The 130303-nt window shown below is 42.1% G+C and overlaps 4 protein-coding genes and 2 long non-coding RNA genes across 22 annotated transcripts; 3 read left to right on the top strand and 3 right to left on the bottom strand.

Annotated features, from left to right (window-relative positions):
* The first annotated feature begins 19758 nt into the window (after positions 1-19758).
* LOC118719306 (protein FRA10AC1) lies at positions 19759-48747 on the top strand. Of its 8 annotated transcripts, none has more exons than XM_036438589.2 (16): positions 19759-19952; positions 20063-20132; positions 21075-21218; positions 22226-22302; positions 23835-23930; positions 24063-24108; positions 26613-26689; positions 27740-27823; positions 28589-28673; positions 32306-32351; positions 35370-35483; positions 36546-36588; positions 38135-38253; positions 43357-43395; positions 45736-45814; positions 48574-48747. In XM_036438589.2, the coding sequence occupies exons 4-16, from the start codon at positions 22226-22228 to the stop codon at positions 48614-48616; spliced, it is 948 nt and encodes a 315-aa protein (XP_036294482.1). In that variant the 5' UTR covers positions 19759-19952; positions 20063-20132; positions 21075-21218; the 3' UTR covers positions 48617-48747. The 8 variants fall into 8 exon arrangements, 7 of the variants coding, with proteins under 7 accessions (XP_036294482.1, XP_036294479.1, XP_036294480.1 ...); XM_036438586.2 differs by having other exon boundaries at positions 19759-19956; XM_036438587.2 differs by having other exon boundaries at positions 19759-19968.
* On the bottom strand, positions 21000-42760 carry LOC118719308. The gene is made up of 4 exons (XR_004988092.1): positions 42750-42760; positions 36811-36814; positions 27164-27166; positions 21000-21103 (listed from the first exon to the last, which is right to left on the bottom strand). It is a non-coding gene; the product is annotated as an uncharacterized LOC118719308 (long non-coding RNA).
* Positions 48748-52046: 3299 nt separating the features above from the next.
* PDE6C (phosphodiesterase 6C) lies at positions 52047-89474 on the bottom strand. Of its 4 annotated transcripts, none has more exons than XM_036438575.2 (22): positions 88798-89474; positions 82850-83002; positions 82661-82750; positions 81916-82056; positions 80541-80615; positions 79507-79571; positions 79337-79403; positions 78240-78287; positions 76754-76903; positions 75864-76007; positions 74184-74252; positions 68857-69003; positions 68520-68627; positions 67575-67684; positions 64698-64785; positions 58078-58178; positions 56293-56400; positions 56140-56203; positions 54827-54901; positions 54628-54711; positions 54129-54285; positions 52047-52162 (listed from the first exon to the last, which is right to left on the bottom strand). In XM_036438575.2, exons 1-22 carry the CDS (start codon positions 89275-89277, stop codon positions 52101-52103), a joined length of 2586 nt encoding a protein of 861 aa, XP_036294468.1. In that variant the 5' UTR covers positions 89278-89474; the 3' UTR covers positions 52047-52100. The 4 variants fall into 4 exon arrangements, with proteins under 4 accessions (XP_036294468.1, XP_045437869.1, XP_036294469.1 ...); XM_045581913.1 differs by having other exon boundaries at positions 52047-52156; positions 88798-89312; XM_036438576.2 differs by lacking the exon at positions 54827-54901 and having other exon boundaries at positions 88798-89312.
* Positions 89475-95413: 5939 nt separating this feature from the next.
* Positions 95414-103889, top strand: RBP4 (retinol binding protein 4). 7 transcript variants are annotated; one of them, XM_036438594.2, is made up of 6 exons: positions 95414-95432; positions 95751-95877; positions 95972-96108; positions 96313-96419; positions 100897-101109; positions 103579-103889. In XM_036438594.2, exons 2-6 carry the CDS (start codon positions 95767-95769, stop codon positions 103614-103616), a joined length of 606 nt encoding a protein of 201 aa, XP_036294487.1. In that variant the 5' UTR covers positions 95414-95432; positions 95751-95766; the 3' UTR covers positions 103617-103889. The 7 variants fall into 7 exon arrangements, with proteins under 7 accessions (XP_036294487.1, XP_036294486.1, XP_045437866.1 ...); XM_036438593.2 differs by lacking the exon at positions 95414-95432 and adding an exon at positions 95582-95600; XM_045581910.1 differs by lacking the exon at positions 95414-95432 and adding an exon at positions 95600-95618.
* A 2319-nt stretch (positions 103890-106208) lies between these two features.
* On the bottom strand, positions 106209-121266 carry FFAR4 (free fatty acid receptor 4). Its single transcript, XM_036438581.2, has 3 exons — positions 120641-121266; positions 113391-113519; positions 106209-106876 (listed from the first exon to the last, which is right to left on the bottom strand). The coding sequence occupies exons 1-3, from the start codon at positions 121211-121213 to the stop codon at positions 106487-106489; spliced, it is 1092 nt and encodes a 363-aa protein (XP_036294474.1). The 5' UTR covers positions 121214-121266; the 3' UTR covers positions 106209-106486.
* Positions 121267-124438: 3172 nt separating this feature from the next.
* LOC118719309 lies at positions 124439-128414 on the top strand. The gene is made up of 2 exons (XR_004988094.1): positions 124439-124937; positions 127144-128414. It is a non-coding gene; the product is annotated as an uncharacterized LOC118719309 (long non-coding RNA).
* Positions 128415-130303: the final 1889 nt, after the last annotated feature.

The following is a 130303-nucleotide window of genomic DNA, read 5'->3' as shown; positions in this document are numbered from 1 at the left end:
TTCTCATTATTTTGGTCTTAGAATTCCCATCAGGTGCTATGGGCATCATCTTATAATAGAACACTACTGCCCTCCTAGGAGGTGTTTGCCTGAGGGCATGGCTGCTGTTACCCTGGCTGCAATGATTGGACTGAAGATGCTGACATCCTGAAACTCTTAGGACCTCTACACATAACAAAAAATTGTCCTGTCCCAAATGCTCTTAGCATTCCTACCGAGAGGGGAAAAAAGAAGTTCCCATAGTGAGGAACATAAAAATCTCCTTTGTGCATTTTTCTGAACAGTAATCAATAATCCATTAACTCAGGAAAGCTGAATGATCTTCATACAGAATCCAAAACAAATGGACAACTATCCTCTGGCAAGAACTATGGAGAGGTTGTGTGGCCATGGACAAGGCATTTTATTTCCTTAGGCCTCAGTTTCTCCACCTTTATAGCACTAACATTATATAACTTTTGAATTTCTCTTCTCAGAAAGGAGAAATATCTTGTAAAAATCAAAGCTTAGAGAAACTTTGTATTTCCCCTTCTGTGTATGGTAGACACATATACTGCAGTTAAGCAAAATGGATATGATAAAGTACAAATCAAAATATCCAGAAGCAAATGATCCCAAAATATTTTTAAAAGTATGATTTTAGTTATTTAGCATTTTCTCTGGAAATGTGTTTGAATTTTTCAGAACCAAACACTAAAAATGCAGGCAAGACCATGGTAGGCCATTCTTCCTTCTGGCTAAACTGGAATAGCAAAATAAATAAATAAATAAATAAATAAATAAATAAATAAATCTGCTAGGGAATAAAACAAACATAATTCTAAGTCATGGGAAAGGTGAACATAATTGAGCCAGTAGTATAATTTGGAGTGATTTTGTTGCCCTAGCGTGGGATTTGTTTATTGGACTATAAAGTTGAAAAATGATTATTCTCCTTTCTTCTTCTTCTACTTCATGCCTGAACACTCCCAAGATAGTTATTAGCAGTCATTTTTTCTTAAAACAGACACTCCTTCATCCTTTCAAGGAGACCATTAACTGCTTTTTGTTTGTTTTGGTTTAAGATTCTGAAATTAAAAGGAGAAACATACTTTGGAAAATTGAACTTCAAGATGTTGGATTTCAGGCTTTTGCTCTGGTCTTACCCTTCAGAAAGGCTCTGTTTTGTTTTGTCTGGCTTTATACTGTCATTCTGGTGGAACTCAGAGCTTTCCATTGTTGCCTATGACTTGTAGCCTATATTACACCCATTAGTTTCGGTTGGAATGATGACCCAAGAAGGTTGGAATTTGACCCAAGAAAATGGCAAGAGGATGACAGAACTGGTGATGACCATAGGATTAGTGACCACAAAATGGGTATCAACAACAGAGAAGCATCAAGCTTCTGTACCAGCCCCCTCCCAGGCCCCACATTTGGCACTGCTCCTACTGCCCCCAGCAGTGGAGGGAGGAAGTGACTGTAGGATGAACATCAACAGGAGGAAACAATACTTTTTGGATTTCCAGCAGGACAGATACTCAATTGATCATCTTACCTGCCTTCCAAGTGAGGCAATATCATAACAGAAGCTCATAGAGATTAAATGACTTCCCCAAGACTATTTAGTTTCAAACTAACTTCTGTCTGTTTCCAAAATGTTTATCATGTGAGTCCTTACTCTTGATATATATGAAATTATGGGCGGTTTTTGAGGCCTTGTTCATGTGAAGCAAGTATTGTGTAAAATGTCTGCACAGTGTCGCTTGTTAATATGAGGCATGGAAACCCCTGAGGCTGGCCTAGTCCTAGCTCCGGAGGCTCTCTGGGGATACCTGGGAGATAGCTTGGGCAATCCCAACCCAGTGGAATGCAACCTAGTGAGGAGGTTACAGTTTATTATCTGACAGCCATTTACCAATTCAGTGATCTTGGGCAAGATTTTACGCTCTCATCCTCAGTTTCCTCATCTGTAGAATGGAGATATTTATTAGTACTCACCTCACAGATGGCTATAAAAAAGAAATGAGGTAATGAAAGAAAATGCTTATCACATAGTAAGCTAGATATTATTTTGCTATATCTCCCACTATTCAAAGTACCCTTATTAGAGTTCCCCTTCTGTGGTTGTCAGAGTGACTGAGGAAGGTGGCATGAGAGGAGAAACCAGGCCAAAAGAGGGAGAGGAGAACAGACTAGCATGACCGCGTGCATGGCATAGGCTATACCCTTCAACCGCAGGTGGGTAAGTTATGGGAAGGTGGTTAGAAAATTTTATGTTATAAAGATTTGTAAGTTACTAAGGTTTGTTATGCAGATAAGGGTCCACTCAGGTGATAAAAGTTATATTGGAGAGAGACACATGTTTACAAATGGAGCTTACGTTACCTTTACAAAGGGAAACATATCCTGCTTCTGGACAGGAAGGGTGAGGGCAGAGAGCTCATTGCTTTCAGCTCAAAGCAATCCTAAAAATAGTGGCATCCTTTGGGGTGACATACTCTGATCCCCTTCACCGGGCCTTGCTTTGGTATTAAAACATTGTGCTAAGAACCTTAATATGTCTATTATGTTATATCATTCGTTTCTCTTAATTCATTGAGGTATGTATTAGTCCATTTTTTTTTTCAGGTAAGGAAACTGAGGCTACAGAGGTAAAATAGGTAATAAACCTAACCAATGGCAAAGGTAGGATTTGAACCCAGGAAAATGAAAAATTAGTTGATCGTTTCTGAGTAAGGGCATTTTTTTTTTCCCCTCCCGCAGGAGTGGAGGTGGGAGACACTATTGTTCCTAAAAAGAGACCTTTAGGGAGAGTCAAGAAAGCGACCCTTAATAGTTGTAAATCCTCCAGCACCTCGTGGTGCTGGCCACAGGAGAAGCTCAATAAATATGAATTGAGTAAGCAGTAAGAGAGGGCATGAAGAAAGGAGTGAGGAAATGCATGAAGCCCCTCAGATGCTCTCTCCCAATTCATCAGAACCCTTCCAATCCCAGGCACAGGTCAGCTGACTGTTCTCTCTTGCATCTTGCAGCTCTCAGGAATTTGGGGGGTTTGGTGATCGGTTTCCCCCACTTTCTCTGGTCTTTGAAATCCTAGATCTCAGCCCTGGCTGCTCCTGTGATTCAGTCTTCTTGGCTTCTTTAGATGCTGCTGCCAAGAAGACACACCCATAGCACCTTTCATCTCAAGGGACAGAAGATTGCAATAAATAGCAAATATAAGGACATTCCAGAGGTGACAGAAACTTCCCAAGTTCCACAAGTGGAGGAGCTTGGGAAATTTCCACAACCTGACTCCCTATATCATGGTCTTCCCAGAGTCAGATGACAGCCTTGCCACTTGGTACATAGGTGATCTTGGGTAGTTATTTAACTTCCTGGACCACATCTGCAAAATGCACCTATCTCTTCAGTGTGGAGAGAGCATTCAAGAAGGTTGTGTATTTGAAAGTCTTAGCAAAGAATAAATGCTAAATATGTTGAAGTCCTGCTCTCCAATATAACTATTATTGGAGATTGGGCCTTTGAGGAGATAATTAAGGTAATTAAGGAAGTCATAAGGGTGGGGCCTTAATCCAATAGAACTAGTGTCCACATAAAAAAGGGAAGAGACATTAGGGGTACACCCACATGGAAAAGGCAATGTGAGGACACAGTGAGCAGGCAGCCATCTACAAGTTAAGGAGAGAAGCCTCAGCAGAAACTAAACCTGCTGACACTTTGATTTCAGACTTCCAGCTTCCAGAATTTTAAGAGAGTAAATTTCTGTTGTTTAAGCCACCCCAGTCTGGGGTATTTTTTTATGGTAGTCGTAGCAGACTAATATAAATGTAATTCCACTTCTTTTCTTATTGTTTGAACAAACTTACACATTCAAAGACAACTCAGAATTTGAACTACAAAACTTTTGACTTGCCTGAACCCAACTGGAGTCACTGGGACTCAAAACTTGGAAAGAAGACAAAGGGAGTTTAACATGTCTTCTCAGTGTCATAGTGGAACACTGTTTACAGGCATGCCCAAGGATTAACAATGAGCTGGGCTGAGGAGTAAACCTTTGTTTGAATTTCTGCTTACTGCTGATCAAAGGCCAATTTTAAAGTTACTTCTGCACTAGTAGACTTGTGCTTAGTAGAGAAGTATATGAATTATGAAAGGTAAAATATGTAATTCTCAAGTTATGGTTCTATTGCCTGCAGGGCATTAGCCAATTTTATATCTAATCCAACTGTCTTCTAAGATTCTTTCTCCAATGCCTATATGATTCCAGTTCTAATTATCTTTAGAACCAGCTTTCCCTTTCGTCAATAATGAGTTGAATAAATCTGTGACATGTGTTCATACAAATATAGAATGAAAACATGTCAGATATTTATGTTGTTGACTTTTGAAAACTATACTTAGCAAGTATGAGGAATTCTAATATTTCTAGAATATAAAGATCACACTTTAAGGTGATATAAGGCCTTTTGGATTGAGGTATTTTTTTGTTTTTTGTTTTTTTAATTTCTAGATCTCTGTATTAGTAACTTTAAAGTGCCAGTGTTCAGAAACCAGAATATTTATTATCTACAAAAGGATTTGATTCCTTCCAGAGACAGAGCAAACCTAAAGTAGATTGTAAAGTAGTTTCCTTTATCCTTTATTCTACTCTTTCTTTCCTTCCCAGCTTGCCATATACTGACAGGATCCTTTAGCCTGGCTCTATTATTCTATCTCCTTGTCTCAGGTGGTAAGAAATGATCTGGTAGGACATAGGGTATGGATGACAGCAAGAGGTTCCTCCAAGGCTATTTGCATTGAAATAATGGGCAGATGCTTTAACCTAGTGTTTTTAACCTAGATTGCATTTCTAAGGCTTTATATCTACTTCCCCTAACTTTCCTTCTCCTTACCTCTCTTCCTATAAGTACAGTTTAGCCAGAAGGACTCCTCATTTACACTAAGATTCAGAAAAGATTTAATGTGAATGATCAATTAATTAGAGGTTCATTTAACCCAAAGAAATAAAGCCTTAATAATGGCAGAAGCGGTTGTGGTGTAGAGGGAAAAACCTTTAAGCCAGACACAAGAAAAGTCCTTGCTCTGCCACTTATCAGCTGTGTGATCTTGTGCAAATCACTTGATTTTGTGGAGCCTTGAGGTCCATACTTTACAACCCTATCTTGCAGGTGAATTGGGAACATTAAGAGAAGTTATGTAAAGTGGCGTGTAATTGTGGAAGGGTTGCTATGAACAACCTACCAGGCATTGCCAACATGCAATGAAGGAAATTATGGGGACCTAGTACTCCTAAATTATGCTTATGAAGTAGCCAGCTAGTCACATGGCTCTTGATTTTAACCTTATTGTATGAGGACTTGCTCCATCATTACCTTAAATTCCTTTTGCCACCCATCTGCTTCTCATTAAAATTTGGAAGTTTCATGAAAATTCTGCAGTAACAGTTTTTACAAAAATGTCTACAGTGGAACAGATTGTGCTGCTCATCCAAGTCAGTTCTCAAACTAATTTAACTCTCAGCCCTATAACCTTTGGAGGGAAAAGCAGGGAAAGCAGAAATGGAGCTGTGACAAGCAGAGCTAACTGGACTGCCTCATGCTTGTGACTCATTTCAGAACCATTATCATGTCAATAGAATCATCTCCCCTGTCCCCATATTTGTTGTAAGGAAATGCTATTAGGAAAGCAAGGTCCAGAGGAACATCATATTAAACTGTGATCAGGTTTAAAGACAAAGCAGGGTTAGACACCCAGAGACGCCATGGTCACTGGAAAAAGGGGAAGACATAGCATTGGGGAAAAGGGAAGGGAAAAGTCTACGTATCTAAAACAGGGTAGATATCACATGATAATAAATAGCTATTACTTACTAAACATTTACTAGGTTCCTGACACTGTGCTTATAAATCAGTTATCTTGTTTGATCCTCACCATTGCTGTATTAGTCAGGGTAAGCTAACTGCCATAACAAACAATCCCCAAATACCCAGTGACTTGATATGGGAAAGGCTGATTGCTTGCTTGTGCCTTCCCAGGACATTGGAGTCCTCCATTGACTCTGCATCCTTCCAATGGATGAGGGGAGAGTGAGAGAGCACTTAGGTAGGATCCCATGGGAGGTTTCTTAAGGTCTAAGCCAGGATGTGGAATGCACCACTTCTGCTAATATTCCACTGGCCAGAACTCAGTCACATGGCCCTACCTAACTGCAAGGGAGTCTGGGAAATGTCTAGGAGATATATGACCAAGTGGAAAAGAAAACAGAGTTTAGTGAACACATTGTTCCTGCCATAACAGCTCATCATCATCTTTATTTTACAGAGGAAACAGAGTTTTGGAAAGGGGGAGTAACTTGCCAAGTAGCACGTAGCAAGTAAATGGTAGAAGGTGGGGTATGTTCTCGGGAACAAGAGAGAGGGGTCACTGCCTTCAAGAACTTCTTCTCTGTACCCGAATGTTCTTGCTCCATGATCCCTCTTTTGCTGGTGTCATCTGCCTATGTGAGAGGGAATTCAAAAGCAGCTTTAATGTTGCCCCAGAAAAGAATGGTAGTCATCAGTATGAGAAGAGAGCAATTGCTTCTCAGACATCAGCAGATTGAAGGATGGACGTCTTCATTTCACATCTGTTTTCTCCCCATGAGAAGCAGTTGGCTTCACTGATTATGTCCTATTGAGCATGACCTTTCTGTTTTTCTCTCTTGGAAATGTGTAATTTAATGTGAAGCATCTATTGATGGGCTGCAAGCAGGAAGAATTCTCAAAATAATGTGTGTGATTTCCCCCTTGAAATAAATTCATATTTATTAAGTGTCTTTTATGTACAAGGCATGGAGCAAGGTGCTTCACATACATTATCTCATTTAGTCTCATTTAAGCCACCCAGTTTCCTCTAATGTAAGAGGCATCATTAGCCAGCTTTTATAGATAAGACAAAAGGGGGAAAAGGAAATGATAGCTCAGGGCGCAGAAAAATGCTAATTCATTTCCGAGGGACAAATATGCTTACTCTCTGGTTTCTAGTGGGTTGATTTCATTGAACAGTTTTAACACTCATACCTGCTTCACATTTGCATAACCCTTTCAACTTCTCAACTCTTTCATATCTCATCGGATGCTCAGGCTAGTCCTATGCTGATAACAGTCTCTATCTGATGACATCTTTTTTTCAATTCTAAACTCTGCAGAGAAACTTGCTTTTGTTACTTAGCTAAGGTCCAGGATGAAGCCAACAGAAATCTTGCCTCCAGAAAATCTAATCCACCTCTTCACCTGCAGGGTTCCTTGCGGTGGTGTAATCTGTTGCTGTTGCTTAGTACAAGCAGCACATACTTCAGTACTCTCATACCAGAGCTGATTGCTAGGACTGCATTTGCCCCAAACGTTCTCTAAAACTCTAGATTCTAGACATGCCTTTACTACCCTGTCCTTGCCAGGATCCTCATGCCACTCAGTTTGCCCCAGTTAAGGATAGCCAAAGAAAAAAGGAAGAAAAGAGCAGGTTTGTGTGTTTGTGCAATTAGATGCATTTATTCTAAACAAACAAACAAACAAACAACCAGCATAAATAAAGCAGGGTGAGGGTGGGTGATGGCAGATGAAGCATGAAGCAGGTGCTTACTTAATTGCTGCAGCTGGTGCTAAGGATTTGGCATAATTTTTCTCCCCACTAGTAATTATTGGCACCGGTGCTCATTTCACTTTTTAGTTGAAGCCTCTGAGAAAAGTCCAGGAAGCTGCTCTGTCCCTCTCACTTTTCCAGAAAAGCATGTCGGCATATTCTTACAAATATTGTCAGTAAATTCCAGTCTCTCTGTGTGTGTGTGCCCTTGCACTACTTAAAACAACTCATTGATTATAGAAAGGGAAATTGACTTACATGAAATTTGATCTTTTGTTTGATTATGCCAAAATTGCCGTGGGTTGGATTTTTAACTTCTTTCAAAAGACTGGATTCAACTGTTCAGACTCATCTGAGTGACTTGGATTTCAGTTGGATGTCTGACCCCACCACTTTAAAATGCAGGGTGTTACCGTCTCTGGTTGCTGTGGCACACTCATTTTGCTATTTGACTTTTCTCCTTTAAGTGGTGAAGGGAAAAGTTGAGGAAATGTAGGATGCAATTTATTTTATGCACTGTCATTCCAAAAATGTTTATGAAGAGCACACACCGTGCCAAAACCTTATGAAGAACAAAACAATGTGCCAAGAACAACACAAAGAGCCAGCAGGCATGCAATGATAAGCAAGATAAGGCCCTTTCCTTCCAGCTGGTTGGGTCTTGAAAGGGAAGTGCAAGGAATAGCATAAACCGTTTTGAGAGAAGGAACAGTAATACACAGAAGTAACGCATGTGTGAACTGATCCCTTCTGATGGCAGGTCTCACGTAAAGGAAAAAGGGCCTCACTTCCCCCCCTTCTTAAAATAATGGGACTTAGGGGATGCTATTCAGTTACTGTATTTAAGGTGAAATTTAAATTTCTATGCATTTACCATACTCTATCTCCTTCTTCTAACTCTAATCTCTCTCTGTGTGTATTTAATACAGTTTTAAAATGAAATTTTAAAAAAATTCAGAACTTTATTTCAGGCTGCATTTAAGGAAGGGGGAAGGAGAGAAAGGTTGTAGTTCAGAGAGGGCATGAGGACCCCTGGGTTCTGATCTTGTTTTCACCTTCATGGGTCCCTGGTCCCAGAGGGCTTAGCTTGGGTGACTCCCAAGATTTCTTTCAGTGCTAATGGTCTGAATGGAATGTCTCCCATCTTGTGCTGAACAAATCTGGGGCTGTCCCCTAGGAGCAAAGGGAACAGGAAGCTTGAGGGAGTGTCAGAGGTGCCAGAAATGGGAAAGAAAGAGTGGTATTGGGATGACATATTCTTGGGCTCCTCTATTCTCCAGCTTCCTAGTTAAAGACCACCTCATTTGTAGGAAAAGCATTAAGTTCAGAGCCACTCCAGTTTATAGTGGGTCAGATTCCCTTTATCTCCCTTTAGCACTGGCTCTGAAAAATATAAACCATGGCATGGACTAGCAAAGACAACATCTAAAAGAACTGCATTATTTTGAACCGAGCTGCATCCACAAATAAGCCTGAAGGTAAATGAATTGAATTCTGAGGAACAGACTGAAGGAAATTGGAGAAAGTGTGTAGTGAGAATGGGGAATGCCATGTCTCTCCATGGTTCTTTCCTGTCTAATTTCACAGCCAGCAATCTGGTCCAGGTCCTAATTAACCACATGGCCATTGGTTGCTGCTGGTCCCCAAAAGTCCCCTCCCTTCAGACTCTGCCTTTCCGGTTCATACATCATTGTCCTCCACTCACCATACTGCTCCCCTAGGCAGTGACTTATCATAAGTTCCTATTACCTGTCACATCTCATCTGAACTCTTTAGTCCAGGGCTTGGGATCTTTTATCCAGAAAGAATAGTATTAAAACAAGAGATCTAGCCCTGGCCAAGTAGCTCAGATGGTTAGAGTGTTGTTACTATATGCCAAGGTTGTGGGTTCGATCTCCAGTCAAAACATATACAAGAAGCAACCAATGAATTCATAAATAAGTGGAACAACAAATAAATGCATTTCAATTTAGTTTTTAAATATGGAAACTATCATTATGTACAGAAGACTAGACAGTGTACTGAAAATCCACAGATAGAATACAAATATATCAAGTTTACAATAAATAAAAATAACATATAATTTTTTAAAAACCCACACAAAACAGACCAGGAGATCTAGCTTTAACCTTGATCTTTGCAGCTGTGTGGCATTGGGCCAGCTGTTAAACTTCCCTTGCCTTCATATTCCTTGTCTAAATGACTGGGGGCTGAGGTCTCAATGTAAATGATCTCCTAGAACTGCTGATCCAGTGTGACCGCCCTGGTCTCACATTTCTCGGGACTGCCCAGATTTAAATATGCTGGCCCACACTTTCTCAGTAGCATCTAGAAACTTGGCAGACCTTGAGTCCCACGTTTTAGTTTTTAAATGTCATCCCCTAGCTTCCCAAGGCCATCTCTTGTTATTCTCTATAGCATTCCTTTGCTCCGGACAGATCAGTGGCCTCGGGCTGTGAACAAACCTAACTGCTTCCGTCTTATCTGCTCTGGCTCGGAGCCAGTGCCCCTGACGGAAAGCAGCTCCCGGTCCCCTATACCACCCCACTGCTGTTAACTCCCCAATGAAAGCCCTTTTTATCCAGAAGTCCTCACTGACTAACTATACCTAACAAAAAGGCTTTCCTTCCATGGTGACAAGTTCAGTAGCCATGTCCTTGGCCCCAGTGGCCTTTGACAATCTATTGAGAAATTCCAATCTTTCCTCCAAGAGAACTTTTTTGGGTAAACATAATTTACATATGTACACTACCTAGGCAACCCCCTACTCCCCCATTCAGCATTGTATAACAGATAGTTTCTTTCATTGTCTCATAGTCTTCACAAGCTACACTGCATGCCTTGGGACTTCTCTCCTTTAAGTAGTGACCCTTCCCCTAATGTTGGGCAATTTAAGTGTTTAGTCTTCCAACATTATAAATCTCAGTACGTGTAGCTTTTGGAATATTTTGCATCCAAAAATACAGTTATTCAGATGTGTTGTTACTGTAAGACAAACTTTCTTACAGCATCTTGTGGGTTGGCAAGCCTTGCATGTACCTATCTCGAGCTAACTTTCTGGCACACCCCTCCCACTGTTGCCCCAGACCTCCTCTGCTGCTTTGGCCTCCATTTAACTCTCTCTGTCTTCTGGGAGATAACCTTCCCCAGGACATTTGTCTCAAAGACCCTTACTTCTTCAACTCTTCCCTAACTCAGTGGTTTTCAGTCTGCAGGTGCATTGGAATCCCCTGGAGGGCTTGTTAAAACACACACTTCGGGGCTCATTCCATGATTCTCAACATTGCCCTTTTTTTATTATCTAATAATAACAGTCAATAGTCATTGACTTTTAACTGTCTTCCAAGTATTGTGCTAAGCATGGTATATATGTCATGTAAAGATTATCCTTATGTTGGTGGCAGCAACAATAGCACTAGGTTTCAATACAGTGGAGTTGGATCGGACCTTGGTTCAGCAATCATGGTACTTGAGTTCTGGCTATGAAAGAATTCATAGTCAAGACTCAAAACTATCGATATAAGAGAAAGTTCATTTAGACAGACTAGAGTAGAAGAAGTGAGTAGTAGAGGAAATGGGCTCAGAAAACAAGCTACAGAGGCAAAAGAAGGGGCCCTTGGAACTTAGGAGAGAGAAGGCTAAAAGTAATGCACCTGAGGAGAAAAGGAGGATGAAGATGAGGAAGAGGGCACAGGGTCCACCGTCCTAAGGGCTTTTAAGGGCAGGGAATTTTAAGGGAGGTCCTAGGAAAGAATTAATAGAATATTCATCAGCTTCCCAGGTGTGTCTGGTCAGGGTCATGGTCTCCACTGATTGGTCAACTTCAGGGCAGGGGTCATTCGTCAGTGTAGCTGGAGCTTGTATGGTTTTGCTGCTTTTCCAGTCCTGGAGCTGAAACACAACTGAGATCTAGATATATTTGATGTGAGTCAGAACTTCCTTGTCCTGAGGACATAATGCTTAAGGGCCATGCTCCTGATCCCTTGTTTGCCCCCCCTCTACAGGGGTCTGACCCACAAGACCAGCAATAATGCAATATGCCAGGGGAGAAAGGTCAGGAGAGGATTCAAACTGCATGATCAGTGAGATGCTAGGGAAGGAAAAGTCACCCTGGGGGCGAGGTATTTGTTTTCCAGTGTTGGCTGGACCCTTGAGGCTTTCCACCCTGGCGACCTTCTGTACCTGGCCCCTCATCCTTGCTCTGCTCATGTCTGTCTAACTGCCTGCCACATTTATATCTACTGTACGTAGTGGGCATTATTTTACAGATTTAAAAAACTAGGCTCAGAGAAGTTAAATAATTTGCCTAACAGCTCAAATGAAGGAACCAACATTGAACATGGCTCAAATTCCTCATCTCACAGATTTAAACAATAATTCCAGAACACACATCAAAATCCCTGGACACCTATTACCATACCAACTCCTGGTTCAAGTGCCAGACATTACAAATCATGTGTGGCTAAGGCCTAGAAATCTAAATTCTTAACATCCCCCTGAGTGATTCTGATGTTGTTGCTCCAGCTTTTTGAGAAACAGTCCCTCTGTATTGACATAATTGGCCACTTCCTTTCTTTAAACACTTCCCTCGGTTGCTATGATACAACATTTTTGGTTTCCGGTTCGGTGGGTTCTCTAAGTCTGTTGCTCTCCCTCTCCTTATTCCTCTCCTGCCCATATCAATGCCCCCCAGACTCTGCCCTTCACCTTCTCCTGCTGCTGCCTGTCCCCATGAGCCCATCCACTTCCAGTACTCCAATTCCGGCAGATGGTTCTCAACCTTGCCCTTCTGGTGCCAGCTTCCTGGGGAGAGTCACAGAGCAGCATGAAATGATTTTGGAACAGTGATGAGCTGCAGGCTAGGCCTTGGACAAAGCCCTGAGGCAAGTGACATTGATCCTGGAGTTCCATCGCCCCACACCACCATCTAGCCCAGTGGTCGGCAAACTGCGGCTCGTGAGCCACATGTGACTCTTAGGCCCCTTGTGATTTTAGGAAAGGCCAGCTTAGGAGTACTCTAATTAAGTTAATAATTATGTACCTACCTATGTAGTTTAAGTTTAAAAAATTTGGCTCTCAAAAGAGAAATTTCAATCGTTGACTGTTGATATTTAGCTCTGTTGACTAATGAGTTTGCAGATCACTGGTCTAGCCCACCAGACCGCTTTGCTTTGCAGCTTTCTAATCAAACCAGTTCAGGAAAAGAGTTGGTCATTTTGCACAGTCACACTATGTTAATTCTCCCACTCAGTTGCATTTTTAAGCCTTTTATCTCTTTTTGTGGGTTCAACTGATGCTCCTGTGTTGGAGATATTTCAGGCTTCACTTAACAGATGGGGGAACTTAGAGGGACACTGGGACCAAAGAGGAAGGAAGGAGGGTGAGTTGGTTTTGGGAGGCCCTTGTCTTCCCCTGGAAATTTTTTGAAGCGTAGACTCAAAAGCAGCCGCAACACCAATGGGTGGGCAGAACTGAGCCTATCCCCAGAAGCTAAAGGTGAGGACAGACTGGAGTTGGCTGCTCCCTGGCTTCCTGCCACCCCCCACACTCAGAATGGCTGGCTCCTCTTCATCTTTCAAGTCTCAACTTAAATGTTCTCTTGGAGCAGACCATCTTGACAGCCCTACTTAGCGAGGTTCCTCTTAGTGATGCTCTGTGTTGGCAGCTGTTTTCCTTCATTGCATTTTCCAAAGTTTGTGATTATTTTATTTGTTTATTTACGTATCCTTCTTGTCCCCACTTGGACCAATAAGGTTTAAGAGGACAAAAACCAGTCTGCATTAATTCCCACTCTGCTCATAGCATAATGTCTGAACCTAGTAGATATTAAGTATTTGTAGCAGGAATAACTAAATAACTATCTCTTCTCCACTGGGCACTTAATGAATAGGCCTTGAGCTGAACTCACTGTCCCCAGTAGCTATCCCAGTGCTGAAAGACTTGAGAGCAGCTGGTTCACCTCACTGCTGCGGTAAGGGTGGGGTGGGGAATTAGAAAAAAAAAAAAAAAAAAGATGACTTTGAAATAGGCACAAATCACTAGGAGTCCTTTTTAGCACCCTGTTGAATAATAAAAAATTTCATTGTCTTTGAGCTATTTTACAACTTTTTAAGTTATATAAAATTGAGAATAATACAAATGATTCTTGTCAATGGAGATGAAAATGAACGTTGTCTGGTGGAGGAGCAATTGATTATTGCCCTGAGACTATTGACCAATTTTGAATCTATTTGTACATTGATTTTAGCATTTCTGATCACCTGTATAGGTGTATTCTTTGAGTTCTCCTTTGAATGGTGGTAACATCTTGCTGGTTCCCTTATGAATTAGTTAAATAAAATCTCATATGTGTTAATTTTATATTTGTACAAGAGTCACAATTTTAGCCTTTAAAATTTATCTTTTTCAATTGGAATTTTAATCAAATCAAGGACTTTTGTACATCAAAGGATACAATCAAGAAAGTGAAAAGACAGCCTAGGGAATGGGAGAAAATATTTGCAAATCATATATCTAGAGATTACAAAGAACAAAATTCAACAACAAAAAATAAAGAACCCAATTAAAAAATAGGCAAAGGACTTGAGTAAACAATTCTCCAAAGAAGATATAAAAATGGTCAATAAGCACATGACAAGACGCTCAGTACATTAGTCATTAGGGAAATCCAATCGAAACTACATTGAGCCTTGTTTTGGCTCAGTGAATAGAGCGTTGACCTGCAGACTGAAGGGTCCCAGGTTTGATTCCTATCAAGGGCACATGCCCTGGTTGCAGGCTTGATCCCCAGTAGGGAGAGTGCAGAAGACAGCTAATCAATGATTCTCATTATTGATGTTCCTATCTCTCTGTCCCTCCCCTTCCTCTCTGAAATTCAATAAAAATATATTTAAAAAAAACAACAACAAACCAAAACCGGTTTGGCTCTGGATATTGCATCGGCCTGCGGACTGAAAGATCCAGGGTTCGATTCCGGTTAAGGGCACGTACCCCGGTTGCGGGCATATCCCCAGTAGGGGGTGTGCAAGAGGCGGCTGATCAATGACTCTCTCTCGTCGATGTTTCTAACTCTCTATCTCTCTCCCTTCCTCTCTGTACAAAATTCAATAAAATATATTTTAAAAAAACACAAAAAAAAACCCCACAAAGAACAGAAAATAACAAGTATTGATGAAAAGGTGGAGAAGGTAGGAACGTAAAATGGTAGCTATTGTGGAAAACATTTAGTAGTTTGTCAAAAGATTAAACATAATGTTCTCATATAACCCATCAATTTTACTCCTATGTACGTATCAAAAGAATTGAAAGAAGGGATGCCAACAGATATTTGTACACCAGTGTTCATAGCATTATTCACAATAGCCAAAAGGTAAAAACAACCCAAGTGTCTATCCACATATGAAAGGATAAACAAAATGTGGTCTTATATGCAGTGAATATTATTCAGCCATTAAAAGGGTATAGGCAGGGACACATCAGCATGTAGATGGGCCTCTGAGCCCTGGGGATGACTGGGAGTGTAGGTGGAGAACACTCAGCCCCAGCCTTACTGAGTGTTTCCAACAGGAGCCTGGGTGGAAAGCTTCTGTGGAAGAGAGAAAACTGAGTGTGGTGTCGTAGAAGCCAAGACAGACCTTATTCTTGACATCTGGCAACTCATTGTCCAGTGACTTAGAGTCACTTTGGCTGCTGCTTGCCCTGGGAGATGGCATTGTCCAATAGTGTAATACTTCATAAACAGAACATATTATTGTCAGAAATTGTGCTAACTAGTATGGTATACAGAAGGACAATGTCAAAAACAAATCCAGATTTAGTTAGGAGCAACGTTTATTCAAAAAGGTTATTGCAAAGGGGAAAGGAACTATTGCAGTAGGGGAAGAGCACTATTGCAACAGGGAGAACTTGCAAGTAACTCAAGCAAATAAAGGTCTTCTTTTATAGAGAGGTGTGAACAAGGCTTGAGAGAATGGGAATGTGAGGAAATGGAATGAAAGGGTGGTGTGATCAGATGGTAGATCAGAGAATAGTTTATGCTGAGACCAGTCTGTTCTCAGGAGGGACTGTATGCTGGCTCAGGCTGAGGGTGGGCCAAAGTTCAGGGGCTTGGAGGAGGAAAGAAGCGTAGCCAAAGGTTGGTTAACAAGCATCTTGTTCCAGTTGACCAGTGGGGATGAATGATGCAGTTCATCATTTATGAGGCAAAGAATGGGAATTTAGAGGTCTAACTTTCTCCCAGGTTAAACAGTCTTATCTAAATCATGTGGCAAAGAGTGGTGGTTTGCAGTAAGGTGTTTTCCAGAATATAAAAAGGGGGTGGGGGGTAGCAATAAAGTGTGTCACTGAGAAAGTTCTGCTTATGAATCCAAGTATTACGTTGGGTGCTGTTGCTTTTACATAGCCAAAGTAAGGCAAGACATGAACTCTCCATCTCCTGCTACCACTGTTCCTTTAAACCTATCTGGTCATTTATGTTATCTGTGTGTGTTTACGTATGTCCATTTCCTACCAACAATTATCACCTTTAGTTACCGGGACATCTAATCAAAGAGGTTTTACTTTCAGAGAATATGTTAACTAAGGCATCATTTAGGCACACATAATGATTTACTATTTAGACCTAACTGCCTGACCACATATAATGATGACATGCATCCTTAGACATGTGGCAGACCCACTGCACAGGACATTGCACTTCATTATACCAGCACACTCTCTACTTGGTCAACCTGTGTTCATAAATTTTAAAATCATGTGATACAGTCAACTCTTACATGATGCTTGCTTACATCTTATAAGAGAAGCTCTTGGTGCTATTGGTGAATATGGCAGGTCTGGGCTGGGAGGATATAACTCCCTTTCCTTTGGATGCCAAGTCAGTGCAGTTTGTGGTGGAGGATTAAACCTGTGGTTGAAGCATGTGAACATGAACATGAAGTCCTCTGTTTCTGAAGCACTTCCTGTCTTCCTTCTCTCATGGCCAGGGGCCCCACCCTGGTGTTCCCATAGGCTTCTGGGACTATTCCAATTGCCCTGAACTATAGCCCTGAACTAACTATAAAGACCTATTTCCGTGCCTGTGTCCCACCTAGAATTTGAACTTGATGAGGGGAATTACATCTTTTCTATGATTACAGGCTCAGGTCTAGCCAATCCTTGAGGAAGGGTAATACCTATAACCTTCATTAATATAATGCGTCTCTCCACTGGCACATTACTAAGTGAGGTGGGAAATCTTTACACCCAAGGATATTATATGACAAAAAAACAGTGCATCTGTTTTCCGGTTATGTTTAGTATTCCCAGTCTCTGTTTCTCATCTCATTTGACCTGCTAAGTATCTCCCTATCTCTGAATCACAAGGTTCTTTATCCATGATGGCCTCAGAGAGGGGTTCTATAGACATCCTGTCTCTGCTTTTCCTCCTGGGAACAAGCCTAATAATGACAATTAATTCATTTGGCTAATAGATATATTGCTGTCTTTCCACTTTGCTTCACAGTGTTCATTCACGCTCCGGCAGTCTCCTCCTGGCATGTACACAAGCAAGGGTCTGACCTTTGACCAGCTTGCAAAAGATAGCTATTAGACGTCGTCTCTATTCATGGGCTGAGCTTTACTACAGAGGCCGTGGAGCTGCCTTCTGCCAGATTCTGGCTTATAAATGTACAGGAAGTGCAGGCTGACCTTGCCAAGTGTTCAAGGCCTGGGCACTTGCAGTCCTTTGGGTGCTGACGAGCATCTTTTTAAACACTTTCAGAGCCCCCTGTCTGCTTCCATCTCAGTGCCTACCGGAAATTTATCTTTGACTGTGCAAGCATTTAAATGGCATCATTTCTGAAGCCTCAGGAAATCCCACCTATGCACTCTCCAGTCTATTCTGTCACTTCCATTTGCCAATTGGACTCAAAGTTTAAAAAACCGAAAGGAACAGTTACATTTTAAAATAAACACTTTTTGTTGAAATGTTACATACATATATAACATTGCACAAATCATAGGTGTAAATGGACCACTCATTTAATGAATAGAACTAGGTTGCTAGAAGCACCCTCCCCCCCATGCCACCACTGCCTATGCCCACTTCCAGTCTCTCCCCTACACACACCAGGAAAACGCTATGCTGGCTGATAATATAACTTCTGCTTTTGTCCTTTATATAAATGGGGTCATGTTATATGTGTTATTTTGCATATCCAAATGCTTCTTTGGCTCAGCATTATATTGATGAGATCTATCCAGGTTCTTCTGTATATAGCTGTACTTTGTTCATTTTTATTGATGTATAGCATTCTATTGTGTGAATAAACTGCTATTTGTTTAATGATTCTAATGCTGATGGACATTTGGATTGCTTCAGATCTGAGTTATAAACATTGCTGTCATTATCACTAGTGCATTTTAATATAGGTCTTTTGATGAACATGGGTACACTTTTCTGTTGAAAATACACTGGGGAATGGAATATATGAGATATAGGATATATACATTTGGCATTAGTAGATACTATCGAACACTTTTTTTGAGGTGGCTACCCATTTATACTCCCACCAGCAGCATATAAGAGTTAGAGTCCTGGCACATCTTCATCAGCACTAGATCTGTCTTGTCCATTTAGGTATTCTGGTGGGTGTGTAATAATGTGCATTGTGTTCCTAAGTTTCATTTCTCTGATAACTAGTAATGATGAGCACTTCACTTTATGTGCATTGGCCACTTGAATATCTTTTTTAAAAATATATATTTCTTTATTGATAACACAACAGCACAAGCTTGTTGTAAGATAAAAGGAAGCAACAGACAAAAATATACTAAGAATTGGAGGAAAATACTATTTAATGTGAAATACTGGTAGAAAGTAAATTGAATACAAGGTACAGATATGTTTGATTTTATTGATAGTAAGTAAAAGAAATATATATATATATATATATATATATATATATATATATATTAGATATTTCTAAAAGTGGAACTGCTTGACAAAATAATTGAATATATCTAGTATAATGGTAAATTGTGAAGCTTTCTATTGCTTTTGAACAAACATTTTAATTGATATATAATCAGATTACATTTTAAAGTAACTGAATTTACAGTAATTTAACTTACATATTTTTTAAGATCTTAGTCAATGTGTCGGCAAGGCAGGATATTTCTTAATTTGCTGATAAAAGGGGGCTTTGAACCAATAAGCATATTGTTACCTATTGTGTCGTGTAAAAGATATGAAATAATGAGTGTGTATTTAGTGCCAAGATTTTCTCTACACTCAGTGGTATGCCAGTTCAATTCAACAAATATTTAATTATTGCTTGTGTTTTCCAGAGACCAGTGTTGGGTACTGAGGAGGAAGCAAAGATGAATAGCACCAGCCAGAGGGAGACAAGACATTAATCCAGTGACTAGGCTACAAAGCAGAACGAAGAATCATAAAGTAGAAAAGGTAAAACGCAGTGAGGACCTGGTGGAGCCTAAAAGAATTTATTTTCCTTTCTCCCTCCCTCCTTTCACTTGTGCCAGGTCGCTTATCTGACAGAGAATCTGCAATCCTGTAAAATCTCCCTCGTTCATCCTTTCCTCACATTTTTATGAGCTCGCCTGCCACCAGCACTGCATTTGGAATGGAATCTATTGTGTGGGTGGTAAAACGATGGACAGCTATTTTTGTTCTAATTATGAGAACGGGTTTTATTGGGCGCAGGTTGGAGGGGGCGGTAGGGGAGAATGAAGGAAGCAGATCCGAGACTGAGCTGCTCAGCAAGGATGCTCCGAGGAGGAGGCGTTACTAAGGTTACTAGAAAGCGGACAGGAGGTGATATTTAGGCAGGATTTTTTCTAAAACAAAACGTATTGTATTTTCAAATGAGGCGTATGGACTTAGAGCAGTGCCACTCAGTATTAGATGTGGCCCTAGTGAGAGCAGTGCCACACAGTATTCTCGAGAAAGAGGCAAAAACACACACACAAAAAAAACACAACCCTGCGGGCTGCGACTTCTAAACCGCAGGGAACCTCTGCCTCTCCTTCCTTCCGGCCATGTTCTTCCGCCGCCTTTGTTTCCCGGGAATCTTTTGGCTGTTGCACAAGGCCTGCTAACTCCCGGGGACGGTCCCATTTAGGTGTGACACGCGTCCGAGCCAGGACGGAAGCGCCGCCCAGTGGGGACCCGTAGGGAGAGGCGGGGAGGGGGCGGGTGGCGGAGGTGGCGGGGCTGCGGGGCCGATCGGGACGGGGGTGGCCCTGCAGCAGCTCGTTCAGGCCGTGGGTCGTCGCTGCAGCCGTCTAGAAAGCGGAAAACGACGACTCTGCGGGCGAACTCGGCAGAGCTGGGAGGCGGGGAAGGAGTGTGTGAGAAGTGCCGTGAGTGCATTTGGGGGTTGGGGAGAAGGACCTCGAATTTGCACCTGCCATGCAGAAGTTGATTATCTTTTTTTCTTTTCTTTTCTTTTGATAGATTCTGAAGATACCCGGCGTCTCCTTTCTCGAATTTCTCTCGGCCCTTGTCAGTTTATTCGTTGCCTGAAGTGAGTGAGGAGAGCATTTTAGTGGAACCGCTGAGTTGAGATGGGTTGTGATGGCTGAAGCGGCCAGAGAAACAAAAGAAATGGGAGAGGGGACCGGATAGGAGGTGGTGTCCTGGGATGTGGGAACTAGATGATGATGGTACTAATAGTTACATGTACCGGGTTTTACTGTACCAGACACTGTTCTAAAACCCTTTGAATGTGGTCATTCAGATTCCAGTCCAGTGAAGTCGGTCCTCTTCACTGACCTCCCTGAGAGATGGGGACCCTGAGGCTCACAGGGTGTAGAGCCTGCTCAAAAAAAGACCAGTGAGACGTGCAGAGCCAGGGTTTGAATGCTGATCCAGAACATACCTCTAAGCGGCACCCAGTGGTTGTTCCCCATAAAGATGTGAAGAAAGTGAGGACTTAAGGAGTGAGGGGCTGGGATGGCTTGAACAGATGTGACAGGTGGAGCAAGGAACTGACATAGAGTGTGATCCAGGTGAAGACAGATGTGAGGGTAGAGCTGGAAATGAAGCCTTATAACCTCGAGTCCTGGCTTGGGCCTTCCTCTCTAGGATTGTGTGGGACAGAAGAGAGGTATTCAGCCACACACCTACACTTGAAAGTGGAAATATAGAAGATAGTCAGACCTCGGTTCTGAAACATCTTCCATCTCGAATGGTTAGGTTCTCAACCAGGTTGTTCATGAAGAATTCTCTGTTGTCAAACAAAACGTTGGTTCTCAGTTATGCTGATACCTGTATCACTGTCTCAGGCAGCAAAGGAGAGAATGTGCCAGTGGAGTCAGTTTAGTGCTAAACCTCACGTTAACATCTCAGGAAATTGTGCTTAAATATTTTTGTTTTTTGGGGGGAGGGGAAGCTTTTGGGAGTCTGGAATGGATTAATTCAATTTACATTACTTCTAATGGGAAAAAATGATCCGGTTTTCGAACAGCCTTCTGGAACAATGTTCCAGAACCAAGGCTCTACTGTACTAGATCATAGGATTTAAGGATTATGTGATACAGCCACCTTATTAGATAAGGTGGCTGTATCACATAATCCTTAAAGCCCAAAGAGATGAAGTAATTTATTCAAGGTACCCAGGACTAGAAACATTTATCTTATCTTAGGTCCAGTGCAATGAAATTTAGAGTTTTTCCCCTCTTTCTTTTCTTTAATCATCACCTGAGGATATGTGTTTTTGTTGTTCTTTTTAGAGAGAAAGGAAGGGAGAAAGAGAGAAACATTGATTGGTTGCCTCTCCTATGCACACTGACTAGGAATTGAACCCCCAACCTGGGTATGTGCATGCAGGAATTGAACCTGCAACCCTTCAGTGCACAGGATGATTCCCTAACCAACTGAGCCATATATAAGGCAAACTGGTTGATGTTTCTCTCTCACATAACATTTCTCTCAAATTAATAAACATGTCCTCAAGTGAGGATTAAGGAAAGGAAGGAAAAAAATAATGTACTGTTCACAAATGCAGTAATCTAATGGAATATAATAAAACAGCATATTCCAGAGATGCAATTTGGAGTAGTGGAAATCATGGGCTTAAGAGTCTAGTAGGTCAGCTTAGCCACCTATTTGCTCTGTATAATTGATACAACTTTACGTCTCTTGTCCTTGATTTCTTTATCTCTAAAATGGAGATATTAGTTCCTCACTTGCAATTAGAAGCAGTGTTTTTAAGTACCTAGCATAATGTTTGGAGCAAAGTTGATGATAAATACACAGCAACTGTTACTACTCCCAAGTTAAATGAAAGTGAAGCATTGCTGAATCATGTATGCAGTCACATGGCAGCTTCTAGACCTGATATTTAATAAGTGGGTCAAGGACTAGCCTCTCGTTGGCCTAATGGTGAAAAATGTTTACTCGTTTTTCTGAAGGGTAAGTCTGTCATTTCAGAGTGAATGAAACTTTTAGATGTGTGGATAGCCAAGGGACATTGATATATACACCATATTCCTTTAAACTATTTTGGCGTTCAAAGATAACATGTTTTTTTTTTTTTTTTAAGATTATTTTTTAACTATTCTGTTTCGTGAACAGTGAGCAACTTAGGTTCTAAGTAACTGACTTTATACTTTACAGATGCATGGTCATGGAGGCTATGACTCTGATTTTAGTGATGATGAACACTGTGGAGAATCTAGCAAAAGGAAAAAAAGGTAATTTTTTATTGAGCTGTGCTTTGGATCCTTTCTAGATTGAGATGAAATATAAAGAAATAATATTGAAGGTTTTGGGATTGTGTTTATATGTGAAGACAATGATGTTCTACTGAGTTAATTTTTGATTAAAGATTTGAGAACAGTTATGTGAAAAATAAGAATATTTTATGCTATCAAGAGATTTATAGAAGTGGAAGGGGAAGAAGGACTTTATTTGCAGATGTCATAGCTAAGACGGGGTGTGGATGGTGATCCCTTTGCTAGTGCTTTACTTCAGAATAAGATTAGTGTAGGGGAGTTTATGGGAGTTTTTATGACTTGGAAGAAACAAAATCCGTCAGCCAATAAAGCTGGGGCTTTATAAGGAAGCTACTACATCTTGGTGGGATTGCTATTAGGTGTATGGTTTAAGCTTCTAGTGCTTAGAAACTTGATTTTATCTAGTAATTTAGGAGTAGTTGACTGATTAATCAAACTTACAAAAATTGGTTTATTATTTTACACTGAGAGCAATATATTAGAGATACTAATTGAGACTGAATATTTTTGTTGGGTAATCAAGTCTATGTGGATAACCAAAAGGACAGAAAGAATTACAGCAAACTAGAGGCCCAGTGCACAAAATTCATGCATAAGGGATGGTGTCCCTCAGCCTGGCCTGCACCCTCTCCAATCTGGGACCCCTCGGACATCCCTCTCACAGTCCAGGACTGCTGGTTCCTAACTGCTCACCTGCCTGCCTGCCAGATTGCCCCTAACTGCTTCTGCCTGGCAGCCTGATTGCCCCCTAACTGCTCCCCTGCTGGTCTGATCACCCCCAACTGCCCTCCCCTGCTAATCGCCCCACATAGCCACTGTTCAGTCATTCAGTTGTCCTTCACTAACCCTCCTGCCACCCTGGTTGCCCCATGCAGCCTGCTGTTTGGTCATTTTTACAGTTGTTTTGGTCATGACGGCCCCTGACTTTTTATATATTGGGATTACATTTCATGGATTTCCATTTTTAAGATTTTTCATTAAAAAATAATACTTTGTAAGAATAGAATTTGAGCAAATCTAGTTAGACAGCCTCCTCTGCTCTAGGGTTACATATATCTATCTAACTAACGCTAACAAATATAGTCTATATTATCTATAGCCAGTCCTTCTTTTCATATTATCAGTTCCCCAAAACTTTGATATCTCTACTTCACAAACAGGGAAATTGTGGCACAAAAAACGTGAGTAACTTAATTTTATTTAAGATTAAGATAGTGAATGCCAGAGCCAGAATTTGAACCCAGGAACCTTGGCGGTCAGACACCGGGACTCATACATTTTTGGTTTCATCTCCATTTTATAGGTATAAAAGTAAGTTAAGATATTAAGATATGTAAGGAAACATAAAATGTATCATTAAAGATTAGTGAGTCTTTTTTTAAATTAAGGCTTTAATTCTTTAAAACATGTTCCAATTGTGAAAATAAAAAGAAATAAGAAACCCTTTGAGAAAAACAAACTCTTAATAATTTTTCTTCTCAATAAACCAGGACCACAGAAGATGATTTACTGCTCCAAAAGCCATTTCAGAAAGAAAAACATGGAAAGGTGGTCCATAAACAGGTTGCAGAAGAATTGCTGGATAGGTACAGTATTTCAACATAAATCACTTTTTTAAAATTTAAGATGTTTTTGTAAGCTCGGGGACTTGAAGATTTGAATATATTAATTAGAATATAGACATTGGACTTTGCTTAAAATAAAATTTTTCTTAACAGGGAAGAAGCAAGAAATAGAAGGTTTCATCTCATAGCTATGGATGCTGTATCCTTTTTATATCTAGGTTTTTAGAACAAGTAGTATATTTTAAAATCTTTTTATTTTATAAAAATCTTATTAAGCCAAATTAATTCTTTACTTTTAAAGTGTTTATTGAATTTTTTCATTTCTACTTTTGAGTACCGTTTTTTTTGTTGTTGTTTTTTTACTAATACTGTATATAAAAAAGATTGAGGGGCAAAAATAATAAAAAACATATTCCCAATGTTCCAAAAACAGGTTTACAAAGTTAATGAACTTGCAAATATTTTTTCTAACTTGTTTTGCCAGGCTCTCAACATTTCTCATTTTAATACTATGCTTGCCCTCTGTCTCATTTTAACTCATTCTCTTCCTACCCGCTTCGTGGGTAGTTAGGGTCTTCGTAAAATAGTTTTGAAAAGTAAATCTGTCTGTAGACTGTTCTCAGGTCTGCTGTGGCTTCAACTCTCAGGTGTGAGTTGGGCCTCTCTTTAAATTATACCTTGCTTCCCTGTTTTGCCATGTCTCAGCTAAACTTTTTGGTAAAACTGTGGCTGATTACTACAGTAACTACTGCCACTGGACTTCCATATTACCGAATATTGGAAAGTGAAAGAGAAGCCAAGCAAGATCTGAAGTATTTCTAGGTGTGTTACTATGTTCACAATTGGGAGAAGGAGATAGTGTCAATTAGATGCATTCCCTCCCATCTGTAGTAATCTGTTTCACTTTGTTATCATTTCTGATACTTTAAGTCATAGAAGTTTTCTTTTCAACGATTTATTTCTCTTATCTCCTAACCCAGTTGCCAATTGCTTATATTTGCATTTCAACTTTTACTCCGCTTCTTTATTCATTTAGGGGTGTTGGGCATCTATGTAAAGCCTTGTGAGGGTGAAAGGTCCCCTTTTCTGGCATGGGTAGAGGTGGAACACATTTTTTTTTCTGGAGTGTTTGGCTGGATTTGAGTAGTTATTGTCTAAAAGTTACCTAGTTTGTTAGACTGCCACTCTCGGTTATTCAATTAGAGAAGGTTCTGGGGCTTTTTAAAAAAAAATTGTGCTAGTTGGTATTTCCATCTTTCTTCACTTCCAAATCTAGGATTTAAAATGCAAAAAAGTTAATTCACTACCATATTATATCATGGGTCCTGGGGTCTCTAGCTTCTTTCCATCTTTTAGAACCTTCCTGTTTTGTTTTTAAAGAAATTTTTACTGATCTTTAGAGAGAGAAGAGGGGAGAGAAAAAAAACATCTACAAGAGAGTGAAACATTGCATACCCACTTATGGGGGATTGAGCCTGCAACCCAGGCATGTGGCTAACCAGGAACTGAACCAGCAACCTGTCAGTGCATGGAATGATACCCAATCAACTGAGCGACACTGGCCAGGGCCATGTGTGTGTGTCTTTTAAGTATATAATATCCAAGGGATTTAGCTGTTCTTGGTGGAAGAAATAGGGAGAAGTATATCTTTGTCTACTCCATCTTTCTGGAAGAAAAGCTCCACCTACCACCTGCTTTGGAAATAGATTTTTAGAACCACAGCTGTGCTCATTCATTTAGATGTTTTCTGTGCCTGCTTTCATACTAAAATGGCAGAACTGTGCAGTTGCAACAGAGACCATATGGCCCACATATTTACAAAAAACATTTGCTAATCCTAGCTCTAAAAGATTTAAGTGACTTCCTAAGGTCACATGATTCATGAGTGATAGACCAAGAGCTAGAACCCATATCTCCAGATATTTGGCTGTTCTCTTTTTTCTCTTATGACATGTTAACTGTTTTGATCCCCGTTTTGGAAGAATATTTTGATTTGATACTCTATTAGAACACATTTTGATCAACTAAGTCACTATTCTGTATAATAAAAGACTAATATGCAAATCAACCAAATGGCGAAATGACTAGTTGCTGTGATGTGCACTGACCACCAGGAGGCAGATGCTCAAGGCAGATGTTCAAGACAGTGCTTCTATGTTGTCTTCAGTCTTTGCTCTGTGCCTGGATGTGCAAATTAACCACCATCTTGGTTAATTTGCATACTTGATCCTGATTGGTTGGTGGCTGTAGCAGAGCAATGGTTAATTTACATATTACTCTTTTATTAGATAGGATAATAGTGAAAGAAATTCTACTCCTTACCTTTAATTTTTGTACTCCTTAAATACAATTTTTTCATATTGTGATGAGTAAAATGAGTGATGGTGTGAGGCTATATGTAGTTTAGCAATAGAAGAGGAAACTTTCCTTCTCGCTGGTAGAGAGATGTTTTATCAAGAGTAGTATTTTCTTGAAAAATGTTTAAAACAATATAAACAGTATTCAGTAGAAAGTGAAAGTCCCTGTTCTCTATAATGTTCATATGTAATAGTCTAATATTTACCTTTTCTTATCTCTGAATTTATAAGCATTGTATGGTATATATTTTCATATTAACAAAGCATACTATGATTTTTATTTCTACTCACTAATATGTCATGGACATAGAACAACTCTTAAAATCCTTAATTTTTTGCATTTCAGTACCAAAGGCATGCAAAGTTTGTAAATGACTATATTTTATATTATGGTGGCAAAAAAGAAGATTTCAGGCGATTGGGGTAAGTGTCATGAAGTTTAATTGGAGGGGAGAGTGGAGATCTTTTAAAGACCCATTGCTCCTGTGTCTTCTGGTTCTGTAATTTTCCTCTACTTTCCTCTGTTGTATCATAAAGTGGAGAGACCATCCATAGCTTCTAGCTAAGTATTGTAGCTTCTCACGAAACCAATTTCTCTGGCAACAGGTAGCCTGCAGAGCTACGGCTGTCCCTGGAATAACAGATGTGAGGAATACACATATACCTGATTATGCAGGGTGTTTTGTTGTTGTTGTTTAATGCTCTTTGAACTTTTAAACCTCAGTGTTTGGGATTGCTTTTTTAAAGGTAGGGAAAACAAAAAAACCTCACTCTAATATTTCCCACATGTGAAATTGCTTTCTATATTTGAGGCTCTTCTCTTGAGAGCCTCTTGGTTTTGTTTGGGTTTTTCCCTCTGACTTAACAATTTTCTGAATTGGGAGACCCCTAAAACACTTCCTACCATATTAATCTATCTCAAACTTACCTCCCTTTCAATTCAGCCTGTATTCCCCTACAATCCCTTGTTTTACCCCTAAACTGTTAGCATCCAGAAAAATTATACCCTTCAACTCTCTTCCTTACTGTCTTCTTAGGAAGCTATAGTGAAATGAGGAATGGTAAGCTCTTCATATAATTTTAAAACTAGATCTCAATAGGGTAGTGTTATTGACATTTCTGTATTTTCTGAAAGGTATTTTTCATACATTTTCCCTTGTCCATTTAATGTTTACTCAGATTTCTCATTTTATCTTTGGTTATTTAGCACCATGTGTATAATTGAAATCAGTTCCAGAGATGGATGGTTTCTTATCCATTTAAATTGCTTCTGTAGTAGCATTCTTTATAGTGCCTTTGAAAAGTACTGAAATAATTTACAAATATATGAACATATATGCATACACATAAAACTGTCTTTATCTTTGTGTATTTCATTTTCACTTAGGTCTTCAAAAGCCTCACAAACTGTTTAACTTTCTAAATTTGACTAATTCAGTGTTTATATTAGATTGAAATAGTTTTATTTTCCAGGGAAAATGACAAGACAGACATGGATGTTATACGAGAAAATCATAGATTCCTATGGAATGAGGAGGACGAAGTGGACATGAATTGGTAATTTTAGTCATCTGACACATAATGCATCAAATGCTTTTGTTCTACCTCTCTTACCCTGCATAGAACAAATCTGAATTGAGGACATAAAAACACGCTTCAGATTACTGAACCTAGTTTGGTTCTTTTGGTAACTTTTAACAGTTTTAACTGACTTCTCATTGCTTGAGTTTGTCTTTAAAAAAAGAAAAACATTTAAAAAAATATATTTTATTATTGATTTTTCACAGAGAGGAAGGGAGAGAGAGAGAGAGCTAGAAACATCGATGAGAGAGAAACATCGACGAGCTGCCTCTTGCACACCCCCTACCGGGGATGTGCCCGCAACCAGTGTACATGCCCCTGACCAGAATCAAACCTGGGACCTTTCAGTCCGCAGACCGACGCTCTACCACTGAGCCAAACCGGCATCAGCAAGAAAAACATTTTTAAAATGATATTGTTGCCCTGTAAAATGCTTCTTTTCAAATTTTTAAAATATTTTGGGAAAAAAAGTAATACCTGAAAATGGTCCTAAAAATCTAAACATTACAAAGGCTAAAAAGTGAAGAGTAAGGCCCTTTCTCATGTCTGACTGTCAGTCTTCTAGATTCCCTCCCCGAGAGAGCAACTATAATAGTTCATATTCAGAATTCTATGCATGTATAAGTAAAAGACATCTTTTAAAACATTTACATTGTATGCATTATTTATTTGACATTGCTTCCAAGTAGCAAACTATAGTTAAATTTCTAAAGGAAGATTTATATTTTTTTGTGAATCTAGGGAGAAAAAACTTGCAAAGAAATACTATGATAAATTATTCAAGGAATACTGCATAGCAGATCTCAGTAGATACAAAGAAAATAAGGTATGCCTTCCAATATTTCTATAAGAAGGTTTTTATAAAAGTAAAGTGTTACTTATATTACACTATCTTACCCCTCACTATTCTTTTAAAGATGAGATTCTAGTCTAAAGTGCCCTGTATCTATAAGGTATCATGTGGACCATTTAACTCTGCAGCTGTGGAACTTACAAAGGGCCCCTTAGTCAAGGGTGCTTCTTTGTGAGCTGAGGCAAACAAGTCTAAAATTAAACACAAGTGGCTACTGGATCCTGTTTTCATCTTGACTCTAGTCTAGAGCCTCATGATTATAATGAATGATTTGACACTGCAGAATGACGTTTTGTTTCACAGATGAAATTGACTATTTTTTCCAAATTGTTTATCATTTGTAAAGAGGCAGATGCACATCTTTTATTACAGAAATGTCTATTTCTGTAAAATGAACTTATCCGCTAATTAGTAATGGCAGATTTTCATTCCCACTTTACATCTTATTTTAGTTAACATTAAAGGGATTTTTATTCCTATCCCATATTTCACATTTGTAGCTAGAGAAGGTGACCCAAGAACATATGATCTCAGTTTGAAGTGGCAGGGGAGGTAATGTTGCATAAATCTATATGTTTGGATTATGTACATTTATATTAAGTAATACTGTTTAAAAAAGCTGTCTTAAATTTATTTATTATAAGGAGTTTGTTTTCATTTAAATAGTTAAAACTCAGAAGCATAGTTGGTTTAATTTTCAGTAGTGCCTTTAATATGTGGGTTGCTTCACAATATTCTCATAGATAATATTAGTGTCCATTTTTATAACATATGCACTTGGTATATCCCAAAGACTTTCTCAATTTCACGTGAATTAGTTCTCATCTCTATGCTAGTTATTGCCATATTGAATTCAAAAAGCACCAAAGCAGTTGGAGTTATTGATACTTGAAAGTCTCTACATTTCAAGTTGAATGTGAAACATAGGTCTTTCTAAGAGCACATAATGAAGCAGCTTTTTCAACTGTGACTAATTTGTTGGTTGTTTTTCAGTATTTATTGAGGACTAGGCTAGGTATTGTGGATAACACCTGGTGTCCGCCCTTCAAAAAAACAACACACCAAACCTATAGTCCAGTTAAGGGAAGAATGTGTACTTAGTGAATAATTATTGTAGTCTCCACAGTATATTACTGGAAATCATACTTTAGAGAGGATAATCTTAAAACAAATTATTTTTTTCCTATTAGAACATGATGAATAGTAAGAACAAGGGTTAGTGCAAAAAGAAATCAGATAGGACTCACATGTTTTGAGTGTGAATACTAGAGAAATAGGAAATATGGAGGGAATGGGATCTTTTTTAAAAAATAAGACTTTAATCTTTTTTATAGCAGTTTTAAGTTAGCCAAATTGAGGGGAAGATACAGAGATTTCCCATCTACTCTTTGCCTCACACAGGAGGGTATCTTTTTTTTGGGAGAAGATAATGACTGTGTTTTAGCATACCATGTTTGAGGTGTTGGAGACAGAATAGTACTTTTGATTTCCTTGGTAGAATGCATTTTCTCATATTTTATTTATCCAAAGACAGTGTTTTATTCGTTTTTTAATTAACCAGCTCCTAGTTCAGTGCCTACCATATATAATAGTTAGATAGGGTATTTTTAGTGAATTCCAACCTTTGTTCCACACCTCCATTTTCTTCTTTGTTGCTTTTTTTCCTTTCATCGTTGAGAATTTGGTTAGATCATTACATCAGTTAGGATTAGATTCAGCTGAGGAGAACAGCAAGCACTCCCAAAGAACATGGCATAAATGAACTGTAAGTTCAGTCCAAGTAGATGGCATCGAACCTTGTGTCATCAGGAAGTTAAGATCCTTTTCTCTTATTGCTTGCATGTGTGAACTCTTTGTTCTAATAGAAGGTAGAGTGAGAAGAAGAGGCTCAGTACCAAGCCTTGAGTAACTCCAGAGTTTAATCCAATGTATCAGCAGAAAAATTCCTATATTCAGGAAAGAATGTAAAAACATCGAGACAAAACCTCTAAATCTTTCATATGAGGAAATTTGTCGCAGTTGTCGCTTTTAATAACCACTTTTTATCCTCAGAATGCTAAGCCCAATAAGTAGTTGTTAATTTTTTTGTTGAATAGATTAATGAATGAAAGATAAACTTTGAAAACTATTACATTACACATTTTACTGTGCTTCAGTAGGCATCTCTATGTTGGATGGAAAGCAATCCTCACCTGTATGGGTTTAAAATAAAGCTATTTTGAATTTTTTATTTCTCCTTTCTTAGACTGGGAAGATTTTCTTTGGGTTTTAATCAGAATATTTTGAAATATTGTGCGCCCTTATTTTTACTTGAAATACAAAATTGCCTGCCTTAGCCTGTTTGGCTCAGTAGTTGGAGCATTGGCCAACTGACTGAAGGGTCTCAGATTCAATTCTGGTCAAGGGGTATGTACCTGGGTTGCAGGCTCCTTCTTCGGGTCAGGGCAGGTAATCAATTGATGTGTCTCTCTTACATCCATGTTGCTCTGACTCTCCCCCTTCCTTCCATTTGCTCTGAAAATCAGTGAAGAAAATATCCTCAGATGAGGATTAACAAACAACAACAAAATTGCCTAATTCAAATAATAGTTGGTTTAAAAAAATAATACAACAACCTATGAGATTAGGATTTTTATAACAAGGAAATAGACTAGATTGAGACTTTTAACTATTACAAAAGTACACCATTACTAGAATTATGGTAAATTAGTTTATGAATGTGAAAGATATTAAAAAGCAATGGAGAAAAACCATTTTTAATAAAAAAACAAAGTTGTGTTTAGGAATCTGGAGGGCAGTTTAACATATTTCTGCTTTAGGATTCCAAACTGGTACCATTACTCTTTCCTGTTTATGACTATACTGCTGTAGTGGGAAGAGAGCCACATGAATGAATGATGTGGCTGTGTTTATAAAACTTTATAAAAATAGGCAGCAGGCCTATTAGCCATAATGTGCTAACCAGTGGTATAATATATACCAGGTACAATTCTAAATACTTTATATGTATTATTTAAACCTCTTAACCCAAAGAGGTAGACGTTGTATTACTTCTACTTTACAAATGAGGAAACAGGAACAAGTAGATTAAATAGCTGTTTAGTGGTAGAACTAAGAAGTAAATCTAAACAGTGTGACTCCAAAGGCTGAATACTTGTGCTGTGGTATACTGCTTCTTACTGTACTATAACCTCGTTTTCTGTTTTCTGTCAGTCATAGGAGATACCGATCTATCTATACACACACACACACACACATAATTAATTTAGATGTCTTTTGGCCTGGCATCTATAGTTTTTTAAAGTAAAGAAGATTGTTCCTTAACAGATAAATTGGTAATTGTTCAAGTGTATTTTTAAGTACCTGGAATCCTATAAGGAGAGAAAAAGCTATGATAATGGGAATTAGTTTTATTTTTAGGTTAATAAATGTCATTATGTCAGTTGTTGTCTCCAGGTTTAGATTTATTATATACAATTTAAATAACGTTTAAATTTAGATTTATTATATACAATTTAAAATTATATTAAATTAGATTTATTATATACAATTTAAATAACATTTAAATTTACTCTGGTATAAATGTCATGTTTTTTTCTTGTCAGTTTGGATTTAGGTGGAGAGTAGAAAAAGAAGTAATTTCAGGAAAAGGTAATTTTTTTCTTTAAAATTTTATATTTTAATAGGATAAGGTTATTTTGTTATATTATTGAGATTAAGTCATTGGGTAAGATTATTCCTAATGTATCAGTGAATAATTACCCACAAAAGTAAAATTAAAGAAGGTATACTCATGATGTATTACTAGCAGAGGTCAATATAATTAATGCTTTAGATTTTTACCTTTAGAATTTTTGCTTTTAGAATATTCAATTGAGGATAAGTAGGAAGTGTTTAGAATTAAAAATTTAACTCTAAAGTTAAATATCAACTGGTGAATACTTGACTTTTTCTCTTTATTTTTGGAATAATGAGTTGGTATTGCTATATTACAATCAAATCACCATTTTGAAAGTAGAAATTAAATATCACTTTGAACCTAATAAAATTTTTGGACAAGCTAGTTTTTTCGGGGAGTCACTGAGATTGAGTCCAAATATTTACTTTTACAACAAAATAACAGACATTTGGTAGGCAATCAGCAAATGCTTTTCCCGTGTATTATTATAATCTATTCACAAAATTTTTCTGAATACTTAATATCTCTACACTGTCATGCTATAAAATTCTCTCTTTATCTATAATTGCATTTTTAATTGCAACAAAAATTAATGTCCTCTGAAAACTACAGAGGAGCATTTAGGAAATAATTTTAAATTAATAACTTAAATTTCTTAAAATAAAGCTTGTATTTTAAATGAGTAAACATTTATGCCATCAAAGTGGTTTATATACATCTGCTATAAATTTGAACGTCTATGACAGGTGTAAAATTGGACATGCAATTAAGCAGTAGGAATTTTTTTTCTTTAGGTAATAAATATTAGCCTTGAAGCTACTTTAGAGGACAAGGAAAAATAATAAGTTTAAAACTTTTTAAGCTTTTCTTGATATCACATTTTAGTTTGTTTTTACCTAAAACAATGATATATATTCAGATGTCTATCACTATTTAAAATTTTTGTACTTTCATTGAATGGAATTTTCAGATGATGGTAGATAATGCTGCTTTTTAAAACCTGGTGGACATTCTCGGAATTAAATTAACTAAAGAAAAGATTAGTTGGGAAGGGGAGAGAATGCTTTTGCTATCCTATATAATAAAGATGTAATATGCAAATTGACCATCAAGTCATCACAAGATGGCTGCCTGTGACCAGTCCAGTAGGGGGATTAGTGAAGGACAACCAAATGACTGAACAAGCAGGCTGTGTGGGCCACTAGGCTGGCGGGGCGGCAGTTAGGAGCGATCAGGTCAGCATGCAGAGGCAGTGAGTAGTGATCAGGCCAGAGGCATTGGGGGGGGGGGGCAGTTAGAGACAATCAGGCTGGCTTGCATCGGGCCTAAACTGGTAGTCAGTCCCCCAAGGGGTCCCAGATTTTAGAGGATACCAGCTGGGCAGAGGGGACTCCCCTCCTCCCCCCCTGCACGAATTTTGTAAACCATGCCTCTAGTGATTTATAAAGGTACAATTTTTGTTGCTGTTTTAACAATAGAACTATTACTGAATATGTACAGACTTAATAAAGTACTCTTCTGAAATAAGTAAAAATGCCAATTTAGAAAAGTTGTAGGACTGATAATTTTCAAAATTCATTTTGATAATTTAATTTTTATGAAAAGTTCAGATTCCTGCTGGTACAAATTATTAAGATACAAGTTTTATTTATACAAATAAAAGTTTGATTTTTTTTTCTGTCAAAGTTAATAATCTTTGAATTTCTTTCTCCGCCCCCTCACCCCCTTCTTGGCTCATCAGTATTAGTCCTTTATTACAGAAGGTTTTAATGTACAATGGATATGATAATGTGGTATTGATTTTAGTGTCAAGTGATTCTAAAATTTAGAGCATTGGATTTGGTTACTTTATCTACTTCATCTCAAAGTGCTAGCACTTTTAAATGTGCTTTTAATGCCATTTTATGTTGATATCTAAAATGCCATTATATTAATACTTAAAAATATCAATTGTAATAATATTATTAAATATTGAAAAGGATTCACCCAGATTAGGGGTGTCGAACTCAATCAGAGAAGGGGCCAAAATCTAAAATCCAGCCTAAATCGCGGGCCGAATGGTTTACTGAACAGTCATAAACTGTCATTGTGATGGAAATGCAGTGGAGTGCAGTGATGACAGCGCGGTGCGGGCCACATTGCAAGGCCTGGAGGGACGGATTTGGCCCGCGGGCCTTGTGTTTGACACATGTGACCCAGATGTATGTGTACTTTGGAAAATATATTTATCCTTTTAGGGTATTAGTGAGTATATATACTCTTTCAGTATTATCATTTTCCAAAGTATACAGTTCCCTAACAGGGACACTAAAATTTTGTCTGTAAATATAAACAGTCTATTAAGCAAAAATTCTGTGACTTGTTTTTTTAATTAATTTAAAAAAATTGATTTTGAAGAAAAAAATATTGATCTGTTGCCTGCCACATGTGCCCCAACTGGGAATTTGAACCTACAACCTCAATATGTGCCCTGACTGGGAATCCAACCCACAACCTTTTGGTGCATGAGAAAACACTCCAACCAATGAGTCACACTGGCCATGTGACTGATTTTTTAAAAATATATATATTTTATTGATTTCAGAGAGGAAGGGAGAGGGAGAGAGAGTTAGAAACATCAATTGTGAGAGAGAATCTTTGATCGGCTGTCTGCCTTCTGCACTCCCCCCCACTGGGGATCGACCCCATAACCCGGGCATGTGCCCTTGACTGGAATTGAACCCGAGACCCTTCAGTCCCCAAGCCAATGCTCTATCCACTGAGTCAAACCAGCTAGGACTGATTTTTTTTTAAAACCAGTTCTCTCATCCTTTTAAATTGTTACTTGTATATACATTTGTTGAATGTGTTATAATTATTGTGGTCAGTTTATTAATGCTGCTTTGTAGAACTAGGAATTTATGTAAAGAGTAAATTTCAGCCATAATACAAGGTTAGATAGAATCTTGTCACACCTTTCATAGCTAATAATTCCTTTTTTTTCTTTGCAGGCCAGTTTTTCTGTGGAAATAAACATTGTGATAAAAAAGACAACTTAAAGAGTTGGGAAGTTAATTTTGGTTATATTGAGCATGGTGAAAAGAGAAATGCACTTGTTAAATTAAGTAAGTTGACTAGATGATTCATTTCTTCAAAGTTTAATAATTTAGATTTTAAAATATATGGACTAATTTAAGACTCAATTCAAAATTTTAATGTTTCTTCCTGTAAGTGCCCTTTTTCTCAGAGCTTCCCAAAGTCACAAACAGTGTTTGAGCCAAACATGTTAGTATCCTCAGCAATCTGGTGACATTTGGGAAAAACAGTTCTAATGTTAATGTAATGCCATTGGTAAAGTGAAGACCTCTTTTCATTAACTTGAGAACGTCACCAATGTAGAGTGAAATGTATAGTATCAGAAAAGGCTCTGTACAATCTCATATTAGCTGGTAGCTATTGTTGTGGTGGAGATAATAATAAATATATTCTTTGTGTCAATAAAGAAAAAGTTTTAGGAAGGCATAATTGTTCTTGATATCAGTCTTCAAAGCTTAGGGTTGCACCCGAGAATATAGTAGTTTCTCTTAATATGCATGTTTTAGAATCTGTTATTCATTCTTTTTCCCCCCTAAGCTGGTATTATGTCATCTTCTCTTCACCATATTAATAGCCTTCTCTAATACCTAAATAAATGTACCGTCAGAGTGTTCTCCAGAAAGAAGTCATAAATTTCCCCGTATGCTACTTAACACGCAGTACAGACTGGTTTCTGAGTTCCTCCAAGAAGTGCTTGCTCATGAGGAAACATCTACTAGTGTGACTGAGAGTAAGACAAAACAAGAGGCCACAGTTGAAGAACTTTTTAAACAGCCCTCTTCCTTTTGAAAACTCCTAGAGCACTTTACTATTGTTACCAGATATCTTTGATGTAAGATACACATTAATGCTGCCTATTGCTTTTAGAATAAATTAAAGACGCATTTTTCTAAAGTAATGTTAGAATTTCAGTTCCTCAAGCATTCGAATATTATTTTAATATTAGAATTGTATTGCTTTCTCAGCTTATTTGTTTCCTCTCATCGTAAAAGAATATAAGGGAAAATGAGAATTTATGATACTAACGGTAGAGGAGCAGTGCAGTTATTCACATTCAGCAGTGTGACTTTTTTCCTTTTTTTTTTTTTTAGGATTATGCCAAGAATGTTCCCTTAAATTAAATTTTCATCACAGGTAACTTATCTTTTAAAATGCTATTTTTAAGTGTTAGTAGTCTTGGACATAGTCCCTTATCTGCATTGAATGTTTAAATGTAGATTTGAAGGGTTGATAGTTTGATTGGTTGATTATATAGAACAGTGTTTTCCAAAGTGTGGTATGCATACCCCCAGAGGTACGGAAGAGTTTGGTGGGGGTACGCATTGTACCGGAGTTTGGTGGGAATATGCACTGCACCGTGCTTAGCTGGGCCTAATTCTACATTCTCATGAGTATGAGGGGTACTCAGCATTACGAAAATTATAGAAGGGGGTACACATACCTATGTCAAAAGTTTGAGAAACACTGCATAGAATATTGACATCACTTTATGGCCACATACACGAGAGAACTGGAATGGAAATTCATGGTGCCTTAATCTAGCCATCCAGTTTTAAATGTGAAGGCTTGTGCAGGATGGTAGATAGATCCTAGAATTTTTAGTTTGGAGTCTATGTTCAGATACCATGATGTTCTTAGAAACTGTATTATAAAGCAGATCTTCATAATGTGATTCTTATGTCTCATTTAAACAATGTTTTAATTGGAGTTTGTCATTCATAGCAAAGGATTATAAACCTCTGTGTTAAAATCACGTTTCTACCAAATGAACTAGAATGTGTCTGCATACTGAGTAGATGAGGGTTATCAGTATTCGGCAAAGTGCAGTACATGTAAGATTATGGGCTTTGAAATCAGACCCCTGTGTATTACTAGTATCTTCACGATGACTAGTAAGTGGAGTAGCTGAGTTAGAGCATTCTCACCTTTCTCTGAGTTATAGCATTCTCACCTTTTCCTATTAAATATTTCCTTTTATCACCAATTAAAATCAATTGCTTGACAACCATGGTACCAATAACCTTGTAAACCTGGCCTAGAAGAAATAAAGTTACAGCAATAAAAGGATAAATGGTCTAATGTAGACATATGAGTTAACAATACATCCTTCCACCCTCATTCTATAATAGTTTCACTAAAGGGTGCAGCAAAAGTAGTTTTACAGTTGTGAGTATATGAAACAGAGTTTATTCTTGTATATTTATTGTTGCATTGTTTTCCATAAGAAACAATTGTAAACCTATTTTGCTCTACTCTGCATATTTATTAATTCTTAAGAGAATTTTCTGTTTATTGATGGTGTAGAACTGTGGATTCTTTTTGTTGTATTTGTTTTTCAAAGAATAAGTAGATAATGAATTATTTGAAGGGAAATGAGATTTGTTTTGTAATTTTCTTTTAAATAGCTAAATAGAATATAAAAAGAAGGAAATCAGTAAAAGTATGATTTATATTTACTAGGTTTGTATATAGAACTTATAAATAATAATTTTTTGTCTCAGAATTTTCAGGCATTATTATCTTACAGAATTGTCCAAAATGAATACTAACCTAAAATACTTACAGTCTCATTTAAGGAAGTACTTTACTGATTTTTTTTTCTCATTGGTTTTAATTTTTATAAAGGTCAATTGAAAAAGTTGAAAAAATTAACTTTAATTTTATATTGTTCAACATAAAGGAGAAAAGAAGTTAAGTCCAAAAAAAGGAAGGACAGAATCAAAAAAGATTCTGAAGAGTCACCACATAAAAAATCCAGGTTATCTCCTGCAGAAGGGACCTCTAAGAAAAAGAACAAAGGTAAAGGGGAATTAGGATACTATATCTACTCATATTTCTGAAAATGAAGTGTGATCTTTCATATGTTTCAAATGTAGAATGTAATTGGTGAATATGTTTAGAATTCTGTTTTATAGTTGTTGACAGGAATCTGATTGGAGAATCTAGATATGAATTTATAATAATAGGAGTTTCACGAACAAGATTGGTTTTGATTAATTTTTGGCAGATGGTATAATATTTTCCAAAAAGCCTTCTAATTTCTGGATTTGTCACTTAAAGGCTTGTTACCTTGAGCAAGTTACTGAAATCTTGAGTTTTACTTTCCTTATGTAAGTAGGAGTAAATAATACTATCTAGCCTCTGTAGAACGTGAGCTTATCGTGGAGAATCAAATAATGTGAAAGGCACTTTTAACACTTTAAAACAGCTGTTGCCAACCTTTTGGGTCCGCAGACCACCGACTGGCGACTGCTGCTCCAAAGGTTTCCTCAAACCAGCGGTCGCCAACCTTTCGGACCTCACGGACCAGCAGTGGTCCGCGGACCAACGGTTGGCGACCGCTGCTTAAAATAATACATAATCTATAAGTCAGTATAAAATTATAACACTATGATTTCAATTATGGTCTGATTTTCTCATTAGCGTATGACCTTCTTGAAATGATAGAGATTGATATAATGTGTCATCAGAATCTAGCATGGTGCTGTGCACATATACTGAGTAAATAATTATTAAATTCAAATTCATCAATTTTCCTCTGCAATCTTTAGGCTTTCTAAGCCTTCATTTCTTCATGTCTAAAATGGTCATGATAATAGTACCTAGCTCATAGAATTGTTCAGAAGTTGAAATGAGATAATACATGTAAGCAATTTACTTGGTACTTGCCACATAATTAGCTATTATGAAGGTTACTGCTAATTGTTTTTTCAGTCCCTAATAGAATCAGATTGGCTATAACTTAGAGTGATTTAGACTTAAATTAGGTAGATAATGGTAGATTGAATTAAATTCAGTCCAATGCTAATAAATACTTGAACAGGAGAGGGCTCCCTTGCTTCAGCTGTGAAGATCTTTAGCTAGGTTACATTCTTACATGCATTTTTTTTTTCTTCTGCTTGCATATTATGCTATATTTAAGTTTATAGTATTATCCAGTTTAGGCTTGACAAAATTGATAGATTGAAAGGAAAATACTATTATTCTATTGTTTATTGAGAAATGACATTCAAACCAGAATGCCTTTTTGTCTCTATCTTAATCATTAACTCTAAAATAAATTTTAATTAATAAATGTGAAAATATAATTTGAGCTTTTAAAAAATTTTATATACTCTTACGTTCTAGTAAAATATTTGAAAATTTTGTTGCATTCGTTTTTGTATTACATAATATTGTTACATTCATATCAGAGTATGATACCATGTTAATCACTGCATATTCCAAATTAAAGAAGAACTAATCCCTTGTAAAATTTATTCATTACCTTCAAAACAGATAATTAGGTAACTGGACACTTGGGATAGGTTGCACCATGCATGTTATCTTCCTTATAAATATTTTTTCTTCAGTATTCCATATTTCAGAAGATGGCAGACATATTTGTTAACCCATATAATAATATCAGAAACCTAGGCATTATCCTCGATGCTGACTTTTTTTTCTTTCATTATTTATGTTTAACTTGTCACCAAATTCTATCAGCTTTACCCCAGGATATATATTTCTCAAGTTCTCTCTAACCTAGTTCAAACTACCATGTTTTCTCATCTAGGCTTCTGCTCTATTCTCCTTACTGGTTTCTTTACTGTCTTGATTTCCCACCTTCTCTTAATCTGTTTGCCCTAATGCAGTGATATCCTCTTGTTCTTGGGATAATAACCTAAATCCTGGACAAAGCCCAAAGACTCTATCAGGCGTCCTCAAACTTTTTAAAGTGGGGGCCAGATCACGGTCCCTCAGAGAGCTGAAGGGCTGGACTATATGAACTATTAATTCCTACTGTAACACCTCGGCTGCGCTCACTGCCCAAAAAACCTGGCGGGCCGGATCAGACTCCTCTGCGGGCCGCATGTGGCCCGCGGGCCGTAGTTTGAAGATGCCTGCTCTAAATAATCCTATATAATAAAAGCCTAATATGCTGTCTGGTCTTCTAGTCGTCCATTCAACCAATTAAAGTGTAATATGCTAATGATATACTAAGGCCCCTCAACCACTCGCTATGATGTGCACTGACCACCAGAAGGCAGACAGTCGATTGGTTGACCAGTCGCTATGACATGCACTGACCAACAGGGGGCAGACAGTTGACCAGTAGAACAGTCACTATGATGTGCACTGACCACCAGGGGACAGACGCTTCTACCGGTAGGTTAGCTTGCTCCTGGGATCTGGCCTATCGAGACCTAGCGAAAAGGGCTGGACACACACTGGAGCCTTCCTGCAGTCCCTCCCCAGCTGGCCAACTTCCTGCATCCCTCCCCAGCATAATCATGCATCAGTGGAGTGCCTTGGCCTGGCCTGCGCCCTCTTACAATCCAGCACCCCTTGGGGATGTCAGAGAGCCAATTTCGGCCCTATTCCACAGGCCAGGCAGAGGGACCCCACTGATGTATGGATGAATTCGTGCACCGGGCCTCTAGTCTTGTGTACAAGGCTTGTTTCTCACAACTCTCCACCTCACTTTCATACTTTACCCACAGAGCCTTTTCCTTTCTGGAAATTCCAAACTTTTTTAAATTTAGGGACTACACTATTTCCTCTCTTTTTAAAACTCCCAGTCCCGCTGAAACCGGTTTGGCTCAGTGGATAGAGCCTCGGCTTGTGGACTGAAGGGTCCCAGGTTCGATTCCGATCAAGGGCATGTACCGTGGTTGCGGACACATCCCCGGTAGGGGATGTGCAGGAGGCGGCTGATCGTTGTTTCTCTCTCATCGATGTTCTAGCTCTCTATTCCTCTCCCTTCCTCTCTGTAAAAAATCAATAAAATATATATTTAAAAAACAAAACAAAAAAAAACCCCTCCCAGTCCCATCCTAACTTATCCTTCAGGTCTAGCTTAAAGGTCACTTCCTCAGGGATCATTTCCTAACTCCATCCCTAACCATGGATCTGAATTAGAACTCCCATTTATAATGATATCACAACCCTAGAACTTTTTTTTTCATTATACATATGACAATTACATAAAAGCCCAAGGAGTGCCAAAACCAGTTTGGCTCAGAAGATAGAGCGTCAGCCTGTGAATTGAAGGGTCCTAGGTTCCATTCCAGTCAAGGGCATGTACCTTGGTTGCAGGCACATCCCCAGTAGGGGGTGTGCAAGAGGCAGCTGATCAATGTTTCTCTCTTATCGATATTTCTAACTCTCTATCCCTCTCCCTTCCTATTTGTAAAAAAATCAAATATATATATATATATATATATATATATATATATATATATATATATATATTTACTTTTATTTTTATTTTTTAATAGCCCAAGGAGATCAGGAATTCTGTCTGCTATGTTCATTACTATATCTCCAGCACCCATTAGCACATTAGGAATAAAGAATGAGAAAATGAAAGATTTTGAACATTGTTTCAAGCAAGTTCAGGGAAAGAAAACCAAACATAGTGGAATTGAATTATCTTGTTTTTATTTATTCAGAGTATCTTTGATAGCAGATAGTACAGAATATAGTTGTGGGTTTTTTTTTCCAGCTTAGGTGATAGAAAGTAGAAAATGACTTTTTAGCCAACTTAATAGGAAAACCATGTGGAACTCTTTAATATCTTCTTATTGGAACACTCTGGAACTAGAATGATCTTGATGTGATACTCTTTTGCTAGACCACATGTGTCAAACACAAGGCCCTTGGGCCAAATCCGTCCCTCCAGGCCTTGCAATGTGGCCCGCACCGCGCTGTCATCACTGCACTCCGCTGCGTTTCCATCACAATGACAGTTTATGACTGTTCAGTAAACCATTCGGCCCACGATTTAGGCTGGATTTTAGATTTTGGCCCCTTCTCTGATTGAATTCGACACCCCTATGCTAGACCATCTTAATTTGGCTCAAACTTGAATAGCAATTAATAAATGCTTAATATCACAGCTGCACTTAGACTGTTGACACTCCTTCTCAAAACAATCTACTTCTTTTTATTTCCTTCCTGTCTTCCTGGCCTTTCCTCATCTTTTTTTTTACTACAGTTCCTCCTTGGTCTTACCCTTAGATGTTGGAGTTGCTCAGGCTGTTATAGACTTTCTTCTCTCTCTCTGTTCCTCCTGTATGATCCCATCTATTCCCACAGCTCAGGTTACTGTTACATAAAATGTTACTTATGTTTGGATGAATGGATGGATGGATAATTGGATGGCTGGGTGGCTGGGTGAATGGAGAGGATGTGTAAGAAAGACAGATCAGTAGCTTGACTTTGAGGAACAGTTTGATTTGGTAGGTATGAGCAGAACTCACCATAGGTAGACTGACTTGACAAAAACTTTAGGATCTTTCCCCTCCCACCACTACCCCATTCCCAAGCTCAATACCTTGGAAAGGCCTTTTCTGACATCCTTCACCCCACTCTTCAGGTACGGTTAAGTCCCTGTTACACATTTCAGTTGAACTCTTTTGGAAGAACTCACTAGATAACCATTGTAGAACTGAACATTTTAGTTTTATGACATAATTGTACATGTGATTTTTCAATTACTGAGAATTCTCACCTGTATAGGATCTTTGGAAAAGTATTTTGAAAAATGAGTATTTATTTGTAAACAGCTTTCAGATGTTCAACATCTGTATAAAGTAGTGGTTCTATTGGGTGTTTTTTTTGTTTTTGTTTTGTGTGTGTGTGTTTTTTTAGTAACATGAAAGTTTTTTACAGCTATTTATTATTTTTTAAGCTTTGTGCTAGGTATTCCAGTCCATATGAAGGCATAAACTGTCCCTGCAAAGAACCTAACATTTTAACTAGGGAAATAAGTCTAAGGAACATGAAAGATTGGAAGACGGTGGATCACTTTTCTGTAAGACTATAATGTAAAGACTGTTAGGAAGAATTCTGATTACAACTATGACTATTGCACTACTGCAAGAGGATTCTTACCAAAAAATGCTGTTTCCTTTTTAGGACATTCATCCTCAAAGAAATCAGAAGATTCTGTAAACCGTAAGTATTAAGTATCTGTTTATTTAATAAAAATATGGAGATTCAAGTTATTTGCAATTTGGGTTTCTCATGAATTATGATCTGCTGTAATGTAAATTATTTTTTGTTTTTGTACTATGTGAGAAAAATCATAGAAAAAGGCCAGATGTGTATGATTTCTTCCCCAATTAAGAACACTTAAAAGTTTCTTAAGTATTAGGAGAGCATTTATTTTTTTTTCTGTGGATACAATAGATACACATTTTAATTTTACATTATGGATTATGAAGGAAGAGAAATGGAGGGATGGGGTTGGAGGTGGATAAAGATTTAAGAAATGTTGCACGGGACTGAGTTATCTCTGTCATTTGGTAATTTTGATCAAATAAAGATTGTGATTTGTGCATGGAAAGCAAATGGTAGTTACTTTTTTAATAAGTCCTATGGTTTTCACAAGATTGGATCAAACCAAACTTATGAACTATTTGCTACTTCCACTTCCAACACAGAGTCAGTGACTTAAATTCTGACGCCCACTTGCCAATAGGTTTGCATAGATTTGACACTGATGCGAGAGTTTCATTTTGTATTGCCCATTGTACTAATTGTTATTTCTTTAGCACACTCTTCCCATCTCTGGTAGGGTATAGCAGTTATCATAGGAATTAGTTTAGTTAAAAAAATAAAAATAATAAAGATACTTCTATTTTAAAATTATGACAAAATTGATATTTTTCAAATCAATCACCCTAAACTAGTCAACTAAAAATGACCAAATATTAAAATATAAGGCAATAAAATTATATGCCACAAAGTAATTACATTAATAATTAATTCTTTTCCAAAAATGACCATTCGTCTAAAAAAAGAGTTGACACAAATTTGGCCTGTCAGTACAGAATGTCAATACAGAATGTCCTTTACTTAAACACCACAAAAATAAAACAGTACTGGTTTGCCACGGTGGTTCTAGCCTTTTACCTGTTGAACTTTGATTCTTGAATCAACATGTGTATCTGAACTTTGGTCCTAACTGAATCTGTTCTGGCGCACATTATAACAAAAAAATGGATAAAAAGAGGGGGTACGTTTCTAATGATCTACATACAAAGGTGAAAACATTACAAAGCCTGTCACTCTGTAATAACCAGTGTCCCAAATGAATATATGAGAAAAATCATGTCTTCTCTTATTTTTATGAAAAAACAAACAAATCCCCCCCACACACAAAAAAAACCACCCCTGACTAATTAGGCCAAATCAAGTTATTACTATGATGTAACCCTGTTAATGATATAAGAGAACAAATTCTACAGTGCCTTTGAAAATGGACAGCTAATTTAAAAGGCTTTACAACTCTCATATTCCTTCTCAAGAGTACTTTTCAGTTTCCAGATTTTCTACAGTAGGTAGTTTTCTGATGCCAGATGAGAGGACCAGTTGATTCCCAGTGGAATCAGGCTCGATTCCTAGTAGGGGATGTGCAGGAGGCAGATGATTGATGATGTTCCTCTCTCATCGATGTTTCAATCTCTTTATCCCTTTCCCTTCTTCTCTCGCTAAGAAAAAAAGAATCAATAATAATATATTAAAAAATTTGATATAACATATTTTTCCATGGTAATACATACAGATATGGTAAGGTCTTTTTTAGTAGCTGTATAGTATTTATTAAATCAATTTTTAATCCCTAATTGGTTGGGATTTAGGTTGTTCACTTTTGTTGTTATTATAGTGCAATGAGCATCTTTATACATATATTTAAGGTGCTTATTTTAAGTAAATAATTAAATTCCTAAAAGCATCATTGCTAGTTAAAAGGTTATGTATTTTCTAAACTAATCTATATTACCAGATTTTCCTAAAGAAAAAGTTTACAGAATTTTTACTCTTAATAAATACGTATGAGAATTCCTGTTTCTTCACTGAAATAGGCCTATTCTCATTAATATTTTTTATACAAAAATCTTAATTTACATGTCTTATGTATGACCAAAAAAAAAAAAAGAAAGAAAAAGAAACTAATCAAGGACAACCACGTATAGTGCAAGAGATAGTTCCCTTATAAGAGTTAATATTGTAATTACTACTTTAACTTAATGTAACTTAGAAAAGTTTTCCATGAGACTTTAAATCCTCTGTGTTTTTTGCCAACACTCTTTAGTGTATCTCAGATTATTTATTTATTTTTAGAAAGAATTTATTGGTCTGGAAGAATGAAATAAATTTCCAGAGAGCCATAAAAGTTGAAGCTAAACTGCAGTTAAATCTGAAGTTAATTTAATTGCATTGGTGGGTATTTCAAAATGTGTTTTAAATATAATACTTATGTTTTAAAAAATATATTTTTTAAATGAACAGGAAGCTCTGACGAGGAAGAAAGTACCTCAGAATCTGAACTTTGGAAGGGCCCACTACCAGAGACTGATGAAAAATCACAGTAAGTTCTAATATTGATAGATAATGCACATCTTTACATCAGTTTAGGAAGCTCTGACCACAGCCATTCTTGATAGCAGTTAATGAAAAACCTTATCATCATGAATGTCTGTTTAATGCCAAGGGCCACTTAGCCTGGTAAGATCAGTGTATACCCAGCCATTGTTTGTAGCCGTGAAGAACCAACTTGTTCAGCTTCCTCTTGGTGAGTAAGTCTTTCCTCAGCTCTAATAGATGATGACCTCTGGTTTCTGCTTAGATTCCTTCTGTTGTTTACTAGCTTCTAGAGCAGCCTGCCAATGATATTTTGGTTATCATAAACTTGAACTTAATGCTATTTGAAGACATATACAGGTATAACATTTAATTGCCAAAATCCTTTCCCCCAAAGACAGGTAACTCATTGCATGCATTTTTTCTGCTGTGGGTTGTAAGAGCTGTCCATTTATGAGATAGAATAGTATCAACTCTTTTCATCTACTGGGATGTCACCACTTAAACTTTATCTGTTAAAAGAGGATAAATGATACCTATTGCATAGAGCTTATTATTAAAGTTTGATGAAATGAATTAAATACCTGTAAGTACAATAATTGCTCAATAAGTTTTAGTCTCATTTTGTTAGTTCCTAAGCATTTTTGGTTCATAATACTGTAGAAAGAAACTTAAATCAGTCATAATTTAATAATTTAAGCTGATTTTAAAATATCTTGTTAAATATATGTTCTCTAATAGAATTCAGATGCATTTGAAAGAGTGTTTTGTTTTGTTTTAAAAAAAATTACTTTTTTCTGTATCCTTTGTTCTTTTTACTTATTTTTTAACCAAATAATTTTCATGTGTGGCCATTATACATCACATTATTAAAAAGTTATTGCTATAAGTAAAATATTGCTATGATAAATTATTGGCTAAACTTTCAACTGTATAACTTCCCCTTGAATAGCTTTACTGCTGAAAATAACAGAATAGGTTTTAGAGTTAACTCATCTTTTTAGACAATAAAGACACTTGATTAAATCCTAAGTAGGCTTTTATAATCCAGAACTCTATGATTTTATAGAAACTTGACATTGGTCAAGTACTGAACATCTGAGTACACACAGAGATTCAGCTAATTTTACTTATTTAAGATCTTGCTATAATTTAAAAAATTCTGTTGCATTCTCTGCCATGCTAGGGGAAAGGGACAGTAGCACAGGGAATACCAAGTTGCAGATAATTCTTAAATCAACTTTATCTGATTCTGTAATTTTTTTTCAATTTTGACATGGTTGTGAGGGCTTTATGCAGTCACAGTTATTTAAAACCAAATGATAGAGTCCCATTGTGTATCTCTGATCTAAAAAGAATGTTTTCTAAAGAGACTGGTACACCGAATTTGACTATTCAGCTTGATACCCCATTCTCAGATGGAAGAAAAGCAACTTTATATACATTTAATCCTTACAGCAACTCTATGAGGAAATGTAATGTTCTCTATTCTTACAGAAAAGTAAACTGAGCCCAGAGGAGTTAAGTAACTTGCCCCCGCAGCTAATAAGTGACAAAGCTGTGGTTTAAACACTGTCTGACTTGAAAACATGTACCATTTCCACAGTACCACTCTGGCTCCTAGCATTAATATTTAGTTAGTACTTAATAATTTTTATAGTATTTAAACACATTAAAATATAATTAATATCTCTTTCAGAGTTCTATTCTTTATTTTAGACATAATCTACTGGTAAATTTACTATTTTACTCTTTTAGTAAGAAAAAATTGAAGTTTAAATATATTTTCCCTAATGCTAGGAATAAGACTTGAGTATTTTTTAAAATACTTTATTTTTCATTCATTTCTTTCTTTTTTTAAAAAAAATATCTTTATTGTTGAAAGTATTATAGATATTACCCTTTCCCCTCTTATTAACTCCACTCCTTCCTCAGGCCTTCACTGCACTATTGTCTGTGTCCATGGGTTATATATACATATATATGTAATTTATTTCTTGATCACACTATAATTTAATATGAGAATGAAAGAGAAGTTATAAAGTGAACAAAAAAGTAAATAGAAGAGGTGACATTTTATAAAGTATTTCAAAGTAAAATCTTAGGCAATAAATACATTTAAGGAAAGGTGCTAACATAAAACATTTTCATTTCAATCAATCTGGATATAGTTTTGGTTGTTATAGAACAGTGATTCTCAACCTTTCTAATACCTACAGCAATGGTTCACGACCCACAGGTTGAGAACTGCTAGCAGGGTCACCTAAGACCATCGGAAAACACAGATATTTACATTACGATTCATTAACAGTAGCAAAATTACAGTTATGAGGTAGCAGTGAAAATAATTTTATGGTTGGGGGTCACCACAACATGAGGAACTGTATTTAAAGGGTTGTGGCATCAGAAAGGTTGAGTACCACTGTTTTAGAAGCTAATAATTATTTAATGCAGTGTTTCCCAAAATGTGGTACGCGTACCCCCAGGGGTACGGGAAGGTTTGGTGGGGATATGCACTGCACCGTGCTTAGCTGCGCCTAATTCTATATTCTCATGAGTACAAGGGGTGCTCAGCATTATGAAAATTATAGAAGGGGTACACATATGTCAAAAGTTTGGGAAACACTGATTTAATGGATGAATCATGCAATATATTGACATGTAGAAAAATCAGCAAGTATGTTGAATTAAAATATTGTCACTATGTCACTTAGTAATATTTTTTTCTGTTTATTTTAATCAATTTGTATCCTTTTTTTAAAATAGGGAAGAAGAATTTGATGAGTATTTTCAAGATTTATTTCTGTGAGATGGAAGAAAGAAGCTTACTTTCCTTATTGTAAAAATATACTTTGAGGCTTTCTGAAATGTTTTATCTACAAGTCGCAGTTTGAGTGATTTGTCTTTGGAAATAAAAATTCATCCTCTCTCAAGATGTCAGATGCTTTGGAAGTTCATTTGTGTTATTGGAGACACTTTTCCCACCCTTTGAATATCTCTTGAGTTGCTTATCTACAACTATTTCATCTGTAGCTCCTAGAGGTTGGAGCCAGTACATTGTACAATTCTTTGGTTTGGGGGGGTTTTCTTCTTACTTATTCATATTTCCTTGACTCATTATTAGAATCTCACAAAAATTATTAAGTAGGTTAAGTATATCTTCAACTTCTTTACTTTCATTTGATACACTAGCATCTCTCTCTTGAGCACCTGTTTCACATTACTACCTATATCTAGCTGCCTCTTTTTTCCCCCTTACCTTTCTGTTGCTTCCTTCTCATCTCTACCACTGAAGGGAGTTAGTTATAATCAAATTTGATTTTTCAGTGTGTGTATTTTATTACAAAACAAATACCATGGAGAACCAAATGAGGTCCCAGTAGTCTGAAACAGAGGATGTATTCACAAAAGTTGACTCCAACAGAGTTTACACAATAATTAAACTAAATAATACAGTGTGCATAAAATAGGGCTTGTCTCAGATACAGTCATGCAAGTGTGGATATACTTAATGCACAGATATATTCTAAAAGGTAACTTCTTAACTCATAACAAGAGTAATTGGGCGTGTTTTAGGATAACTATGCACTCCTAGAAGCTGTGTAAAACTTCAATGTCTGTGTTTTTGTAGGGAAGGCTCTATAGTTTTCATCAAATTTTCAAAAGTATTTATTGATTAAAAAAAAAGTCCCACTTTTGTAAAGAGCAAAGATAGAAAGGAGAAGATGTATGATTTGATTAATAAAGACATTTGGTATTGCAAGAATGGTTAATGGACAACTTCATTTGTCAATTTAGATCATTATATATAATCACAACATCTAATCCACTTACACATAACTGGAGGCCCAGTGCATGAATTCATGCACAGGTGGGGTCCCTCTGGGTGGCCTGCGGGGATCTGGCCAAAATTTAGTCCAACACTGCCTGCAGCTCCTACCTGATGCTCCCACTCATGCCAGCTCCACTGTGCCTGCCATGGGCTCCTGCCCAATCAGTCCTGATTGGGAGAAGCTTGCACCACTGCAGCAGCACTCACCAGCATCTCGTGTCCTCCCAGAGGGAGGGGCCTGCGGGATTGGGCTTGAAGCCAGCTCTCTGACATCCCCCGAGAGATTCTGGATTGTGAGATGGTGCATGCCAGGCTGAGGGACACCACCAATGCACAGTCGGGACCGGGGAGGGACCACCATAGGGCTCCAGGGCATGTGCAGCCAGTCTCACTCAGCCCCAAACTGCCAGACCCCATCAGCAAGCTAACCTACCAGTTGGAGCATCTGCCCCCGGTGGTCAGTGCTTGTCATAGGAAGTGGCTGAACGGCCTTAGCATATTATTAGCTTATTACGCTTTGATTTGTTGAACAGTTGCCATGTCAATGGAAGATCGGACACTTAGCATATTAGGCTTTTATATAGGATGGCAAATCATAGGAGTCATATTTTTAAGGAGTTTTTGAATAGGCTTCAAGATGATGAGTTTAAAGATTGATTCTCCCACAGACCTATTTCAAATTTGACTATAGTGCAGTCAGTGTTGTTTAGTGGTTTGAAATATGAAATATACTTAATTATATTTATTCTTAAGTGAAGTTCCTAGTTTTGTAGATCTTAAGAGGGGGCACATTTCTTCCCCACAGTTCACTTTTTAGTAAATGAGGAAGGGAAGTGTTTGAGCTGACTGATATTTTTGGGTCCAAAAGCTAAAGAACAATTTTTTAAATGCAGCCTCTAAATCTTAGAAGTGGAATTTCAAAAATTATTTTAAGCAATAGAAATAAGATGTATAGAACCACTTATCCACTTAAATAGAAAACACTTATTTGGTTGTAGATATTGAGGTTTTTTTTTCTTAAAATATTAACTTATAGGCACTTCTCATTTATAAACTTGAGTGAAGAGATTTATTAAAAATATTCATATTTACTGAACACTTACCTTAACACTAGGCACTTCTCTAGGTGCCCGGTGGCATTATGAACAAAACCTCCTAAAATGGACAAAACCTTTCATCTCATGGACCTTACATTCTTATGTGAGAGTAGCAGTCAGGATTCTAAGTACCCAACTTACAAAAGTCTAACAAATGGTAAGTTATTTCTAGGCTGCTTAAAATTAATATCTCCTGGTTAACAAAACATTAGAGGCCATATCATCAATTTGTTTCATTATAATTTAGATATCTTTTGATTTAAAAAAATCTATGGTGTAATTATTATTTGGTCTGTTTTCTAATTCAGTCTATGGTTATAGATAAGTAAAGAAATGTTAAGTTTTTCTAATGTCCTGACATTCACCATGTAGTAGAAGTAGTGGATTGTCCTTATTATCTCTGGACAAATACATAGATCCTCGAAGGATCCCAGATTGAAGAGGGTGCAGGCTGGGCTAAGGGACACACACCCCTTGTGCATGGATTTCATGCACCTGGCCTCTAGTACTTTATAAGCTGCCAAAAGTGGAGTGGTCTTTACCATTCCATTATCAAGGGTAAAATGTAGAGGAGAGAGATGATAAGTAGTTCAGATTAAATAACCCTTGACTTGTTTTCTATATAGTATTTATATACATTTTATACCATGTATACTCCTACAATAAGACATGTTGTTGAGGTATTTTTAGTTCAGGAAGGGGTTTGAGTATATATCGTGATTATTAATGTTATGGGCTGAATTGTGTCTCCCCCACAAAGGCATATTGAAATAGAAATGCCCAGTGCCTCATTGTGACCGTATTTGGATATAGGGTATATAAAGAGGTAATTAAGGAGGTCATATAAATGAGCCCTAATCCAATGCAACTGTGTGCTTATGAGAGATTAGGACACAAATACACAGGAGGAAGACCATGTAAAGACACAGGGAGAGGCTGGCCATCTGCAAACCTGGGAGAAACCAACATCTTGAACCTCTAGCCTCCAGAACGGTGAGAAAATAAATTTCTGTTGTTTAAGTCATCCAGTCTGTGGTATTTTGTTATGGTAGCTCTAGCAAATGAGTACAATTAATAAGCACTTTAAAAAAGGAATGACATCTTTTAATTTAAAACAGAGGGGCACCAAAAAATGCACTCATTCTCATCTTATTTTGCACTTTTGTGGAACTTTATTTTATCCTCAGGTATTCTGGCTAGCAGTGTGTTCTCCCCTGGTAGTCACAAGAGGAGCTTTTATGAAGCCCCTCTTCCTGTGTTACTTGATGGTTTGCTGAATGAAATTTGCTCAAGTTCTTTTGAACGTTTTCTCTTTTTCTTCAAAAGTAGAAACAATGTTTGAAATGTAAACCAAAGGGAACATATTACAGCATTAGGCATGTTTTGGACTTTTTGTCATCAACACCACCTCCTGAATCTTCTGTAGCTAGTAAAAAGGAGAAAAGCAGTATTATTGGGAGTCTGTGGCTACATGGTGTTTTTATTCTAATACTCTAATGATATTAGTATTAACTTTACAGCTTAATTAGTTTTAGCTTATAGAAAATACTAAAGGCTTGACTATTTAAAAACTTAAATACATATTCAGAATTAGTCCACTTAAAAAATAGAATCTAATAAAGAATTAGCCAATTATAACATCTGTTTCTCAAGAGAATCACTGAAGTACACAATCTGGGAATCTGAGTTGTTGCTTTGGGCTAGACACAAAGCTTGTTGCCTGGAAATACAAAATAGTTTTGCTAGTTCACGGAAACTTGTCACTGTAATAGGATAAAAGTTCAGCAGTGATTTTTATGTGCATAAAGTAGAGGAGATCCACATTCAATATACTGAATACTAAAAAAAAATTTTTTTTTAAATGCCAGGAGCCACTTAAAGGACCTGATACCCTATTCCCCTGTTTATCATAAAATTGAGAGAAAGGTTAAATTTAATTGTACTAAGAAATATCACTTGCTCAGTAAAATTACCGCTTTTGTTATCTTTTTGAAGTGCAAATTAGATATTATGGCTTTCCTGTTTAAATCCCTTTAATGACTTCCCCTACCTCTTCTGGAACACACATCCTTAGTAAGGCCTTCAGGGCAACACAGCCTGGCAGGGCTGTCTGCATGACCAGCTTCGTCTGATACTTTGCCCTGGTTACTGTCTAGTCTCCTTACGTTCTCCAGTTGCACCAAACTTATTGCCACTTCAAAGCCTTTGTACAAATTCTCTTCTTCTTCTTCTCCCTTCTGAACCCCGCCTCTCTTTGCTTAGCCAGAGTTCAGAGTCTAGCATAAGCATCCTTCCTCAGGTACACACCTCATGCTTCCTCTGATAGTTAGATAACCAAGCACTCATTTATTTTAACATCTAGCTCCCCCATCTGTGAGATAAGGGCCCAGTCTCCCCAGGGCCTGCTTAACACAGGGTCTTGTACTGAATAAGTACCTAAGTGAATGGACGTCAAGGAGTCAGAAACTCCTATTTTTATTCTGTTGAGGGATATCCTTAACCTCTTCAGCAAAAGACTTTCTCCCTCTTTGAAGTCTTTAAAATACTGCTAGACACAATAGAATGCTCTAAAAGGACTGTTGTATCTTCTGTTTTGCAAGGCCTTTCCAGATAGAGATGATTTCTTTGTTAAACAATAAGAATTCCTTACAAAACTTTTTGAGTGCTGAACTCTCAAGGAAAAAAATGTCATCATATTCACATTCTACTTTAAAGATGACAGTTTGAGACATCTGATGAACTAATAGTTGATCCTGAATGTCTTACAGAGGTTTTCTGAAGAAAGTCGAACAAAGTGAATTTAGGAGAAGCTATTTCATTAGGAAAAATAGTGTGAGGAGACATTTGAGGTGCAGGCAGGCAAAGTCTTGGAGTACCGGTTGACACCTCTTTCAGCTGGCCAGCTTTGCTTTACATGTAGAGCTACCTGGAGATCTGTAAAACCTTCTCATTATATAGAGAAGAATATTAAGCTTAGAGAGGTTCAGCAAGATTCAAAGTCTCAGCAAATACATAATGTTGGGGCTAAAATTGTTGATCCCTTTGATTTTATGGTTTTCATGTTATTTCTAAAAACTCAGTATCTGCAGAGGTACCTCAGGAACCAACTTCTAGAGTGATGAGGAAGCCTAGTCCCACCCCTAGCTCAACTGGACCAGCCAATTCCATCTGGAATTCTAAGTAAGGTGTGTGTGTGTGTGTGTGTGTGTGTGTGTGTGTGTGTGTGTATGTGTGTGTGTTTGGGGCGGGGCGGGGGGGGGGGTAACCTGACAACCACTAACATCTTAAAATTATCAGACTGTACAATAAAGCAAGTTTAAAATTTGTGTTTACTTTTTATGCTCGTGTGACTTCTGGCTACTTGCAAGAAGGAAAATCAAATCCCATCTAACCTTTTTCAATCATGTTTCCTTCTTCCTGCTTTTTCACCTCCTCTTCCATTACCTTCACCTTTGCATCGTATTCATCAGCCAGGGATTTCCACTCCATCCTGTTATTCTGAAGGCCATTCAGCATGGGGGTGACTTCTTGGTGAAACCGGGAGAACTCCTACAGAGAATTTCAGGTAAAAAACTACTTAAATTATATGGTTAATATTCAGTACTTTCCATATGCAGAAGAGCTGTAAGAAAATGTTCCGGTGTTCAGAGCTGCTAGGTCAAATTTAACTCAGTGCCTTGGGAACGGAGGCAGGGCTGCCTTTCCTACCTGCCTAAATCGATTTGCTCTCATCCGAGTTCTTTCTCCTTTCACTCCTGAATGAGAGATTAGGATAATACCGCAAACTACGTTGGAGAAAGGACACCACTAATGGCTTTTCCTGTGGGGTCTTTTTGAATTTGGCTAACAGTTTGAAAGCAAAATTCTCACCCAAATAATTTGTTTACTTACCTTATATACAAAAGTGCAAACAAAATCAATAAATCCAACTTGAAGTTTAGGCAGTTCATCTTTTTTGTTTCTGTCCATCATAGGCTAGAAAGAAAAATAAACCCTTTGAAAATAGTTTTCTGAGGTTCAGCAAACAAAATAGACTGATTCGTATAGATAATTTTTAATAAGTAGTGTGTCTTTATGTCAAGGTCTTTACAATAGGTTGTTGCTGCAGCACCGTTCTCTCCAGATCCCCTTGCTCCCAAAATTCACTTGCAACTAGAAGTGCTACCTGCAAATAAGAAAGACTTGGTTGATGAAAGCAACTTATTAATAGAGAATCTGCATTGTATTAGTATGAATGACATTTAAATCAGGGTTTATATAATAGTTACTGTTTGAGGTACCTCTGAGCATATTGTCATACCGTATGCTCTTTGGTTTTAAAAAGATGTCATTTACAGATGGTATGGAAATGGGAAAGGAGAATTTCTCTTCTTACCAGTGTTCCAGACTTATTCTGGGACTGCCTACCTCCTATTTGCTATTGCTATCATCTCTCAACAATAAAAAAGGGAGATGGGAAGATATTTAATTCCATTATATTATGCTTGAAGCTCTGAAATCTCCCAAGTCCTTCTGTCCTAATTCTATTAGCATCTATCTGCATGTGTGATGCTCACCACATTCTCACATATGCACACAAAGGCTAGAATACAGCTTTACTTGATTACAGCATGCAGATACTTAAGGGTTTATTTATATCCTTTTAAAAAACCCAATATCAAATTTATTGAACACCCACTAGCTGCCTTACATTGGCATGAGCCAGGCTTGCCACAAGGAATGAGATGTGGCATTTTTCTTTAAGATGCTCACAATCTAGTGAAGGCAGTCATGTAAACAGTGTGGTAAGTGCTATAACAGTAATAGTATGAGTGTTATAGGACAAGGAGATTGGAGTAAACATAAGTTTTATAAAGGGGGGAGGTTGGGCACTGAAGAAGAGATTGTAGGAAAGAAAAGCACCAATGATTCATCCTCGTGCTGATTTATCACACAATCTCTGAGTAACTGTACATAAACTTTTTATTCCCTGTTCAGTGATAAAGAATACTTTCAGGAAAGCATTTCTTTCTAATATTCCCTCTACTTGTCTTATTCTAGGACCTGATCAAAAAAACCTATTTTCTTACATTTATGAACTTGTGAAAGCATATTTGCCTTTTTTCCTACCCAACAGGGAACATTTTATCTTTGTCTTAACTTCTCAAGTTCCTCTTTCCATCTTTTTAAATTATAAACTGATTGTTTGAGAGGACAAGTCCAGGGTAACGGAAGATAATGGCTTATAAAATATACAGTCATATAAGTGATAGCTATAATATGACTTGATAATTCTATTGATAACCTAAAAGGAGAATAATAAATGTTTGTGTGAATAAATGTCTGAGATTTCCTGATATGTTCATGTTCACTTTTACATGTGACCTAAGAGTGTGACAGAAAGGGGAACATAACTTTATTCACCTGACTTTGAACCTCCCAGGGCTTGGTTATAGCTGACAAGTCGCATGCAGTCATCATCATTGCCCTTTGGAAGAAACAAAAATTGTTAATACAGAAAGAAATACAAAATAAGTGATTTTTTGCCAAAAGAGGAATAAAATTCTGACTACTCACATGATGATCTCTTTTTTGGTTGGATCAATGGTTATGTATTTGATGGCCTCTTCTTCACTTTCCATTTTTTCACAGGCATCAACAATTTTTTGAAACATCGTTCTCTTCCTAAAAAAAGATACAAGGCCAGAGATTAAAAATATATCTTCAACATGAACTTTTTCAAATCTCCTGAAGCACATCCAATGACTGTGGGTGTGGGCCCCCAGGTAAGAATTTACATTTTATAACATATACCTGCATAAAGTATAGCCATATTTGCACTACTATAGCTGAGACAAGCTCTACGCACATTGTATTATTCAGTTAAATTGTCTTATTGTGTAAGCTCTGTTGGGTCAGCTTTTGTGAGCACAATGAGGTGTAAAATTGAAGATATACAAACCCTACAGCAATTCCATTTCTAGGGAGAGTTTTTAGTTATTATATGTATATTGTAGTTATAATGTAGTATTGTGGGCAATTATGAAAAATTTGAAATAATCTATATGTCCATGAATAGAAAATGGCTAAATTAATTATGGTATAAGCATACAGTTGAATATACAGTTAAAACAAATTAACTAGATCTCTATTTACCACCGAGGCAAATCTTTAAAAGAAAATGTTGCGCTGAGACTGTTTTGGCTCAATGGATAGAGCGTCGGCTTGGGGACTGAAGGGTCCCGGGTTCGATTCCAGTCAAGGGCATGTACCTTGGTTGTGGGCATATCCCCAGTAGGGGGTGTGCAAGAGGCAGCTGATCGATGACTCTCTCTCATCGATGTTTCTAACTCTCTATTTCTCTCCCTTCCTCTCTGTACAAAGTCAATAAAATATATTAAAAAAAAGAAAAAGAAAAAGAAAATGTTGCATGTAAAAAGCAAGTTGCAGAAAGGTATATACAGTATGATACTATTTATGGGAAATTTTTAAATCTACTTCACAATACCATATAAAAAACATGAATGGAAAGGACAAATACATATCAGCCTCTGAATAATCATGTTTTTGAGGGAAAAGGGAGGGGTCTTTATGGTGGAATGTATGTGTGGGAGGAAATACCTAATTTCTATCACTTTTTTCTCTTTAAAAATAAAAAAGATCTAAGACAGGTGTGGCAAAATCTTAGCATTTGTTAAATCTGAGTTACCTATATTATTCTTAGTATCTGTCTTCATGTTTGAACTATCTAATAAATTAAATTAATAATATAATTTTTTAATTAAGAAGGATCAGAGAGGCACAATTTGATACTTCCCATTAAAGTCATTAAATATTTGGGTTCTATAACTTTTTCACTTTGTTCTAATCCATTTTCACCAAACAGCTTTATGGTTCACTGACAAGAAAATGTGCAAAAGCTTGAAGTATCTGGTTCTTGGTAACTATTATTATAACAAATAAGTTGGCACTCTGCTGTATATAACTCAGAATTCTGGGAGTTCAATTAATTTGCATCAGTATCACCAAGATTGTTCATCTCCCAGACTCCGGCCCATGGTGAATTCAGGACAAAAGTCACCTTATGAGGTTGTGTGGGATTACCCTTCTGGCAATGCGCTAATCTTGCTGAGTATTCCTCAACTCAACCTTCTTCAGATAAACTATATATAATATTTAATATTAGGGGTTTAGCTTTTAAATGTTTCCAGATGTCTAGAAATTCACTGTCATGCATCTTGAAGGAGATAACCCAAAAAGAGAATAATAAATGTGTGTATGAATAAATGTCTTTCAAGTTCATTGCAAAGGACCATTTATGGAAGGCAGAACCACACAGGTATAAGGAAATCCTGTACTTACTTGAAGTATAAAGCCAGGTCAGTTGCTATTATTGCAACTTCAAACAAATGAATAACTGTTTCAAACTGGCGTTTATTTAGGTTCTGGAAGATGTTTAAACTCTGTAAAATGAACATTCACAATAAAGTGCAATCATTAATTTGTCTTCGATTCAACAAACAAACAGAACTATGCCTAAAATAAAGATTATTCTATTACACAGAGAAGAAAACTAGGTCTTCCACTGTTTTGCTTTCAATTTTTGTATCTAGTATTAAGAAAGCCTCTCTACTTTGAGTAAGTAATTTACCTATAAAAATATATATTAGCAAATGTTCATGTAATCAGTATATGAGATTTTGGAGTAAATAGAAGTGTTTTCTCCCAGGACCATTTAAACAATACTAATAGATTTAAATATGTGCTTGTATTAATCAAAGAGCTTTAATAAAGAATATCTAGTAGATATCTAACTATTAGATATCCATGTTGAATTGCCTACTATGTAATTTCAGAATGATTACAAAAACTGTTGGAAAACTTTTAGAAACTGTAAATTACACTAGTACTTGTGTGTGTACAAAAAATAATGAAATCCTCCCAAGCTGTTCTCAAAATGTATCCTTACAATAATATTTTACAAAGACTTAACTAGATCTTTCTTCAAAAAATTTCCCACTAATGATCTCTTCGCATATGGATGGACTTCCTTTCTTAGTGTTCTGGAAAACTAGTGTATAAAGTTGGGAGTGGTTTTTAAAAGATCTGATATTCCAAATAGACCTTTATAGGCATACAGGCTAAAGGACAGATGTATAGTGGTTTTGCCAAATGAAATTGACTGACATGAAATATAGGAAAAGTTCCATTGGAAAGAAAAGAGGAAATAGTATATTAACTTATATAGAGATAGAGGCAGCATAAAATAGACTTGCAAACCCCAGACCAACTATGGCTCTCTGTTATTCTAGAAGACTGAAAAACTAGAAAGCAAGAAATGAACAAAGAACTCAAGTTTTCTATAGACAAGTTAATATAATAAAAGGCTAATATGCAAATTGTCCCCACAGGAGTTAGATGTGCACTGGCCACCAGGGGGCAGCGCAGCACATGGCAGGTGTTGGCAACGATGTGTCACTGGCAACGGATGGCAGTGGAGGTGCTGCCAGTCCCAATGGGCCCTGACGAGAGTGGGACTGCGGCGGGATGGTGGAACCAGGCCAAAGTGGGTGGAAGCAGGTCCCCAGTGCCCTGCCCCTCAGGTCGGCCCTGATTGCTGGCCAGGCCTAGGGACCCTCCCCGTGCATGAATTTTGTTATATAAACCTTATGCACCGGGCCTTAAGTATGTTATATAAACCTTCACTTAAGTCATTTTTTATAACAAATTTCCTGGGCTAAACACCAGTAAATTTGTTATAATAATGATAACAGCAACTCACATAATACTTACTCCTTACTAGACACTGTTCTAAATGCTTTATGAATACTCTTAATCTTACAACAAACCACAGCACAGAGAGGTTAAGTAACTTGCTCACTGTTAAACAGTGAGTACATGGCAGAGCTGGAATCTCTACCAGTGCAGCATGGCATTACACTGCCTCTCAACAAGGAGCCCAGGTTCGCTTCCCATATCCACCACTTGGTAGTTGTATAATCTTAGACACGTCATTTAACATCTGTATTTGCTTTCTCAAATGGGGATAATAACAGCTGCCCTGCCTAACTGCCTAGCACTTACTAGTAGTCTATGCTCAATAAATATTTGTGGAATGTTAACTCAATGAGATAACTGAGAATGCATTTTAAAACCATAAATTGCTACAAAGGCCGTATCATTATTCTGGTTATATAAAGTTTTGAGGCTAGCTTCAGGTTAAAATAGACTTGCAAACCCAAGACCAACTGTGGCCTCTGTCATTCCAGGAGATTGAAATACTAGAAAGCAAGAAATGAATAAGAACTCAAGTTTTTTATATTATATGTTATATAAACCTTTGCTTAAGTCATCTTTTTATAAAACAAATTCTAGGACCAAAAATAGTATTTTACACAGCAGTTATAAGTAGTAGAAAGGAAAGCTGTTATATTTTTTGTTAAAATAATGAGTTCATAGTAGCAACTACAGTCTTTTTGAATTGATAGAATAAAAAAATGGCTGAACACTACACAAAGTACAATAAACAAAAGAAAACCTGTCTAGATCAAAACCAGTTCCTTTCTTGACACAGTTCCCAGCAGCCCCTGGGGCATCCCAGTCCATATTCTGAACCAAATCTGGAATCAGGGCATTTTCAGTCTGGCCTGGATTGGCCAGGAAGAAGAAAGAGCAAAGGGAGCATTTGCAATTTTAATCTCACTTCCTGCCCCTGATTTTGGCACCATGGTGACCTTTGGACTGATGGTGACCCAATGGCATGTTTATGTCAGTGTCTCACTTACTGTCTTTATTTGTTCATTGAGACACATTTTTATGTTCCAAATGTAATGTGACATATCCTTTGTAGTTCCAGAGACACTTAAATTCATCCTTGATTGCTGTACTTGCGGGGTGGAGGGAATGAGGGCATGTGTAGAAATGCCTTAAACTTTTAGACAAGTTAATATGAAAAGCCCATGAAGACATTTTCATTTTACTGCATACTGAAAATTTGCTAAGAGAATAGGTCTCAGGAGTTCTCACCACACTTGCACAAAAAGGTAAATATGTGAGGAAATGGATATGTTAAATAGCTGGTTGTAGTGATCAGGTCACTATGTATATGTATATTGAAACATGTTGTACATCTTGAACATATGTAATTTTTAAAAATAAAATGAACAGAAAGTTAGGAAGAAGAGCCAAATTAAAACAAAATTGGGGGGGAGGGAGGGTATAGAGGGAAGCAAAATAGGCTGATGAATTTAAATAAATAATCCCTTAGTCTATAATTTCCTGTCTCTACCAAGTGTCAGATTGTACAGGGCGCATAATCTATAACCATTGACCAAACAAATCAATATTTTTATGCACCAATTATTTTAATGAATATTGTTTATATTTGTAAACCTGGATACCTGTTACTATTTGCTAAGAATGTCTGTATAAGAGGAAAAGCTACATATAAAGAGAAATATAAAAATATGACTAATCCTATTGTACCCCATTTAAGTCATACCTTTTTCCAATCCAAAATAATAAAACAGCTGTATGAAAGCTGATAAATTATCAAAAGGTCTTTCATGCTACAAAGTAAATCAATATTGGATTTTTAAAAAAGATGAACATGGCATGCTTTTAAAATTGGCATAATTAAGGAAAAAGGGTGTACATTCAACTTTTCAGTACCGCCTTTTTAATAGATAGCACAATATACCTAAATTTCACTCATCATTTTTTTCCTCCTTCATTTTCACTTTTATCTAAAAAAAACTGTACAAGTCTACTAATTGAAAAACCATTTCTTAATTCTATATTCTTTCATATTTTCTCTTTTATTCTTTCACAGCTAAGGCCCTTATAAGAAAAGCTTCTAAATGGTTTCTTTTTAAGTTGTGGACATAGACTCATGCAAAGTATCCTGATTCTGTTTTGTATTAGTTTCTGGAAAGCTCTTGATCAAATTTGTGGTCCAAGTCTAATACATGTTTGTACCTCACTGTACACATTTTGGGAACATTTTGAGCCTTTACCGTACTTGGTTTTATTTTTCTTATTTTTCCATTAGCCCTCTTTAATGTTATATGTATTTTTTGGAAGCTCCACCAAATCATTTTGGACAAAAATTAAGGATGAAACACATATTCATGCATGCAAATTTTTTTAAGTAAGCAAAAATTCTTTCATTGGAGCAAGGGCCCACTTACTCAAAGAAAGACTATATTTTTATTCTCCCTCTACTATTAAAATGGCAATAAAAATATAAATTCTGCCATTACGAACTCATTATTTTAACATCAAGATAGGTAGAAGTGGCTCTAATTCATTCTGATTAGGGTCCCTAGGTGAGGGGAAGCCACAGAAAGTACAGGCAGTTTTAGTCTTCATTTTGGAGGAGAATGCCAACCTGTTCAGGACTCACTGGTGACCTACACAAGATATTTAGTTTCCTCATGCCTTCCTTGTATAAGATGGGATTGGTATGAATAGGAGTATTTTTGTTAAAAAGTATTCTTTAGTTACAAAAGGGTTCTGTTATTTATGCTGAGCAATCATTTCTGTCATTTCTACAGTACACTATAATATTATAATGTATGCTCTCACAAAGCTGACTAACAAGGCTTTTCCAGCCATTCACCTAAGTTAAAGGTTAGGTTTCTGTCTGGAATATAAATGGTTCTAATTCTCAAAGCAGTGAGTCCCACTCCAGTGGGATATAAGGCCATTTTAGGTCAAAGCCTTATAATATGCAAAACAAAAACGTCTGAGTCATGCCCATGAAATGCTAAAGTTGCTAGATTAAATCCTAAGGATCTTCCTTATTTAAAAAAATAAATAAAAGATTTTTAAATGTAAACATTTTAATACAAAAATAATTAATAAAAGAGTCGCATTATCTACATAGGATGGCTAAAAATTTCTTTTCCCCCCCAGCATTTAATTTGCCTGCTTATAAAAAGGTCTGTGATTGCATTGCCTAGCGACTCTATTTACAGGCCTTAAAAGTCTGCAATTAGCAGATTGAATAGCATTGTAGGCAGGACCTCGCCAAGGTGGTAAAGATTACGGAGATGCAATATTCCTTTTTAGAATGAATAATAAACCTTTATATAGCCATCAAAACCAGTTCAGGCTGCAGAGTAAATAGCATTAAAAGTTTTAAGATGGAAAACCACAACTATTATAAACTCTCCAGACCCAGAAAGAAAATAACTTATGAGATACGAGGAGCCTTCCAAATGGTAAGCATTTAGATATTTGGCTGTAGTTTTTAAACATATTTTCCTTTGGTAAATAAAATTAAATAACAAAATTAAAAATATATGTTACATGATCTGCCTTTGGTATCACATAATCACTAGGAATTAGAAAATTCTTACTCAAAAATATAAGATAGTCTCAACCAGTAAAATGAAGACTCATAACAAATTGGATAATTAACATTTACTTTTATTTCTCTGAATTATTATACTTTCAGTCCTTTGAATCTTCATAGAACAGATATTATCATTTTTGTGACATAAATGCTGCTGCAGGGAGAGGTTCTGGCTCTGCATCAGAACTATTGAAGTTCATGGTGAAATGCAGGTTTCTGGGTCCCCACCCCAGAGAGCCCGGCCAGTAAGTATGAAAAGCAGCCCACGATCTGTTTTGTTTGTTTGCTTGTTTTTTGGTGTGTTTTGTTTTGTTAATCTTCACTTGAGGATATTTTTCCATTGATTTTTTTTTTTTTTTTGAGAGAGAGAGAGTGGAAGAGAGAGGAGGGAAACATCCATGTGAGAGAAACATATCAGTTGGTTTTTTTTCCTCATGCACCCTGACCAGAGCCCTGGCCAGGGAGGAGGCAAACCCAGGACCCTTTGGCTCGCAGGCTGACGCTCTATCCACTGGGCCAGGATCTATTTTTAACAACCTGCCCACCCACCCTGCCCTGTGAAATCAATGATTTTGACGCAGCTACTTTGGATGCTGCATCAGCCTTAAAAACATGTCTGGATGTTGTATCAGCTTTAAAAACACTCCAGGCACTTCACCACACAACACTTTTCTTCCCAGTCACTCTGCCTTTTAAGTTTTTCCACGTGACTTTTCATTACCTAAAAGACTATAGTGTTATCTCGAAACTTGGGGCATATTTCTGTGTATTCCTTCCCCTGAGCCTTTAATAATGATTGTTATGGAAACTGAGAAAAGCTCCATCCGGGAAAGGGCTTGTGCATCCTAATGAGCGTCTGCAATTCTAACACGATCTCTGCCATGATGAAAGTGTTCCCCTACGTCTAATCAATAGCTCCTTTTAATTGTTTGGTTTGGAACTTTCTCAACTGATAAAAAAAAAAAAAGAAGAAGAAAGTATAACTACAATAGATTATATCCACAACTTTTCCACAAGCCTATGCACCCTTAAATAAAATGGATAAAGAGAAGATTGATTATCTCCCATGGAATGCTAGTAGTACTGATACATGCAAATCAAAGTGAATTCAATACCAAGTTCAAAGGCACTTCCTGCAAAAAGCTGTCCCTGATGCAACCTCTGTTCTCCCCTGTGCCCCGCCCGCTCCTGAAGATGATGTTCCCTCTGGAACTCTCAGTGCCACTCTGATGGCAGTTGTCCGATTCTGTCTTATATCCCAGTTTCATGCCTCTTCCACTACGAAAGCTTGATTTTCGGAAAGTACAGACCATACCCTACAGGGAGTGCCCAGGAATGAAAAAGAAAACCAGTGGCTGATTTACACATCCCCTCGAAGCCTTTTCTTCTTTTTCAACACACCCACAGAGACTCTGTGAGGTTCCATGGCTCTTTTGTCCTCTATCCCAGCTACTTCAACTTGGTTGTTCAAAAACTGTTGCAATATAGCCATTTCTGTCATTGACTTTTATGAGGTAAACACTGTCAGCCTCCTCCCCTCAAGGCCATCTCTTTCCAAGCATTTTCTGTGGGTTAGTGTTTTGACCCAGAGCTTGTGAGCTGCCCTAGAGAGAGGCTCCTGTACCTCATCCTGGAGGAGAGTCTTACTGTACTCCAGATGGTGCCTCTCCAAAATAGAAGACCCGTGAAGCTTTGCCAATGGAGACGTGGATCTAGAAGGAGAAGGATATGCCATGATGTCAGCTATTTAAAGATTATGCTTATGTCCATACAATATATAATAGAATCTTTACTATCTGAGGATTTGTTTTTTCATTTCCTCTCTCTCCCCTACTGCCTGTGAAATGGTCAAAAGTTACGTATTGAAAAAGATGTTTTAGATTTAGTAAAACAATTTATTAAAAAAAATAATATCCTAATTTATTGAATGCATAAAATGATTGAATTGTTTAAACTCAGAAGTCTAGTCCTTCTTCCTCATCTAAAATCTTTGTCCCAGGAGTTTATGGTGGTCGAATATGACTTACAGAGCATGTAGCAAACCTGATAAAGCCTGTAGCTCATTGATAAAGTGTTCAATATGAATTGAGTGTTTTTATAAATACAGCACAGAGAATATGGTCAATAATCTATATACATAAAACCTTAATATGCAAATAGACTGAACCGTGGAACAACCAAACAACTGAACAACCGGTCACTGGTGTGCACTGACCACCAGGGGGCGTGCACAGAACATGGCGGGCATCAGCTGCCCTGGGATGGTGAGCGGAGGCACCAGACCTAGCAAGTGAGCGGAGGCACCAGACCAAGGCCAGTAGCTGTCATCAGGGCGAGTGTCTGGTAGTTACTGAAAATTCTTTGTTCCCACGTGCTGTGGTCCCCCTGGGTACTCATACCCGCTGTCAGTGCTGGAGCCACTTGCACCCACTGCTAGTGCCCGGCGCTGGCCCCTATTGCCCCTCAAGGCTTCTCTACCTCCCTCCTGAGGGGTGATTGGGGCCCACAGCCACCTCTTTCACCTGCTGCTGGTGACGACCTGCTCGTACCTGCTGCCGGAGCCGCAGCTCGCACCCACTACTGGTGCCAGCCCCACTCGCACTCGTAGCTGTCGGCCAGTGCTGGTTCCGTTCCCTGCAGGCTTCTCCACCTCTCCTTGCTCCTGAGGGGCAATTGGGGCAGCCAGTTCTGGCCCAAATCGCTCTGCACAGGGCCAGTGCCCTCATGTGGGAATGGCATCAGTGGGAGTGGAGCTTCCGGCAGACAGGGGACCAAAGGCCTCAGCAGGAAGGGCTGGGCAGGAGGATAGGCCATAGACCTGCCCCTGTGCCCACCACAGCCTCTCAGCCCACAGTTTCTTTCAAGGTGCACAAATTCATGCACTGAGCCCCCAGTCTTTATATATAAAAGGCTAAGTTGACTTGTGCATACGTGATACATATAAAGCTCTTGCTGGTGCCAATCACACATGCGTGTTTCAATCTGTCATTGTCAATCATGAATTTGATAGACACCTCTATTATAAAGAAAAGGCAAATAGCGATATTAAAATATTTCTTCTAATTAATTTTTTTTCAATGTGCATGAGTACATGCACCAGGCCACTAGTGTTGTAATAACTATGTATAGTGTCAGGTAGGTACTAGACTTATCAGAGTGATCACTTCCTAAGTAATATAAGTGTCTAATCACTTTGCTGTACACCTGAAACTGTTATAATAGTGAATATTAACTGGAAATTTAAAAAATTAAGCATTTTTTAAGAAAGAGGAAGAAAAAGAATGTATAGGAACTAAAATGAAAATCACTATCAAGTAACACTTCTTTCCTCCTCCAAGACAGTGAGATAAACTTAAATTTTCCATTTGCTAATATTTGGATCATGCTTTATTTAAGTGGGGATCTCAGTCTTCAGTATTCTATCTTTCTTTAGTTCTTCCTGTTGGAGGAAGGGAAAGTGACATCAAAAATAAAAAAATGAAAAGAGAAACGATAGAGAGAGGCTGAAGTCACAGGTGTACTTTGATAATGTGGAAATGTTGTGATGGAAATATGGAATAAATAATTTTAAGAAAGGAAGAGCAGTAATATGGGTGGCAGCCTTTGTAGAGAAAGAATAGAACTTTAGGGAGAGAGATCATGAACAGGTTTGGTAAATCAAATATACTAGTTAGGGGTCAGAATTTTTAAAAATATGTTTTTATTGAATTTTTAGAGAGGAAGAGAGAGGAATAGATAGATAGAAACATCAATGTGAGAGAAACATTGACCAGCTATCTCCTGCATGACCTCCCCTAAGGATCAAACCCACAACCTTGGCATGCAACCTGACTGAGATTCGAATCGGTGACCTCTTGATTAATGGGTTGATGCTCAAACACTGAGCCACACCGGCTGGACAGGGATCAGAATTTTAACTCACATTCAAATGCCTACTCTGTGTCAGCATTGGAGATTTTACAAAGATGAACAAAGCTCAATTCCAGTGGAAAAGAGTGATTACCTTTAATTTCTTTGGGTTTAAAAACATCAGTCAAAAAAGGTTACAGAAGAACTAAATATTCACCCAGTCTCAAAGTAACACCTCACCGATCATTTATTAATACAAAGGAGAAAATGTACCTTTGCATAAAGGGATCAGCTGGACATTATTCATAAACAGATAATGGGACAAATTAATATCATAGGTCTCTTGGTGCAAGGCACTGAGAAGTACACAATGTCTATGTAGAATTCCTACTCAAAACGTTTCCCCTGAATCTAGTAACCTGGAAACAATCAGACAAAGCCAAATAGAGGCATATTCTGCAAAACAACTGGCCTGGACTCTTCAAAAACATCAACATCCTGAAAGACACACAAGGTTGAGGAATGATTCCAGATTAAAGGAGATTAAAGATATGACAACTAAACCTGGTATCAGGTGATTTTCATTTCTTCTCCCCTTAGACAGCCTCCAATGTCACAAGTACCTGTTGACACTGCACATGTGTTCACTTACTTCATCTGATACAGATTATTGGTGCCTCTGTGGTCAATGTCATGGCAGAAAGCAGCAGCAAGCATGGCAAAAGCTTCGAGGTCTGTATAGTATTTCTTTAGTCTTCCTGTCTAAAAAATATATTTATATTTATAGTTACTTGGATTAATACAGCTCTATAGCATGAGCTGTGAGGCCTGCCTGCAATGAAGAAAGAGTTCTGTGTTTTTAGAACAAGTTGTTTTATTTCTTGTTGGGTATTGTAGCTAATTCTGGGCAATTACAAAACCCAGCAGGATGGGAAAGGATTGGGTGGATGAGTGAAAATAATAATAATAAAGGGATTAAAACATACAAATTGCCAGATATAAAAACAGTCATGGGGATATAAATTATAGCATGGGAAGATAGTCAATATTGTAATCACTTTGTGAGGTATATACATGTCTATATTAGTTGTAATGTGTGCACCTAAAACTAATATGATACTATATGTTAACTGTAATTAAAACAAAAATTTAAAAACAACAACAACCAAAGGACTTGTATGAATGTATATTGGCATAACCAATGGACACAGACACTGGGGTGGTGAGGGCTTGCCTGGGGTGGAAATGGCTGGCAGGGGAGCGGGGCAGGGTCAAGTGGGAGAAAGGAGACATATATAAAACTTTAGACAATAAACAAAGAAACAAAACTAGGTGGACCAGATAACTGAAATTTCCTTCAAGGACGTAAGTGATTATCCTTAATAAGTTTAAGGTTTCTCTTAAGAGTGACAGTCCAGCCAAGTGCCCAGGTATCCCCATATTGTCCATCATCTACAGGGGAGTTTGGGGCTTATGGGATTGTGGCCATGAGTTCCAGAACTACTGATACAGACTGATGGACTGCCTCCGGTTCTCACTCGCCATGCTCATCAGGGAAAGTGCAGGTTTACGATGATTGACAGCGCTCTGGACCTACCATCAGCAAGGTGAACATGGTCTGCCCCACATTGAATCCGTGCCGCCAGTTGTGGTAAGTGACAGAACGGTACCCTTTTCTCACGGTGTACATCCATCTGGTAAGAACCTGTCACCCACAGAAGATAACACCATTCAGACTTTGGAACAGAATGCCAAAGGTTGGAAGGTCTGTGACAATCTTATCGATTGGCCTTGTTTACAGAGGTTAAGCTGATGTATTTACAAAGTTAATAATAATTTAAAATTCAAACTGAAGTTAATCTTTTAAACCACAGGAAACCTTAGTGAAGTAGAGCACCAGAATCGCCCAGTACCTTACATTAAAGACCATCTACCTCTACCGGTACTTTGAATTTCTCCACCACATTTATTTCAAAAAATAGTCGTAGTCCACACTTAATCAGCCCATGCTCTGTGATGGGGAAGTCACTGAAGTGGAATTCACACAGATCTACTGCCTTCGGGTCTGGCAAGTCCTCTTTCTGTTAAAACAAGGACAAACTGTGTCAGACTGCATTCACACATCCAACATTGGGTGTGAAACAAATGACAATGAAAAGACACCATGTGCAATTTGCTGAGTCTTCACGTGCCTGGCGCTGGGTGATGCAGTTTGCATGTGTTATCCTCACCACAAACCTGCACAATTTCACCCAGTTTACAGGTGGTGAAACTGAGACTCAGCTATAGCAAGAAACTTTCTAAGTGGTGGATTCAATTCCAATCATATGCCAAGTGACTATTTTCTTTCTATGATGCAAAATGAAATGCTGGGTTGTAGCAGCTTCACCCATCTTCGATACCCAGCTTCTCTTTTTTCCTTTTCAAGAAATATTCAGGAAACAGTAAATTATTACTTAATTCAATTCTTTCATATTTTCTTGACATACTCATTTCCCATGAGACTGTGAGCTGCACCAAGGTGGGATTGTGTCTCCTGTTGGTGTGGTGTCCCAGACCTGCAGTGCCTGTCCCAGGAAGGGACTTGGTAAATGTTTATTGAGTGAATGCATGAATAAATGAATGAATGAGGGCCCTGTAGTATATTGGTACACTTGCAGATATCTTATGCATAGGATTATGAATGAGGCACAAGAGTATTGACATGCTTGGGAAATTTAAAAAGGGATCTTACCCTTAAAGAACTTGACTTACTGAAATGGTTATAGAATACCGACCAGGGAACGGTGAAAGCTTAGAAAACGCACAGAGCATAGCTTCAAGGCCTGGGACTGTGGGAGAAATTGAATGCCTGAGGGCAGGAGGGGGGAATTAAAAGAGGAGATATTCTGGAGTGGTATTTAGCTGATTTGGCAGGAGAGAAAGCGCCAGGAGGCAGGAGTTAGGGTCTACCAGATTGATGCAGAGGAGCAATTCAGTTCAGTGGGCATCTACTGGGTCCACTGAGTTTACCACTGTGTTGAAGTCCATTCTCTCAATAAAAAACACAGTTATTTTAGGTAAAATTACAGTTTCTGGTCCTCTAGCCCCTGATCTGGGATCGTCCCTAACACCCTTACCCCTCTTTCTCCCTGGGTTTCCCTCCTCATCAATGCCACTCTCAGACCATCACTTTAGGCAGAGACTTTTTCCTGCAAAGCAATGGCTTGGACAAGGAGACTAATGTTCAGTTCTGGGTTTGGATTAGCATGTCTCCCAAATGGAACAAGCCTCAATGTCCTCATTTGTAAAATGGGAAGGATACTAATAATCTTTTCATCTTTGTTGTTTTAATTAAAAAGTACTTTTGATTAAAAAGCAATTCTATTTATATGAGTCAAAGAAAATTTGAGGGGATTCAATTCACATCTCATAGTAACACTCCTCAAAACTCCTTTCTCCATTTCTCACAGGACCCCCTGACACCTTTTGCTACTCATTCTCATCACTTTCTCTCTCTCTCCAAACCCTCCCAGATTCCTTGCCCAAAGAGGCTTTTCTTTTTTCATTTATTCATCTATTATTCACTCAACAAACATTTGTTGGTTTCTGTGTTCTAAGCATTACGAAAAAAGTAATGAATAAAAATGCCGTTGCCCCCGACACATGTTCTCATGAGCAGAACAGTAGTACAGCTTATAAAAACCAGAGTAAAAGAGCCCAGCCAGATGATTCTGGTTGGTGGGAGTGTCATCCCATGTAACAAAAGATTGTAGGTTTGATTCCCGGTCAGGACACATACCTAGGTTGCAGGTTGGAACCCTGGTTGGGGTACATACAAAAGACAACAAGACAACCTATCAGTGATTCTCATATCATTCTCCCTCTCTCTCTCTCTCTCTCTCTCTCTCTCTCTCTCTCTCTCTCTCTCTCTCTCTCTCTCTCTCTCTTCTATGAAAATCAATAATAACATATCCTCAGATGAGGATTTTAAAAAATCAGAGCAAGGGAAGAGAGTTATGGGCAGTGGTAGAGGTGCCCTGTGCCACATAGCCTCCGTGCTGGAGGTGGTTGCTCCTGTACAGTTCCCAGAGTGTTATGTAAAGATAAAATGTGAAATTGTTTTTCCATGCATTTCAGGGTCTGTGCTACTTAAATGTAAATGTGTATTTTAGCAGGAAACAAAGTAGGTTCTCAGAATTATGATTCCCAGGTGCAGTTAAAGAAGAAACAGTAAGGTAACACTTGAGTACAGAAATCACAGGTTTTGAAGCACATGTCTGTGATACAGAGAGGTTATGAAAATAAAGGCTTTTGGTTGGTCTGAGGCGTAGGAAGCCTGGCCCCCAAGGCTGGTGTTCCGCTGTTTGCAGGAATCAACAGCTGAGGTGCATCCTGCCGGGCTCCTGGGATGCTCCTCCCCTCTGCTCACAGGGGCGCTGGCCACAGACAGCGGTCTTTGTTTTCCCTCACATAGCAAGCTATCCTGTGTCCTAGGCCCTGGTCTGCATGCCCTGCTTCCCCTTCTCATCCCCAGCCATCTCCAAGCTCCCATCATGAATCGCTGCCCAGCCCACAACTGCTTTCTCTTCACACCTCAGGGCCATGGCTGTCATCTCCTATTCTACCACCTTCTGCGAGTAGAATCAAGCCCTTGGCTTCTGAGGGCCCTTGGTACTTCCACTCTGTGAGCTTGTCCACACAGGGCAGTGTCAGTGTCATTGCTTATATTTTGGTCTCTCTATTAAAGAGGGGGCTTCTTGAACCAGATAAGAACCAGACCATACTATCTATCTCTTAGGACCTTACAGAGCTCTTTGTATTATATATAGTGCATCTCAGAGATTACTGAATGAATGGGGGGAAAACTGAACAAAGGATGAATGGGTGAGGTACTTCTCTGGGGCCTTCTCTCCAGATGGCCTATCTATAGGTGATCTAAAATGTTCTGGAAGCAAGACAAAGGTGGGAGGAGGACTTCCCTCACTTCCTTTGTCTGAGTCAGTGCACAGCTGCCTCAGTCCTTCCCAGCACAGTGACATGCACCTGCTGCTACACCTACAATATAGACCTGGCCTTCCCTGAACCTAGAATTAAAATGCACACCTGGAGAAAGAATCATGGTGAGGACAGATATATGAATAATTATGTAACCAAGAAATTATGCAAGATCATTTTGAAGAATTCCTCTGAAATACTTATTTGTTTCTTGAGTCCCTAAGTTTTATGCAGCAAAGATTTGGGCCAAACTTAGAGCAGATTTCCATTAAAATAGGGTGTGTCTTGGTAAAGCTACTAGCTCCATTTTATTGCTTCTCCAATATAAGATCCTCCCTCCTCTAAATAGACAACTGGAGAATTTCTGAAGTGTCATGATGTCAATCAAAATTTTGTTTTACTAGAAGATGCATGTTGCTGAGGGCAGGCAAGGAGAAGGAAGGGTTCTCTTCTAGGCCAAGTGTGAAAGAAAGTGTTTAGAAGTGAAAGCAAGAAGAATGGGATCGTCAGGTGACACAAAATTATGTAGGGTGGGAATGGAACCCTCAAACAGGGGTCAAATGCCACTGGTTCTGTGGTGGCAGAGGACAGGAAGACACACCTTATAAAAGATGATATGGGGAAAGGTGAAGTAGTCAGTATGTCTCAGTTTAGAAGCAGAACACATATCACAGATTTCAGAAGGACAGAGGAAAACAGGATGAGGTAGTTAGTTAGGAAATAGATATGATACATTTCAATTTCAATCAAATTATATTCAAACTAATGCCCAGTTGACAAAATTCAAGCATGGGGGAGGGGTGTCTCTCAACCTGGCCTGCACCCTCTCCAATCTGGGACCCCTTTGGGGGATGTCCAACTGCCAGTTTAGGCCCCATCCCCGTGGGTAATCAGACATCCCTCTCACAATTTGGGACTGATTGCTCCTAACTGCTCACCTGCCTGCCTGATCGCCCCTAACCACCCTGCATGCTGGTCTGATCAACCCCAAATGACCCCCCCCTGCCGCCTTATTGCCCCTACCTGCTCCCCCACCTGCCAGCCTGCTTGCCTCCCTGCCCCCCTGCTGGCCTGCTTGCCCCCACCTGCCCCTCCCTGCCAGCCTAATCACCCCTAACCCCCTCTGTCTTGGCCCACCACCATGGCTTTGTCCGGAAGGATGTCTTGAAAGTCTCCCAGTCTAATTAGCATATTACCTTTTTATTAGTATAGATTTTTTAAAGTTCCAGGCCTAGGGGGCTTAGCTTTCAGATGGGATCCCAGAAGGGCCATACTCAAGAAATAAGGTCTCTACCCTCATAGTAAGGGCAAAACTGAAATAAATCATCCATAACAAAATCTAAAAATCAACTGTATTTACCTGTCAGAAGAAAATCTAGTTCTGCGGAACAATAATGCCACCCAAAGGCCCTACAAGTTTTCATCCACTATGTCCAATTTTCAATGAAAAAGAACTATGAAGCATACTTTAAAATAATTAAATGACTAAAACCCAAGAGCAAAATTAGACAGTAGAATCAGACCTATATGTGATTCAAGTATTGAAATAGAAATTTAAAAATAAATATGGTCAATAAATTCAAGAAAATAGAGGGGAAAATATACAAAGTATTGTAGATAAAATGATGAAAAAATTTAACAAAGAGTTGGAATCTTTAAAAAAAAAAAAAGCTAAATGTACTAGAACTAAAAAAGATTAACTGTGGAATTAAAAAATTATTGGATGAATCTAACTGTAAATTATGAAAAATGAGTTTGGGTGTGTTTAATAGGATGCAAAAAAAAAATACAGGATGAATTAATTGGAAAAGGAATTAATTTCAACCAGAAATAATAGAGATGGCCTAATGACAATGAAAAAGAACTGAGTTCCTCCAGGCTCCAAAAGAGAAGTTAGTGATGGTAATGACAATTATGTCTGCTATCTGGTTCCTAGAAGGTTCATATGTTCTGTGATCCCATCATGTCTTCTAGGGTGGCCATGGTGAGATCCAAAGCTATTAAAATACATCAGACCAATAAATACTCTAGATTCTGTGCCTCAAGTTCCTTATGCCATGGTCTCATTTAGCTGTGATTCTAAGTTATCTGTGTGGATCAGACTGTAGGGGACAAAGGAAAGGAAATCAGGAAGCTAGAAGATGACTCTTTAGAAGAAATATAATTTCTTTTTAGCTTTAAAAGTTGTCAGGGAAGAAAAACTCAACATTTATTTGAAAAATGAGAAAGCATGTCATAATATATTTTATTTAAAAGGCATTAAGGTTAGAAGTAAAACACTTACCAAAATTGTGACAAGTTGTTTTTCTTCACAGTCTTCAATTAAATCTATACTTAACTTCTCTTTAAATTTCTAAAATGTAAAAGCAATTGAGATGTGAAATTCCTATAAAGGAGATTTCTATCTGATTCCTCTGCTCTCAAAATCAGTTAAAATATACTTTAATTTTTATCATGAACAACAAATACGTAACTATCAACAAGTGAATCTAAAAACCAAGGAAATTAAAAAAAAAATCTGATGAACAATATTAGCTGTAGAATATAATAGATTCAGAGGTATGGAAGGGGAGTGAACTGACGATTCTTGGGGAAAAGGGGAGAGGGGGATGAGGGAAGAGACTGAACATAAACTGTGCACCTATGGATGAGGACAATGGGGGGTGGGGAAAGGGCAGAGAGTGGGGTGGGAACCTGGTGGAGGAGAGCAATGGGGGGGGGGGGAGAGGAACATTTGTAATAATATGAACAGTAAAAATTTATTTAAAAAATATATATACTTTAAATATGCTGTAATAAGTTTCATGACAAAGATACATTCTGGATAAAAAAAAACAAAAACAAAAAACAAAAACCCACAATCTAATGCATCTGATTATGAAGAGTTTTCTCCAAGAAATAATCTAATTAATGTCTCTATTCTCCCCAAAAGTAACATAAGCTGTCTGAGTAAGGAGAGAGGGAGAAGATAGAAAGATAGATAGATAGACTTTTTTTTTTTTTTTTTTTTTTTTGGTATGTGGGTAAGAAAGAATATGTGGCTTATAGTTTTTGTTGTTTTGTTTGTTTTTAGCAATTTCCCTTTTTTCTTCTCAGACCTTCTCATCTTCAGCATCTCAAATTCTCAAGTCAAATTCTCTGAATTCTCAAATCTCCCAGCAAAACTAACCAATTAAACAACAACAAAAAACACACAACTAAAAACCACCCAGCAAAACTATACCCATACACACACTCTAAAAACTGGGTGAATAAAAGGAACAGAAGTGATATATCCCTTCATTTGGTGGTAATTAGAACACTCTTAGCAAATATCTACTTTCTCTCCCACCATCCATGATGTTGGCTGTAGTTATGTTTGGTCAATGAGAATTTAAGTGAATGTGATATGAGTAAAGACTTGAAATGTGCTTGCACAGTGGGTTTGCTCTGTTGCTCTGTCATGTTCATGAGAAGAACACCTATTATGGAGCACCTGATCAAGAAACATGAGAGAAACACATAGAACAAACCAAATGCACAGCTTGGTGCAAAGCCCAACTGAAACCAGGTCAACCCATAAATGCATGAGTAAGAATTAGATATTTATTGGTGGATACCACTGAGATGTTATGGTTGTTATGCTGCATTACATGGCAATAGCTGACCGGTATATTTCTCTTCCTGAAAATATTTTCCCCCCCTGCTAACACACTTGAATCCAAGTATCACTACTTGAGCTCCTACAGGCCCAGACACTATTCTTAACAAAGTGCTATTCCAACCAAGCAGCCTGAAAATCCAGTCAGGGTCTAGGTACACTGAGCCACCAGCCCCTCCCCCCTTTAGTCCCGCCTTCTTTACCTCCCCTCCTTAGCACAGAATTAAACCTATTCTCATTAGTCAGACCTCTGGGTAATTAGGTGAATTCCAGAAGCCCAGGTTAGATACCACCTAATTCCACAGGCCCGAATTCCCCACTTACCAAAATAGACTCAATTTCATCAGAAGTGGCTTTGGTCTGGTTCATGAGCATTTCCTGAGCTATCTCCTTTCTGTTTTCTAGCTTATTCATTTTCTCATAGGTATCAGTATTTAAAAGAGACCATCCAAGAAATTGTGTGAGAGTCTGAAATATATAAAATAAGATTCAATTCTCTAAAATGAAAGGAAAATTGATTTGAAGGCACCAAACCACATGCTTCCTTATCAATCTCCCTTTTAATCTAAGAACAAAATGTATTAACAATGCCCCAGACAATAAAGTTGACAAAGCCCTTATTTCTGAAGTGCACTGTGCACCCTGAATAGTTTATGAGAGGAGAGAAAATTACAAAAATCCAGTAGAATAAGCATGACTTGAAAGTCAGAGAGAGAGCTGGGGGTAAGAGCAAGAATAAAAGTGAATAGAAGGGAGTTGGGGAGAAAGGAGACAGAAACCTTCTTTCCCAGCTTCCTAGTATTGTAAAGACTTTTGATTAAGCCAAAGTTCATACTTTTGTGAAAAAATGTTGCAGTTTACAGAAGTCAGGAAAGAGAAATGATACAATGATACATTGACTGCAACCATGTGTGACTCATGTTTAATTGCCCTTCAAAAATAGCATTGCAGCCCTAACTGGTTTGGCCCAATGGATAGAGTGTCTGCCTGTGGACTGAAAAGTCCCAGGTTCGATTCTGGTCAGGGGCATGTACCTTGGTTGCGGGCACATCCCCAGCTGATCAATGTTTCTAACTGTCTCTCTCTCTCCCTTTCTCTCTGTAAAAATCAATAAAATATATTTTTTAAATAACATTCCAGAATAACAAATAATTATGCACCCTCTATTGTTTCATGAATTTCATTTATCTTCATTATTTTATAATTACACTTACCTCAGTAATGTGTTCATCATATTCATCAAAAGGTTTTCCATCCTTCCTGTTGTAAAATGTAGCTACTCCCACAATGTCTTCTTTCTTGTTGACAATAGGCAGGGACAAGACATTTTTAATGACCCAGCCAGTGTCATCTACAGGTCCTTTCTAAAAACAATAAAGGCACTCAAATTATTTTTTAATTTTTAATTTTGAAATAATTATAGATTACAGGATGTTGCAAAATGTACAGAGATGTCCCAGGTATCGTTGACCCAGTTTTCTCAATGGATCATCTTGTGTTATTTATAATACAGTATCAAAACCAGGAAATAGACCTGGGCACAATCTGTGAAGCTTATTCAAATTTCACCAGATTTATATGTATTTATTTGTGCGTGTGCATGTGTGTGTGGCTTTATGCAAACTTATCACATGAGTAGATGTGTGCAACCTCCACTAGAAAAGAGATACAGAACTAAAACCAGCACCACAATAGCTACTACCCCATCACTTCCCACTGAGGTTATTTTTAATTTAAAGAAAAAAATAATCTTTGGGTGTCAGATGCACATTTCCTGTGTCGTATCAGAACATGTCTAGGATTATATGGCCATAAGAGTATTCTGGTGCATTCAATTAAGTGTACTAGAACCAAGTGTCTATCCTCCTGTCTTTGTCTCCCCAGCCCTAGGGATGAGAGGCACTTATCTCTTTGTTCCATGTTTCACTTTTTCTGTCCTCCAACACCCGTTTAATTAATCCTTTATATTAAATTATTTCTGATGAAATACTTAGTATGGTTTCTGTTTTCCAGACTGATATATCAAGCTAATCTTTTTTACTGTGATGTAGTTCTGTCTGTCAAGCCCCTATGATGTGTCAGGACCTAGTTGCTGGATATAAAAATGAATATCTCACAGGCCCTCACCTCAAGATGACCACAACCTAGTGGTGGATGCAGACCTAGACATTTAGGAGTGTTTTTCAAAGTGTGGCCTCAGGGCCATATGCACTTTTTTTTTTTAGCTTGTTTCATAATCTCTGAACATGCATCTTGAGTAAATTATTGGATACTTCTTATGCCCTCTGAAGTCTGAGAATCATGGAACCATGATGTGGCACCTACACAGTATGCAGCAAAGCATGGTAGTCAAGCACACAGCATCACGATATTCATTCTTCAGCTTCCTGTTAGCTTATTGGTCATTCTTTGAGGCCCCAGGTAAGCCTCACCTCTCACATGAAGCCTTCTCTAACTTTTTTTTCTTTTTCAGAATTCCAAAAGCACTTATAGCCTGGACCATATAATTTAGTATTTAAAGATATTTTCCAAATGCTTCAGAATTGTTGGTGTGTTTTGTTTGTTTGTTTTGTTTTGTTTTGTTTTTCTCTGAGTCTAGAGCTGACTCTGAAGAGGAGAGAAATGGGTGGGGGTGAGGGGCAGGGCTGCTCCCTTCCTCCTCAGCACTGAGAAGTGTGGCCTGGAAGAGGGCAAGGTTACCTGGAATGTGAAGTATTCATCTGCGGGGGCATTCAGCATATTGCATATCTGTAAAGCAAGAGGAGATGGAAGTCCTGAAACATCATGTGGCGAAGCCATTAAACCCAGAACAAGAAAGAACACACCAGGGTGAGTATTTCTTCCATAGGTCTTGATAGCTCACAAGCAAATTATTGGCACTGGACCTTGGCCACGCCAGATTTGCTAACAACACATAGACGTTAGCTTCTCTTTGCTAATTAAGTCACTGGGTGACATTTATTACCATCTCTGCACCTTCCTACTCTCCCAGCCTCTAATGAGTCTTCTTCCAAATTCAAAGCAACTAGATGAATGAACACTGCAAAAAGTACAAGGACAACACTAAAGAAAAAACAAATATGCAAATAAATGCTGCACATATATTTTAGGAACTTGGATCTGAAGGGGGAAGAAAGAAAAAATGCAAACATAAAGAAAAGTTGAAAGCATCAAAAGCATGGTATTCATGGGGACAGCAAGGAAAACATGTTTTTCTAGTCTTTGTATCAGAATATAATGTGTTTTCTTCTAAACAACCTGATTCTATCATAGGAACACTGTAAATTCTGTACTTGATCACTTTTCCTATTTAACTGGAAAGCTAAGAGCAAATGTGCAGCCTAATTTTATTAATCTGGAGGACATTGTTCAGCAAATCGTTATTATCTTTAGTTCTGGCTCTAATTTACATCCTGTCCTTGTTTTTTTTTTTTGTTTTGTTTTTTCTTTTTCACCTATTTCTATTTTGTGTTATATTGCTTTATTTGGTTGTTGAAACTTAAATCCTTTTGTGACAAGGTAAATATGAAAAAACATACATGGAAAAAAAAAAAAAAAAAAAAAAAGGCTGGGGAATGGATCAGTTTTTCTCCTGCTGAAAAAAATATTTTCTCTTAGAGTTTGGGAGTCTCTAGTTAACCTACATTCAACTGCCAAGGTTGCTCTTGCCGATGTCCTGTGCCAAAGGAAGTGGCCACCTCACCTTTCCCTGCTATATTCTGGCTTTCAGATTTGTTTGCAACCCTTAGTTAATAAGAGTTCCATCCAACATTATTTAATTTTGTTCAGTAGCTTACAAATCCATTTTCAGCGACATATGTTGGCAATCCACTAACGAGAGTCCAGTGGTCTGCGGGAGGTGTCCTTGAGGAAGATCGGAAGAAAGAAAATCACTGTTACACTGAGAAGTGCACTGTGTACCAAAATAAAATGGCAACTCCTACAGCTGCATTGTGATAATACTCACGGAATCACTTTGATCTCTTCCTTCCCGTGCAAAATGTAGTCAATGATTTTATAAAAGATGATTTCCTAAGAGGAGAGATAGAGATTATGAGAAAAATCTTATTTCCCAATAGGTGCTTTTCATTGATGAACTTACATGAATAATACCTTATTTCCCAACCACGTTTCTTGGCATAACATAAAATCACAAACTGCTGGTGTCCTGATGACAAGCTTGTAATAAAACTAGAAACATCATTGGCCTATTATCTACATGAGCAATCCTATTTAATGAAAATTACAAAGTTGAATTTACTCCAACAATTTTTAGGGGAAACTTGTTTTTCCTTTAACTAACCTCTTCTATTGTCCAGAAAGATCTGACTGATTACTTCATTGGAACAAATCCTGTCATTTCTCAACCTGAGACAATGTTTGTCCTTCCCAGCTGGTGGTGAGCACTCACCAGCTCCGGCACTGGCTCATCTGGACATCTGCCTTAGAAACAGGATTCGGTGGCTATGTTGAGGACTAGCTCACTAGTTCTTTGGACAGAGAAGAACCTGAGGCCTGGACACGTTGTGACCCATCACCATGCCTTTCCTGTGTGCTGGGGATACAGTGGCAAACCACAGTTCCTGCCCTTTGAAGCTTGCAGTTGAGGGTGGGGAATAAAACTAATCCAACCCTTCCCTAGAGATTCAATGTCAGAAGAAGGACCTGGGAACAGTGAGTTTCAAAAGCTGTGCAAGTAGCTCTGGTGTGTCTCTCCCTGTGGAGAACCGGTGGTCCCAAGCCTTGGCTTATGGAAAAGGAAACTGAGAAGTTAAGCAATGAGTTAAGCCCCGGGCCACCCAGCTGGCGTGGGGCCAGAGCTGGGGCTGGAACCTCAAACTCCTTGTGTAGTACTCTTTCTATTACTCCGAGGTCCCACAGAAAGTTACAGGATTAGAACCCAGGCCTTCTGGGACTCATGCTCTTTCCACTATGCGTGGCTGCCTCTGGTTTTAGCACCTTGCACCATGTATGGATATCACCAAGGAAGTTGGCACTTACTCTGCCATCTGGTGTCTTTGGACCTTTATAAGGCTCGACTTCTCCAAGCTTGACTGGCCATTCATCATAGAATTCCTGGAGACAGTTATATTTAAACATTATTATACAAACTGTTCCACGACCTACCATATCTTATATGAGTTTCATGTGTTTGCATATTTTATGTTAATTTATAATTCTGGAATTTTAGCCCTGAAAAACGTCTGTAATTCCCAGCAATACTGCTTATAGGAACGTGTGATTGTGAACAAGTCTCAACTTTTTTCATCAGTAAATGGGGACGATAATAGAATTCATACTACAGAGTCATTGTGAGGATTAAGTGAGTAATACATACAAAGCATCTATTCTGATACCTAGTTAAAAGTAACTCTTAAAGAGCAACTCTTTTATGGAATATTAAATCTAGCAGTTTCTCACAAAGCTAAGTATAGTCTTACCATGTGATCCAGCAATAACCCTCCTTGGTATTTACCCAAAGGAATGGAAAATGTATGTCTACAAAAAGATCTGTATTTTATTTATAATAGCCAACATTTGGAAGCAACCAACATGTCCTTCAGTAGGTGAATGAATAAACTATGGTGCATCCAGACAATGGAATATTATTCAGCATTTTAAAAAAATGAGCTATCGAGCCCTGAAAAGACACAGAGGAAACATGTGTTTATTATTAAGGAAAATAACCCAATCTGGAAAAGCTACATAGTGTATAATTCTAACCATATGGCATTATGGAAAAGGCAAAACTATAGAGGCAGTAAAAAGAAATCAAAAAAAATCAGAGGTTGCCAGAGACTTGGGGAAGGGAGAGATAAATAGGAGAAGCACGGGATTTTTAGGTAAACTATTCTGTATGATACTGTAATGACAGATATATATGACATTATGCATTTGTCCAAACCCGTAAACTGTACAACACAAAGAGTAAACCTGAATGTAAACTGTGGACTTTAGTTAATAATAACTTATCAAAATTGATTCATCAACTGTAACAAATGCACCACATGAATGTAAGATGTTATAATAGGAGAGGCAGGTATTATGGGAACTAGCTGAACTTTCTGCTCATTTTTTCTATAAGCCTAAAATTCCTCTTAAAAAAGAAAGTCTTTTAATTCATATTTATTTTTTACAAAAGACTCATTGACGACACAGACATCTAGGAAATAGGCCAAGATTCAAGCCTAGGTCTATTTTGCTCCAAAATGCTCGCTTTTTACCTCTGTACCTTACTTTCTTGGCACTAGTTCTCGTGAACTATCATGACCGATTACTCACATAGCTGTCCACTTCTAAATGAACCACATTTAGTGTGATAAATGTTTTATGGGTGATTTTTAAGCCAGGCAAAGATGTGTGGCACAGAGAGGACCTTCTCCTTGGTCATGTCCAGCAGTCCAATGGAGTACCGCTCACAGTGCAGATATGTCCGGACTGTGTAGAGCACTTTGTGAAACTGCCGCTCAACATCTGTGAGCTCTTCAAATACTTTATTGGCTGACCACATAAGGATCTGAAAGTAGATATTAAAAAGAAACAGTTAGGAAAAAAAAATACACTATGAAAATATAGAGCTTTAGCCATGCGCTGCATCAAATAAAATGAATCCATATCACTAGACAATGCAATTCCATGTTTTGAACATGTCCACGTCTGGCAAAATACTGATTCTCTGTGTGGGATAATGAGTAGCGCTTTGCAAAGCTGTGGGCCTATGAAAGAGGAAAAACTGTGATTGGTCCCTGTGTCCAAGTGTTTTGGCTTTGAAGGGGAGGTCATCTAAAATTGGTTGCAGAGATAGTCCCTAGGCAGAGTGCAGTATTGGTGGCCCACTGGCTCCTGTGTACTACAATATCATTGCCATCTCATAGATGAAGAAGTCGGGGCTACCTTGGATGAAGTCTGAAGAAAGGAAGTCGGTGTACCTACAGAAGGAAGGGCAGGCAGGTGGGAATGGAAAGCCAGGGCAGACCTTGAGAAGACACCTGGGACTGAAGTTTGGGGGTCTGCTCCATGTAGGCTAAACCTCACAGGGGAAAGGAGGGGTTTGGACTTGTTGCCTCCGGGTCCCTTTGTCAGAACAAGTCAGCATGAGTGATTAGTCACCTTCCCTTTACCTGGCTTCTTCGGGATTCAACACTGTACAAGTAGTGGGTGTGATGAAGCTTTAGGATGATGGAAACAAAGGTGAGGTATTTGGAAAAGACCTACAGACAGCAGAGGAAAAAGCCAATTAGGTGTGACATCTTTCTCTCAGACCTATAACAAATACATTTCCTGAGCCTCTGACTCAGGGTTAGCATTACCTCTTCATCCTGCTTGGAGAATTCAGATGCATTTACTTTGTTAACTGCCATAACCACAGCCAGAACCTCCTTGCCCATCATGATCGGGGTTGCCAGCAGGTTCCTAGTGACATACCCGGTTTGTTTGTCCATGAAGTCAGAAAAATGGCTGTTCTGAAAAACACACACACGTTTGCCAACCAGCACAGAACCATGGAGTGCGGACCTAGAAATGGCAGCAGATCCTTCTGTCTAGTCCAAATTCTATTGACAGATATCTGGGACCCCAGAGCAATGGTCCTGAGCAAACACCCCCCTGCCCTGTGATTGCATAGAATGAAATTGCCCATTTCAGAGGGAGCGTTTTCCAGCTGAGCGGTAGCCTATCCAGGTTAGGCTGAGGTTGGTCCAGAGAAGAGATGTCATGGCCAAGTGGAAAGAAGATGCTGAGAGGAAGGAAGGGAAAGACCGAGGGTTACAGTGAACAGAAAGTGTGGTGGGAAGGAGAGCACAGCTGGAGTTACAGGTGCCTTTCACAGAGCTCACAAAAGTAAAATGTGCAGTTGAAACCAGAGAACCAGTACATCGTAACCTAAAGAAAAACAGTATTCCCCCAAACTTCTAATCTTGCCTACCAGGAAATAAGTGTTAACTGCTTGATATGTCTCCTTCTATGCCTTGCTCTATGCTTTGACAAAGAGTTTTCTGTTTTTTTGTGTTATTTTAATCCTCACCAAAGGAGTGAGGATATTTTCCCCACTGATTTTTAGTGAGAGTGGAATGGGGAGAGAGAGCGAAACATGTATATGAGGGAGACACATGGATTGGTTGCCTCCCACACACGCCCCTACTGGGGACAGAGATTGAATCTGAAACCCAGGAACATGCCCTTGACCTTGAATTGAATCCGTGACCCTCTGGTGTGCAGGCCAACACTCTAACCATGGAGCTAGGCTGGCTAGGACTCTTTTCTGTGTGTGTGTGTGTGTGTGTGTGTGTGTGTGTGTGTGTGTATTTAAATAAAAAATTACTTTCTCATTTCATACAATACTTTCATCATATCACAATATGTGATGGACATCCCTCCAGACCAGTGCATATGGATGCAAATTTACCTCCTAGATCCTTGCACATTACTCGACAGTGTGGAAGCTCCATGATCCACTCAACCATCCTCTACTGGTTCATTCTGTTTGTAGTTTTCTCCGCTGCAAACAATGCTGCACTGAGCATTCTTGCTTTTTTTAATGTTTAATGTGATGTGTTTTCCAAAGTGGAAATCCCTTTTGGGTCACCAGGTGTATGCAGTTTTTATCGACACAGATTACTTTTATAAAAGATTGGAATTCTTACTTCCACTGTTGGTCGTGTGTGAGAGAACCACCCTCTTATCAACACCAGATCCCTATCAGTTGCTATTGTTCTACCAGGCTAATGTCTTTCATTCATATACTTTTTTATCTCTCTCTTTAGAAAAGAGGAAGAGGATCTTCCCAGATACAAGTCACACGTGGTAGATGCAAGAGATGATTCTAATGCACTCACTATGGCGAGAGCAGAGAGGTGAGTTCGGGGAGGAGCACAAACGAAAGGGCTTGAAAAGAAGGTCTAGGATGGTGGTTGTCTTATTGGCTCTAAGTCAGAGGACTACGACTCTGCTTGAAAATAGACCCAGCCTTCCCTGGTCCTGACTAGCTTCTCTTTGAACCCGAGGCTTCTTCGATTAGAACTGAACTGACAGCCTAACTCAGAATCCTTGGCCAAAATGAAGGTGGTGTTGCTCTCACAAGTTGTATTATTTTCCTTTCTAATGTTGACGGTGCTTCTAAGAGCAGCACAACCTTGGAGGCTGGACTCTGACCTGTTTCCCAAAGTAAAAAGGTGAGAGTCCACTGGTGTGTAACTTCTGGACTGGAACTTCCACTGGGGAACATGGGCTGCTTGGTCAACAGAGCTCACGTCTCAGCTCAGAGCAGGAGTCCCTGCCTGTGCCCCAGAATCACCTGCAGATAAACGCAGATTTGCAGACCTCACAGCAGACCCATAAACCCTAATCCCCTAAAGGGGAGCTGTCTTCTCCAGGAACCTGCACTTTCAGTGGGTGAATCACTCCTGTGGAGCATCCCTAGGAATGCAACCCTTTACAAAGAAAATGTGAGGTGTCTGACACATAGTGGGTATCCAAAATATACCAGGAAGAGAAACCTGAAACTTTTTGGGTCTCTCTGGATGAAAAATAGCTATCTTTTACAATTACCTTTTTTTTTTTTTTTTTTTTTTTTTTTTTTTTTTTTTTTTTAGTTCTAGTTTTTTTCTAACCAGTTCTAATCAGTAAAGAAATTAAATGCTTTTCACTGATGGAAGACCACACCTCCTTCTGAGGGCCAACACGGCCCCATGCCATCAAGAGCCACATTTCTTTCCTAACTACTTCATCTGGTACTCCTCTCTGCTCCGGTAGCATCTTCACTCTCAGGCTCTTCCTCTTACTGTGCTGTTTGCTCAGGCCAGCTTATATTCCGATTTCCTCCTGTTACCCATTACAGGGCATGATCACCTTCACTCACACAGCAATCCTGGGCACTAGAAGGATAATCTAAATGCCAGAAACATGCACAATGGAGTTCAGTCAGCATCTCCTGGTGGACACTCCACTCTGCAACTTCAATGCTTGCTGCTAGTTCGCTCTAGATTTTACACACATGGAAATGCTCTCAAGTTCATTCAGCTGTTTTTGAGAAAATGGCTTATGCATTTGAAAGTAGAATGCTTGCTTATTATTGTATCTGAAAGTCCTGGGTGAAATCACCCATCCAAGTACAGGGTAGGATTAATGAGGCTTTCTACTTTTTTATTTTCACCAGCTCACACAATCCTCACTGAAGTTTGTTTGGGTCATTTCTGTATTTCTCAGTCACTAACTCCCCTCGATGGTCCTTCTTCAAAGCAGCCACTGAGAATACTGGAGAGAACACTGTTTAAAACAGCAGCCCACCTGGATCACGGCATTATTAAATTCTCACTAGATACCATTATCGCTGGAGATTAGGAGTCAGAAAGAGAAGAGAGAAGAAAGAGAGGGGCCATAAGCTCCATGTTAATCATTGAAAACTTAGGGTTTCTCCATGGCTTTCTTTTAACCACGGTCAGAATGAGAAGCACCTATCCATAGAATTAATTAGCAGCTTGCCCAATAGAAAAACAAGTTATTAACTGGAGAAGAATATCCCTCTGTTTCCTGTTATTCTAAGTTTTCCTGACTTTAACTTATTTTAAAAACAGGCAATAACCACTGACCCAGTTTTGTTTACCTACCCCCAGCCCCCAAACCCCTTTGGCATAAATGATCATTTATTGAGCACCTACTAAGAACCAGGCACTTGTATGCATAGCCCACGACACAGACAATAGTATGGTGAAGGCCTGGAGTGGAGCAGAACCAGGTGGATGGGGGCATTGAGAGGAAATGGGAAGATCTGCAATATTCTCAACAATAAAGACAAAAAAATATATATATATATATATAATAAAAAAAAAAGGACCAGGCACCTCATGTCCATTTAATCAGTGTATTTGATTACTTCCATTTCTCAGGTGCAGAAACAATCCATCACACCATTTCTCATCTCAGACCTGGATGTACACCCAGATCTGTCTGATATCAAAGCTGTCACCTTAAACCATGTGGCTTCCCTGTTGCAACATTTGTGGCCCCCCAGGTTTGACAGCATCCAGTTCTGCCTTTGTCTGGGTGTGAGAAGACCTCCCCTCTCCTGTGCCCTCACTGCCAGCCCCAAGAGCTGTGTGTGGCCAGCGGTGCAGTGAAAGATGGAGGCCCCGAAGGCCTGGGTTCTGGTCCCAGGCCCACCACATCCTGCCTCACTGACCTTGAGAAGAGCCTTCCATAGACAAGAAGGAAAAATAGATATGCCTTCCCCACAGGGTCTTTGCCAGAATCAAGCAAGACTGAGAATGGGAAAATCTTTATAATTTGCCAAGTGCAAGGAAAAGGTAAAGAATTAATAGAAATTTCATTTAAAGCATCCTTTTCTATCACCTTTCTCTTTGCAGATTTTGCCACAGAGACGGAAATATGGTGAACCTGCAGAGCACGAACTGCTGGGTGCCAGGGGCAGGGACTGGGTGAGAAAAATAAAGGGATTACAAGTACAGATTGATAATTACAAATGCCAGCCCCTCAGAGTCTATGCAATTGATCAACTGAGAGTCTCAGTCTTCAGTATTTTTAAGCTCCCAATTTGATTTAATGTGCATCTAAAGCTGAAAAGCACCACTCTTGGAAACATAAATAAAAATGGAGACTAAATGCGGCCTTTGTCTCTCTTCTGAGCTCAGGAGGATGTCTGTCTTCAACACATAAACCTCTGTCCCACCCGTAACAGCCAGAGGCCCTGGGGAAAAGGGGGTCAGAGAGACATGGCACACCCACCCCATATGGACTACCCCGTCCACGCTGGGTGCTCACCATGGACAGCAACAGACCAAGGCCAACTGACAGCTGCTCCATTCTACCATTTCCCCTCAACAAGGAGAATGGGGCCCATTAGTAAAATATTACAGAAGTCATTTTATCCAACTCTCCTTAGAAAGAAAAACAAATCTTGCTTGTCACTTTCTTAAGTTTGATGTCCTAGTAATTTAGGAGATGGGCTCAGCTGGAGTCTGGCCAAAAGCACATTTCCCTGAGAAAAACTCAGGGGTGTGGGGACAGCCTTCCCGGTGTGCCGGCCACTTTGCCGTAGGGCACAGCTCGCTTTGGTCACTCAGAGCAGCTGCAGTGGGCCTCTTGCCTACTGGAAGCAGCCTCAGTTCCCTGAAGGGCGGGATGGGGAAGGACTGAGGACTAATGTGTCCAGCGGCAACCCTTGCCACTGAGAGCTGTCCTGTGGTTGTTTGCTGAGTGTTGCTAATATTTGACCACTCACGACTTCTGGATCCGTGCCCCCCTTCTCCCCGTAATCAGCTTTGGGAGGCAGCATGGAGATTATCCTCTGGCCTCCACTGCCCCCTGCACCAAGAAAGCCTGTGGGGGCGGCTCCCAGTGGACTCCCTGACAGCACAATCCTCCTCTCTCCTCTCATTAACAGCAAATCAAAATAATGGGGCACGCGTAGAAAAAGTTTCTCCACTCCAGGATGTTGCCTATGGCTCTTGAAGAGTGGAGGGATTATGGGTGATTTGCATTTCCTCCCTTTTATTTGTATTTTAGAATTTTCCTAAAAGCAGCCAGCATTGCGATGATAAGGAGTAGTTAAATGTGATGTGTTTAAAACCATTTGTGCAATATTGGTCTCAGGAGGGTCCAAAGGTCCCAGTTACCAGATGGGAATTCATTCTTGATACAGATCTGCGTTATGGGGGGGGGGGGGGATTGGGGAGGGTGGGATGGCCAATGGCTCTTAACCATCACCAACATTCACATTTTTAATGATCTAAACCTGAACTTTCCGACGGGATTAATTTTCTTTCTGCACATTTGGGCTCTAGGTGAAAGAGTCCATTTAGGAGCCAATCCATCCCAGAGCCGGGTGCGCTGTGGGTGAGAGGCCCGGGGAGCGGCTCAGGAGCCTTGGCATCTGGCTGCTGGCTGCGCTCCCAGGGGCAGCCTGCCGTGTGGTGTTAGAAGGAGGAGCCCAGAGCACGGAGGTGTAAGCGAAGGTGTGAGCTGTACCGGCCCAGGTAAGCTGCCAACTTTACACTAAGAAATTATTTATTCTTTATCTGAAATTCAGATTGAACTATGCCTCTGGTGTTTTTTATTTGCTAAACCTGGCAGCCCTAAACCTGGGTACTCCTCTTCTCTGCTGCCCCCACTCCCCAGGCTAGAGCCAAACCATGGCACCAGGAGGGCCCCCCACCTCCACACCGAACCTCAGCTCCCTTTCCCGTTGTCCCTCCAGGACCCGGCCACGTCCTCATCTCCGCCCCACTGCCCCAAGGCCACCTACCTTTGTTACATCTGGGACATTAAGGGCTTTCTTCGAGTGAGCAACCCAACCCACTATCCCGATGTCCAATGGAAACACCACTTCTCTTTCAGGGACCACCAGGTTGTCCTCAAACGTGGATGTCGGGGTGACGTCCAGCAGCCGGGAGGCCACCTCGGGGGAGCCGTTGCGGGCCCGGCACAGAAACAGGCTGCAGCGGTCCGCCCCCAGCAGCCGCGCCAGCCTCTGCAGGGCCAAGTGCACCGCCGGTTCGGCGCTGCCCGCTTCCTCCCGCATGGCCGGGAGCAGCTCCAGGCACAGGGCTGCCTCCTCCTCGGTGGACAGCCCCGGGGAGGACCCGCTGGCCCGGCCCTGCACCTCGCAGCGCTCGGAGGCTTCTCCCAGCGCCCCTGCCTGCAGCTTCTTGTGGAAGTACTCCTGGGCAAACGCTGGGTGGTCCTCCAGGTAGCTCTCCACGGCCTCCTGGCTGACCTCCCCCATGGCGAGGCCGGCCTTCCTGCTGCTGTTCAGGAAGGAAGACCCTCCGAGCACCACCTGGGGCCGAGGACCGAGAAGGAATTACATCCTGGTCAAGGTTCCCGCGTGGATCCTAAGTGGCGTCTCCCTGAACCCCAAAGGTCAAGCAGAATGGTTGCTGAGCAGAGCTTCCCAACTGCCTGTAACTCTTGTGATGTGACAGAAGGTCCTGGCTTAGATTGGGACTCAGGAAGCACAGGATTACCGAGTTCTTCAGGACACAAATCCCTAAGCATCATTAGTGTGTGTAAGCCCTCGGAGAATCCTCAGAGCATCTTAGATCAGACGGCAGGCGGCACGTTGAAGTAACCGTTTCAGAAATACAGCTGCACATGCTGATTCTGCATTTAGTGGAATCGTCATGCAGCTAGGAAGCATCATCAACATATCCATGAACATACCCGTTAGCATAGATTGACAACTGGAATCATTCTTTCAAGACAGTGATATAAAGTGAAAACGACCTCAGGCATGCCTGTTTATATAGCAACTTGAATGAACACGGGGGGGGGGGGGGGGGGGGGGGGGAGGAAGGGTTTAATATCAACCCCAGATAGAATGGAATATTAATTTTCCCTCTTCTTAAAAGTTTTTTGATTATCCAGGTTACATGGCCTACTTTTTTTTCTCTAAAACCTTCACCTCTCATTGCCCTCACTTGAGAAAGCGGAATCTAGGAAGTGTTTTAAAGGAGCTAATCTTGGGCTTATTACTAGAGAGGTGAATGTGGCAAAACATTAGTCTGTGATCCAAGCCTCATCAGGCCACAGCATAAATAATAATCCTTATCAAGAGACATAATCACAAAAAGCAACCTATGCAGCTGCTAACTGGGTTTTCCTGCTAAGCATATTAGCTGGATTTTTTTTTCAATAGTAATAGCCAGACCGCATACATTTTTGCTCTAAGGTACAACCTGTTAAATGTACTGGATAAAATGTGTCTTGTCTGTTGCTAGGATCTTTAATGTCTCAGGGACTTCTGACCTGGAAAGTACACTTACCACTACTTAGTTTTGTTTAATGTTCAATTTATTAAGCTTTTACATTGATTAAGCACATTTTCCCAAATATTTAAACACTATTATGCAACTCATAAGTCAAACTACCCGTTTCATGGACCAATTTTCCTTAAATATTTAAATGCTGATTTCAACTTTACTTGAGATCTCTTCAGTATTTCAATTAAGCTGCAAACTTTGTATTACATACTCTCCTGAACAGAAATACACCTACTACTTGTGAGAAATTGAAGCACAGAGAAATTAATTAATTTGCTCAAGGTCTCACAGCTAGTAAGTGATAGTGACCTGACCCCAACTACCAGTTTAAATGGGATTAAATTAAAGAGTGCACCCAGGAGCTGTACAGCACATCAGACTAGCTGCTTACAGGGGAATATACAAAGACCTTTCCTCTAAGAAATTTAAAATCTAGACAGAGATCATAAAATGTCAAACACCAACACAAGAGTTAAATAAAAACCCCAGGAACTCTTTTTAAAAGCCTGCAGATATACCAAAGAATGGTTTAACTTCCTTAAACTTCCTGCTTAACAAGTTTAAACTTTTCAGTAGTATACTATATTAATAAACACATAATATTTATACCAAAACTGCTAAAATTTTCCACTGTGGTTAACTATTTCTATAGGAAGTAATGCTTATAGAATAGCCAAAACTGTAATAAACCGAGTTATTTTAATAACTGGAAAGAAGCAACGGGACGGCCAAATATTATGGGCATGCCATACGTGCATCTTTGCCAGGAAGCTACAGTAAAGTTTGGATGAAATAGGGAATATATTTGCCTGTTAGTCCCACCTGAGAATAGGTCATTGGTCCCAGTAAATGTGGCCACTGCCAACGCAGGAAAATTTAAGATATTTAATCTCCTAAACAAAGAAGTCCACTCTCTTGCTCACTTGTGTTCTTATTGCAAGGGGTGTGCTCTCCTGGCTCCCCTGAATTTGCTGTGAGCCATGTGAACCCCACACAATGGACTGAGGGACTGCAACTAGCCTAGTGCTATACTGGACCCAACTCCATCACAGGAAGGAAACTTTGGATGCTGGCTTTTTAGCTCTGCTGAATCCCCAGCTACATGTTTTCCAGGACTGGATGAAAGGAAACCGGACTTTGGAAACCCAAGGATGTAATTCCATTCAGATAAAAATCACTCATCCTCCCATGTGAGTCTCAGAAAAGTCTTTCTCTCAAGATATTGTAAATACTTCAACTCCCACCAGCAATGGAGAAAGACCACCCACAGGGTCTTTATTCTCTGATATCAGCAGACATGTCAGCACATCCTGGCAGCTAACCGCAGAGGGCCCTTTCACCTTGCCCTTTTGCTCTTGATAGAGTCTCTGCCTGCACCTAATTGAAGGGTATGACCAGGCATCTCAGAGGTTATTAATCGATTAACTAAATTGATTAAACTTCACGACAGCTTTGTCATCACTGAAAAAAAAACCTTTTTGAAAAAATTAGTTTGAATCTTTGTGCCTGAACATGTTGGTTGAATAATCTTCATTTTCTCATCAATGATTTTGTCATCTTTTGAATGCAGTCAGAAGATAAATGCTACCCATTTTTTTTTGTTTGTTTCTATTTTTCCTTATCTCTCTGTCAGGATATGGATATAAATGTCTAACAAATAAATGTACAAAAGGGAGCTGGTTAGAAATGCTTAATTTTTATAATGGTAAGCGCATACTTTTCTTGCATCAGATCTTTCAATTATGGTAAAACATTTTTCAGTACTTCCTAGGAGTTAGTGGTTTGTTTGCTGATGATTAGTTAAGGCAACACTAAATCTGTTACTACAGGTAACCCCCAAAGTTCAGCAGCTTAATCCGATGAGAGTTTATTAATCATTGCTGAGGGTCCCAGGCTGATGGAGGATCCACCAGTGGCCAGGTGAGGAAGGAGAGAGAGCCACGAAAATTGGATGGGCAGCTTGCATGAGACCTGTCTGCAGAGTCTACCTTAGTCTACCTTCTACCGACCAAAACTTAGGCCTATGGCCTCATAGAGATGTAGAAAGTGGGGAGGTGCCCTTTGTCCAATCAGCCTCTTCCCCAAAAGTGTACATGATGGAAGGAGAGTACAAATTTTTTGTTGATAGAAGAATGGTTAGCCACCTATGCTACAAGGGCTAAATCCTGAGAAATTATATTTTAAAAAGAATGACTGCTGACCACGTTTTTTAAATAAATGTTTTAAGAAGCTTACCTAATGTGATTCATTTTAATACAACAAATAAAATCAATATCTATTGATTGAACACCTACTATGTGCAAGTCTTTTGATGACTCCCATGGCAAAGCTGGTGGGGATACCAAGGTGAATGAAACATGGTCTGTCACTCCAGGACAGGAAAGAAAATGAACTTTTGTGTATATTAAATAAAACAAAATTTTTCATCTAGAAAAAAACTGTTTGCAAAGAGAATATCTGTTTTATATTCTCATTAAACATTCTCACTGTAGGAAAATTTGGAAACTACAAAAAGAGAGAAAAAAACACACCAAAAAACAAAAAACTCCACCAGCAAACCACCTTTACATGCCTCTAGTAATCCTATCACACAGAAGTAATTGCTGTGAACGTGTTTCCTATTGATATTATATCTATATATGCATATTCGAAATTGTATTTCACATAGATGAATTTCAAAGCACTAAAGTTAAAAACATCAGTTGACCTGTTGACCTGTATTCACGTGCTGTGGTCATGAAGAAATTCAAGAGGGGATGCCAAAATAAACTGTTTTCTTTGCTGGTGTCTGGGACAACAGATTCATTGATTCAGCATTAAGAGAGAGCTTGAGTAGGAGGAGGAACATTTACACACACTGACCTTTAAGCATCTAACAAATAAATGAAAACGTGTTGCTATAAAAACAACCACTATGAAAATGCATTGAAATCCCCTACATTTATTCAGTATACTCTGCATGTAAGGACCATCAGAATAGGATCTGGGAGAAATGACTGAAGGGGCTGAGGTGTTCGGTGAACTTTTCTAGCATAATAATAGCTGTCCAAAGCGGAGAGCTCCCCATCACTAGAGGTGTTGGGGGAGAACCTGGGATGGCAGAGGGGATCTAAGCATTGCATAGTGGATTGAGAGATGCCCCAAGTCCTTTCCCACCCACAGTGCATAAATACTACCACCCATGTGGCCACACACATGATCTGGAGCAGACGTTATCTGAGCTGGTTGGGATTATACATCCTGTGATAAAACTGGCCTAATCAGAAGATCTTCTAGTGAGCCAGCAGGCCAGAAACAGGGCTTTCCTAGCTCCGGGCCAGTAAGGAGTAAAAGCATCATTGTTGGCTCTCCCGAGGCACCACTCAAATGGGAGCAGGAGTGAAGGGGAAGATGCAAAGTGGAAGCAGCATAGGTGGGTAGATCTCCAAAGAATTACAAAGTAGGAGCTAAAAAAAAAAAAAAAACTCACAAAGCTTCTCTCCCACCTTCTAAGTTCTTCTAGGTGAGCTAATAATCACATTAACAGAGATAGAGTAGCAAGAGAAAATAAAAGCGTTGATACATGCAAGGAATTAAAATAAGTATGAAAATACCAAAGGCAATGAAGGAACATTGGGTATATATGACATTTTGGACAAAGGAAAAGGTTGGAGGTTGAGGGGAGTGGTGGGGAGAAGCAGATAGGGGTCTAAGATTTCAAAAGTGAGAATGGCGATTTATAGGGAGTTAAAGAAGAGGGAACACAGGTGGTATGCAAGCCCCCCGAAGCAACTCAGAAACTGGGACACGGGGTGTCTGGCTAGCAGCAGCACTTCCACTTAGCCTGCTTAATGCACATTAGGCTAAGGCGACAGACATCCAGGGTTCTAAGGTTCTCTTCCTGAAGCAGGTGTTTCTCTCTCAGTCTCTCGGTCACGAAAGGAGGAGAGTCAGAGGTTCCTTTCTGAGTCTTTGTCTCTTAAAAACCAGTTAAAGGTCAGTATCCCAAAAGGCAGCTTCTGGGTCAGGAAGGTGATGAAAACACAGGTGCCTCTTCAGGGGCCTCAACAGTAACCCTGATACTTTCCCCTGCAGGACCATCGACTCCTTATTTCTGTGTTTGGCAGCCGACCTTCTCTTCCCCAACCCTCTCTTGGTCTGTGTCAGCAAAATGGTACCCATGCATCTGGGTTCTCTCCAATTTGGGTCTTGGAGACACAACTGGCCTGGTATGGAGGGAATGTTACAAAAGGGTATTTCTCAGTCAGATCATTAATTCCCATTCAGCCAGAAGCCGAATGAATCTTTGGGCTACATTGATCAGATTACAGGAACCTGTTGAGTCTGAACGGAAAGAGGAAAATAAGGGCGGGTAAACTGTGCCATCACGCAGACAAAAATAGCGTTAACAGGTCACACCGTTGTCACTTAATTGACCGTTAGAGTGTGTCGTGGGGCTTACCTCCCCCCTCTTGTCCACCCCTCAGACAACTGCTTTAGCTGCTTTGGAAACAAAACAAAGCCCTACTGTGGCTTCGACATGAAACGGTCTCGTAAACAATCGGTAGGCGTGTTTCACAGCGGTGAGAGCAAAAGCGCCACAAAGTAGGCGACCACCGAGGTTGCTGAAGTATTTCCTGTCCTGACCAGGGTTGCGTTTCTGGAGAATATTTAACAGGGAAGGGTTTTAATGCTTCTAAAAGATGTTGAAACGAAAGAACAAATATTGACCCACATGGCACCACCGGTCTCCTGAAAGGGAGTAAAATACATCCTTTATAAAATGAAAAGGAAAAAAAAACAAAAACAAAAAAACGGCTTGGCTGAAATCCTTCCCCAAGCCCTTCACAATTGGCCCTAAGAGGGCGGAGGGGCCCGGTTGGCACAGCCAGGCCGGCCGGCCGGGCAGCATCCCTGCAGGTCCCCTCGCCGGGAGGCCAGGCTTTCCCGCCAGGCCGCCTGGGCCCCGGCCAGAGCCCCGGGCCGCCGCTGGCACGGGCGCGCGGTGAGTGGCCAGCCGGCTCCGGAGAGTGTGGCTGCGTCCAGGCCACCCTGCGCGGCGCCCCACCGAGCCCGGGGGATTGGGAGGTGGAGGGAGGGGGAGGCTCGGGCCAAAGGGACCCCCCCAGCGCGGGCGCCGGTGAGTCAGGGCGCCGGTAGGTTGTGCAAGTGCTGGCCCCGCGCCGCCCCCTCCCCGCCGCGCGGTTGCGACAGCGCGACCCCCTCCCCCCGGCGCTATAAAGCGGCCGGCGGCCCCGCGGCGCGCTCGCTTCCCGGCTCCCTGCGCGCCCGGCTCCCTCCCGGCCAGGTCTGCGCGGCTCCGGTGGTGAGCGGCGCCCGGGGGTGGGGGTGAGGGGACCGGGGGACCAGCGGGGGTGAGCGGACCGGCGGGGGAGGGGGCGGTGCGGGCGGGCCGGGCGGCTCCCGGTCCAGCGCTCACGGCGCGCGTCCCCCGCAGGGCGATCCTGGGCGCGATGGAGAGGGTGTGGGCGCTCGTGCTGCTGGCCGCGCTGGGCAGCGCCCGGGCGGAGCGCGACTGCCGGGTGAGCAGCTTCCGAGTGAAGGAGAACTTCGACAAGACGCGGGTAGGTGCCGGCCCGGTGGCCCCTGTCCCCGCGTCTCCCCCTCCAGCCCCACGGGGAGCTCTCATCGCCAACCCCGCGCGCATCCCCTTTGCAGTTCGCCGGGACCTGGTATGCCATGGCCAAGAAGGACCCCGAAGGCCTCTTCCTGCAGGACAACATCATCGCCGAGTTCTCCGTGGACGAGAACGGCCAGATGAGCGCCACAGCCAAGGGCAGAGTCCGCCTGTTGAAGTCAGTGGGCTCTGGGGTGGCAGAGCTCCCGGCGCCCCAGGGTCCCCGGGGCTGGGCGCCAGGCCCTGAGGGGAGGGAGCACCCCGGGGTGGTGGGATGGAGGGATGGAGGGATGGTGGGATGGAGGGACGGAGGGATGGAGGGATGGAGGGAGGAAGCCTTCCTTCTGCCCAGCCTGGCTCAGGAACCCCTTGGCCTTTGCAGTAACTGGGACGTGTGCGCAGACATGGTGGGCACCTTCACAGACACTGAGGACCCTGCCAAGTTCAAGATGAAGTACTGGGGTGTAGCGTCCTTTCTCCAGAGAGGAAGTGAGTAATCAGCTCCGTGGGATTGTCTTGGGGGGTAAGAGGGACACAGCCTGGCCACATCTCTGGGTGTCTTCTCCAGTGGCGCCCTTGGGGAAAACGTGGTCTCTGAGTGGCAGGAACCCTGGGCGCCGCCTGAGGTTAGGGGTCTGAGATTGGCCCACCTCCCCCCTGCCCCCAGCTCATAAAACCTGGCCCAAGTTCAAAGGACCTTTGGGCTTGGGAGGCCTCCTCCTGATATTTTCCTGTCCAGCCGCTATTCCAAGGTGTGTAGCCTTCTCCAAGCTTGCCCCTCCCCTTCCACCCCAAGACTCAGCCCACATCACCACTCAGCCTGGCTCTGCATTTCATCTATCTCTTTGGGCTGAATCCCTGGGGCAGCTTGACTACTTGGGGCCCCAGCAGAGGCTGGGAGACCCCCATCCAAGGATGCAGGGAGCATGGTGCATAGGGTTGGCACACTGCCCGCCTGGTGCCCTGTCTAATGATGCAGGATTCTGAGCCAGGCACAGCACTCTTGGTGGCAATGGCCTCTTCCCTTTCTCCCAAGCACCAAAACTCAGATGGAGGAGGGAGAGCATTGAAGATACTCAGAAGAGCATCTTAAACTTGGCCCAATCATGAGAACAAAACATCTGTAGGCTCTTTCTAACCACCACCACCACCACCACCCCCCCCCCCCCCCCCCCCCCCGTTTCTCCTAAATTTCAAATCTGAAGTCTATTTGGTACTTAGGGGATTGTGCATGTCAGGGGGGATCATGGGATCTTAGAGATAGTTAACCCTACAAAGGTTTCAAGAAACAGATGAATAAACTGAGGCCAAGAGAACGTAGTGCTTCGCTCAGGGTCATACACGTTTGTGCGAGTCAGTGTCAGAACCGGGTTCCAACTCCTGAGCCAGGATTAGGTGGCCCTGAACAGCAGGGGCTCCTAATTTACAGACCAGTTTTTAGAAAGCCTGGGTCTCTCCTGTGGGATGGTCACAGGGGGCTGTTCAGGGGACTCTTAGCTGGTGGTCCAGGGCAGAAGCTTTCTTTACGTGGCCCATCACTCTACGCACGACACATGCACCTTGACTTCCTCTAAAGTTGCATATTAGGTGAAATCGCATGTTTTATCTAATTGCAGCGTCAGCACTGATTGACACTGTACGGATGGCGTTGTTATTTTACAAGGGGTAAAAAGCTCTTATCCTTAGAAGTAATCATAATTGTTACAAACAATGAAACAAAGCTTTCCAAGGTGAACCACATAGCACGAAATATGTACTTTTCTGATAACGTGTTACAGAAGTCAGTACTGGGGTTACAAGATGGCTTTCTAAAGAGCATAAACACGTAATTCTCTGTGGGATTTCGAGATGCACTCTTTGGAGGACTAGGGTCCTGTTGGTACTGCATTTGGGCAGGGTGGAGAAGACCCCATGAGCAGGTAGGGTTTTGCCTCTTGCCTCCTCCTCTCCTTTGAGAACTAACCAGGTTAGTTCTGCCTTTACCACTCATAGATTGAAGTTCTATCTATGATTTCATTTAGAGAAAAAGTATTGAAATCTTGAAAGTGATTGCTATGATATTGAAGTAACTATGGAAGGTGTAAGGATGAATTCCTTCTTAGGTATGTTTCAGAAAAGAAGCAGTGCAGTGTAGTGGCTATGCATGCAGCTAACGTTAGATTGCCTGAGTTCACATCCTACCGTGTGGGACCTTAGAAACGTTCCTGATCTTCTCTCTGCCTCAGTTTCCTCACCTGTACTAGGAGCACCTGCCTCATGGAGTTGCATTATGGGGAGGCTATGAGTTAACCGTGCAGAAAGCACTTAGAACAGTGCCTGTGACATGGGTTCTCTCTCCGTGTATGTTGTTATTACTGCTTAGCTCTCTCCCCAGTCATGAAAGATTAGCTTGATAGTCTGGGTCGGGGATGATAGGATCCACAGAGAGCATCAGGTTCACGACTCTCATTTTCCAACGAACACATTAGAGAAAGCCCACGTTAGAGAGGTGACTGGCCTAGGGCACACAGCCAATCCCCGGGTCCCCAGGCCTCAGACTCCTCTTGGACAAGGCCTGCTGGGCTCCTCAGGTGATTAGTCAGGACTAGCTTCACACCACTGTCCTCTGGCTCACCTGGACGGTTCGACCTGAGAACTGCAGGGAGTGTCTCATCGCTTTGGATTGCAGGACACAGGCGTAGGGAGCTGGAGGGACACATTCCAGGCCCACCACAAGAAGCCAGAGTTGGCTCCCTCTAACGGAGGGGGGTTTTTTGTTTTGGATTTTGGACTGGTAATCAAAACCTCCAAACTAGTTCATGTAGCCCCACTTCCTGGGATGGTAGCAGCCATGTGGCCGCTGTCTCTACTCTCCCTGGCCGTGCTGTGTGTGGATAGCTGCCTTCCAGAACTGTCTGGCTCTTCAGAGGGACCCACCTGAGCAACTGGCAGTGAGGAGGTGGGAGGTCTGAGCTCACTCTTTCTAGCAGGGCTCAGACTGCTCATCTCTTGTTTTGGGAGGAAGAGTCCAGGAAGGATTGTTAGAGTTTACATTCTTCATCTCTGCACCATTTAGCTAAAAAAAAGAGCCTAGCCAGGCTAGGCCTTTTATAAAAGTCAAGAAGGTAGCCGCTTTTCCTAAAAGTTACTTCGTTCCTCTGTTAGAATCCAAATTCTGGCAGCAACTCTGGGGGAAAATTAAGCTGCAGATTCGCTGAGCTAATAGCTGCCTGGATCATGAATCCAGGTCCTATTTCAAAGCACAGTACTTCTGTGTCTGAGGGGCAGGCTGCTGGGGGCCCTATGACTGAGAGTCAGTGAGGCCCATAGCCAGGGAAGAAATGATTTCATTTGGAGAGAAGGCAGACTGCCCAGAGCCGTGAGGGGAGCTGGTGGTGAGGGTGGGGCCCAGCAGGCAGCCCCTTGGCTTCTGTTCCTGGCCCACCTGCTGGACCATGTGTCTGTGCACCCCCACCCGGCCCTTGACACACTCTGTGTGGTTAAGTTTGGAAGGTGTGGGGGAGGCTCTCTCTTCCTGGGGGACCTGGAGTGAGCTGAAGAGGGGCCTCCTCCACCCCCTGCTGTGCAGCCTCCTGCAGGGCCGGGTTGGGGCTGAACTCCTGCTGGCTGGCATTCTCAGAGCCAAGAGGCACCGAGGGAGGTGACTGAGGACGGGGTTCGCCATCTCCCTCCACCCTCCAAGGCTGGGCCTCCAGTGCAGCGCAGGACACAGGGCAGAGAGGATCGCCTGCTTCACGACCCTGACATGAGATGGAGATGCAGAGCCTTGATGATTCTTGTTTCCTCTGCCTCCAATTTACTTGTTGCCTGGAGACAACATGGTGTAGCGTTTTTCCAACTGGGCCCCAGAGACCGATTGAAACCCGGTCCTGCCCTGCTCTTTGGGATACCCGATGAATTATTTCGTTTCTCTGGGCCTCACTCTCCCCATCTATCAAATGGGGGTGATCGTGTGCACTTTTTGGTTCATGTAAAAAGTAACTGGGGGGGAAGGGAAAGTGTCTGCACAATGACCGGCATGATTAAGTGCCCAGAAAGCCCCATTCATGGCTGTGTCAATGAGAATGTTAAATTAAGTAGAGATGTGCCCCCCCCCCTTTTTTTTTTAAACATATATAAGGTATTTGGATAAACTTGAGTATTGTTTCTCTGTGGCAGATTCTTCACCTACATTCTTATTTCCCATCCTGCCTTTGTTGGCTTCCCCTTATTCGTGGCTTACATCCAGTCTTAGGAATAAATACCTAAATTTCTCATTGAGTTAACTCTCCCTCTATCAGAGGAGTTCTGACAAGTACAAGCTCTGAAAAGAATATCTGATAATAGATGGCAGGCATCATCCCCCCCGCCCCCCAACACACACACACACCTCAGCAACCCCCAAAGCAAAGACAACTCTTTTGCCTGCCAGGAAAAGTAGGCAGGGTTACTAGACAGGAATTAGGAGGGAGCCAGAAAAGCCATCAGAGTGGCCTCCAGTGATGGAGAGGCAGGAGGGCAGTGAGGTCACTGGAATGACTGGGAGCTAACTGACAGAGACCATCTCAAGAGATGTGTCCTGATGTTGAGATATCATACGTTGGTGGCCATCAGACATCAGCCCTAAGGCATAGCTGTTGTTGGGGGATTGATGGAGAAGACACAGAAGGAAGATCTATTCCATGGTTTGCATAGGCCCATGTTCTCAGTTGTTCTTTAAAAAGATGCCATCACATTCATCACCAGGGTGAGAGGCAATCATTGAAGTGAATGAGGTTCCCCCAACTCAAACGTTTGATCTGTAAAGGAGAACAACATCCTTCTCACTTCCCCAGCTTTATAAAAGCTGTCGGAATTCTCCGGGGTCTCCTGCCCCTAACAGAATGGAACCCGTTTCAGGAAGTCGCTGGCTTCTCCGTTTGGGTTAGTTTCCTTGCGGGCTGTGCCGGCTGAGGGCGAGGCATTGGCTCTGGTTTCTGGCTTGCAGACGATGACCATTGGATCATCGACACGGACTACGACACCTATGCCCTGCAGTACTCCTGCCGCCTCCTGAACCTGGACGGCACCTGCGCTGACAGCTACTCCTTCGTGTTTGCCCGCAACCCCTACGGCCTGCCCCCGGAAGTGCAGAGGATCGTGAGGCGGAGGCAGGAGGAGCTGTGCCTGGGCAGGCAGTACAGGCTGATTATGCACAACGGTGAGTGGGCTGGTGGGCAGGAGCCAGGCAGCCACCAGCTCTCCCTGAGGGCTTGGTGGGCAGGGGTTTGGGCCCACCTGCCAGTGAGATGTGTTTCATCCTAAGACTTCACAAGGGAAGAGGGAGACCAAGTCTTGGTTCTTCTTCTTCTTTTTAAAAAATATATATATTTTTTTATTGCTTTCAGAGAGGAAGGGAGAGGGAGAGAGAGACAGAAACATCAATGATGAGAGAGGACCACTGATTTGATGTCTCCTGCACGCCCCCTACTGGGGAACGAGCCCACAACCTGGGGCATGTGCCCTTGACTAGAATCGAACCCAGGACCCTTCAGTCCGCAGGCTGATGCTCTATCGTCTGAGCCAAGCCGACCAGGGCAATCTTGGTTCTTCTTGATCAGGTGTTTCAGTGGCCTCATCATGGGGCTGATGCAGAAGGAGCCCACAAATGCCTTTTCTCAAAAACCTGGCGCTTTCACTAAAGTAAAACTGCAGGGGACTCTCTTCCTTTTTCTCTGCCAGTTTAGCCCAGTCGGTAGTCACATGGTTTTGCCCCTGGATACTCTGCCCCAGAACCCATTTTGACTGAATTAATAGTATTTGGGGACTCAGTGGCCCCCGTGAAGAGTTGGGCTGCAACTCTTTGGTGTAAAAGCTTAGAGACATCACCACAGCAAGTTCAACGTGATTTCAGCAAATGCTCTTTCTTTAACATGAAACCAAGTTGACTAGCTGATCTTCCTCTCTTGTATTTTCGGATGTTCCCTGGAATAACAAGTGGGTCTTTATATAGATTCTATCCTCATCTGATATTGACCTGAAAACCAGGAACATTCTGGTTGGCAAACTCATTAGTCAACAGAGCCAAATATCAACAGTACAACTATTGCAATTTCTTTTGAGAGCCAACGTTTTTATTTTATTTTTATTTATTTATTTTTTAAAATATATTTTATTGATTTTTTTACAGAGAGGAATAGAGAGTTAGAAACGTCGATGAGAGAGAAACATCTACCAGCTGCCTCTTGCACGCCCCCTACTGGGGATGTGCCCGCAACCAACATATATGCTCCTGATCAGAATCGAACCTGGGACCTTTCAGTCCGCAGACTGACGCTCTACCACTGAGCCAAATTGGTTTCGAGCGAGAGCCAACGTTTTTAAACTGAAACTTCTTCTAACGCCACTTCTTCCCAAAATAGACTTGCCGGAGGCAGGGTGGTATTTTGTGGAAGAGCCACACTAAAGGGGTCAAAGAGCAACATGTGGCTCGCAAGCCACTGTTTGCGGACCACAGTTCTAGAGGAAAGAGTGCTGTCTATTTGAATGGACACTCACTCCCTCGGGAAACTGGGTTTCAGAATCCAGCTACAGCAATGTTAAAACGTAGGAAACAGAGAACAAAACTGAACTTCTCAGTCAGTCTTCTAACTCGCTGAGCAAAACTCACCAAAACAATATGAACCCAGACCAAAAACATAAGTCAGTAAGATTCTGATGTCTCACCCTGGGGTGATCTCGGCAAGGATTTCACCATGGGCAGACTCCAGGCCAAACCCTTTGCCTCATCTCATGTAGCCGATGAGAAAATGAGAGGCTAAGAAAGATTACAAAAGTTGCTCAAGATCTGTATAGTACACAGCTGAGTTGGATGCAAACCAAAGGTTGTGTTTTTGTTTTGTTTTGTTTGGGCACCACCTGGCGATACACGGCACAGGACCTGGGGCACTTTCTATGAAGTTATTAGTGGGGTGGCTGCGACCAGGCACACTTTCTGAAAAGGAGAGTGCACCCCCCACCCCTTTGAAATGCAGTGAGGCAGATTTAAGACAAATAAAAAGAATAGTATTTTAGCCCTAGTCAGTTTGGCTCAGTGGATAGAACTAAGGGTCCCAGGTTTGATTCCGGTCAAGGACACATGCCTGGGCTATGGGCTTGATCTCCAGTAGGGGGCGTGCCAGAGGCAGCTAATCAATGATTCTCATCATTGATGTTTCTCTCCCTCTCTCTCCCACTCTCTTCCTCTCTGAAATTAATAAATATATATATTTTTAAAATGCCAAAACCGGTTTGGCTCAGTGGTAGAGCGTCGGTCTGTGGACTGAAGGGTCCCGGGTTCGATTCTGGTCAAGGGCATGTACATTGTTTGTGGGCACATCCCCAGTAGGGGGTGTGCAAGAGGCAGCTGGTCGGTGTTTCTCTCTCATCGACGTTTCTAGCTCTCTCTCCCTTTCTCCTCCTCTCTGTAAAAAAATCAATAAAAATATATTTAAAAAGAACAGTATTTCATAAAGAAGATCTCATTGCTTCCAGAGAAATTCAAAGAGTTGCAGAAAAAACCTTGAAGATGATTATGAATTACAGCCCCATCTTGCTGTAACCTCACAACAATGGGTCCATAATTCATAATCTGCCTTATACACTGGATCCATCTTTCTGTCACTGATGGCTTTGTTTTTCTATATTTCAGGTTACTGTGATGGCAAAGCAGAAAGAAACCTTTTGTAGCAACATCAAGGACGTCAAGTTTCGTTTGAAAACTTCCCACTTTCACTCAGCCTTCAACTCTATTTATCGTAGTTTAGTCTGGCCCTCTCTCCTCCCCGCTTCCTCAGGAAACATAAAACCTTCAGGACACATAAAAATACATGTGGGAATGAGTGAATCCATTTGCAATCAGGTGTATGTTTTTTTTTGGGGGGGGGAGGGAATTTCCTAGGGAGTCATTTGAGGCTTAGGATTCTAGACTGAATTATTAAAACATACGTCTCCCGTTTCCTATGATGTGGGTGTTCATTTGTGTCCATGTGTTGTCAAAGTGAGAAGTTCTGCAGATGGTTGGATAGGATGCGCTTCTATACCCTGGGAGGTGTTCTCGCCTCCCTGGTTCTTTATGATCTTGGCCTATTCTGGTGCCTAATCTCTACTAGGGACAGTGGCTTCTCCCAACTTCCTGCAACGGGTGTTCTCCATGAAGCCGGGAAGGCCCTGGCTGCCAGCCTGGCCAAGGCACCGAGGCTAAAGCAGCAGGTGAGTGAGTGTGGGCCAGGCCAGGCCAGGGAGCCCAAGGCCCCTGGCAGCCCAGGGCCTGGGAAGGGGCAGCGTGGCCCGCTCCCCTGGGTGTGTGTGAGAGGCACGAGTCTGGGTCAGCTCCGGGAAACATCCCCAGCCCTCCACTGTTTCCAGCACTTACCTCACTCCTTAGTTCAGAGGTGGCTGACATGTTGAGGAGGGGAGGCCTTGGGCTTCCCTGAGGGAATTGGAACCTGGGGCCCGTGGAAGCCTGGTCTGGGGGAAGCTCCCAGTGCTCGCTACCTGGACCTGGAGCAGCAGGAAAGGGCGTGGTGGGTGGCGGTGAACACCAGGTCCCCTCACCATCAGCGGTCCTTGTGAACATCACTGTGCATTTGCTGCAAAGCCATTTGCCCCCGTTTCCCAGGAGCCCCCAGGAGGCTTTGGCACCCGAGTCTCTAAGTCAAAATCCAGTGCTGGCATGCAGTAGCTGTGTGGTTTGAGCTGGTTACATGGCTTTTCTGAGCCTCACTTTTCTCTTGTGAGATGTGGGGAAACAGCGTCTGCCCCGAAGGGATGCAGTGAGGATTCAATTAGAGCACGTGGGAGCTGTGCAAACACGGGCCATGCCCGGCTGACAGCTATGAAATGTGTCAGGTGCGGAGGGTCACCTCTTTCCCTGGGTGCACAGAGCGCTGCCTGGGTGCTGGCATATCAAGGGCCCATGGAAGGCTCCTGGGCCCCCCACCCCAGTGTGCTTGTCCTCCCACCAGGGAAGGAGGAGACAGGTGAGCCCTCCCTATCGTCACACACAGCAGCAGATTGTCAGAGCCAGGCCCTGCAGCCTCAGTGTGACAAACCAGAGACCAGACAAGACAGCCACACATCACTTCAAAGTAGTTTTAATTCATCACGTCTATTAGATAAGGTGAACAGAAAATCCCAGTCCTCTTGTCCTGGAGCACCATGAGTCACTTCAGAAGAAGCTTTTCAAGAAACTCCACAAGCAATGGAACCGCTGCTGCTGATGTACTTGACAACTAAGCCATGTTGAGCACCTACCATGTGCCAGGCCCTGAGCTACTGCACATTCCAGGCATGGGCCCCGCCTCCATGTGATGGCATCTCCGTGGTTCTGTTTAGCTCTGGTTTCTTCTCTCTTCTCTCCCAGGGATAATTCCTAAAACCTTAGGCCTGGAAACACTATCTGATGACTGGCCACATTGCAGCTTCAGGCCCACACTCCACAACCCTGCATCCAGCGACTGTACCTAGTCTCCGTTTGGATCTCACTGGATTTCAAACGTACACAGCCATAGATAAAATTCTGGGCTCTCCCACCCCAAGTTTCCCCCCATTGTTGTTTGTTGGCCCCCAATCCAACCAGTGTCAAGCTACAAATCTAGACGTCACCCTTGCACCTTCTCTTTCCCTCACATTGTACATTGTGCTTGCTCCATGTTCCCAAAATATGTCCTACTAGAGGCCCGATGCACAAAGATTCCTACAAGAATGGACCTTCCTCCCCCTGGCTGCCAGCAGCACCTTTTCTCTGGTCAGAACTACCTTTCTGCCTTCCCACGCTGCCCAGAGACCCAGAGCAGCTGAGGTGGAGTGGAACGCCTGCGTTCCACCCTGCCCCCAGCTGTTCGGAGCCTGTGTATGCAAATTAACCCGCCATCTTTGTTGGGTTAATTTGCATACTCACTCCTGCTGGGCTGGTGCTGGTCACAAAGGTATGATCAATTAGCATGTTACTCTTTTATTAGTGTAGATGACCATTTCTCCCCCCTCCCCCCGCTACCTGGCCCCCAAATATTGGAGTTTTCCTATATCTTCTGATTTCATGACAATGAATCTCCTAAAGGGGTCCATGGCATTTCTTATAAATAAAAAAGTCACCTTTGGTTGTTCCTGGGAAATTCCTCAAGCATTATCGACATTAATGAAGGATCCCAAGGCCTTTCGAGTCCAGGGGAGGGGCCCAGGGTGGCGGTGGCCCTTCAGAGAACTCTGAGTCCTGGACCAGCTGCAAGATTCACTCCATAAACCAGCAAGGTGTGGCTTTCTATGCAGGATATGTGATTGTTGAACAGGAATAAATAAAAGTTTATTACATTCAATCACAGGACACCCACACTGAAAAAGTCCGTATTTCAAGAAACCCATAGCAAATCCTTTCATAAAGGACACAATTCTTTCGCTGAAGGATCGCCCCTTAATTTACTGGTGCCGTGAATGCATTTGCATAGGTCACAGTTCCTAAGGCAGGGCACCCTGGGGTGAGGGTCCTGGAGGTTCAGTCCCTCTGAAGACACACCAGTGGCTCACCAGAGTGACCCACTCTGCCTCTGGAGAGAGATTGACTACGTGGAAATAATAGACAGGTCATTTCTCCGGAGAGACGTGTCTGTAAACATGGCTCCCTTATCTGGGAAGAAGATGCCCCGAAAGACTTTCCTCCACTCGTTCCTGAAGAGGGACATGTTGTAGAGGATGGGGTTCAGGGCCGCATTGGCGAACGTGAAGGCCACCACCCAGAAGAAGAGGGATGGCCAGATGACCAGGTCCTGCTTGAAGTTCTGGACCAGGATGAGCAGGATGGTGATGATGATGGGGCTCCACATGATGAAGAAGGAGATCATGAGCAGGAAGAGGGTGCGGAAGAGCCGGAAGTCCTGCTGCGACACGCGGATCTGGTGGCTCTCCGAATAGGCCAGGTTCACCGTCAGCCTCTGGCGCGACGCCTTGGTGATCTGCGGGGACACAAGCCACAGAGCCACAGTCACCACAGGGCGATAGCCGGGAGGGCTGGTTCATGGGGAGCACAGGGATGCGGAGATGGAACCTGCTGCCCCCGCTGCACGGGGACTGTGTTGTGCAGAGAGAGCGCCCTTAGGGGGGTTTGTCCACCCTTAGGGAGGTTTGTCCACCCTTAGTGATATCTGTCCCCCCTTAGGGGAGGTTTGTCCACCCTTATGAGGGGTTTGTCCACCCTTGGGGGAGGTCTGTCCCCGCTTAGGGGAGTTTGTCCACCCTTAGGAGAGGTTTGTCCACCCTTAGGTGCGCTGAAGAAATGGGGCACCTGGGTGGCCCCCTGAGAAATAAGGCAGGAAGTCATCCACTCGCAGATAGAGTGGACGGAGGGAAGTAAAAGGCCTGCACTGGGTGCTGTAGAAGAGGGATGTGAGGACAGAAGAGGGATGTGAGGTCAGAAGCACACTGCTTTGGGCTGAACGTGTCCTCCCCCCAGATTTATTTGTGAAAACCTAACCTCCAAGGCGATGCTGTTAGGAGGTGGGGCCAGGTGATTAGGTTACAGGGAAGAAGCTCTGCTGAGTGGGATTAGTGCCCTTAAGAAACAGATGAAGGGCCCTAGCTGGTTTGGCTCAGTAGACAGAGCTCTGGCCTGCAAAGGGATTCTGGTCAAGGGCACATGCCCGGGAGGTGGGCTTGATCCCTAACAGGGGGGCGTGCAGGAGGCAGCTGATCATTGATGTCTCTCTCTCACTCTCTCTCCCCTTCTTCTCTGAAATCAATAAAAATAAATTAAAAAATAAAGAATCGATTCTCCTCTTCCTGATAAACTGAGAGCACTCCTTAGAAGTATTCTACTAAGAAAAGAAAAAGAAAAAGATGATAAAGAGATTACTCTTCATTCATCAGCAGTTACAGAACAGTCGTGGGATGTAGCCAATACAGTGATATGTAATAACCATGGACGTCCCAGGTGGGGGATCATTAGGTAAGTCACAGGAATATCTAACCACTCTGCTGCACACCTGAAAAACTAATTAATATTCAATATCAACTGCAATTTAACGTATTTTGAATTAAAACAATCAGAAGAGAGGCCCAAGCGCACTCCCTGGATATGGCTGCCGTGGGAAGACACAGTGTGGGGTAGGCAGTCTGCAGCCTGCAGGGGGGCTCTCACCAGGATCCATGCTGGCGCCCTGATTTCCCACTCCCAGCCTCGGGAGTGGTAAGAAATCAATTTCTATTGTTTGTAAGCCATATCATAAAAGGCTCCATGGGGGCTGCCATCCTCTCCAGCCCTGTTCTGCAGGGGCGGGGGGGGGGGGGTCTGCTCAGGAGACGTAACCTGCCATCTCAGGCTTGCATGCCGGAGGTCACATTGGCACACCCAGGCCTGGAAGCTGCTGTGTAGAATCAGGTTAGAATGTGTGTCCAGGTGAAAGCTGCTTCAGCTGACACTACCGTGGCCAACGGACCTAGGAGAGTGACTGCTGGGCAGGCTGGCAGGTGGGAGGGCTGCAGGGAAATGCCACCACCGCTGCGTAGGGGTGTCACTCTGGTCCTGAGTGCAGCCTGGTAGACACACAGGAATGATTCAAAAGCAGCCTCATCGCTTGTGCTGCCCACATGGCCTGTCCAGAAGGAGGAAGTCCCTGGTACTGTGTCTTATACTTTTTTTTTTTTAATGAATGGTGGTGATGCATGCTCCTATTTACTGAGCACTTATGTGCCAGGCCCTGTACATATCACTTGGTTTATCTCTTTAAATTCTCCCAGCAGATCTGTGACATATAATGTACTTTGAGGATCCCCATTTTACAGATGAGGAAACCAAGGCTAAAAGAGGTTAAACAACTTGCCCAACAGCACCCAGTGCTTGCAAAGCCGGGCTTCAAATATTGGCAGTCTGGCTCCAGCCCATGCTCTTAATCTTAAATTAGTTTCTTCCCACTCTCTCCTATCTCTGTCAGTGGAAAGCCTCTGCCCAGCCTGTAACTCTAAGCTCTAACGTCAGGAGCTCTGAGAAGGTGAACCAGCTTCCTGGTTCATCTCCTGCGTGGCCCCAGCAGGGCTTTGTTGCAGGAAGTCACAGGGCACCTGCCACGGACACTGTGTGGTAGAGGTTAGAGCGTCATTCTTGCCTCTGAACCCCGTGCCCTGAGTGCTGGGCTGCCCTGTGGCTCCTGTGCTGACAATGACTGTGAGCAAACAGACAGACACATTGGACTGACTCATGGGCCAAGCAGCTGCGAGGTTGCGTCTTTTTTTTTTAGCTCTGACGGCTGCTACTATTTCCTTCTGTGCCCAGTTTCTGCAATTTCTGGGGAGTGAGAAGGAGAATAGGCCCATTACAATGAGATGTGGCTCCCTCTTCCCTACTTTAGATGACAAGACTAGTCACCTGCTCTCCAGGGCTTTCAATGTCCCTGGCGTTGGGCAGGATGTTTGAGGTGCTTTTAAAAGAAATGCTCCGTTAACGTCTGAGGATTAACTTTAATCCTTAAAACAAGCCAGTGGGGGAAGTTCTGTCAGTGCCCATTTAGGAGTGAGAGATGAGGCTCTGAGCCGTGAAAGTGACTCGCACAAAGCCTGGAGATGGAGTGGGAGTGTGTACCTGGGCGGGAGGGGTGTGTGTGTGCTGAGTTCTGCTGCAGGGAGAGAGGACAGCGCTCCGGGAATGTGGTCCACGGCCACCTGCACAGCCACCTGGCACTTGGTAAAACGCACCTGATGGGCCCACTTTCAGACACTCTGCTTCTGTGGGCCTGAGGAAAGCCTAGAAATCCACACTTTCATAGACGCCCCAGATGAGTCTCACCCACTAAAGCATGAGAACTATTATTGGTCTGGGACAACAGACTTGAACTTTCTCCCAGACCTTTGAGGAGTCACTCTAAACAATTATATATATTATGTGAAATATATTTCAGAGAGGAAGGGGGGGAGAGAGAGAAAGACATCAATGCTGAGAGAGAATCACTGATTGGCTGCCTCCTGCACGGGTCCCCTTGGGGATCAAGCCCACAACCTGGGCATGTGCCCTGATCAGAACACGAACCATGACCTCCGGTTCATAAGTCAGCATCAACGACGGAGCCACAGGGGCACGGCGTGAGGAGTCACTTGTTAAATGGTTTGAGACTCGCCGCCTTCATCTGAAGGCCGTGAGGGAACCTTCTCTCTGCCTCAGACCCTTCACCTCTCCATGCCACCAGACCATGGCTGCTGACAGGTGGGCACACGGAGCAATTGCTCCCCACGGACCAGGCTCAGGTCCCTGAGCGCTGGGTCTCTGGGGGCTGCTTGGTCAACCAGCAACTTCCTAATTAGAATCATCAGACAATGAATGGCCTCCATGCTTCCAGAGGGCCCTCCTCTCTTTCCATCAGCAAACAGGCTTCAGCGCTGGGGAATGAGGGGCAGGTGTGGGGAAAGGCCTGCGTGTTCATTGCCCAGCACCTTCACGTTCAGCTGAAACACCTTGCTTCTCAGGTAAGCTCTGAGATAGAAAAGCGGTTTCCAGCTTTAAGCCACAGACGCAGTCCCATGCAATACACATGCATTGAGCCCCTTCTATGTGCCAAGCACTCTTATAGGTGCTGGGTGTATACCAAAAAGCAAGGGCACCTGCCTACCTGCACTTCCACGTCAGTGTGTAGAAGGGGAACGAGAAACATACAAACAAAGGGCAGAAGCATCTCACCTTGCCATGGCAATGGTTGCTGGGTGACAACATAAACCAAGCCCCAACAGCTAACATTGGCAGCCCGATCGAAGGTACTTGGGAGTGGCTGGGAGGCTATTGCCCTGGGAAACTGTTGATTGGAAAAAGCCATGGAAGATGTATAGCCTGGCTGAGTCATGGGTGAAAAGGAAGCAAGGCAGGCAGGAGGGCAGATAAGATGGGAAGACGTCTATCTGTGCTCCATCCTGACCAGGGCAGAACCAGCAACGAGGGTGGGGACGTTAGAGCAGCTTCCCGGAGGAGACTATTGGAGCGCCAGCCCAGAGAGGCGCTCTGTGGGGAACAGAGTCCTGCTGTCAGATGTAGCCATGCTGCCTCCTCTCACCCTGGGCTGGAGATCCCCAGCGTACATTTCCATAGCACAGACTCTGAGGAGTCCTGCAGCAAAGAAATCCATGTAACCTGGATTAGCCTAGCCTTTCCCAAACTCATCTGATCACGGAACCCTTGCTAATGTCTAACATCCCATGGAGTTCTAGAAAGTGCCTTACAGGGAACTCTGCCATAGAGGAATATGAGATCAGGGCGATCTGGAAGGCCACTTCTCAGGCCTAGAGAAGGAACCCGAGTTAAAAAGTCAGTAGTGGCAGGTGGAAGGTAGGGCTGGTGAGAAAGGGGTACGTGGTGTAGCTTTGTGTCCCGAGGATCCACATGGTTTGCTAATTGTGTCTCTGTAAATATGGCTAATTAACACTGGCATTCAATGATTTTACAGTTATACTCTTGACTGGAAAACTCGGCAGAAAAGCTGATTCCGTGTCTCCGAGTATGAATATCTTCGGAGGTATCCTGCCCAGACCCTCCATCCACCTGGTGGCGACTCCCCTGCTTCCAAGTTACCAGCCCGGCAAACCCACAGGTGCCCAGTGAGGACACATGGGATGGTCCACCCAGGAAATGGACAGCAGGTTTGCTAGTAAGTGAGAAGTATGGATAATTTTTAAAATGTCTTACATGTGCATTAACATTGTGGTTTTCAAAACATTATCATATCTGCCCTCATTTCGTTGCGTTAAACAATCCTCGGAGGCCCAGTTAGCCCCAGAGAAGACTGAGTGACTCGCCTAAGGTCACACAGAAATGAAGCTCGGACTAGAACCCGGGTCTTAGACTCTTCAAGCAGAGATTTTCCCACTGCCCAAGAGGAGAAGGCCCTTTCCTTAGAATAAGTCAGTCCTCCCTCTCAGGCAGCTGAGAAGTATGAGACACGAGTGAAAGGAGAAGACCAGGCCCTCTTGGCTTCTAAGGAACTCTGCAGCCAGACTACCTTCCATTTTGATACCGCTGCTTATGAGCTGTGTGGCCTTGGGCTAGTTACTTAACCTCTCTGAACTTTGGTTTCCGCATCTGTCATTCTTAGCAGTGTTAAATGAGTTAGTTCCTAACTCACTATAAACACTACATAAATATTCGTTAAATCGTTTTTAAAAAATAATTTTAAATTATTTCTATTTATCTTCCTTATCCCCCCACTTCTTTTAACATAACAATAACAGCTAACACTTAACTCGTACATGGCACTTACACATGCTAGGCGCTATTGCAGGCACTTTACAGACCTTAACTCTAGGCCTAAACTGTCCTCATACCATTGAAGGAGGGTCAGAAGTCCACAGGTGGGGGAGAGTCTAGGGAATACCACGAGACCCAGGATTAGCAGACTCGGATGGAAGTGGGGCTGGTGTTGAGCATCTAAAACAGTGACAGATCTCAGCACAAAGGAAGAGCCATAAAAGTGGTCAGACAGCAAGCAGGACCTACAAACCCCCACTTCAACATCCCTGTTTGCCAGGTGACCCGTAATACACTATAAAACCAAGATCTGACAACTGTAAACCTCTGAGAGGACTCAAAGGCTTTGCATTCAACCTTCTCAAACAAGCACGAATGCACATCCACACGGTTTTCCTGGCCAGCACATACATGTAAGCATGCTGCCTCCAGAGGTAGGAATCAGGCTGGCAGGGCTTTTTACATCGATACATGCTTGCTCCGAAGGCAACGCCATGGCCTGTGTCAGCCGCTTTGGAAAGGCACATTTCTGGTGCTGGGGGCTGGGGGTGGCGGGTGGAAGGTGGTGGTGGGAGCTGGGTAAGGTGCTGTTTCTGGAAGCTGCTCTGGGAGTGGGGTCAGTTTGTGAGCTGGGTGTGCGTGCTGAGTGTGCTTTTCTGTCTGTACATTATGCGTCAATAAAACATTGTAAAAGTGTGTATTCTCTCACTACACTGCTGTGTGTGGTAGGGAAACAAGGATGCAATCCTAAAGCCCATAAAATAAATTATGTCACAGCTGTATGACAGAAGGTCATCAAGCCGTTAAAAATAATGAGGCAGAGATAAAGGATCTGATATGGGAAGATGTTATGTTAGAGGGTTCAGAAAAAGAAGAAAGTTAAGAACCAGATAGTATCGATAGCATCTCAAAACTGCAAAATAGTTGACATTTGATCATTTTATATGATTTATCATGCACATAGAATAAAACTATGTATATATGTAAATAACTTGGAAAATATACAATGAATTGACAATGGGGGTAGCATAGATTTCTATCTTGTATGGTACACAATCTCCATATTTTTTTAATTTTTTGTAATACACTTGCATTCAGTGATTGGTGACAAATAATAACAACCATAAAGGTGTAACTTTTCTTCTTGCAGGAGGAGTAGATCTCGGCAGTGAGCCAGAATTGGGTAACTTCTAACCCAGAAATGCTAAGACTCCACCTGGTGAAGGTCAGCTGCGGTCCGGAAGCACACGTACCTGTAAGATTTTGGAGTAGCTGATCACAATGAGCAGTCCCGGCACCAGGAAGTTCAGAGTGACGAAGGACACATCCCAGGAGATTTCTCCGGCGAGGCTGGGCCAAACCAGTGTGCAAATCAGAATTTCCTAGACACAAGAAGGAAGAGGAGGTCATTTAAATGCTGGCTTCTTATTTGGCCTTAAGCCCATTCCAACTGGGGGTTTACCGGGCACCCTAACACTAATGTGTTACTTATTGGTACACTACCACACAACGGACAAGAAATCCCAGAATCCCTTCCAAGGGCCACACAGCCCCACTTACAAATCATCTGCCTCTGACCTCACAATAACTCAGGGTCACAGGCTGATAAGAGCCAGAGTTAGTTCCCAGGCATGACTCCAAGCCCAGTGCTCAAGGCAACAGGGTCCACATGAAGGCACAGTGTTCCTTTGGAGGCCGTTCAAATGTCTGCAAGTGTCATGCTGCATCAGAGAAGGGCATGGCTGACGCCAAGGCAATGCTGGTGCCCTGACTCAGAAGTTCTGTCCCTGGGGGCCTCTCCCCAGAGGAGCACACGGCAGCCCCAGACCAAGACGCAAGCACAAACCTCCATCAGCTCAAGTGGTGAAACCACTGGACTGTGGCCAAAGTACCTGCAGGTGTGACCTTGCTGCTGCCACTGTGTTGTGTTGAATTCAAATATTTGGCCCTAAACAGCGGGGACATTACTGAATAGTTAAGAGATGCTGCAACAATGTCCTCTGATGAATAAGTAGGCCAATGAAGATACTGCTAGATATCTGATAGAAGAGCTCTATCTATCTATCTATCTATCTATCTATCTATCTATCTTTCTATCTATCATCTACCCACCTCTCCTCCCAAACCCAAATGTCCTGTGCCCACTTCACGATAGGAACAAAACTGTTCAGGAAACAAATTGCTCTTCCAAGCATTTAACAGGTTTCGGAGAGTGTATTTGTGTAAAGAGACCATATCATTGATTTCTGGTGAACAAGGCATCTTAACCAATGTCCAGAAGAAATATTATCATCTATAGCACCATTCATTCCCTCATTCATTCATTCAATATTTACTAAATGCTATACTAGGCAAAGGTTTTTTATCATTCCTCAATATGTATCATAATTAGGTGGTCAAAATCATAATACAGTCAAGTAGTCCCTTCTTCTCCTATTCAGTATCAACAAAGCACTTAGTCCATACCAGGTAACACTTTACATACATTATCTCATTGGATGTTCACAACAACCTTATGGAGATGTATTATTACTATTTTTGCAGATGTATTATGATCACAACAACCTTAGGGAGATGTATTATTACCATTTTTCGCATCACACAGAGGAGGAAACTAAGGCTTCGAAACATCCTCCTCAAATAATTTAACACTAATGATGCAGCCCTTGTGAATCGTGTATTTTCCGTTAAGAGCTAAGGTCAACTGTGGTAGACAGATGTGAGCAAAACAAGGACGATGGGCCAGGTACAGGAAGTCACCAGGACAGAAAGCCAGAGTGCCTAACAATTAGCAAAACTGGGAAAACAAGAACCTCACCCCAGGGCATCCTTGGTTAAATGCAGTGTTTAATTTCATTTTAAAAATTTAAAAGAAGAAAATCAACAAACACCAGGCCCACAGTCACAGCTCTAACTCGATGTTATGATTTTGTTTCTGTGGGAAAGTCTATTTGACGTAAGTCGTTTGGATTCTAGGTTGTGACTCACAGGAGTTTGGCAGCGAATCAAATCTGGAAGGTGGAGGCAGGAGTGTTACAATATTCTCCGCATGTTTGAGATGTTTCCTGATTTTTAAAAAGGAAATTTGAAAGCCTAAAGTGCTAGACCCGCTTTGTTACTGAGCTACAGAAGCAAGGCTGGCTGAGTCAACAAGTGTCCTTTAATCCGTTTGCTCAGCCACTGTTGACCCAAGCCGTGGTGGCTGAGCCACGGGGAGGCCACAGAGCGTGGGCTGGGCCCTGCAGCCAGGGAGGGAGAGGCTCTGGGTAACTTCAATGCAGGGCATTGGGCTGGAAGCGCCCAGCAATCGACAGGTGCCAGGAGAGAGGAGCCACCTGGCAGAGCTGCATCCTGGAGGGTGTGTGAGCTGTGTCTGAAAGGATGGGGTTTCCGGGAAAGGGGGAAGCTGGAGCTCAGCGTCAGGACCAGAAGGGATGAAGGCAGGAGGCCAGGCACATCGTGTGGTTAAATGTGACTTCCACCCTCCGCAGCCCAACCCCCACCCCTCCCTAGCACACTCATTTCCATGGCTTCTTTTTGCAGGTGATGCTGAAATGTAGTCTTTTCAGCCAGTTTTCTCCCGAGCCCAGACTCCCCAGACTCTCCTGAGGACATCTCTGCAGAGTGCCTCCTGGGCATGTCAAGCCTCCCATATCCCACTCGCAAAAGCTTCTACCTCCTGCAGTCACTGACTCCGCCTGGAGCTGCCATTCCCCACGCTGCCAGGAACATGGGCACTAGTCCCCTGCCTTCTGCCTTCTGCCTCCCCACTCAAGGGAACCTCAGAATTCCACCTCGTAGCTATCCACCCACAAATCTCATTCTAACTTGTCACCCCCTCCCAGACCAGGCCATCTCTCCTACAGACTATGGGCTATTTCCTGCGCCTGCAATGTTCCTTCAGTCTCCCACATCCTTGTCTGGCTGCCTGCCTCTCCTCTTCACACTCTGCTAGATACACTTCTTGTCTAAGAAGACTCCCCTGTGGATAGGGCCATCTTTCCACACGTGCTGCTCAAACTTGCCTTCTCCCCACACTGGCTGACTTACAGCAAATGCCACCTGATTCCAGCTGTTTCCTGTCAGCGTCTCTAATGATTCTTCTGATAGGTTTTTTTTTTTTTTAAATGTGTTTTAAAATTGAGAGAGAGAGAGAGAGAGAGAGAGAGAAAGGGAGGGAGAGAGAGACATCAATTTGTTTTTCCACTTATCTATGCATTCGTCGGTTGATTTTTGTTTGTGCCCTGACTGGAGATTGAACCTGCAACCTTGGCATGTAGGACTATGCTCCAACCAACTAAGCTACTGTCCTCTTCTGGAACACCCTGGAGGTCACTTCATAAATCATCCTTCCGGTCCCACCTCTTCAAACAGAAACTGTAAGACTTCAAGGTCATTTTAAGAAACTTCGAACCCTACTTGCACATCTCCTCTCCTATCAGCTTCCCAACAGAAAAGAAAGAAAATATCAATGCAAGCAATAGACGTACTGTCTTTTATCTTATAAGCGTCCTCTAAAGTTAACAAAGGCAGGCAAATTGTGTTTCCTGAGCCAACCCACACTCGATAGACACACGATGGCATTATGGGCCTCATCTTAACCCCGGGCAGAGTGGGCCGTGGGACCAAGACTCCTAGGGAAGAATGAACTCAGGAAAATGACAGCAGGAGGAACAGACTGACCCCGGCTCAATTCCAGCTCCACCTCTTACCTACTTTCTGACTTTTGGCATTTCTTCCTCCAGGAAATAAACACAAGAACACCTGCTCATGGGACTGCATTCTACCAGGGCCTAGGACCACCTGCACGCTTAAAAAATGCACTTCCTCGAAGAGGCTGAGAGAGTCTTGGGCATGTAACCCGTGGTGAGGGCAGGGGGAGGGCTGCTTAGCAAATGTTTGTAGAATAAATGGGCCGCATATTCTGGCCAGGGTGGACCGTCCTCCCCAGCTGCCGGCGAGGGTCACCACCCCACTGGGGCCACGGCACACACAGGCAGGAATGCCGTTGGTACAGGCTGAGCTGACCTGGCTAACATGTCTAAGTTACTAGGATGTGCCTCCCCTCTTAAAATGGCAGCCTATTATTTCACAGCAATCAGGAGAATTGCACTGTTTAAAGAATGTTTAAAATATTTCTAACCACAGATAAGGAAACTAATAATAGCTGGTAATTTTTGAGCCCTTAACTGTGTCTGTGCCAGATGCTGGCCAGCCCATTTCCTGAACCTTAGTCCCCGTGACAATCCTAGAAAGTGAAAACCTGATATCAGGCCCGTTTTGCAAAGGAGGAAGGTGAGGTATAGAGAAGCAGGACTGCTCACTTGCCCCTGTCACACAGCTCCTGAACGAACGGCAGAGATAGGATTCAAACTCACAGCGTTTGACTCCAAAGCCCACAGTCGTCACATCAGATTACACAGCATTTTCTGAAATGTCCATTATTTCATCCTCCCGGCAGGGGAGTCACCCTGAATTGTTGGGTTACCCTGGCTGCCTGGCACCCACCGCCCAGATGGACAAAGGGAATCGTGTTTTTGATTTGGTGGGGGATCCAGGTGAGCAGAAAGCCCCCTGGCCAGCGCTCCCTGAGGGCAGAGCGCCAGCTTGTGCTCGGGGTCAGGTAGCTCATTCTCTGCGCCTGTGGTTTGGGTAGGAGAATGTTCTCCATCCACAACCTCCATATTTCATGTCCAAGTGGGAGGTGGCAGGCCAAACCTCTGGCCAGGAGGCGGGCGGTAGGGGACTGAGTAAACAAGCCTTTGCTGATTTTAATAGGAGACTTAGTTCAGCCTGGACCAGATTGTTCTTTTTAATGGCCTCACTCCCTTTTGTCCCTCCATTTCTCACTCTCTAACTTATTTCTTAAACCACTGGGCTTGTTCGCTCACCTATAAAATGAGATGTTTCCTGCATGCTCAGGTCACAGCCTTTGAGGAACCAGGGTTTTTTTTTCTGCTTGCTGGCTCACTGGCAGGTGCACGGTGGGGATGGGTGGGGGGAGAGGGAGGGAGGCATGACACAAAGGGGAACAGACAGAGAGGAGGGAGAGCTGGAAAGGACTGTAGAATTCTCATTACACACTCCCTCTCCACCTCCACTAATTTCCGGGAACAGGGCTCCTGTCACCAGCTCACCTGCCCCCCAGTCCCCTGCAGGGCTGTAAGAAGCCATTCTCTCCCTGTGGCTTTGCCCAAATCCCTTTCCTAAGGCTCTGAAGACAAGGGGGTGTTTCCGGATTAAAAGCAGAGGGGTCTGGGCGCCCAGCCCACGGGGGACGGAGGGCAGGCCACCTCACTCCGACCTCCATGAGAGCGCCTTGCAGGGAACCCTAGTCCTTCTGGAAGCGGAGTGCAGAGGGCTTTGACCGGATCCACAGCCCCCCCCCCACCACCCCCCAGGGGTAAAACACAGAGTGGAAAGACATGGAAGACAGTTGTTGTGTCCATGTCGGCAAGCAGTTGTAGTCTGGGCTTTTGGCCTGGAGGCGACAAGAGCCTCATTTTTTAGTGTTATTTGACAGGTACCTAGGCGTGTACCCACTTAAAAACAACAGTAAAAGAGAGAGACACAGATACACATCTAGGAACATAGGATACCCTTAAGCTCTATCTTTCATTCCGTGATTTGCCATTTGTTTTTGTTAAAAAAAAAAAAGGGGGGGGGAGAGAAATCCCTCAAGTTCTGTTTAAAAATACAGAAGCACTATCTCAGTGAGGAAATTACTTAAAAAATAAATAAATCCAAAGACCAATCAGTCTTCAAGCGGATCCAACCGGTCTGGGGTGAGGCCTGGCCTTCCACTTACTTGAGAGCGTCTGTGTGGCCACCTGGATCCTCAGGTGTATCTGGGCAGAGGAGACCAGCTGCCCATGGTCTCCCCATGAAGCTAGGGCCCTTGGTCTCCCCATGCCCATGGCGCCCACCAGCTCAACTAACCCCAGCTTTTCTGGCCCCCCTTAAAGAGACACGCCACAGGCTCCTATTCTTTGATCAACTGCCACAGGCCTGAAACAATCCAAACAAGCAAAACCCCACAATGTATTCCACGCAAGACATCAACTATTAAGAGGGAGACTTTTAGGATTGAGGTGTGTTAAAAAGATACTGCTTACACAGGATGCAGACTTCTCCCCCACCCCCAGTAAAAGGTGACAGACAGGTCAGGGGAGACCCCCAGAGAAGCCCACGTCTGTGCCCAGGCCCTGGAAGAGACACCAGGGAGGCAGTGGACGAAGCTCAAAGCCTTCTCCTCACCACCCTCCCCTCCCCAACCCAGCCTCCCTCCCTTCCCACCCCTCTGGCCACAGCATGGGCTTCTCTTTGGGGCTGTGGTTTGTGTCAGGCTGGCTCCGGGTGCCCACCCTCCCTCCTAGGGCCAGGGCTGAGCATCCGTGGGGAGCAACCTCTGGAGGAAGAAGAGGGGGGAGGGAGCCAGCCAAACGCAGCAGCCTGGGGAGGCTGAGCCGCCTGTTGGGAAGGCGCACAGACATGAGTCCTGCCCCTGCCCCTGCCCCTCCTCTCAAGGCGCAGGAAGACCAACACAGAGGGGCTGACGGCCAGAACCGCCGGCCGGCCGCTGTCCTCCCAGCCCGCGCTCCAGCCCGGAGTCCTGGCGTGAACCGCAGCTCGCAAACCCTGCCGGCCCAGCGGGCTGGCACCGCAAACAGACCAGCACCCGGGGGCTGGAGCGCGGAAGGAGCGGACCAGAGCCGATATCATGAGTGTCCGCAGAACTGTTTTTAGATGGTGGACCCACTCCCACGATCCCAATGACAACTGGGGGGTCGTGCTGCTCTGAATAAGGCTCATGGGCCCAGCCCCTGGGACCTGCGGGCATTTCGGGTGCCCAGGATATTCTGAAACCGCCCATCACCCGGGTTCCCAGGGCAAGCTCCCGTGGGCTGGTCTCACCCTTCCATCTCGAAGTTGGAGACACTGATGCTCCAGGAGAAACCACAATCCCCTCCCAGAAACCGCCCTCCCCGAGGCAGGATTGGTCCTGGGGTCTCCAGGTCTCCAATCCCCTTTCTCCCCGGTGCATCCACATGCACCTGCGCCCTCCAAGCAGGGCCCGCGCCAGCTCGAACTGAACCTGCTGAGCGCGACCCCAGCTCCTCCTCGGCTACTCCTCGGCCCCGGGCTCCGCTTCCTCGTCTGCAGAGTGGGTGTGACGGGTACTGTCGCATGGGATTCACCACTCCGAGTCCCCTAAGTTCCCTCTGGCTGGCTGTGAAGCCCCCGTTATTTCACTACTGTTGCAATGAAGAGTGGGTGCATCTTACAGACATTTTGGGGACCCCACCTGCAGCATTTGGGAGGGGGTTTACGGGACCCACATGGCACGGTTGCCGTGAAATTTAAGACAGAAACTCCACAGCCAACGGCCTATCATCGCTGCCCCCTTTCATCGCTGCCCTATCATCGCTGCTGTGAACCTTCATCCCCGCGGCCCTTTGATCCCCGTCCTCCCGCCCGCCCGCCCAGCCAGCGGCGCGCTCACCTGCTCGGAGCCGGGCAGGCGCTGCGGGAGGACGTGGAAGAAGACGCAGAGCGGCAGCGCGGCCAGCGCCGAGTAGCCCCAGATGAGCGCCAGCAGCGCCGCCCGCGCCCGCGGCCCGGGGCCCCGCACGCCGCGCTGCAGCCGCACGATGCACACCACGCGCTCCAGGCTCACGGCCGCCAGCGTGAGGATGGTGACGCTGCCGCTCAGGGTCATCACGTAGAGGAGCAGGTGGCAGGCGGCCGGGCCCAGCGCCCAGGCCTCGGTCCAGCGCACGGCCAGCACGAGCGGGATGGCGCCGGTGAAGAGGAGGTCGGCGCAGAAGAGGTTGAGCACCAGGCAGGCGGTGGTGCCGCGGCGCCGGCGGCGCGCCACCAGCACCAGGGCGCACGCGTTGCCCAGCAGCGACACCGCGAAGATGAGCGCCAGCACCACGGTCTCCACGGCGCTCAGCACCAGCCGGTGGTCGCCCTTGACCTCGGAGAAGAAGGAGAAGCGCGTCCGGTTGTCCGGCGCCGGGAGGCGCGGGGGCCCGGTGCCCGCGGCCGCCGCCAGCGCGCAGTCAGGGGACATGCCCGGCGGCCGGCGGCCCGCAGCCGTCTGCGAGCGAGCGCGCTCCTCTGGGACGCGGCTGCGCCCGGCCTGGGGCAGAGGGAGGGAGGGAGGGAGGGAGAGAGGGAGGGAGGGAAGGAAGGAGGCGGTGGCGACACCTCCCCGTTGACCCCCTCCCGGCGGGGGAGCTCGGGCGCTGGGCGTAGCGGCTGAGCCAGGGCGCGCGGGAATGAGGAAGTGCCGGGCTGCAAACACCGGGCTGGGGACGTCCCTCCCGGCCGCGCAGGAAGGGGGTCCGTCTAGAACAGAGTTTCCCAAAGTGTGGTACACGTACCCCCAGGGGTTCGGGAAGAGTTTGGTGGGGGTACGCGTTGCACCGGAGTTTGGTGGGGATATGCACTGCACCGTGCTTAGCTGCGCCTGATTCTACGTTCTCATGAGCACGAGGGGTACTCAGCGTCACGAAAATTATAGAAGGGTACACATATGTCAAAAGTTTGGGAAACACTGGGCTAGAAAGAGATTCCACAATCTTGTTCAAGTTGTAAAGTTCAAGTTGTAAAATAACCAGCTTGCTTGCTGACACAGTGGAAAAGGGGCGAGAGACTGAAATGAAGAGAACTTAATTTGTGTCGGTGTCTCTGTGTTTTTAGGGAGGGTCCAGTGTGGCAGTCCCAGTGCTTTCTGAGGGAACGGGTGTGTGTGTGGATGTGCTTATTACCCTGTCAGGTGGATCTGAGCTGACAATGTGACCTCTGACCTGAGGGGCAGTTTGCAAGTCCATGGGAGATGTCCCGCTTGAATCTTGACTAAGTTCAAGTTGTAAAATAATGAGGTTGCTTGCTGACACCTTTGAAAAGGGGCGAGAAATTGAAATGAAGGGATCTTCACCCCCAGGTTTGGGAGCGCCCCAAGGGCTGAGAACCCCCGGAACCCCTGGGGGCCTCGCCGGCCTCTCCCATACTCCAGTGCACCCTTCAATCCACTGATGAAGCTAACATTGATTCTGGAGTGTCAGAGCAGGACTGTGGAAATCACTTTGGCCTGCACTGGTCAGGCTTCACCAAAAAGGCCCCCCCCACCCCCGGGTTTGAGGGGTGACTTCCAAAGCACCTTACAAATGGATCCAGATGTGGGGGGAGGTGATAGGAGGAGGATTTTTTATTTTATCATTGCTTAGGAACGTGACTTAGGGGGAGTGTTTCATCTCTCTGTGCCCCAGTTTCTTAGCCCACAAAGTGGGAATAACAAGACATCTGATTGGGTAATGCTGAGGATCACATAAGGAGATTAACACAACACTTACCACACAGTAATTGCCTGGGAAGTGTCAATTATCAGTTACTGAAATGAAAATGTACGTAAATTTGGCATTCTGAGCAATGATATAAAATGCCTTCAAGTGAAAAGAGTGATCGTGAATGAACTTGACACCCCGGAAGGACATCCCAGTGGTTTCGGGTGTACACACAGGCTGTGAATGTGCCTCTGGCACCCCAGTTGGACAAGCCATGAGAAATCAAACCCCCTTAGAGGTGAGGAAACTATGGCACGGAAAGAAGTGACTTGTCCAAGGAGGCCCCTGGTTAGTAATAAAGAGCCATGCCATGTCCCTGCCCTGCCCCACACATTCCCACCACGCCCATGCCATCTCGTTACAGGAAGTTAGGAGTTAGAGAGTGTCAAGTGTGCTTGTGGCCCTAACAGTCCAACTTCCTCACCGCCCAGGCCATCACCCCCTCTCCCCTTTGCCACACTGCCAGGCCTCTCCCACTTGCCCGTTCTGTCTTGTGAGTGTCTCTGTGTATTTATGAAGGGTCCCAGTGCTTTCTGAGGGGAGGGGTGTGTGTGTGGGGGTCTGCTTATTACTGTGCCATGTGGGTCTGAGTTGACAATGTGACCTCTGACCTGAGAGGCAGTTTGCAAGTCAATGAGAGATGTTCCACTTAAATCTCGACTAAGTTCAAGTTGTAAAATAACCTTGGACAAGTCACTTGCTTGCTGACACAGTTGAAAAGGGGTGAGAGATTGAAATTAAGGGAACTTAGATGGAAAGGGGCGTTGTCTGACTGGGGTCAGAGGACAATAGTTTTGTGTGAGGGAAAGGAAAGCTGTATGTGTGGGAGAGAGAGAGAGAGAGAGAGAGAGAGAGTGAGGCAATTGCATTATTTCAAGCTGAAGTGCCATGGGGACAGAAAGGTTTCCCCAGAGTGAAGGTGAGGTCTCTGAGCTAGAAGGACTTCTCCATTACTACCCTCCAGGCTTCTCCCAATGGTAAAAGGGTGAGTGCAGAGGTTCCCAAGCTTTCTGCTTTCCATCATCTTCATGGCACCCCTAGGCCAAAAAACAAACAAACAAACAAACAAAAAAACCAACAGCTCCATTTAGGCAGCTGGGTCCAAATGACTAATAAGAATTTATATCCTAACAACTTAGTAGGCATCAAGGTAAACATTAAATAGGAGTTGAAAAATAAAATTTTTGTTTCATTCTGAAATAACCACAGTGACTTCCTAATGGGATGGTGCACCTGTTGAGCTCCACAAAACCGGGAATGAGATTGGGCACTGCCACCCACATTTTCTGCTCCACAGTGATTTGCATGTATCTGCTTTTAGTCACAATAGACCCTGAGCACCCAGCTTTGGAAGTGGATTTAATTGGAAACTGTGAGTGACCTAGAGCTAGTACTTCCTGTGGAGCCCCATGGATGCCAGGTATGCTGTTTCCCTGGGCACCGAGCACATGTGGGCACAGTGGTTAAGAACACGGGTTTGCAAACTCGCCTGTCAGGATATGAATCCTGGCTGCACATCTCACTGTGTGACCTTGAACTTTAGCTTCTAGTTCTTCAGTCTTCCCATACATAGAAAGGATATATAATAATAACAACACCAACGTCCTCGGGGCTAATGGAAGTTCCTGCATGGAGAGCACATAGCTCCATGGTCATCAAACGACACCAGGTCAGGCTCGATGCTCATCTATAGAGTCTTATGGACCAACCACACATACCCATCCGCAAAGACAGCCTCAGGTTATGAAATTATTGTCAGAACTCCCTTCACCCTCAAACTGTCCTGGTTTGGAGGATAAATTATATGCTCAGACTCTCTGTTTGTTATCCCATTCTGTGCTCCTGCAAGTTGCACGCACTGGAATTTGTCTTTAGGCAGTCACACCCCAGTGCCTCTGCTCTTAACCACCAGAGAAGTACTTCTTGGGGAGATTTTGTGCGCGCACGCACACACACACACACTGCAGAGATATTTGGTAATATTTGGACACATTTTTGATCGTCACAACTGGAGCGTTGCTACTGGCATCCAGTGGGTAGGGGAGAGGCCAGGGTTACCGCTGAACCTCCTACATGCACAGGAAAGCCTCTCAGTAAAGAATTGCCCAGCCCAGAATGCTGATAGGGGTGAGGGTGAGAAATCTTGTACTATAGGCTATGGCCTCTTGAGACCTCATCAAATTTTATTTCTTATTGTCATTCTCTGCTGTGAAGTCCCACCAAGTGGCAAAAAGCCAGAAATGTTATCATTCTCCTGGTAGAGGTTACACCAAAAACTCTCTAACCCCTTTAGCCAGCCCACTGTGAGCTCAGAGCACTCGATGGCCCCCAGCAGGCACAGTGGTCAGATCCCCTTGGTTCATGGGGCTGGGCCTGGAGTCATCAGGGTGGACCGGCCCCACCTGTTCTTTGGAGCCAAGAAGGCAGGAAACCACAGGCAGAGCCCTGGTGAGTGTTGTATTTATTGCTCATGGTCATTAATTTCTATTATTGTCATGCTCCTTTGCTTCTCCACTCTTAGATTAAACGGTAGGAATGGCAACAAGGACCCACCAAGTGTAAACATAGACAGTGTGGTTCTGAGCTAAAGGGAAGGTCCCATGGAGGGATGACTCCTGTGCCTGTCTACTTTATGTTTTTAACCAAACAGCTGGTGGGGACTTTATTGTGTCTATTTTTTATTGTTTCTGTTTTACTTTTCCTCTGGAAAATATTTATAAAGCTTGTATGCAAATAATCCTGGCTCATTGCTTTTCTTCAAACCTCTCTGTGAGTGGTCTATCATCTATCTATCTATCTATCTATCTATCTATCTATCTATCTATCCTCTACCATCTATCATTTATCTATCTATCTATCTATCCATCCATCCATCTTTCTATCATCTAATCTATATATCTATCTATTTTCTATCCTCTATCTATTCGGTCCTTACAGAGATCAGAATACCTCCTTGCACCTCTGCTCCATCTTGTCAAGGACGGTCCCCACAACACCCCTTCCCCCAGTTGCCCTGAGGATTCACAGCTAAGTCACCCCTCCACCAGGCCAGTGGGGTAAAGGAGGGCCAACTTGTGCTCAGAGAAGCTTGCTGTGCTCCCTCTTCGAGGAGGGCCAGAGTTGCCAGGCAGACAAGGCACCGGGCGGAGTTCCAGCACTTGCAACAGTGGGGCAGGGCAAGCGCTTCCACATGCCCCAGGCCGGTCATCTCCACTGTCCACAGCAGGTGTACCAGCCAAAAGGAGAAAATCCAAGTGAAGCTGGGCAATGGAAAAGCTAAACCCAAATGGGATGAGTGATCAGCCACCTGGTTGTGAGGTATTCACACAGGAGGGGCCCAGAGCAGGGATCTTAAAATGAGGTGGGGCAGCCGAGCCGCAGCTAGCATATGCAGTGCTTCACATACATTAGAAAAAGTGCCACCCTGAGCAGTTAGGAAAGGGCATTCCTTTCTCAGGTGGATGCAGCCTAGCCTCCGGGCTTGGCAGCAGGGGTTTGGCTGGGTTTCAGCGCCATGTGACTCCTCAGGTGCGCATCCTTTGCAGGGAGCTACCTGCACGTTGATTCGCTGTGGCTCTGCCTTGTGGGTTGTGGGCTTGTGGCAGCCAAGGCCCATCTCACTGGCTCTTCTGCTCACTTGCTGGTGGTTTCTGCCCTCAAAGCCCAACCCTATGCCCCATCGCATCGGGCGCCGACTGGGCAAGAGTGTGTCCCCAAGCCAATCACTTGCCTGGGGAATTTCCTCAGCTCACTGTGGAGGGTTTGTTGTCTGAGATGAAGAGAGGAGAGCAAGGGTCAGCCTTGTAGCAACTGTGAGGACTGCAATGTGCAAAGAAGGGCTGACCTAGGCCTGTCCGCCTCGGTTGGAGTCCTAGTGTGACTTGACTCTGTTTCTTAGGCAGATAACGTAGGTAAGGTGGGGCCAGTCCTAAAAAAGCCCCTGCTCCTAGTCGGTTTGCCTCAGTGGATAGAGCGTCGGCCTGCGGATTGAAGGGTCCTATGTTTGATTCTGGTCAAGGGCACATACCTCAGTTGCAGACTCACCCTGACTGGGGCACCTGAGGGAGGCAATCAATTGATGTATCTCTCTCACATCAATGTTTCTCCTGTCTCTTCCCCTCCCATCCACTCTCTCCAAAAATCAGAGGAAAAATACCCTCAGGTGAGGATTAGCAACAAAAACAAAAGCCCCTGCTTCCCTGAGGGGGTTTTAGGAACCAATAATTTAAGGGGGGACCAACCCCCACCTCTGAGGTAACTTTGGGGAGAAGAAACAATGAGGACCAGGAGGATTCAAAAGGTAGGGGAAAATAATAACAGCAATAGTAATAGTAATAATAATAGTAGTAGTAGTAATGATAAAAATAATTATAGCAAACACATGCTCATTACCACATTTCAGTCTCTGTTTTAAGCACTTGTGTTAACTCACTTAATCTTCATAACAACCCTGTGAAGTAGTGTGGTGGCTATGAAATGGAGCAGGGAACTTTCTGACACTCTTCCCTTCAAGATGCGGAGCCTAAGCCTCTTCCCTGGTCTTAGTTTCCTCTAATGAGTGAATGTAGCAGAAATGATGCGATGTGACAAGCTAGGCCACACACAGGACATAGCTTCTGCCTGGCTCTCTCTCTCTCTCCTCTCTCTCTCTCAGGTATCACTTGTTCTAAGGAGAGGTAACCATCCTGTGGTGAGGACACCAAACAACCCACTTAGGAAGAAACTGAGGCTCCTGTCAACTGCCAAGGCCAAATGGGTGAGCCACATTGGAAACAATCTTCCAGCCCCAACCGAGCCTTCAGATGACTGCAGACCTAGTCCCCAACAGACTGAACCTCTTGAGAAACACCCAGCTAGGCTGCTCCTGACCAACAGGCACTGAGAGATAATAAATATTTATTGCTGTTTTAAAACACTACATTTGGGGGTAATTTGTTTCACAGCAAAAGATAACAAATGCAAGTGGGTACCTGTATTATCCTTATTTTACAGATGTGGAGACAGAGCACAGAGATGATATGGGCTTTACCTGAGGTTCTAGGAATTAAGATCTGAAACCAGGCTTCCCGGCTCCCGGCCCATGTGCTTAATCCCCACAGTGAACCTGTTGATTCAGGATCATAAGAAAACTGAGGTCTGGATGGGAGGCAGGACTCAAGCCGTGGTCCCTACAGCTTGGCTGCTCTTGGGTCCCGCCCATTTTCTCAGTGGCTGTAGTCTTCCTGTCCAAACTGGGAATTTCCAGGAGCATTTCCATTACATTTCTTTCTTGCTTAACTTGCTCAGAATTAATTCCTTTTGCCTGTCGCCAAGATGTCTAATCAATGGGAGACCCATTCTCCCCAAACCCTGTTGTTTAAAAAATGGTCTTATTTTAGTGGCAGCCAGATTGCCTCCAACACAGAAGCTTAAACTCATAAAGGGGTCTTAGTGATCACTTAGTTCCATTTTTCCAAGGACAGATGCAATCTGAAGACTTTGAACACAAATTTTTAAAGTCAGAATGGAAATCAGTATAGGGAGGGTCCATGTCTACTTCAGGGGCAGCTTTTCTCTGGGCCTCCTCTTGTCCAGGAGTCACACTGACCCGCCTAATACAGGAAGCAGTCCACTCAACACACGGCAATAGAGCTTTCACCACACGCCAGACACCACTCCCAGCCCTGGATACGCAAAGACAGGATGTAAGTGACGGCAGCACAGGCCCAGGGAGCCTTCTTCAGTCCAAGATGTGGCTTCACTGACATTCTGCCTGGCCCAGGGAGACCACGGGCGGAGGTCTTACCCAGTGTGTTGCATGATTCCTCTTGCATCAGTTTTTTCCTACTTTATTGGTTCTGTGTTTCTGATTACAAAACAGGAAGATTTGGAAAATGCAAGAAATAACTCAGAGAAAATAAACATAATCATTATTCTTCCACCAGATTTTTGTTGTATAGCTTTCCAGTGAGTTTTTGTGTATTTTTGGTGTGTGTGTGTGTGTGTGTTTCTGTGTATCTGAGGCTGTCTTAGGCATATGGGTATTTTACAAATTAGGGGTCATGGTTCACATGCTATTTTGTAATGAGTATTAAAATTTTTTTCTGGGATGTGACTTTTCTGTTCCTTTCTTCAGTTCCCCCAGTGCACATGACTGTCCCATGAACTAGTTTAGCCCATCTCCCACTGCCCAGGGCACCCATACACCACACACCCATGAACCACACACCTATGAACCACACACCTTTATACCACACACCTATACACCACACACCTCTATACCACACACAATCTCCAGCAATGGTTCCCAGAGGCCAGTCCTTGCTTTGGTCTCCCCTGGTCTAGAGTGACATTGGGGAAAGTAATAAACCATGTAATTTATCATGAGGCTAAATACACCCACTTTTAATTGCAAGATTATGTCCTGCATTTTTTGTTAAACTTCTTTTTCTTTTAGGACAGAACGTTTGTGGCCGTCATTAAAAAATAATAATAATAAAAAAAAATTCTACGTAAAAAAAAAAAAAAAAAGTTGACAATCCTAAGTGACTTATTGGGATTTATAATAGGAAGAATTATCCTGACCTGTGCAATCCTGAAGGCCAGGAACAACTGCTCTAGGCCCCCAGAAGCCAATCAAGGCAGGCCAGCCGGCTCCTGGCAATGCCGCTGGGATGTAAGTAAGTAAAGGCCGCTGCATTCGGAAACACTGGGGCGTTCACGCTCTGACCTCATCCTGGGGACAGCTCTCCGGAACAGGAAGTATCCTCAGGGTCCAGCATGGTGAAGGCAGAGAGTTCAGCTCACAAGGCTCGTCAGGCCCTAACCCAGCAGACCCCCATCCCGGTGTGCTTGGAGGGGCTCTTCTCTGAGCTGATAACAGGTCCCACACAGAGTATAGATGCCCAGTTCTGCAGAATCAAACTTGATGGAACATTCTGTAATTCCACTCCAGAAGCCACAAAGCTACAATGCATGGAAGTGGTCAGAACGCATCCCTTTGCCCCTGTTCTGTTTAGTCCAGCAGAATGGCTGTGGGCTTAACCCCTCTGTGGCCGCCTGCCCTGCCGAGGCGCGGAGACCTGGGTATGAGCAGCCACAAGCCCAACAGTGAGCATCCCCCGGAAATGCCTTATCCTGCAGGTGGCAGCCTCCAGGTTCTGTGGCTCAGTGCTGTGCCCCTTGGACAAGTGACATGATTTCTCTGGAACTCTGCCTCTGGCGTAGAGAATGGAATTAACAATGCCTCTCCCATATGGCAAGGACTGAATAAGTGCAAGATTGTGTTATTGTTTCAGCTCTGACACTTAGCAGATGCTTAACATAAAACAAACAAACAAAAAAAAAACCACTGAGTAATTAAATAGATAAATGAAGAAAAGGAAATTTTGAGGTACTTTGTGTTCACCAGATATCTCTCTCTGCTACCCAAGGCATGGTCCTTTGGGAATCTGTTGGAAAAAATGTGTGGACAGCCAGGAGGGGAAGAGAGAGCCATCGCCTTGTAGTATTTTCCCCAACATGCCCTGCTTGCTCCCCGCTCCCCCCCCCCCCAAAGATAGAGGAAATGAAGTAGCAGGGTGAGAGGAAATGGTACACAAGAGAAGTCAATTTTGAGAGAAGCATAGTTGCAGTAGGACATGTTCTGAGCAGGCGACCTTCCTTTTCTGGGAACTATAAGCCACAGTGAGGTAGGTCTCCAAAAGGGAGAAGAGACATGGGAGAGAAAGGGGTATCTCATGAGGGCCAAGTCACCGAAGCTGGAACCATGTTGAGAGGCTGGGAAGACTCTGAAGGATGCACTCAGTGGTCTGTTCCCTTTGTGCTGCGCATGC

This window comes from Pipistrellus kuhlii, unplaced genomic scaffold (assembly GCF_014108245.1).
Source record: "Pipistrellus kuhlii isolate mPipKuh1 unplaced genomic scaffold, mPipKuh1.p scaffold_m20_p_15, whole genome shotgun sequence".
Lineage (NCBI taxonomy): Eukaryota > Metazoa > Chordata > Mammalia > Chiroptera > Vespertilionidae > Pipistrellus > Pipistrellus kuhlii.
This window is presented reverse-complemented; position numbering and strand designations above follow the sequence as displayed.

Coding starts and splice junctions, on each gene's coding strand:
- LOC118719306 (XM_036438589.2), top strand. CDS start 22,226: ATGCATGGTCATGGAGGCTATGACTCTGATTTTAGTGATGATGAACAC. Junction 32,352..35,369: donor AGAAGTAATTTCAGGAAAAG/GTAATTTTTTTC, acceptor TTTTCTTTGCAG/GCCAGTTTTTCTGTGGAAAT. Junction 36,589..38,134: donor AAATTAAATTTTCATCACAG/GTAACTTATCTT, acceptor TTCAACATAAAG/GAGAAAAGAAGTTAAGTCCA.
- RBP4 (XM_036438594.2), top strand. CDS start 95,767: ATGGAGAGGGTGTGGGCGCTCGTGCTGCTGGCCGCGCTGGGCAGCGCC. Junction 96,420..100,896: donor GTCCTTTCTCCAGAGAGGAA/GTGAGTAATCAG, acceptor TCTGGCTTGCAG/ACGATGACCATTGGATCATC. Junction 101,110..103,578: donor CAGGCTGATTATGCACAACG/GTGAGTGGGCTG, acceptor TCTATATTTCAG/GTTACTGTGATGGCAAAGCA.
- FFAR4 (XM_036438581.2), bottom strand. CDS start 121,213: ATGTCCCCTGACTGCGCGCTGGCGGCGGCCGCGGGCACCGGGCCCCCG. Junction 113,520..120,640: donor GCCTGCCCGGCTCCGAGCAG/GTGAGCGCGCCG, acceptor TCTTGTGTCTAG/GAAATTCTGATTTGCACACT. Junction 106,877..113,390: donor GCTACTCCAAAATCTTACAG/GTACGTGTGCTT, acceptor GTGTCCCCGCAG/ATCACCAAGGCGTCGCGCCA.
- PDE6C (XM_036438575.2), bottom strand. CDS start 89,277: ATGGGGGAGGTCAGCCAGGAGGCCGTGGAGAGCTACCTGGAGGACCAC. Junction 79,572..80,540: donor CAAAGACACCAGATGGCAGA/GTAAGTGCCAAC, acceptor CTCTCCTCTTAG/GAAATCATCTTTTATAAAAT. Junction 74,253..75,863: donor ATGAAATTGAGTCTATTTTG/GTAAGTGGGGAA, acceptor TTTACATTTTAG/AAATTTAAAGAGAAGTTAAG.